Source organism: Crocodylus siamensis, chromosome 4 (genome assembly GCF_052110815.1).
Source record: "Crocodylus siamensis isolate JL-2025a chromosome 4, ASM5211081v1, whole genome shotgun sequence".
Taxonomy (NCBI): Eukaryota; Metazoa; Chordata; order Crocodylia; family Crocodylidae; genus Crocodylus; species Crocodylus siamensis.
In genome coordinates this window covers 101,800,433-101,944,611 of record NC_143398.1, presented here as the reverse complement: position 1 = coordinate 101,944,611, position 144,179 = coordinate 101,800,433, and the positions used below count along the sequence as shown (strand labels likewise).

General features: G+C 43.1%; 3 protein-coding genes across 9 annotated transcripts in view; 2 read left to right on the top strand and 1 right to left on the bottom strand.

The window, feature by feature from the left end:
• The window catches only part of WASHC4 (WASH complex subunit 4), a 64,316-nt gene extending 49,562 nt beyond the window's left edge, over window positions 1–14,754 (top strand). For 2 of the 5 annotated variants that reach the window (XM_090043168.1, XM_090043173.1), the window contains 3 exons: window positions 2,001–2,197; window positions 3,038–3,137; window positions 6,142–9,524. In XM_090043168.1, the coding sequence (XP_089899294.1) occupies window positions 2,001–2,197; window positions 3,038–3,137; window positions 6,142–6,209 (365 nt within the window). In that variant the 3' untranslated portion in view covers window positions 6,210–9,524. Of the gene's footprint in view, window positions 1–2,000; window positions 2,198–3,037; window positions 3,138–6,141; window positions 9,525–14,735 lie in introns of those variants that run through there. The other 3 variants (XM_090043172.1, XM_090043170.1, XM_090043169.1) reach the window with 3 other exon arrangements.
• On the bottom strand, window positions 10,650–61,809 carry APPL2 (adaptor protein, phosphotyrosine interacting with PH domain and leucine zipper 2). Of its 2 annotated transcripts, none has more exons than XM_090043177.1 (21): window positions 61,627–61,809; window positions 56,671–56,769; window positions 46,312–46,371; window positions 45,653–45,724; window positions 41,589–41,676; window positions 37,992–38,030; window positions 37,827–37,885; window positions 36,626–36,772; window positions 34,028–34,110; window positions 24,825–24,983; window positions 22,355–22,543; window positions 21,967–22,009; window positions 21,828–21,884; window positions 21,634–21,722; window positions 18,912–19,064; window positions 18,681–18,733; window positions 15,967–16,141; window positions 14,808–14,844; window positions 14,524–14,664; window positions 13,224–13,271; window positions 10,650–11,522 (listed from the first exon to the last, which is right to left on the bottom strand). In XM_090043177.1, exons 1-21 carry the CDS (start codon window positions 61,678–61,680, stop codon window positions 11,391–11,393), a joined length of 1,977 nt encoding a protein of 658 aa, XP_089899303.1. In that variant the 5' UTR covers window positions 61,681–61,809; the 3' UTR covers window positions 10,650–11,390. The 2 variants fall into 2 exon arrangements, with proteins under 2 accessions (XP_089899303.1, XP_089899302.1); XM_090043176.1 differs by having other exon boundaries at window positions 37,992–38,033; window positions 61,627–61,808.
• A 26,945-nt stretch (window positions 61,810–88,754) lies between these two features.
• Window positions 88,755–139,236, top strand: C4H12orf75 (chromosome 4 C12orf75 homolog). Of its 2 annotated transcripts, XR_016441843.1 has the most exons (8): window positions 88,755–88,844; window positions 96,900–96,924; window positions 106,970–107,005; window positions 109,521–109,600; window positions 111,686–111,726; window positions 113,860–113,984; window positions 117,867–118,089; window positions 139,044–139,236. XR_016441843.1 is itself a non-coding variant. In XM_090043167.1 (6 exons), exons 1-5 carry the CDS (start codon window positions 88,802–88,804, stop codon window positions 111,688–111,690), a joined length of 189 nt encoding a protein of 62 aa, XP_089899293.1. In that variant the 5' UTR covers window positions 88,755–88,801; the 3' UTR covers window positions 111,691–111,726; window positions 113,860–114,076. The 2 variants fall into 2 exon arrangements, 1 of the variants encoding a protein (XP_089899293.1); XM_090043167.1 differs by lacking the exons at window positions 117,867–118,089; window positions 139,044–139,236 and having other exon boundaries at window positions 113,860–114,076.
• The last annotated feature ends 4,943 nt before the right edge of the window (window positions 139,237–144,179 follow it).

Sequence of the window (144,179 nt, the reverse complement as noted above, 5' to 3'; positions counted from 1 at the left end):
TTGTGTGCTCTCCTGCTCCCTTTGATCCTTGTTGGGATTATCTTCCTTTGGGCTTGGAGGATCGCCTCCTTAAGGAGCGACCACTGTTCTTGGACATCTGGCTCCCCACCCCTCTGGGACCTCAGCGCGTCCCCAACTATCCTCCTTAGCTTGTTTAAGTTTGTCCTCCTGAAGGTCTAGGGCTGCTGCCTTACTGCATGCCTTTGCCACCTTGCGCTGGATGGTAAATTCCAGCAGGCGATGATCGCTGTCACCCAGGTGGTCGAGCACCCGCAGCCCCCTCACCAGGTCATCACCCATGGCCAGCACTAGGTCCAACAAGGCGTCTCCCCTGGTGGGGCTGTGCACCTCCTGGGTTAGATGGAGGTCCTGCACTCTGTCTAAGAATTTACGTGAGCGGTCAGACCTGGCTGACTGCTCCTCCCAGCAGATGTCCGGGAAGTTCAGGTCCCCCATGACTACCACATCTTTAGCCTTCACTACCTCTGTGAGCTGACCTAAGAATTCCTGGTCAAGCTCTTCTCCCTGGTTGGGAGGTCTGTAGTAGACCCCCACCGTTAAGTCTCTCTCCCCTCGACTGCCTTGTACTCTAACCCAAAGCACCTCAGAGTGCCCCTCCTCTGACTCCTTGCTAATTAATGAGGATGTGTATTCCTCCTTGATATAGAGTGCCATGCCCCCACCTCTCCTTCCTATCCTGTCCCTCCTGTACAACCTATAGCCCTTGACATTCACCGCCCAGTCATGCGTAGAGTCCCACCACATTTCCGTGATCCCCACTATGTCTGGGCTGGTGTCAGCCATCAGGAGGGTGAGTTCCTCCTGCTTGTTTCCCATGCTATGAGCATTTGTGTAGAGGCATTTGAGGCCTCCTGTGGATGTGTGTACTGTCCCCCTAGTCCCAGCGTTGCCCTGGCCCCCATTGCTTACCTGTTCGCTAGTTTTGCTCGTTCTCCCCTGCCTCCCTTCTCCCCACCTTCCTTATCTGCATCTCCCTCGGCATGGGGAGGCAGGAACAGCTCCAAGTCAGAAGCCTTCAGAAGCCCGTGTTAGGCAGAGGCTTCCTGGGTGGGGCTCAAGGTGAGAGGGACGGGGTGGGGCAGGGCTGGATTTACTGCTCTGGCTGCTTAATCCTGCTGATGGCTCTCCCTGGGTCCTACTGCCACTGCCTCCTGTGATCCTTGACAGGCAGCCAGAGGCAGATAAATACTACTTTTCTAATAGAATAGATAGAATGGCCTGGTGGGCTGGATCTGGCCCACGAGCTGTATTTTGCCCACCCCAGGGCTGAGACCACAAATCAACTGATCGGCAGTCCCAGCCTTGGGACCGCACTGCAGAGCGTTTGATACTGCAGTGCAGTCCTGGGGCTGGGATCAATCAGCAGATTGGCTGTGTTAGTCCTGGGACAGCATCAGAGTTGTCAACAGCTGCCTGGGAATCCAGATGGGTAACCCAGGCAGGCAGTCCCTGGGCTCCAGGGGCACGATCCTGCGTGCCACAGGAATGCCCCTGAAGCTCCTGAATGGCTGCCTGCCTGGGGAAGCTGGAGAGCATGGGCTGTGCCAGGCCTACCATTCTCTCTTGCCATAAACCTAACAGATGCTTGCCACAATAAAGTGGCACAAATACATGCCACCTAGGTCACAGCCACAAATTTGGGGCATTTGTGGTGGAACAAGGGGTATGCTTGGCCTTTGCACCACCATAAATTTTAAAGCAGCACAAAGGAGATGTCTGTTTCCACCCTTCCAGCTTTGGGATGGGGGTGGGGATTTGCGTGTCTGCACATGACCTGTGCATAATAGGGCACATGTGGTTGTGAAATTTTTATAAAGCAAAGCTTGTTCTTAATCGTAATTTGACTGTTAACCTTGTTGAAGTAGGCTATACAACCTTGAAAGTTCCAAGAATGTCTTAATGGTTATTTAAAGATTTATGTAGCATATGTACCTGTGTCTGGACTTTGACAGTGGTAAATGGCTCATTAATGATTGCAGGTGTGGCTTACATTCTAAAGCTGTTGAATCAGTACCAGGAGTTTGACTCGCTTCACTGGTTCCAGTCAGTCAGAGAGAAATATGTGAAGGAGATAAGAGCAGTAGCTAAGCAACAGAATGTCCAATCGACGAATCAAGATGAGAAGCTACTACAGACCATGAACCTTACTCACAAGCGACTAGATGTTTATTTACAGGTACAGTATACTTCTAGTTAATGTGACTACTGTTGAATTCTATTTACCTGTTTTGGTTTAGTTGGTCGTTAATTCTGTAGAAGCACCCTCAGTAGTCTGTACAGAGAATTTGTTGCTGCCTAGAGTGAAATAAAGGTTTTGGTAGGGCAGATGAGCTAGTTGGTGTGGCAGGACAGTAGGGGGCACTACAATGCTGAGCCACCTGCCTTACTGTGCCCGAACATAACCCTGCTTTGAGTGTTGCTCCTGGGGTGCCTACATCTGGTCAACCCCCTTCCTGAAGCACACCCGCAAGGCTGGGGCAATTGTCACCATCACCTGAGCCTGGGTCTTTGTTAGGACTCTGTGCCACCTGGGGTACACAGACCCTGTAGATCTTGGGGTTGTTTAACCCACTGTGGTACTTTGGGGTGTTTCTCTTAGCCTGAAGCATTCACAAATAGCCTCCCTTAGCCAGTTGAGCAAAAGGGAGCTGAAAAGGCTTGCCTCATCCCTATAGTGAATAGCTTTATTGATTCCAGAGGGAGAGCATGAGGAAGGAATACAGTACAGTGGAAGAGTGAAGGGAAACAGCTTTGAGCAATACAGTATAAGGGGCTCAGTGGCAATTTTTAGTACACATCTGGAGCACTTAAATCTAAGTTACTGGCTAAAATTCAGGTGAGGTACTCTCAGCAATGTCCAGAGGATTCTGGAGGTATATAGCTTGATTCAGTGACCTGAAGATGTCCTGCCCTTGGTGCCTCTGAAAACCTTACCCACAGATATTATAGATATTAATTTGTGAAACAATAACCCTTACCCTAACAATCTCTTTCTTGTCTAAATGTTTCTACTCAGGAGTTTGAACTGCTTCATTTCTCATTAAGCAGTGCAAGAATATTTTTCAGAGCAGACAAAACTGCAGCAGAAGAAAACCAGGAAAAGAAAGAGAAAGAAGGTTAGTGAATATTTTGAGTCTCTTAAGATTTTTGACATTTTTGTCATGCTGTGTAAGCATTGCTAAAAGCCCTTAACATGGGGAGCCATCTTTCCTCTCCTCGTTTCACTACATTTTTCCTATTGTCTGCTGATTTAGCACTCCAGATAATGTTGTCAGAACAGCAGAGCTCAGGTAAGTATTTGACTCTTCTAAAGTCCCAGAGTGCTATGTTTTCTTATGCGTACAGGTTCCTCTTCTTGTGGGCTCAAGAATGTTCCTTGCTCAGACACAGTTCCACTGGTAAGAACAGGCCCACTGCTTTCCCAGCATCCACAGAGCCATTTATGTCAGCATAGAAAATAATCAGGTTGGACAGGAGGTATGACTTGCCCCTGGTGAATCCATGGTAACTGTTCCTAATCACCTTCTCCTCCAAGGTCTCAGAAATAGATTCTTTGAGGATCTGCTCAATGATTTTTCTGAGAAGTGAACGGAGGCTGACTGGTTTATAGTTCCCTGATCTTCCTTCTTCCCTTTCTTAAAAATATGCACTGTATTTGTCCTTTTCCAGTTGTCCAGAAGCTCCCCTGATTGCCATGAGTTTTCAAAGATAATTGCCTAACAAAAAAAAATGTTGCTTCCCCTCCCCCCCCAAGGTAGAACTGCCTGTGTTTTTCACATTTAATCTGGACACCATGGTTGATGCTGGCTGGTGTAACTTGTTGTCATACTGCAACCAGCTTCCAAGAGTAGTGGTGCTGGCTCCTACCCTCGGGGTCTTTAAGAGGAGGCTAGATGTACACCTTGCTGGGGTCATTTGACCCCAGTACTCTTTCCTGCCATGGCAGGGGGTCGGACTCAGTGATCTGCTCAGGTCCCTTCCGACCCTAGAAACTACGAAACTGTAATGGTGACAGATGGAGTAGGTTAATTTCAAGACTAATTTGTTAGGCAAAAAGCCAGTGTTCCTTAATAGAATAAAGGTTGCATTATTCTTGCCATTACCACATAGAAGGCAATGGCAAATAGGTATTCAGTTTGAGTTAATGCCTGAATGCTGTTAAGTACTGTTCTCTGTCTGGTTGAAGAACTATTTTTAACTCCAAACAAATTGGTGACACGCAGGCAAAAATGCTTGAATCTGTTATACTAGTAACATTCATATGTTTGTAATGTATACTGACTCTTGGGGCCCTGGCACACATTGCATTTAGGATGCAATTAAGGTGCCACTCATGCCATAAAGAGTAACCCTGTCACATGTTAAATCCAATTTGTGGGGTTGTGATATAGCAAGCAAGCCATAAGGCTGTTCTTTCTATGATGTGTAACATCTTTGTCATTCGTTCATTTTGTCACATTTATTTGAATGTGGCTTGTCAGGGTTGACCCACGACAGATCCCAGTGCTCAGCTGAGCATAGGGATCCAACATGGGACAGCCCCTGGGTCCATGACACAGCTGTCCTCTGCCTGATCAGTGGGTTCAGGTTTTGGGCAGCACCAGGAACAGCTGGAGGCAGACAAAATTTATGACACTACAGAAAATGCACACAAGGAGGCTGAGGTAAACATATAGCTGTGTTCAAAGGATTAGGAAAATCATTATGGCTAATCTTGCATAGAGGAATACAGTGGAATTAAAATAGCTAGTAAAATCTTCTCAAAAGCATCTAAGGAAGGCTATACATTTACAGGGACACACTCAAATTGATCAATTACCATTTCTTCCAGAGGAAATGGAATAGGCTATTAAGGCACATTTTTAGTAAGAAAAGGAATTAATCTTTTCAGGTTGAACTCATGTTTGAACTTTATGGCTGCAACCAGATGAGCGCAGCTGTGCGGTATGTGGCATCACAGATGCATTTGGCTCCACATACCACATGTTCCACTGTTCTCCACACTTACCTTGCAGCTTATGGGGTTGAGGGGTGACCCTCGGAGATCCCAGGGTAAAAAAAAACCTGCACAAAAAAAAAGGTGGAGGGGTGCATGTGGGGTGCAGTGTGTGCCACCCAGAACCAGAGCCTGGCTGGCTGGAGCCACACTCTTGGCCAGCCAGGTGCCAAGTGGCAAGATTTCTGCTGCTGCAGCCCCAGGAGGCCCCCAGGATCCCAGGTAAGGCTGCTAGGGCCAGCACAGTGTTGGCCCCAACCTCCCCTCCTCTGCCAGGGTAACTTGCCATGGGACAAATAGCAGTGGCACAGGATGTGCCGCTGCTGCTTGTTCCTGGGGAAATGAACATCCATGCTCATGTGGACGTGGCCTATGATGTGGAGTTGCTCAAATCAGATTTTATCATAAATAAATAAAACAAGCCCCTGTTGAATATCATACTGGGTTATACCAGTGGTTCATTTAGCCCAATATCCTTTCAGTAGCAGGAGCGGATGCTTTAGAGGGAGAGAACTGAACCAGATATATCTAGTGATCTATTGAACCCCCTATTCATTACTTTTTGTGGTATCCACCATCACTAGTTAAGAGATGCCAAAAGATGCAACTCTTGACTGCAGAGAAAGCCCAGCAGAACTAATGAATAGAGAAAGAGCAAACAGCATGGGAACTTAAGAGTTAAACAGCTCTGTTTATGCAGAATGTTCTCTTGAAAGGCATTTCAAGGTAAATATGCATGGTCATGGTACACTTGGCAGTCACATGCCACAGGAATTCTGCAGTGATCAAGACTTGAGAGCTGATGCTAGACTGAAATGTTATAAGTCAAATGATACCACTGCTGTTTCCCTCAAATATTAGGCCCCAACTCTTTAAGATACTTGAGTACATAGTTTTGGTTGTTTGAGCAATCCCCTTAACATGAATTAATGACATGAGTGAAGCTGTCTGTGTGAGGTCAAGGTGCTTACTGCAAGCTCAGTCTGGATCTGTAACCTGAGAACATAATCTTTATACTTATACTATAGTGCAAGCTTGTTATACTATGTCTAGATAAAAATTAAGATGCATGCAGCCATTAGTTTCATTGTTTATATTGATTTTTTTTTTTTTTTTTTTTGTAGAAGAACCAAGTAAAATAAGCGATGGAGACCTGTCTAGTTCTTCACCTGCAGATCCTATTGTGAAATGAGATCTCTGGTATGGATGACTTGTCTGATGTATCAGAATTGTTATCTTGTTTTTGCCAGTAATTCTTTTTATGGGGTAAAATCTCTTGATTTGACTTGCTGTGGTAAATTCTGTAGAAAATGGAACAATGCTACAGCAGTGTGTAGGGCTGCTAGAGCTGAATTTATATTCATATTCTTTTGAAGACCCCTATTTTCAGGGGTTTATTATACATACAACATTTTGCTCTGAGCTGAAACTTGGTATATAACACCTTGACTTAGGATCAATTGTTTTCTTAAAACAGAAGTACAGAACAAACTTAGTTTACTAATTTCAGATGCCTTCTTGCATCTCTAACTTACAACATATTTTAAACAAATTGTAGGCCATTGATCCATAGCTTGCATTAAAGCATCTTCTTTTCTTTAACCAGGAAAAAAAATTTAAAGGCAGATATTATGTATAAAGAGTATCTGTTGTCTGAAAAATAATTTGGGAAGGTGTTCTGCCCAGCCATATTGTAGCCAGTACACAATTACAGACTACACTGTAATAGTGTTTAACAGTGGGCATTGTGAATGTATATTAAGGCTAATACACAATACAGAAATCCTTATTAATATTAATATGTGCCACTAAATCTTTACTCTTGAATAATATATTGTGATCAGTTGGCTAAGGGAAATTAGGTCCCTTCAGTGGCTCACTTGTCCCTCTTTTTTTTTCTTCTTTCATATCAAAGAAAGTTTAAAAAGTAAGACTATAATAATGAAACTGGTTTTAGATTTATACTGAGGGCTTGACTTATTGTCACATGAGTAAGGAAATTCAGACTAAAGAGAGAACCAGAGTCAGTGCTTCCTTTTATGACCAGGCACTGTGTGACAGGTGTCTGACTATTGAAGTGATCTTACGTTTCACAAATGCTGTAGTGCCTAAGCACAGTTTTCAGCCTCAAGCCTGTATCTTCTCGCCTGTGTGTGTATATATATGTTAAACCCTTCATGTTCAAATATAATCTTAAATGCTTTCTAATTAATGATAATTGCACTGCAGGCTTTAAAAGCTGCTGAACACTGTGAGAGCTCTGTATAACTTAAACATGTACTTACTACAAGTTTTTAGATTGTGCAAGGGTTAGTCAGCAAATATCCAGATTCCTGACTTAAGTAGATAGCTGGATTTAGCTCAAAACAAACAAAAACTGGAAAAGCATGGTTGTTTTAATCGCTTGGAACATGAGAACAATGCCTTTCTCACTAAAACAAAGTCCAGTCAGTGTAACCAATTTGCAAATTGTTTGTCTTGCACAACATTTTTGGACCATTTTTGTGAGCCCCCACATCTCTTCATTATAGAGCAAGGTACTGGTTTTTAGAAGCGATTCAAATTGCTCCAAAACCTGGTCACAAATGATATAAGGTAGTAATGTCGTGTGACAGTCCTCTGATTTGCCCTTCTCTGCCACTGTCATCACTACATACAGAAGTCTAGGACTAATGCCTTGCCGCAAGTGAAGGGACCAGACTGGCACAGAATTCTTTCATGAAATCTGAAAACCTGACCTAGAAGCATCATGAACTGTTTAATCAGCTGGACTCATTAAGCCCTTTATTTGCAATTCGGTGTAACTGCAGAGTTGGCCCTAAGGAATGCTGCATAACCTAATTTATGTTTTTGAATTTTTTTTAAATTTGTTTTTATTCTAATATGAGTATTTAGTTTGTAAATTTTAATTCTTTTGAGCTAATTAGGACAGAGGGAAACATCATTTTTAGCAGTGCTCCTATTGATGCTTTTTTCTGCTTGTATGTTTTCATATGCATACACCCCTTTTTCAAAATCCATTTTCAGTCAAATAGTTGGTATGTTCCCAACCTGGCCTACCTTCATTTCTTCCTCCTTAATATCTGGCTAGGGCATCAATCACTTTCCCCATAGATTTGACTTTACAGAAACGTACTATTAAGGCAACACCTGTTCTAAACAGCAATTGCATTCTCTCCCTTGACCTGTGATTTTTTTTTTTGTTTTTTATTTTATTTTTTTTATTTTTGGAAGAATGTTGTCCTTAATACTTTACAGCTTACCTTAGGTAATGTATCCATCTTCCTGATCTGTTCAATACTAACCAGTTAACATGGTTCTGATGACAGAAATTCTACAGAAAGAAAAGGAGGCTACTTGTAGAACCCTGTTAGATTTAGAGTACATGGATGTGTACTGTATGTGTGAATATATACATATGTATAATGATAATATAGCTCTTCTTGCTAATATATGATTGCAGTTAATCTGGAACATCTTACTATGCTATAGAAATTTACTAATGGAGGAGCCATCATACAGATTCATGAGGCTATGTCCAGTACCAGCATGGCTGGTGTCACTCCCTCATCTGCTTGTGCTATTTCAATCCTTGCACTTCCATAAGGCCTGGAACCAGATGAAGCTCCCTGCTGTCCTGCTATCACCAGCTCCCTGAAGCCCTGCTGTGAGTGTGAGAGAACAAAATCTCATCTGCTAGTCTAGAGAGGGGAGAGTTTTAGAACAGTAACAACTGCTGTTACTTGATTCAAACTCCAGGCAGTGAGGAAAGGTGAAGTTGGCTTCCATTTTCTGAGAAGCTATAGACCGGGTTGTTGGCTCCTATCTTCCTTCTAGCTGTGAACCGGAGGCCATGTCATGCAGGTAGGCCTGTCTTTGTGAGAAAGCAGCAGCTGCTGCCATCTTTCATTTGCTGCTATGGCTGTGCTGAATGTGACAGGAAGCAGAATTGGTAGCAGTAGCACTTCTGCAGCCCATGGCCCCCTTCTTATTGATTGCACTTTCAGGCCAGTAGCCATAAGAACTCAGATGTTCAGGCCCTTTTCCCCTCTCCCATAGCAACAGCACTAGGGAAGATGCCAAGCACGGTAGCTGCCTTGTCTGGTATCAAGATCTTAATGAATGCAAGGATCCTGGTTACATGGTAACTCTCCATTGGCTTGTGGTGAGAGTCCCAGCTGCAGTGGACCTGACATTAGTTGACTGGTCTATGCTTCAGTGAGAGCAAAGCCACTAATGCACTTCTTGTGTACATGTGAGCTGATGCTTTGCTGGAGTGCAGATTCCTGAGGTCGTACTGCATTCTGTAATTTAGAGGTAAATTTGACCTTTCCATCTAATATCCATCAATGACAACTGTTTTCAAATTCTCAGGTATGAAGGACCAAATGTAACATGTATGTTATCTAACTCAAAAAGGGTATTTTGTTACCTCAGTCTCTTTTTGGTTCTGTGAGTAGAGTATGCTATGTACATAAAACAATGTTAATAAATGTAATTTTGAGAATCTCATTCTTTGTTCTGTCTTTGACAGGCGTCCTTTGTCGTATCAGTTTCTTTTAATATAAATGATATCATTGTGTTTTCTTGACAAAGCAGTACTTGGTATGTCAGTAGTAAAGTGGACAAATACTTCTAATTTTCGGTGCTCACAAGTAATTCACCAAGAGATTTGAAGGGAACAGAATGCATGCAAACTGGTCACCTGCAAAAATACTACATGGGATCAGCCTTCCTCCATGTTCTAGTCCACTGTAAATGTTCTAGTAACAAAAAACTAGCTTACTAGTAAGTACTTGGGGAAAGGTCCAGACTGAATTCAGTTTGTTGGAACAGAGGACCAAGTTCTTAAAATTGCTTTTAGATCAGAACTTGTCAGCTAGGGTGCTGTGGCACCCTGCAGTGTAATGAGAGCTTCTAAGGGTGTCATGGGGTGCTAGTCAGTATTAGCACTGTTAGGTGTGCAAACACCTACATGATTCACAAACTAAACCCAGAGATTTCAAACAGAAATCTGTAAGTTCCAAAAACATTCTGGAACATTGTGTGGTCTGAGTTCTTTGCAGCAGAACATTTTCTCTATCTTTCCCATCAGTCAAAAGCATAAGTGAAAACCTAAAGCTGGCATTTTCCAAGGGGTGCCTTGAGCCTGAAAAGGCAGAGAACCACTGTCTTGGATACAGAGAACAGATGAACCAGTGAAGAATGAGTGTTTTTTGCTAGGACGGAGAGTTGTCACTAAAATATTTTCCCTATATACCATCTGCAGCAATATAACAGGTCATTTAGCTGCTTGACTGCAACACAAAATGGCCAAATGATGCCAGCAAGTTTTATGCAATAACTTTGTTTCAGTTAAAAGCGGAGAAAGATACTAGACTTAACCAAAATAAAAAGGGTCTGATTTCAAGCACTAAACAGTTTTAAAAAAAATCACTATGTCAGAAATTTGCAATCTAGCATTTTATTACTGCTGGTTTTTTTAATTAAAGACAAGTGTAATCTGTCACACTTAAAATATTGCTAATAAAGTTAAGCGTACAAACTTACATGACTCTATATGACCGTTAATCTCGGTGACTTCTTTAGAAAGACACAAAGACGCACAAAAAACCACAAACAAACAAGTAAATTCCATGACTATGTCTGGATGATGTTTTGTATATTTATGATACTTAAACTAATAAATCCACGAGTACCATTATATTCATTACTTAATTACAGTATGTATAAGATGGGTCCCCACAAAGGTGAATAGGCACTTAAATTTTTGTAAGCTTGCTCTAGGTGCAATACAAAAATAGATTATATTAATAGGAAAAATTTAGTGTTTATGAAATTTGTTTTGTAAATAGACTAGCAGAAAAGATAATTCTTGTTACACTTAAGTACACTAGAAACTAAAAATAACTTCATTTGAAAATATATAGTAATAGTGCATTTCTTTAACCTTCAGTTCAGATGCACATCATGCAAACTATGGAAATTACTGATGATCAAGACAGGACATGTCTAAGAAATGTGATGTTTTTCACCGTCCCCTGCACCAGAGGCTGTGTTCACAACTCCCACTGAAGTCTGTAAAGACAGGATTCTCAGTACCTCAAAATTTGACCAAAAATCTGAAGTAATGTGACATTAACCCTTGGCTACTGATAGTCGGGATTTCCTAGCTAATCTCCAGCATCAGGAAGCTAATACTGACACATTCTCTCTCTCTCGCCGCTGAAATAACACCACACACTCTCTTCTGGGCTGGAGAAACAGCCACACATGTACAAACATTGTAAAACGAGGTTCTTGCAAAAAAACCACACCCAACTCCTGCTGCTGCCCCCTGCGCTTTTCAGCCAGAATATGAGGAGTGAAGGGTTTATGCTTCTGACTCCTCCCCCCTCTCTTCACATACAGTTCCATCTTCTTCGGCTTGGTCATTCAATAGCATGAATTTTCCATCATTTGTTAGTGGCATGGACCTCATTAACTGAGCTAGTGCTTCTGGATCCTAAAATGAAATAATGAAGAAAGTTCACCAGGCTGCAGTATCTTTCAGTTTTGTATATCATTTTCTATGAATTTAATTCTTCCAGAATTATTTTTTTCTTGCTACTCTTTATCCAACATAGAGGAGCCTTGCCTTTGTAATAAAAAGAAAAATGTGATTTATGCCTAATGAGATTTTTCACTTCAAATTTGCAAGCAGGTCAGAAGAAGGACCCTTTAAAGTCAGGACTTAAGTAATCATGCACTAAAATGAGTTATTTTCACAAATACCTGAGAATATGTCCTTTTATTTGCTTTTCTTTCCCATAATTACTACAATAAAACTCAAAATGCAGTAAAATGTATGCAGAACTCAACTTCTGTAAAAATGTGTTAATCTCTCTCTGACAGAATGGCACTTTATCTGCTGAATCAACATTTTTCCCAGCGAAAACTCCTGAACCAGTTTTTTGTTTCAGACTTGCTTTATCATTCCAGCAATGCCAGAAATGTGCAGAAAATCCAGGCATGTTGTGAATTTTTTTTATTTTATGGTTTAAGCTTTAAAGTGTTAGCATTTTAGGCTGTGTGCAGACCAAATGAGGGGCATGTGCACACGACACTTTAAAGCAGGTTAATGCTTTTGCACCACTTTAATGGTGTTGGAGTTTGCACGCATCGGCAGCATATTGTGCAATAATTCCAGCCGCTGTAGTAAACTCGGCTGCATAATGTGTCTTTAGTGACTTGGGGCGCAGCAGACAAAAACTCTGAGGAGTTTGTTTGCTGCCCTACAGCTACAGAGCAAAGCAGTGGGCTCTGTGCAGTTCAAGGGCTGTCTGTGCAGGAAGCCTGTGCAGGCAGCCGGCAGCAGCCTGGGAAGGCAGGCTCCACCTAAAGGGGGGGGAAAAAAAAGCGGCAGGCCTGATCTTTTTTCCAATTATTTTTCCTCCCTGTGGAGCCAGCCTACCTGCCTGAGCTGTGTGAGGGCCTGGTGCTTCCCTCCGTGGCTGCGGTGCCCCCCAAGACTACCCGAGTTGCGTGCCTGCAGGTGGGTGCTGCCTGCAAGGGGTGGGGAAGGGAGGCACTGCTGCTGCAAAGGGAAGCACCATCCCCCTCTGCAGCCCAGGGACTGCTCTGCCTGCCAGCAGCTCACTCTCCCCTCCCTGCCACCAGAGAGGCAGGCAAGTTCAGGTTTATGCATGACACGGGTTTAAAGGGCCCTAAATTGAAGCGGTGTTTTTAAAAACTCACTGTTTCAACTTGGTGCTTCTAGTCTACAGTCACCGCTAGGTAATATTCTTGTTCCTGTCAGGAACTTCAAGCTTATTCCTTCACCCAGAAATGAAAGGCTGCGGATGGTTTCAGAAAAGAACAGGTCTGGAAAACTCAAGTTTTCTCATTTTTTAGGTACATCTTTGACATCAACTGAAGGGGCTTTTTAACTTTTCAAGAATTATCTTCTTATGCTGAATTAGCTGCATTTTTATATCTCTGGTGAATTATTTGTGGTTTTTCACAAATCAGGCTATTAGAATTGCATGAAAATTACTGCATTTCCAGTGACTGAGTTTAAGGGCAACAGCAATGTCTCCTCCTGTGGAAGATGCAGTGTAACCTTGTATCATGTGCCCAAACAGTGCAGCCAAAACTCTGCATGCAGTTCAAGAATGAGCATTAAAATTAAGGTTGCAATGGAAATCAAATAAAAGTATACTCCTACCTTCTGAGCCTCAATAATTTCCTTTCCCAAACTTATTGCGTAACAGATCTGTAGAAGAAATATGTGGAATTAGTTTTTTGTAAAAGCGTTTTTGTAAAATCTGTCCTACGTTGTATGAAATATCAGTACAAATTCACCATTTAAGATTGTACAGACACTTAGGGCCAGATCCCATTTTACCTGTTAAGTGCTCCAGTGAGCTCCTATTCCATCCTGCTCTGGTAAAACTGTTAGTGCAAAATGTGGATAAATTCTCTTCATTTTTGGTACCTTTGGGGGCTTAGCCATAAGGCTAAAATGAGGCTGTATTACAAAAGGTGTCTTAATGCTTTTTCAGTGTCTCAAGCAATTTTGAAAAGGATCTGGCCCATTTGTGCCTCAGGACTTTTTCCATTAGAAAGTAAAAATAGTTTTAAGTCAGCATAACTTTTACACAGGGAAGACTACACCAGGTATTTCCTTTTCATCCTTATCTTCCTCTTCTGTTTTAGTGCTTGCATACAGCACGTGGTTGCATGTGAACTCCCTCAGTAGCTAGCTACAGTAATAGTCTGCATTTATTCTGTTTCTCTGAGAAGCCTTATGGTCTGAGAGATAAGGGAATTCATCAGCTCTCCCCTTTTATTATCTGCTTTGACATATTGAAAAATTCAGCCTTCCTTTAGAAGTACTTGTTTCAACCCAGCTGACACATTTGTTTCTGTTAGGGGTGGGGTTGGGCACTGACGCTGCTTGCAGATGCTTTAAAAAAACCCAAAACAAAACAAAAAAACAAAACAAAACCCCAGCGCTTTACTTTAAACTTGCCACGTTCCCACGCCAAGCCCAGCATATGCCTAGAAGAGGCAGTGCGTTAGTTGGATCTGGCTCGCCCAACCTCTGTACAGATTGTGCACTTTAGTGGGGCTTTTTTGGCACTTTTATCTAATAGCCAGTTGACTCAGCTTTAGATAAAAGCACCAAAAAGCCCTGCTGAAGTGCCGGATCTATCCTTTGACCCAGCTCTGCAGCATCTGTAATATGCTGCTGTTTCTGGTAAAGCACATTTTTATTTTTATTTTTTTAATGTCTGCAAGCAGCCTGACCGATTTTTCCCTAAATCGCTGGATGGTAGATTCAGCAGGCTCAGATGGTCCTTCCTGCTGTACTTGCTGATATGCTGTCTATAAACTCGTTTCCTAGAGTTAGGTCAGCCTTTCTCATTCGCCAAGAAATTGAGTTACTCCTGACAGGCTTCCAGAAGATGGCTTTCTGCGAGGACTAATTATTTTTATAAAATACAATATGAAATGCTAGATACCTTTTCACCTTCTGTGTTGCTTTCAAAAATATATGCACTCATGGATTCTTCCCCTAGGGCTTCTGCAATGCGGACCACAAAACCAATAAGTCTCTTGTTCTCCTGGTGAGCAGCAAACTGTGTCACGCTGGCAAGTTCAAACTAGAAAAAAGCATATTAAAGTATTTTCAGAACTAAAAAAATGCTCAACTAATACATGTTTAATGTTACAGAGGGAAGCGAAAATCAAAGAGAAACATAGATGACTGCAATTTCTCTATCAAAACAAAGGAAGAATAACTTACACTGGTTCGTGTCACCTGGGTTTGAGGATCTATTAACCTGCAATGATAAGAAAATGTAGATAAGAAATGTGAAATGCTTCTCCAGTATCTTCTAGCAGTAGGCCCCATGGTGCTGTACACCTTACTGATGGGGATGTACAGAGCTGAGGTGCCCTGCTTTACCACTCACAGTGGATGAGTGGTAAAGCCAGGAATGGAGTTCTGTTCCACCAGTCCTGGTTCAGTGCCTTGTCCTTGTGCCTGGGCTGCTTGTATAATGGTAGGTGTAACATGGAAGCAGCCCAAGTGTATATTATACAAGCTTGTTCGTGAAAATACTCAGTATCAAATTGGTAAGGGGCACCCAAAATAAAGACTTTCTCCATGTGGGGGACCTGACATGCATATTGTCTTCCCTGACTAAAAGCTTTAACGGAGTGACTCATTTGACCATTTTACTTTAACACAGTAGAGTCAAGATAGCATTTTAAGAACAGGACAGGTGCTGTCTCTTAGCATATGTCCTGTGTGAGTGTGTGTCAAAATGAGGTAAGAGGATTTATGTGGAAACCATTCTTTCTAGATTGCTTTGCTACCACGTTTAGAAAAATGTACAGCATTGTTGTGTCCTCAAAGCCTGGGTAGGACATGTGTCAACCTGGAATGTAGTTTCTGACTATGGTGTGGCAAGAAATGAACCACTTGAATATGAGCTGGGGCTCTCTAGAAGAGTGAGCTCCAGGAGATGGGACCTGCTTCTGAGGAGAAATCATTTATCTCAAACTTCTGTGGAGCCATTTTCATAGATTTCATAGACATTAGGGCTGGAAGGGACCTCGGGAGATCATCGAGTCCTCTATTACAAAACCTTCTGTAATCACTGAAGAGGAGCAAAGTGCTCAGGTCCCCACTGCTCTGTCTTAAAAGGGAATATTCAACTGTGCACTCGCCATAAACTCTTGTGTTGTTATGGTACAACTAGTTTTTAATTAAAACCTGGAATGATGTTTGCCTATAACAGTGGGACTTTCAGCTACTGAATTCTGCTGTTACAAATGCCCTCTTCTGTTGGGAAATGGAGGCTGTTTTCTAAAAACACCCTATCTGACACCAGCAGATAGGCACTTTCCTTCCCATTTTAGCCCTAGAGATTCAAAATGTGGTAAGAATTTTACTTTACCTTAGATTCTTGCTTGTGACCATGAGGTGGGATTCAGTCGTACGGAAGATGTTATGAATGGCACGAGCAGCCAACACTTGTCTCATAGCTTCATAAATCACCTCATTTGTGCTGTCTGATTTAACAGCCATAGATCCTAAAAACCGGACTACAAACATCTGTTTCAACAGTGAATCTGCAAGACAAGGAATGGTTGTTTTAACTACATGGCTTTATGCATAATGTTCATCATTACTGGATGCCTGATTGTTGATTTTTTTTTTTTTTTTTTTTCCCCTTTCTAACCATAAATTGTTGGGGGGGGGGTCAAAAAACTACAATAAACATTTCATTCATAACTTGGGGGATGTGTGCCTTACACATCACTTTCTCTTCAAACGCACTCCCCGATTCCCAGATTTTAGGGTGACCTCATTTGTCAAGAATGCTCAGATTGCGTGCAAGGCCAACAATAATTAGAGCTGTTCGAAATCCTTAGAAATTTTTGTCTAACTTAGTGTCCAGTTGTGACCTTCTGTAATAATACACTCCTCTGTTCCACCTTGCCCCAACTCTGCTGTGTTTGGTCATTAATTGGACTAATCTTGAAAAGAAAAAATGTGATAAAAGAACAGCATTTCAGAAACTGAATCAAGCTAGTTCTTGATTCTAAATCTTGATGTGAAATCCATTTTCCACTTTTCAAGACTCTTTTCTTTGCTGTCTCGCTCTCTCTCCTCTCAGCATCTTAGAAAAAAGAAAGACATGGGTTGTCAACCAGGGGTATGTGTACCCCCAGAGCTACTTGAGAAAGTCCTAGGGGGTACACGCAGGCAGGGACTGAGCACCACCCTGCACCATCCTGCACAAGCGCTGCCTGCCCAGTTGGATGCAGAGAGTAGAAGGTCGCATGCGTTCAGAGTTACACGGACCCAAAAAGGTTAAAAACCCCAGCTTTATCACATATTCCACTTATATGGAAGCATTTAGAAGTACCCATCTCCATCTGTTCTTTCTGACATATTATACAGTAGCCCCTGTAAGCCTTAATTGGTTTAGGGTCCATTCTACAAACTGGTGTACAAGCAAATACAGCAGGGACAGTCCCTGTCGTACACAGCTGACAAACTAAGGTCCCCACAACTCACCTGGAAAGTCTCCAGCTCTTGGTAGGATTCCAGGGAGGCACGTATAAAGGAAGTATTTTTGGGTGGGTGCAGTCAAGGGGCCTAATACAGGATGCAGTTGCTAATGCCAGTAGCAGCTTCTGGTGTCCTCCCTATTTTTAACATGTTACTGTCTCACTTCTCTTGCCTACTACTGTTCAATGCAAACCTTCTGAAGCCAAAAGGCTGCTATTGCAAAGTTATCTCACAGCCTACAAAATAGTTTTGCTAGTATTTTCTGTCCCAAAATTTTGATGTAAAATTGAGCTTGGCTAACAATGCCTCACAATTTGACAGACTGCAAAGCATGCTACTACTCAAACCTTTGAAAGCCAGGAGGCAGAGTGAAGGCAACCTTAGCTCTGCCTTTCAGTGGTGACCTGCCCCATCTCTGGCAGACGTTACCAGACTCAACCTTCTGAACGATGTGGAGCACTCCAGGCACACAACACAGGGCTACAGTAGGAGAAGCTGTCAGTCTATATCTTTGGTAAGTGCATGCAGCATGATTATGTTCCCTTAGTGCTGCCAATGTCTTTCATCTTCCATGTATTTATTTAATGCTGTTTTCTTTGACGATGCTTCTAAAGATTTGTCGGTCTGTGGTTTTAAGAGCACTTTGAAATATTAGCTCCTAAACCAGCAGTTGGTCCCAGAGCAAAATTTTTAGGAGCCCCTGCTGAGTGTGAGAAGCTAGCATGCACAACGCAGACTTGTAGAAAGCTGCTAAAGGCAGTCCACAGCTGCTGTTCTGGTTCCAGGGGCCATGACATGCCTCATCAAGCTATTCAGTCTTTTGGATGATAGATTTTCTGCAAGTATTCTGCCTTACAACAAAATGGTACATGCACCGCTGACTTCCCCTTAGGAAATATATGGCTGGAGCCATGTATTGTATCTGATTTTTACTTTCCATTTTGGTGTGTAGCACTTCCCCAAAGCGGCAGTGTACCTGTAGTTAGCCTTCAGTGGCCAATACCAATCTGAGAAGCAAGAACATAGTTTGAATCCAGGTTTGTTCAAAACAACTCCAGAACTGTAAAGCTGTTTATGTCATATCACCGTTTTGGGAAGGAGCCATCTGTATTGCTTGAACAACCTCTGTTTTGCACCATTAATCCTATCTTAGATCCCCCCCTGCAGGAGGCACAGCACTTCAAAACGCATGGGTTAGCTTGTGGGTGCTGAAGTGCTTGGTGAAAAAGGGCTGTTCTACTGCACTTACGATGGAGTTTCTGTCTCCCATCCCATTCAGATGCACCAAAACAATTATTTTAGAAGTCAACAGGAATTATTTTAATAGTCTTTGCTCACCTGTATCCCCTCCTCCCCCAAAAACCTCCAAGGAAATAAAATTACTCTTGGATGAGAGGCAACATTGTCAAGGAGCAACATATATGGGGTGAGGATGTTGAGAGGACAGGCTTGCTAGAGGAAGCTAGTTTTAGCTTTAATTATAGGGCTGTTGCTACTACTCCAGAATGCATGGGGCTTTTACTGAGGAGTGAAAAGAAGGCTGTCTTAAACCTATGGCAGTGATAAAAACTAAAGCTCCAATGAAGTACTTGCCTTCCTCCTCATCTTTCTTGCCATCTTCAGATTCTCCAAAGGGGTTTGTGCGCCTGTAATGGATTTAAAAAAATTAAAATTAGCCAATTAAATAAGTGCTTAGAGCATCAGCACGTGATTATACGACAGTTCTAATGACTGGTTTGATGACTGAACATTAATGCTTGTAAAGGGAGGAGCTATTTCTTCTCCAGTCATTTTATCAAAGTGGTGAAAGTTCTCTGAGCTTACTTGCCACCTCTGTTTTGGTCCAGGAATTCGGTTGCAGGAAGGACGATGTCAAACTGGATTGGTGTTCCAGGAGCAATTAACTGTGTGCAATCTTGCATGTTACTTGGTTCATTGGAAATGATCTTGTCATTTTCAATATTCTTCACATTCTGTCTAAAATTGAAATGGACCAAAATTTCAAATGAAAATGTGAGCTGACTTCGAAAGGGAGCCAGGATAACGCCAAATCTGACATGGTAATTTAATCTATATTCAGAATCCCTAGTAAGTGTGCTGTAATACTAACATGTTCTTGAAGCTTTAACTGAATCTCTCTCATTCCTCATAACCAATATCCCTGAGAGAAAAAAGTAAATGTTGCTATGTTATGAGTAAAAACTCTACATGAGCTGTCATGTTTGCTTTTGCTGAAGTTATTGCAATTAATTGGGTGCTGTGTGCATGCACTACTACCCTCTACTGGCTACTGTCAGAACCATGCCTGCTCAAATAAGAGACCCAGAAGAAGTGGAGCTGCCTGTCTGAAGTTCCAGACAGTAAGGAACCATAAGTGTATGTGTGTGTGAGTTATAGGCCAGTCTCCCCAGAAAAAGCTCAAAGTGGTTTACAATAAAAAACAGGATAAAAACCCTAAAATATTAAAACATAATGGTATGTAATAATGAAAACCACTACGTTCTTAGCTGCTGGCTTGTTACAGTACGCTATCCAGGAACAAACGATGTGCATTATGCAACTGTTCTTCTTTGATTCAAAGAATTCGTAAGAGACTGGAATCTGCAATTGTAGGAAATCTAAAAGCAGAAACCAACTACCACTTTCGTGTCTGATGCTTTTACTGTTCATTTCGGTGGCAGACTGCTTGATAACTTTCATTCCTATAATGCCTCTTTGTAGACTATGTAGTAACTTATGCAGAGTTGACTAATGCAATGTAACAAAACTCACTTTTCCCACTATAACTAGATTAGATGCAGAGATTTTCCTTCAGATAAATCAACCTTTGTAGTGGAAAACCATGGTCAAAGTAAAATTCCCATATTCGGAACAAAATGGGAAGGGAATTGTATTTAATAGACATTCCCAGTGCCTTGCAGGAATGATAGAAAACTGGAAGGAACTGGTGTTTAATGGGAGGGCGATATTAAGTAAGAAAAAAATGAAAGATTTAAAGGTTTAGGTAGGAACAACCCAGGCTTTCAAATGTCCTAATGAAAGTTTACACAGAGTTCATAGAGCATTTTTCCATGCATTTTAGAAACTGCCAGTGACTTGATTTTTTCCTTGTTTTATTTTGTGCACTGCCTTTTAGGGACAGAGCATAAACTCAGAGTCTCTAGTTCCCAGTCGTAGAGACTGAAGAATTGGTGGTGAGGAAGCTGGCAGCAAGAAAAGAAAGGGAAAATAGGGTTTTGTAAAAAAAAGTTTTGTTTTAGTTTGAGCATTATATTACTCAGTGCTTTACAGCCTCTATTTAAGGAGTGATGGTTTAACAACCAAGACAGTCTTACCAAATAATTATCTGGCAAGAGAACTTCTGCTTGTTTCAGACTATATGGACTAGCATTGATTTCAGATACTGTATAGAAACTAAAAATGTTTTTAAGAGTGTTGGGTAGCACCAAAGAACCCTCAACCGGATACCAGAATCCTACTGCGCTAGACATAAATGCATAAACAAAGCAGTCTGTGACCCAGAGACCTGGCAGACCAGGGACTGCATCTGTTTCATAAACAAGGTTATGATTTTGCATGGAGATTTTTGCATAGTGATTTTCATGGCAGAGGAATGTGTGGTGTGTAAACAATACACACACAGAGATGATGAAGCATGGCTGCTGCATACTTACACTGACTTAAGGAATAACCTTACCAATGGCACTGCCCTCCTGTGGTGCAGTGCCTCATGAAAATTGTAGTTTGGTGTAAGAATGCTCCCTATTTTTTCCAACAGGCTAATACCCCTGGTTGAGCTACATTTCCCATAATTGGTGCATTTGCCCCTGTCTGAGTGAGTGGCAGGGAACCTCATGGGTAGGGTCTTATCAAATTCACAGCAGAAGTGGGCTGCACTGTGGCTCCTTTAATCTTGCAAGTTCCCCCATGTGCCCCACCACTGCCAGCTGGTGGAGGGGCCCCACTTGCAGCTCACCCGATTGGCAGGGAAGCAAAAAATGCCATTTTAAACATAGCACTGTTTTTGCCTCCCTGCCAGTCAACAGCAAGCAGAAGGGCTCCTGGGCCCTTTGACCAATTGGCAGTGGGGAGGCAAAAATGGTGCAATGTTTAAAACCATGGTTTTCACTTCCCTGCCTACTGGGAGTGAGCTGCAAAAGAGGCCCCTCCACCAATCAGTGGTGGTGGAGGTGTGCAGGGGCATCTGCAAGATTAAAGGAGCTGCAGCGCAGCCCTCTTCCACTGTGAATTTGGTAGGGCCTTATTCATGAGTGTCATGGAGTTCCTTCAATTTTACTTTACTTTCCTCTTTACGAAACTGTAACTTTGAGAACAAATTAACCAGGGAAAGACCTCCCCGCAGGAATTGAGCAGAGCCTTGACCTCACAAGCTGCATAGACAAAAAGATTACTGAGTCCCATTAACTATGCTGGGACTCTCATGGACTACCTTACAGCACCTGGGGTAATAGTTGCTCCCCGATATGTCTATTGGCCTCTAAGTGAAGTCTGACTGAGTGTGCAACACTGAAAGCAAAAATGTTACCTGGAACACCGCATTTCCTGTTTTTTCCCAAAGCTGGTGATGGGGGTCACTGCCTGCAGGGCTGTCTGATTTAACTTGATTGCAACAGCCTAAGAAAATAAAATACAATTTCCCCCTTACAGAAATGCTATGGGTTCTGTGCTCCACCAGAACAGCAAATTTGAAAGAGCAGTTTAAAACAAGCAAGTGCCCACCTCTGGATTATCCGAGAGATAGATCTGCCTGGAGATGTTGTTGATTGCAGAGATCCACTGTAAGGGAGAAAAAAGAAACTGAGCTCTCCAAACTGCCTGATGTAGAAGAGGAAAAAGGTGAAGCAGGGGAATATTTTACCTCCTCATATTCTTTCTTGCTTTCTGCTTGAAGAGTGATGCCCCTAAAATACAAATGTTTTGTGTTCAAGCTTGCATTAGCACTCAGGCCCATTAACTCTAAACCCAAGGTACAGACCACCAAATGGTGCCTTTTTATCTGCTAGTTGAGAGAAACCGCATGAATAAACTGCACCTAAATGACAGCATTTATCATGTATGCAGCACGGGCACCAGTTTTAAATGTAAAAGTAAAAGCCTTTTCTTAAAATTATGATGGGAGCTGGCAACCCAGCTCAGTTAGCATGGCTCCCCCTACCAAACTGTTAGCATATCAGTCATGCATTCTGGAACCCTATCTGATTGAGTTGCTATGGCTTATTCTCTAGTGGAAAACCTGTGACACATACGATTTTCCTGTAGGAGTAGTGATTTGAAAGCAATATCGTCTGTCCTCACAGTCTACTGCCATTACGGAGCAGTTATCCAAGTCCTGAATCAGTCCTCCAGCTACTGCCCCCCTGGGCTGGCACATCAGGTTACCACCTTGGGTGAAGAAATACAGTCTGTCCCAGGTTGTAGTCACCAGGCCTGTTTTACTACAGAGAACACACGGTAGTAAGACTCGTTAGCATGGAGTGAATACAATGTACTCTCCACTCATATGCCCATAGGATTAGTGTGGAATTTGCTTAACTGTATAACACAATGCCTGTCCCAGTTGGCTGCCTGCTGTGTACAGTGCAACAAGTGCATCAACTCCTTAAATAAAAGCATAGAATCTTTAATCTCTGCTTTATGCTATTTAACAGTGTAAAATTAACTTCCCACTAACTGTAACTCGCCTTTTAACTAATTTTACTTTGTTTAACTATACCAGAAACAGGAAAGGGAAGCAGCTGTTGAAGGGCTGCTATTAGCCTTCAAGTCTGGAGCTATTTAGTTTCACAGCTGTTCTCTCCCCTCCTTGTCAAGTCTTCTACTAGCTACCTAGAACCTATGGGAAGTCCTGAAAATGGCACAAGCTTGTTGGTTTTGAAACTAGCAGTGACCCTGCTGTAAGCAATGCTCCTTAGGGACACAGCACTATTAATGCTATGCTAGCAGAGGTCCTAAAACTGACTAGCTCCCCTCACTTTCAAGGCTTCTAACAGTCATTTCAAAACTATTAGAAACTTTGAAAATGGCAGGGGTGAGTCAGTCTGGGAATCCACAGCACTGTGTAACATTGTGTGTTAAAAGAGCACTGTTCCCACTGATCTGGGGTAAATGCATGGCCTTTTTTCAGTCCTGAGGCTGTGCACTTTGAATGTACTCTGTCTGAATACAAGCCCTGATTTTAAATGCATGGATTTGACCCCCATTTCCCTCCTGACATTTTGAGTATGTTCTGCTGAGCAATGCTACTTTAAGCAAAGGATTCTGTAACTTCTAATCCAAATTTCAACAGCTGTCAAAGGCACTACTCTCAGAAGACTACTCCCTGACTCAACCTGGAGGTTTAAACAGAAGCAAGGGATGAGTGTCCCAAGTCTCTAAATGGTATCATCATCCGCAGTATTCCCTAAGTGAATATGTTAATGCCCAAATAACACAGATGGGCACCACAAGATTTTATAGTACTTTATTATGAAGTAATTCAGGGATGGGCTGCAGCAGCAGAACTTTCAGCATAAATGGGACATATGTTCTTATAAAAATAGTTCTACAAGCAGAGCCATTCATTGAAGATATCTTCTACATGGCTATGGAGTCATTTTTGTGACACTGTAACCCACCCTTTACATTGCTGTTATACCTCAACAGAAGTCCATAATACACCTTTAAAACTAGATAAAATATCAGTGACTGTTTGAATTAAATAGAAATGAATTGCCAGTTAAGTAGGGTGAAACAAAACATAGTTGGATCACAAGCAACTTTCCTTCTGTTCTGTATGCTGAAGTCAATGAGAGGTCTGTGAAGTAAGTTTTCATATTATATATATATATTCAATGTTATGTACTTACATTGTCCATAAAACTGTCAGTGTAATAGGGAAGCTTACTGGCAAAGCCCTAAAATTCATATCAAATACAAAAAACCCAGTTCCTCTTTGTAAGGAGATGTCTTGTCCCTGAAAATAGGGAACACCCTGACCCCAGCCTATGAAACTTGAATGAACTAAAAAGCTTAAACATTACATTTTATTTTTATCCCCATCACATGCATGAATTACACCTATTAGGGAAATCCAGGGAAAGGAAAACTCACTTAGGGACACCAGGCAACATTTTTAAAAAAAAGCCTAAATCAGTGGTTAACCTTTTTTGTAGCAGAACCCATTTGTAAACATTAATGGCCAGTCCTGACCCAGCGCACTCCCAACCTGCTGCCCTCAGGCCTCAGCCCCTGTGTGTGTGGGGCAAGGGGTGAGTGTATGGGGCAGGTGCAGGGGGGAGGTTGGGGTTGGGGGGGCTCCAAGCAGCTCCTTGCAGGCTGGAACTCTGACAGCCAGCAAGACAAAAGCCACTGTTTCCCATGTTTTTCTCCTTCTAAAGTTTGTGGATTTATTTTTAAAGTTTGTTCACAGCCCTTTCATATATTCTCACAACCCAATTTTGAATGCAACCCACAGTTGAGAAATGCTGGCCTAAGTGGCTTAGACTCCTAAATCCCATTTTCAAACATGACTTGGGCATTTAAGAGCCTAAATATAGAATTGCCCAAGTGATACAGAAGCCTCAAACCTTTTGATTTTTAGTGAGAATTAGGCTCCTAAATCACTTGAGTGCTTTTTGAAAATGTTCCCAACGAGTTGGTAAGGTAAAAGCAATGTGGAAATTAGCCAGCAGTCAAACAAGAAAAAAAAAAAAAAGCACTGTTCTCATTCCTCCTTACTTTCTAAGATTAAGGTAGCCAGCTTTCTGGATGAGGTTTCTGTTGATAGCTGGTGAAGTTACATCAGAATCCGGAGTATAAACAGACTCACTAACAGAAAGCAAGTCCTGCTGGGACACCCTCATGGCTTCAGCTTCAGCATCCAAGTCTCTCTGTATGCTGAAAAAAAATCAAAGCCGCCTTGATGTCAGTAAATATACATACAGACGTACCTAACAATGCTGCAAGAATGAAAAATGTGTGTGTTAAATATGCTATAACACAGATGGCTTAAACATATGCAAGGTGTTTGCTTATGGTTCCCTGCTTGTTTGGAGTAATGTGAAGACAGGTGTTCGTAAATCTGTTTTAAAAGGAAAAAAAAGTTAACAAGACTACATGCCAAAGGATTTCTCTGAGCACATGATAAATTAGTACAGGCAAGAATGAATGGAAGAAAGAGGGAGAAATTAAGCAAGCGCTCCGTGTAGATTTAAGTTAGGGTCAAAGAAACAAGAGACAGCTGCCATGGAGACATTCAAAACTTGTATAACTTGAGTCTGACTGTTTGCAGTTTGGATGAGAAAGGACTGCAAAATTCTGAGTGTGCTGGCAGTTCTGAAATGGTAACATTTAAGAGCATTACTATAAATGTGCCGGACTGGAGGAAGGGTGCTTTGGGCTACAGAGCTCTCTTCCAGCTATAGAATTGGTTCAGTAGAAGATACCACAGAAAACAAACGAAAAACCGCACACTTGCAACAATAGAAAATATATTTATTTTTAAAACCCATACTGCTTATATCAAGGATGGTTATTTTCTTTTGCAAAACATTAAAAAAAAAGAGCTATGAAGATGACCAAGAAGCATGGAATGACTGCAGATAAGAAATGTTAAGCATTAACAGCCAAGTTTGAGCTGTATTTTTTTGAGAGACAAACAAAGCTTCAGCTGGACAAGCAAATGGCAATGCATGCAGGAATTCAGACTGAAGCAGAACAAGCAGACGCAGGTGTACATTGGGTTAGTATCTTTCTGCTAATGATCCTCCTGGGCTTTCCAGAAATGCTGCTAGAATTGTTTTGTTCTTTCTTGCAGACCACATGATAAACTGGAGTTTCTATCCTCAGACTACTGATGAGCTGAGTACAGCTTTTCAGAAACGTGCTTCCCATCTCCAAAAAGGGCTGGTGGTACTGAAGTGTTTCAAAGAGCAGCAAAATCCTTAGTCATTTATACCGGCCTGGACTATATGGCTGCATCCACACAAGCATGGACGTTTGGTTCCCCGGGGACAACTAGCACCAGGACACCTTATGCTGCCATTAGTTGTCCCTGGGGAACATCTATGCCACAGTCTCTGGCTTGCAGCTGGTTATCCTGGGTGGGATAGGAGCCGGCACTAGGTTGGCCCCAGCAGCCTTACCTGGGGTCCTGGGGGCCTCCTCGAGCTGCAGCAGTGGCGATTCAGCTGCCCAGAGCCTGGCCAGCAGCCAAAGCATGGCTCTGGCTAGCCAGGTTCTGGTTTTGGGCAACACATGCTGCTCTTGAGTGCACAGCACCACTTTTTTTGCGTGGGTTTTTTGACCCCTTGATATCCAATGCCCCCCTCCCCCAATGCTACTCTGTTCTTGCAGTGAAGAGATCAGCTGAAAGAACTCCTATGTAAAAAAAGGCACACAGTGCTTGTATTCTAAAATTTATGGTGCCTCTTAGTAGGAGCTCACAATACTTATGAACAGTTTTGTGAAGTTTTTTATATCACTATAAACAGACAAAAGACTGCATTCAAACTTTCGCTTGTGTTACTGACCCAAGCCCAGCAATGTTGACAAGTGAATAAGAACCAGAAAAAGATAACAGACTGTGAAAAAGCAATGAACATGACCATTTTAGTTTAATTGTCTAAAATTATAGAATTGCAAAAAGCATTAGCAGCACCAATCTTGAAAAGTATATTAGAGTGTAACGATTATTTCCATTTTAATATTCTGGGTGTGGGGGTTTATTTCAGTGTTCATCCTGAGAATGTTCCTCTATGGAGAATGTACTCAGTGAACCAACGCAATAGGGTGTTTCACCAGAACAAAGTAGTCAAGGTCAAGTCTTTGCAGGTTTACTTCCCTAACGAGCATCAGATAACAAAAGTTAGGACAAATTTAGGAAAGCAAGCATAGTTAGGATTAGAGAGACAGAACCCAAATCTGGTGTTCGCTCCTGTTTGTCTAGAACAGGGATGCTCAATCTCCAGCCCATGGGCCAAATGTGGCGTATGGAGCCATTGCATCTGGCCAGTGGGGTTTCCCTTAATATGGCCACCCTCCCCCTGTCAAATTCCTAAACCCCAAGTCCCACATGCTCAGGTGGGACCAGGCTGCACCCCCTTCCCCTGCTGGGCTGGGCTGGGCTGGGCCAGGCCAGGCCAAGAATTAATTGGACTGCCATTAATTAATGTAGGCAGTCCAAATAAGAAAGTCCTCATAAAAACAGCTATAATGTCACTGTGACTATATAGCAGTAGAATACTCCTGTAGCTTCTTTTCATTTCTAACTCTTAAACCCAATCAGAAGACAATGGTTCATTTGGACAGATTTCCACAACTTCCTATCAGAAGTTTCATTAAAACAAAGGTCCTGCCTTAGCAATACCTCTCTGCCCCCAATAAGTTCCTATTTGGCTGTTCCCAAGACACATTCTGGGCTCTATCAAGAAGTGATTGTTGATTTGAAAGCTTCCTTATGTGAGGCTTGAAACCACTTTTAAAAGTAACTGGATGAGTTCAATGGTTTTCTTCCCCATTTGAAAAGTGGTTATTGGGTACAATTCAAACACAAAGAGACTAATTTTGATTGTGCCACAGAACTAACTATACAGCCCACCTGGGTGGAAGGAAGTTATTCTTTATACTTGCTTTGTCTCCCTCCCACTTATGGTGTAGGCGTACGCCAGACCTGGGCCTGCTGAGGAGTACCCTTCAGCCAGGGCTGAGGATCTGGTTCATTCAGGTGTTCTGATGTAATCAGCAAGAGGGTCAGAGTTTTCAGAATGTGAAAGGGGAAAACAGTTGGTATTAAGGTAAAGGTATAATTATGAAATTCTGTTTAAAGCACTGATTCTCATCCAGGGTGCCTTGAGATCCTTTCTAGGATGCCGTGGGGTCACACAACGGGGCCACACAATGTTAGCACTGCACTGTTAGGTGTGCAAACGTGATCCACAAAATAAACTTGGAGATTTCAAATAGGAATTCATAATGTTCAAACCATTCTGCCCTGTTTCGGTCTTCCCAAGTTGTCTGCAACAGAAGAACTGCTCTATTATTTCTCTGTTGTCAAAAAAAAAAAATGGTCTAAACTAAGAGCTGGAATTTTCCCAAGGTGTGCCTTGAGTCCAGAAAGATTGAGAACCACAGGTCTAAAGCAATCAGATTTAGAACTGTCCTGGAAGAAAAATAAATGAATTGTGCTGCTTTTTATAACTCAATTGGTTGCAATAACTGGACTTTTATCCCCTGGGGATTTCTGATTTTTCATTTGTAGAAATCAGATGCGGCCTGGAAGAGGTACAGATTTGCCTTGCTTATTCTTGCGCACTAACGAGCTCCAGGGTCAGAAGTACAAAACGACGCAGTACTTGTGTCTCTTTCACACCCCTTGGAGCTAGACTGTGGTTAGCTGGAACGAAGGCAAAGTCCTTCCTTTAGTCCATAGGAAACTGTTTCCACAACCTATGCTGAAGGTGTTATACTCAGCCTTGAAGCATAGGTAGATGCTTAGGTTGCTCCTTGGATCATATGCTAGAAGTGTTCACCTAACTTTCAGAAACACTGTAACTCTGCTCCTTTTGTCTAAATTTTTGGAGTTCCTGCCTGTATCCAGTAGCTAGTGTGGAAATGCATGGGGGAGCACTAACACTCAGCCCTGCGTGGCTCAGAAGTCACATGAGCAGTCAGTGGGTGCATCTACACGTGTCCCTACAGTCCCATTGTTACTGCGCCGTCATTTAGTACTTCCTTTTGAAAAGAAGTACTAAATGACGATGCAGTAACAGCCTATATATACTACACCGTGCTGATGGCACATGGTAATTTTTTAGCTGCTACGTCACCATAGCAATGCACTGTAGCGAGGGAATGCATTGCTATAGTGATGGTGTTGTGTTGTCATGGTTTGTGCACACTGATGCTACATCGCCATAGCGCGTTGCTACAGCAACATAACATCTCATGTAGACACACCCAGTGTTAATGAAACAGCCAAAGCCCCTTGGGAATTGTCGCAAATACCCTCCAGTTCAGAAACGAACGCTACAGTCCATTAGTTAACCTGGACACAGTCCAACACAAAAAGTACTGTAAGAAAAGTGGCAAGCCTCTTTAGTGTTTTCTAACCGGTGGTCGCCTACTTGGTTGAATACCGGACGGATGCGGCGGGGGGAATTTCCAGCCAGTGGTCAGTATCAAACTGGTGAGGGAGCACTTGAGCTGCTGAATGTCTTCAAGTCGGCAAGAATAGATAGACTATACCCGAGAGTGCTGAGGGAATTGGCTGGAGTCATTGTGGGACCATTGACAAAGGTATTTGAAGAATCGTGTTGCTTAGGAGAGGTCCTGGATTATTGGAAAAGGGCCAGTGTGGTACCAGTCTTTAAGAAAGGGAGGAGGGAGGATCTGAGAAACTATAGGCTGGTTAGTTGACCTCGATACTGGGTAAAATTTTGGAAAAAAATATTAAGAAGTCCATTTGTGAGAGACTGGCAAAAGGCATGATGCTGAAGGATAGCCAACATGGTTTTGTTGCAGGCAGGTCATATCTGACCAACATAGTCTCCTTCTGTGATCAAGTAATGAACCGCTTAAATGTGGGAGATGTCGCTGATGTCATATACTTGGATTTTAAAAAGGCCTTCAATATGGTCTCTCATGATGCTCTTACAAAAAAAAAAACTTGGGGATTGTGGGCTGGCAGAGTCCACGGTCAGGTGGGTTGCAAACTGGCTGAGGGGGTCGAATGCAGAGAGCGTTAGCGAACGTGTCTGTATCATCTTGGAGGAAGGTGGTCAGTGGCATCCCACACGGTTCAATTCTTGTCCCTCTGCTGTTCAACATCTTTATCAACAATTTAGATGAGAATGTGGAAAGCATGCTGGCTAAGTCTGTGGAGGATAGTAAGTAATGGGGAAAAGTGGTCATGCTAGGGGATAGGATGCAGATCTAAGTGGAACTGGAGAAGCTGGAACTGTGGGCAGAATGGAACCAGATGCAGTTCAATAAGGATAAATGCAGAGTGCTTCATTTGGGGAGAAGTAACCAGCAACATGAATATAGGTTAGGAGGAGATGTCCTGGCCAGCCCAATGGCTGAAAAGGACCTCGGCATTATGGTTGATTATAGGATGAACGCAAGCTGCAAGTGTGATGCTATTCTCAACAGAGCTAACGGCATATGGGGTTGTATTAGCTGATGCATCGCAAGCAGTGCTAAGGAAGTGATACTTTCTCTCTACTTAGTGTTGGTAAGACTCCAGCTGGAGTACTGTGTCCAGTTCTGGGCACTGCACTTCACAAAAGATGTGGAGAATCTTGAAAGGGCCCTGAGGAGAACCACAAGAATGATTAAGGGCCTGGAGGACAAACTGTATGAGAAAAGACTAAAGGATCTGGGACTGTTCAGCCTGGGAAGAGAAGACTTGGTGGCAATCTATAAGTATGTAAGGGGGACTATCAAGACCTGGGAGAAAAACTGTTCACAAGGGTGCCGAAGAAGCAATGGCCATAAACTGTTAGAGGATGGTCTCAGGCTGGATGTAAGGAAAAACTTCTTTATGGAAAGGGTGACCAGAATCTGGAATAGACTTCCCAAGAAGGTGGTGCAGTCCCCAACCTTGGAAGTCTTCAAGAGGAGCCTGGACAGACACCTTTCTGGGATCATTTGATTTCAGCAGTATTCCTGCCCAGAGCAGGGGGAATTGGCAGAGACAATCTAGCAGGGTCCAGGGCCTTTAAATGCTCAAAGCAAATGCACAGACCAGTGATTCTGAAACCTTGGGTTGCGTATTTCTTTTTAAGTTTGTTATGCTGCTGTTGCTCTATATTAAAACAGTAATCCTGTCATTGCCATCATGCCTTAAGCCCTCTGACCAGTTAAGGAAGACTGCAGGTTGTTTTAGAGAGAGAGCGAGCAAGGAAGAGATCTCTCTCTCCCCCATCCCTCTCAAAAGCGACCTGCAATCTTCCTGAAGTGGGCTATGTGACAAACTACTAGAGGGTCCCCTTTCTTCCTAGACCCTCTAGTAGTTTGTCACATTGCCCATGTACCCCAGTTTGAGAAACAGTGATATAAACTGTAGCTAGCTACCACAGAGGTGACAACTGCCTACCTGATCCACAGGGCAAACAGTTTTAACTACATTTGGGGCCATTTCCATAACTGCTGCTGATCTTTTAAAGGTCATTACTGTGGTGGTAAGTAACCTGAATGGAGAATGTTGCATTTTATGCTAGTGCTAAACAGCATCTAACTGACCAGATGGACTTTCTGGTTCTGAGGCCTCGCTTCTTATTTGTAGGGTGGGAAAAATGGAAATATTGGCATTTCCCAAGCCTGCGCAATTAGAGCATGAAAAGTATAAGTTACTCAGAGTAATATACCATTTCCTGGTGTTCTCTGAGCACTGAAATGGTTGACCACATTGATATTTAAGCTATCTTCGTACACATTTGAGATGATAACCCCTGAGATGAAAGGTGCAGTTCAGACTTCTCCAACCTCTTTTTTTCAGGATCAGGCACACACTGCTACACTGGTTACAGCAGGGTTGTGTTTTCAAAGGTTCTTTCAAAATCAGAACAGCTAGAGATTTTTATAGGAAAGCTGCAACTCTGGAGAACAACTGAAAGACCTACCTGCTTGTCTCAGAACCCAAACCCCTAACTCAGAGAAGCACAAATTATACTTTGGAAAAAATGGGCTTATTCTAGAATGTGATTTCACCGTCCTAATAAGCAGTGTCTGAAAAGTGCTTTGTGCAAACAAGTCTGCAGTCCATTGGCAAAATATTTCCGATGTTAAAAATAGAGGGCACTCTGCCTGGCGAGTTTAAAAGCTGTCCTACAGCCAAAACAAATTATATGAAGATTAGAGAGGGATTGTTCGAGATACAGTGCAGAAAGGGGAAAAGTAAGCAGAAATTTGATAAAGATATGTAAAATAAGCACTGGTTTAGTGAAAGCTATTCAAGTACTCTTACATGCTCTTTCCATTAGGCCAAGAACAAGAAGGACACTTGTTGGAAATTACAAGGCAGACAATTTAAAACTGAGACAAGAAATTACTTTGTGTGCAAAATACAAAGAGCACTCCCTGTTGCAGAATGTTGTTAAAAAGAATGGCTTAGTAAAACTGCAAAATAATTAGACGCTTCATAAAGAAGAGTGGCAGGTGAAATTAGACTACTGAGAAAACAATTATAATGACTATCATCTTGTACCCTGAAGCATGAGACTTGATTGCCAGTTGTGGCAAGAAAGAAAATTTCCATTCAAGATAGTATATAGAGCAATTGTGCAACTGCAGCACAGTTCAGGGTTATTCCTTCCTCCAAATCAGTTGGCTTTAGTCAGTGTCATTGTCACGACACCAGAATATGTAAATCATTTAGTCAGTCCTTGTCTGGCACCTTTTTTCTAGTTCCTGCTATACAGTCTAGTCATTTGAAACTAACTGTTCTAAAATAATAGGTATTTGGTACTCAGAGTGCCACCATGCCCAGAAAAGGGAGTGATCTCTGGACATGTTTAAATTAGAAAGGGTTCCTGTTTCCTTTGCTTTGTGCAATCTAGTGTCCCACATGGCTTAAATAAAAATTTAGTCAGTTCTGTAATCTATTACAATTATAAGATAAGGCTTAGAGAATTGTGGGTAAGTTTGGATTTATTTATTAGACTAGAATTTGGCAATGAACATTAACTGTAAAGAAAACAATTTCAATCTCCAGTAGAAATGCAGGGACTAAAAAGATTACCAGATGATTAAGGCCAACATTGGGGAAATTATTCAATAAGGCCCTTACCAAAACACACTGCACTCAGTGGAAAGACATCCATTTGGTTCCAATGGAGATGGTGAATTCTCCAAGGAAAGGATTCTCTCTCTCCCATGTTTGTATAGCCCCAGCACAATGAGGCCCCAGTCCTACTACAATATTAATATTTAGCAACACTAAATAGTTTATAGTGGCTCCTGAACTCACAGCAAAACTGAACGATAATGATTTAAAAAAATAATACTGCTAAAAGAGTTTTTTTGAAGACTGAAATATATTTTTCTGTAAATAAGGAAACATTGTTCAAGGGGTCCATGATCCTTCTTTGTATGCTCATGAAGATGTTTAAAACATCTCCTTTATGCTCCTAAATGCTGAACTGCTTGCCTAAAGCATATCCATACAGGTATGCAGGACTGAAATTGGGCTTGTATTCTTAGTTAGGGTATGTTATTTGGGCATTAGTCCAGCAGTGCTCAACTTTCTAGACCAGAGGGCTGGATGAGTGGCAAGGGTCTGGTCTATAGGCTGGATCCAGGGTGGGGTTGACACATGAGGTTGGTCCACGGCTGCAACCTGTTGACCCTGTACACTGGATCTGGCAATGAAGCGATCTCTTACACTGGCACAACCTGCCGTGCAAGGCCATGGTCTGCAGGGCTCCCCACGGGTCCAGAAATTTGGCAGGAGGGGAGTGGCCGCAGCATTAATTTCTGTGGCTTCCAAGGTAGCAATCTGGATGCCACAGCTTCAAATTTCCAGAGCCATGGGGAGCCCCACAGGAAGATGACATGGTCCTATGGGCCACGTTCTACCCACAGGCTGGAGGTCAAATACCACTGTATTAGCTTGAGGAACCCCAACTGCCATTTTTCTGCTGTATGCATGTTTGCTGTAGTGCACAAGATAATATTTTCCCCCTTTATACATACACAAATGCTCCTCCCTTCCCACTGACTCTTTCCACAGTGAAGTGCAAGTGAAATCCACAATTCCACCCATTTCAGCAATGCAAGCCCAGCTCTACAGCCCTTTTATGGAACTACTTTCATGGTTAAAGACATCAGGATGAGACAAGCCCTCAGCCAGGCACAGAAGGACATTAGTAGTCCTGCTTGACATTTTTAAAACAGAAGTATAAATAGATAAAAACCAAACTGAAACCTAGGTGTTGTGTTACCTTTGAACCATGTTTGAAACTGATGATAAAAAGCTGTCCATTCTTTTGGAAAACATCTCTGCTCCCTTCTTAAAAAAGTTAATCTGAAAAATATAATAAGGGCATTCTGAAAATTATCTAAGAAAGCTTTGACAATTATATAATGGATGGCAGGGCATGTGCTGAGGGTGATTCTGTGATGTAACATGTCTCAGGCTGATACTCACTACTAAGTTTTGAATCCAATGTCTATTTGCTTTTCCCACCTCCTTTTACCAATCACCCCATATGCTCTCTCATGCATACAGATGCTTATCTGTATCTGCAGTAGTTGTTAACTGTCAAATTTCCAAAAAGCCTTCTGTTTTCTGGGGAGGAAGAACCATGTCAGCCCTCTTCCCTCTGCTACATTTGTCAGTGCTGACCAGAACTGGTTTCTCCAGCAGTACCAACTACTGTGCCTTATTCTGTTGCAGTCTCAAGGACTGAGATCTGAGCCTCCACTACATATATTAGGCCTGGTCTGCACTATGAATTTTCACCAGAGTAGTTATGTCCATCAGATGTGACAAGGTATAGTCTGTCTAACAAAGATGAGCTGGACAAAGTTCCTAGTGCAGACACTGTTTTGCTCAAGAAGCCAGAATAAGGTACACTGGGAAAAGAATGACTTTGCTGATAGAAGGTGTGTCCAGACTTAGGAGTACTTTTCTGGTATGACTCTGCTTGTGTCCAGTACTAGCAAAGTAACTTGCACAGACCTGACCTGACCTGACCTGACACAACCCTACACAGGACATGCATTATTAATCAGTTTAATCAGATGGCTATTCTGAAGGACATGGTTATGGGACAGGTTGGTGTGGGGAGGAGGATGGAAAGTGGAGGTGGGGAAGGGGTGAAATCCAGTGCAGTCTGATTAATTAGCTTTTCCAAGAAGCTATTCTAGTTAAGCAGTCTTGAATTAAATGAAAAGCTACAGAAATCAATTCTTAATACACTACTGAACAATCAAACATTTAATCATTGATTCACATTAGATACCATGTTTCCTCTTCCTTGTACTGCTTAATTGTAAAGGAGCAGATGTAATGGTAGTTTCTCCTATGAAGTAACCCCCAATATGCTGAGTCCTTTCTATGGGAACATGAGACATAAAGCGCACACTGTTTAACTAAATGATTAATATTGAAAACCTATAGTACTAAAGCTAAAAGATTTGCTAGAGTCTTGAAGCACTGTATGTTTTAATCTTTAAAAAAATGTAGTTTGGGGCTGGTCTAGCATTTGGTATTCCCTGGGTAACCCAGGGCATTAGCACATGGAGCATCCAAAATCATGATTCTAGCTTGGCCTTTTCTGCATGCCAGCAACTGGAAATGCCCTGGGGTTGTCACTCTGCAGTGATTATCCTGGTGGTTGAAGTGGACTATGGTGAGACAAAAGTTCTTACTGCAACAGCAGAGGAAGGGGAAGTGAAAGAGTTCAGAGGTCACTAGGACAGGGAGGAGTTCCTCTTGGCTTTAAGCTGTGGTTCTTCTTGATGTAATTTCTATCTGTGCATAGAGGGTGTGACCTCCCATCACTAGTGTGAATGAGTGGAGAGTTCTTATCTGAAAGCATTGTAAAGCCACATTACACTGGGGCAAATGATTACACAGTAGAGCATGAGACCCACTCTAGTATAATCACAAGTCAATAAGCATCAGACACCTTGTACAAAGTCTTGCCCTCCTAAGGTTCCCAGGGTAGATTTGCTTATCAAAACAATTTGAACAATTTTCAGAGAATCGCTTAACTTACGTCTTCTTGCAAGGTGAATTTTAGAAAGCCGAATGTTTTTGTTTTCTCTCCACACACAAGATAATGGTGCTCAGGCTTGCAGAATACATTTATTTTATAGCCTGATACCTGTTTATATTACAGCCCATTTACATCAGTCTGTAAATTGTTATGGAAACTTTAATCAAACTTTCCTCTCAACACAAGTGGGAGGCAAGTTGCTTGTAGTTCTGTCGTATTTTATGGCCTGGGACACTAAGAGAGATGTCAAGTCACTTGGCCAAAGTCTTCTCAAAGGGCTGGATCAGAACATGGGACTTCCTATCCTTATACTCAATCCACTATACTACATACTCTAATTCTCAGACATAATTTCAGTTCTCATTCCCAACAGATTTCTCAGCAGCCTGTTGGATAAAATATACCAGAACTGTCACATAGCAGAGCTTGTGCAAGTAATTTTTGTTATACTGATTGTTTAGTGTGGTTAGAATTCATCCTATGCTGCACTGATTTTGAATTTAAGTGGGTTGTGTGATGTTTTTTGGTTTTTTTAAATAGTGTATTTATGAATAGCTAAGTAGCCAACTATCTGACCATAAATCAAGTAAGCCATAAGTAATGGCTGCAAAATTTAGCTCAATATGCAGGTCATCTCAATGTAGATGTATGCAGCCATGCAACAAAAATGAAATGTTTTAACACAAGACATTTTGAGTAAATGCTTTTCCTATTTTCACGAGATTTGATTTAAAAAAATAAGGCAAAATGTTCTGAATATCTTAAATACATGTCTCTTCAAATGACAGTTCCAGTATCCTTTGTTTCTGTACATACCTGTCCTTGTGTGTATCCTAACATAGGTTCTACCATTGCAATTCTCTTCCTGTACTGAAGAGCATTCAGAGCACAGTAATATTGTAATGATGATAGATGCTGCTTCCTCCTTGCATTTGCCACCTCTTTTGCTACTTCTGCCTTAATCTGAAAAAGATTGAATTCAAAAGATAAAAAGCCAACTGATTCAATATAGAATCCTACATGTATGCCATTTATTGACTGTTCTAAGGCCAAACTTAAATACTTTTTCATTTAAGAGAACTATCTTCATATTAAAAGGAACCATTAGAAGGGAAATAAACTATTACATCAATTATTGTCCCTGCTTCAGTAATAATTCAGATACTTCAGCATCTGAATCTGTTCTTGTGGCATAAAAGCAATATAATTATTGTACTGTTAAAATTATTCAATTAAAAGTTTAAATTATGCAATTGTTACAACATGCAATTAAAATTTCATGGATTAACTATACAGTCTGGATTCTCATCTCCGTTATATCAGTATAAGTCTAAAGTAAGTCCACTACAGCTGAGATCAAACCAAATCTTCTATGAGCAAAATTCACAGAACTAACAGTTCACAACACTGAATCTCCAAAAGCATATATCCAATGCAAAGACTAAATATTGCTTTGTGATCTGCAATGCAAATCACTTAAAGGGGCTTTTTGGTTTCTCTCAAAGTGCAAAACCCCTTACTAGGTCCACCCCTATATTCTTGGCACAACTGAGCCTCCCACAAAATGGAAATATCTAAAAGTAGAAATAAGTATCCAGATACCCATCAGAAGAGAACTTAGTCCTTTAAGAACAGCACATAACACCTCATTGTATTGCTTCAAATACAATCCTCTAGTGTAGCATCCTCACGTAACAAAAGTGGTGACTAGAAGAGCTGAATAGCAGGAGGCTTATACATTCTGTTTATGGCATTTTAGGATCTACTTCTTACCTCAATGCTGCATGGATTTGTTTCAGCAAGGTATTTAACATTTGGGTCTAACCTGAAGCACACAGTGCCTACTGAAGTGAGGTCTAAAAGCTGACTAGAAATTTAATCACTTGTAGTTGTGAGCTAGTGTGGTATGGTCCAATAAACCCAGATTTTTGTAAATTTGCCTGTGTTTTAGTTATACAGAGGTGCTGATTTAAATATTCCTAACATTAAGAACAGAAATATAGGATTGTTTTTTTACCTTTTCATTTTCTTTTCTTTTTGGTAACCTGCTATACTTTGCCATTGAGACATCATGTTCTGCAGAGAAAACATGTTTAGCATTATGACATATGTATACACCCAAAGATTTCTGTGACATTTTTTAGAACAAGCCAGTAGAAACAAACAAAAATATTAAACGTACCATTGCTAGCAAGGCCAAAAAGATCCTTCAGTGTGCTTACTTCTGGAAAAAAGCAAACATTTCAAAGTGAGACCTATAAATATGGCTTATCAAGTAGAACCCCAACAAAACGAATATGTAATCGAAGGACATTTGCTTTAATCATTTCAGTTCTGTTAGTGAAGATGTACAGCTTGTGCACACCTCAAAAATAATAAACAAAGTGTAAGGTATTGTAAAGAATGGCATTTCACAAGTGATCTACCAAGGCTATAAAGATATGTTTTTCTACAGTGTCTGGCCAGCCTTTAATTGTCAACAAGTGGGGCTGGACTAGATGACTTCTGGAGGTCCCTTCTGCCCCTACTTCTCTGACAGTTAATACAGAAAGCACATGAACTACAGCTCATGGTGAATTCTGGAGTGGCTGCAGCCTCCCCATGTAGCCCCACTCCTGTAGGACCCTGTGGTGAGGGAGACAGTGGGGGTAGGGCTGGAGCAAGGGCAGGCACTGCCATGAGCACCTCATGTGGAGGGCATGGGGGGTTGGCACAGCCCTGGCCCCAATCCACCCCACCCCCATGCTCTGCCCCTGCTCTAGCCCCAGCCCCAACCCCACACCCCCCTCACTGAGGGGGCTGCAGCCACTTCAGAATTCACCATAGCCCCCTGTAACAGGGAACCCTAGCCCTGTCACCAGAAGGCAGGTCCGCCCCTTTAAGGCCAGAACTTTCTGGGCACAGAGTGCTGGTAAGGAAGGGGTTAAATGCTGAGCCTGGCCAGCCGGTCAGCTGACTGGAAGGGGCAGGTCAGGACTATAAAAACCCTGGACAGTGGGGGAGTGGCAGCTGAAGGGGAAGGACTGCCTCCCCCAGCATCCTGGAGGGGCTTGGTGAGCGGTCCAAAGGCGGGAAGAGGGGAACTATGGAAGCCCCGGAGAGCCGGCAGCCGCACCACAGCAAAGACTGTAGCCGACGGGGGGAGCTGAAGCATGAACCCTGCGAATGTAAGCTGACACGCTGCTTTTCTTGATCACATTTGCTGGTGGTAGTTATTACCCATGGATGGGACTGTTTTTTTTTTTCTTTTCTTTTTTGATTATTGAATAACAACTGGTGGTTTGGATGAGGCTATTAGGGGAAGGAGGAGGCCTCATTTTTGGGGCCCACTTCAGTGGCAAGGGTGCAGCTTTTGGGGGGCATGGACCCTGGTGCCAGCAAGGGCATGATCTTAAAAGGCCAGGGAGGCCTGGTGCACCTGAAGTGCATCTTTGCACTTAGGAGAATGCCTTGAACTTGTGATCCCCCCCTGCCCCCCAGCTGTGGGGCCAGTGGCCATGACTCTGGGCCAGGCTTCAGACTGGAGTACAAAAGGGGGCCATGAGCATCAAGACACTGGAAAAGGCTAGAGCCTCAGAGTCAAACCCTATAGTTTCATAGTTGGTAGGGTCGGAAGGAGCCTGAGCAGATCATCAAGTCTGACCCCTGCCATGGCAGGAAAGAATGCTGGGGTCAAATGATCCCGGCTAGGTGGCTGTCTAGCCTCCTCTTAAAGATCCCCAGGGTAGGAGCCAGCACCACTTTGCTTGGAAGTTGGTTCCAGATCCTATCTGCCCTGACAGTGAAGTAGCGCCTCCTGACGTCTAGCCTGAATCTACCCTCTGCCAGCTTGTGACCATTATTCCTAGTCACTCCTGGTAGCGCTCGGGGGAACAGGGACTCCCCCAGTGTCTGCTGGTCCCCCCTGACTAGTTTGTAAATGGCCACTAGATTTCCCCCTTCAGCCTTCTCTTGTGGAGGCTGAACAGGTTCAGGTCCCGTAGCCTCTCCTCATAGGGCCTGCCGTCCTGACCCTAATCATGTGGGTGGCCCTCCTCTGGACCCTCTCCATGTTGTCCACATCCCTCCTGAAGTGCGGCGCCCAGAACTGGACACAATACTCCAGCTGCGGCCTGACCAATGTCGCATAGATGGGAGTATCACTTCCTTGGACCTGCTCGAGATGCATCTGTGGATGCATGACAAGATATGGCTGGCCTTCCTGACTGTGTCCCCACGCTGTTGGCCCATGTTCATTTTGGCATCAATGATGACTCCAAGATCCTTTTCTGCCTCTGCACTGACGAGAAAGGAGTTCCCCAGCTTGTAGGTATGCTGCTGGTTCTTCCTCCCCAGGTGCAGCACCTTGCACTTGTCAGTGTTGAAACCCATCCTGTTCTCATCCGCCCACCCCTGTAACCTCTCTAGGTCTGATTGCAGCCTATTCCTCCCTTCTAGCATGCCCACATCTTAATGTTGTCTGTGCATTTGAACAGGGTGCTTTTTACCCCCTCGTCCAAGTTGCTGATGAAGATGTTGAACCAGTGCAGGCCCAAGGACTGAGCTCTATGGACCCCACTGCCCACCTCCCTCCAGGTCGAAAGAGACCCGTCCACCACCACTCTCTGGGTGCAGCCCTCTAGCCAGTTAGCGACCCATTTGACTGTGTAGGTGTCCTAGTTTTTTAATTGGAATGGGGTGAGAGATGGTGTCGAAAGCCTTCCGAAAGTCCAGAAAGACTATGTCCCACTGCTACCCTTGCATCTAAGGATTTTGTGACCTGATCATAGAAGGCCTCCAGGTTGGTCTGACAGGACCTGCCTCTGATGAACCCATGTTGGTTGCTCCTAAACATAACTTCCCCTGCTGGCCTCTTGTGGACATATGCCAGGATAATTCTCTCAAAAAGCTTACCCAGGATTGAGGTAAGACTAACGGGCCTATAGTTTCCTGCATCCTCCTTCCTCCCTCTTTTGAAAATGGAAACCACACTGGCTCTTTTCCAGTCCTCTGGCACCATGCCAGAGTACCATGATTGGTGGGTTTAGATGGGGAGGCCTAGCTAGAGAAAGATGGGGGCCCGTGTAGGCAAAAGGCCCCAACATACAAAATACAGTAGGCAGTCTCCCGCTTGTAAGAACATCAACATAATTTCCATCAAGATGTGGCAGGCAAGTAGAGGGCAGGGCATCAAAACTTCAAAGAAGACTCCAAGGGTGCCACATGTAAGGCACGGATTACTAGGGAAGATGGTGCTGTGGAGGGCGACCTGTTACACCCCCGAACTCCCCCTCTCAGTGCCACCACTGCTTGCCCTGAGAGCAGCCTGGCCCAGCCCCCTGCCAGGAAGATCCCAGCGCTGGGCACACCCCGCCTGCACCCTGTGCACAGATTCAGGGACACCCCTCCCACCATGCCCTCCTGGGGTGTGCGCAGGGACAGGAGCCACCCCCTGACCCTGCATCCTCTGGATGAGCCTCTCGTGGCTCTGCCGTGCCTGCCCTGGCTGTGCAATGCCTACACCAGCCCCACTCCCTGCCCCAGAAATATAAATAATGTAGCATTTGGAATAGGCCCACTGCTGCCATAATAATCTTAACTGCCAAACTGCAATGTATGGGATATAACCATCAGCACATATCCACAGTTTTCTTCTACTGTTGTACTACAGCTGTTCTTAATTCCAGCAAAACCTGTCATTTTTAAAAGAATGCTCCAGCACAAAGGGTGGTGTTAGCCTGGGTAATACTCATGTAGTGGTTAAGAATGGAAGGCAATTTGAAGCCTCAGTCAAACTTACCTGTAAGATCTTTTTCTCGAAACTGTATTATTGGGAGAACCATTGTGTCTGCAAGCTGTTTTGCCAGCTCAGTATGAAGAATGTTAAGCTGGAAAAGAGAAAGAGGTGACTTAAATTACAGTGCAAGTTCAAGGAGCCCTAAGGACTTGCTGTTGTAAGTTAGGAGCTATACATGTCTGTATACAGCAGTGCTTGTTTTGAGTACTATGAACTAATGTGGCAGCCAGTATTCAGATGTAACATAAAATAGAAATGCTTTAAACTTATCTTGAGATGTAAACCTTTTTCAACCAACCATTTTATTGGGCCAAATAATGCCAGTATTTCTGATACCAAACAGTGGAAATACCTCAAAGAGATCCAATGTCATTATCAATTAGCATTTTAAACATGTTTCCCTGATGTTCAATGAAAAGCAAACAATGAAGTATTTGGGTTTATTCAGATGCAGCTATTTCTGACTTCATGCAGCTTCCCTCCAGAAGATGAATATACCACTCTCCTGAGTATAATTCACAATGGCATGTCTACATGAGTTACTAACTATACAGTAGCCTAATAACACTGTGCACTTGTGTGCCGGGCTATGCTCATAAGCTACTGCACAATAGTATTAGGCTACTGCGCCATAAGCATCACTAAAAACCCATGCACTGGTGCTACTGAGCAGTAGTGTGAGTTGCTGTGCACTGATTTAGTACTTGGAGTATTAATGAGTGTGTAGACATGCCCAATCAGTCACTGATATCCATGAGAAGCCTGCTACTGACTTGAATAGAAACTGAACCAGACCAGTAGTCCTAAACAGCTTGAAAAGTTTCACTAACAAATATATATTGCAGGGATAAATACCCAGTACTTTCCCTGGACTGTGCTGTTTAAGTTTGCTAAAGGAGAGACTCTGTACCAAACCATTTACCTCCTCACTATTGCTATGCAAACAGTTCAGCTGCCTTGGTGAACTACACCCACCTTTTCCAAATAAAACACTTTCTTGAACACCAGATCAATTTAATTGTTCACATTTTAGTTTGATGCCTATGAACAAGAGCTGTTTTTCAAATAGGTAGTGGTTTAATTCAATTTTTTTTAAATGTCATATTTCACTACTTGCTTTTGGGTAAGGAAGGGAAAAGAAGAGTTTAGATAAGGCTTGGACTTAAAAACAAAAAACAAAAAAAAAAAAAACCAAAAAACACACAGTTTGGTTTTTCAGTCATATTTCAAATCTTGCCTGATTTTATATTTTTTTTTTCCCCATAAGTGCTGAATATCCAGAATCTCTCACTGAATTGAATGGGTCCTATACTCTTCATTCATACAACACTGTCTATTTAATGACTGGGAATTGTGCTTGAGATGTGAGGACAGCTGGTATTCTCTGATCACTGCTAATCATGTGGTTCATAATCATTTCACTGTTACCCTTATCTCCCCATCTATCTGCCATACCTGTCTGTCATCTCTCTTCTCATGCTTACATGCTTTTCTATATTGGACATTGAGGGGGAGGAAGGAGTGTCTCCAGTATAACTTTGGTTTTCTCAGGAGAAACGGCCTTTCATCCATGCACAATAAGGCATTTGTGTTTATATTTTTTTTCTAGCAGACTTATGTGCTTACCCTATACTGGAAAAAAAAAACTTTCTGGCCTTTTACAAGTCAAGCAGAGAGCTTGTGACACAATGATAAAGTTGGAAGGGACCTGGAAAACCATCTAGTCCAAACCTGGCATAGATCAAGGTTCACTGTTCCTAAACCATCCCAGACAGATAAACACCCAGTCTCTTTCTGAAAGCTGCCAGTTTGAACGAGATCCCACAGCTAAGCATCTATCTTATAGAACGTGATCTGCAGCTGAAGCCCCAGTCTTACCACAAAACAGGTAGGTTATGATCATTTTTAATACACTGATGAAGATGTAGAGATGGATTATGGAGGAGTGTTCCACATTACTGCAAGTCGCAGAGCTGTAGGCCATGGGACAGCCACATGATACAGGGTACCCAGCAGCAAAGTCCTCGTAGTTGGCTTACTCAACATGATGGTGGTTGATGAGGATTTTGCCCTAATGCTTGCATGGTCTTTTTAAATGATTCAAAAGAGCATTTTAGTTCCTGTGGACTGTATTAAGACAGTTGACCATTAATTCTAAGGCTTATTCTGAAGGGATTTTTTTTTAATAACTAAGCTTTATGAACCAAAGCTCTTTGTCAGTACTGTACACCAGGGGTCGGCTACCTTGTAGAGCAGCAGGCTGGGTGCTTGCAACCTGATTAAACTGTTTAGAACGTCCTTAAATATCTATCTCGGTTCCAGCAAAAAGAGCAGATCAACCTGTGCTCACCAGGGTACATTTCAGAGTGCTGAAGCCTGGCAAAAAAACTTCCAGGCTTAAGAACAAAAGTTCGACACTCTGTGCTCCCACAGTACTGCTCCTGGGTCAAAACATGCTCCTGCGAGGTTCCCATGCAGGACGGCCCAGATACCCCTGTTCTTCCCATCAGGTCTGCAGAAGTATGGAAGCAGACCGGAGGATTTAAAAGTGGGTATAGAGTAGACATATTAGGATTCAATAAACATGGGGTCTAGTTAACATGCATGAAACAAGGTTTTGGAAGGCAGTAGCACTTGTGAGGGAAAAGCCATAGGCCTCACAAGGGGTGAAGTGAGTTCACTGTTCAGCCCACAAAAAGTAGGGGTTTTATTTACACACTGCACTCCAGAGAGAGAAGCAGTACTTTGTATTTTATTCTGGGAGGGCTAGTCTTGTGACAATAACCACTGGTCCTTTCAATTACCATCAGAGGAAATAGCTGAGTAGGAGCAAATCCCCCTTTTTAGGCTAATACCAACTAAATCAAGGGAGTTAATCCAAATATGAGTTTGGCCTTAATATTTTAGCTTTTACATCCAACTTTACTGTTCTGTCATGAGCAGACCCCAATATAACCTTTTGCCTCTTTCTTTTAATTGCAAAAGTGTAAAGTAAATTAGACAGGAATGTGGCATATTTATCCCAGCAGAAGCTGGAAGGACTGAGTGAGGTGGGAAGGAAGAAAGGTACAGATCCCCTTGGAAACATTAATATTTCATTGCTACTAGGGCCACAGGTAGAAAAACTCCCATTCCTTAGCAGCGACCTGTCCTGCCTGAAAAAGAAACACTAGACTTCGAACACAACACCCTATGCATGTAGCCTGATTTAAACTGATTCTTCTGCTGACACTCCACTGAGTTCTGTGCTATTTCAAGGCAATGACTATTTGAAACATCAATAACAGTTGCTTCTCCCTGGGAATTCTGGACATGAGCTGTGGAATATTAAAATGTAGTAACTCCTATGCCTTTTTATTAGAAAAGTGAGTTTATAAACTATCACAGTCTGCAGATAAAGGCCCTGTTCTTTGTAGGTCTCTCCTGCATGATCAGCTCAGCCTTGCACTGAGGATGGTACATAGAAGGACCTCAAAGGAGCACAGTACTCCTGGCCCTCTGGTAGTAACACAGACTGATATATTTGTTTACCTGCACTCAACATGCTGTATAGAAAAGCAGAGCTCTGCCTACTACTCCACACTTTCTTTGGGGACACCATGCCTCTGGATGGCAACAGGTTGGGAGCAGTGCTACAGTCACCCGAATACAGGGGCTGCAACTCTCTCCCCAACTCATATATACAGGCCACAAAAATGCTGTGGTGTTAGTCACCCCCCACTCTCACACTGTGTGGTGTTAGAGTCCTGGTCCCCCTCTTAGATATATTTTTTTTTTTTTTTTTTTTTTTTAGTGCATCAATATCATCTGATTAAAGTCTTAGATACATGGTTAGCCTGTAAGTCACACTCCTGTCCCTTTTTATTATCTTATGTATCTTAATCAGCCTTTATTGGTATCCCCCTAGTACAACCCTCTAGTCTTCTTTAGTGGGTGTAGAGAACCAGGACTCTATGATCACTTTACAGATGGTTACACAAAGGGCCCTTAGTAAGTAATGGTCAAAGGCAAAAAAGATAAAAGGACAGACGGAGCATGGACTGTTTTACAGACTATATTTGGATTACCTCATCCACTACTTTTGAGAAATAATGAAGGCTGGATATCACTTCTTCATCTCCTTTACCCAGAGCAAAATTCTGAAAGTAAAAATGTAAATCACGGTCATACAGACTATGTGCAAGTTACTGGATATGTAAAAATAATCTAATACTTCAGTATATGTTCTTTTTTTTTTTAATATATATATATATATAATTTTTTTTTTTTGTCTAAATGAACAAATGTTGGGCATATTTAAAAAGAATGCAGAACAAAACAGGCTGTGCTGTATCAGGCATTCCATTTTAGATGGGATTTTCAACAATCCCTAGCATGGACCTAACCATGCACCAGTTAATACTACTACAACTACCTATAGATATCAACTAGGGCGGTGCGACCGGGATAACCACCTTGGTCATCGACTTGCAGGAGGCAGGGTGAAAAATAACAGCTGCTGCCAGCAGTATAATAGCAACCAGAAGTCACCACTACCTTTGTGCCCAGCCGCATCACTATGCTGCTGGGTAGTTGCGCAGTCGGCTCCAATGGGAGCTAAGTTAGGCTAATGCTCTGCACTTTTGAAATCCCACTCTTTAAACAAGTCCATGCCTGTTTCTCAGGTGCAATCTAATCAGCAGAACACAGAGATTCCTTACCCTTGCAGACATATTATTTAACATACCTGCTTTTCGTATGCAAGAAGCTGCTTGGAAAGCTGTTGCGTGGCAAGACGCATCTCATTCTACAAACAGGAAACAAGACAGTTTAGTAGAGGTGACTAGAAAACAAAGGATCCAGGGCTGCTGATACAGCTACTTCACTATTTGCATTATGGTTCATAGATTTCATAGACATTAGGGCTGGAAGGGACCTCGGGAGATCATCGAGTCCAGCCCCCTGCCCAAAGGGCAGGAAGTCAGCTGGGGTCATAGGATCCCAGCAAGATAAGCATCCAATTTACTCTTGAAGGTGTTCAATGTAGGTGCTTGAACCACCTCCGCTGGCAGACTGTTCCAGACCTTGGGGGCTCGGACAGTAAAGAAATTCTTCCTTATGTCCAGCCTGAAACGGTCTTGCAGGAGTTTGTGACCGTTCGACCTCGTCATCCCTTGGGGCGCTCTGGTGAACAGACGTTCCCCCAGATCCTTGTGTTCACCCCTGATGAACTTGTAGGTGGCCATCAGATCACCCGAGCCTGCGCTTTTCCAGGCTAAAGAGTCCCGTGGCTCTCAGCCTGTCATCGTAAGATCTGTTTTCCTGACCTCTGATCATGTGCGTGGCTCTCCTCTGGACTCTCTCAAGCTTCTCCACATCCTTTTTGAATTGTGGAGCCCAAAACTAGACGCAGTACTCCAGCTGCGGCCTCACCAAGGCCGAGTACAAGGGGAGAATGACGTCCCGGGATTTGCTCGAGAAGCATCTATGGATGCACGCCAGCATTTTGGTCGCTTAACTAGCCGCAGCATCGCATTGCAGGCTCATGTTCATCTTGTGGTCAATGATGACCCCCAAGTCTCTTTCTTCTGTAGTGCTAACCAACGTAGCACTGCCAAGCCTATAAGGGTGCTGCAGGTTTTTCCTCCCAAGGTGGAGAACCTTGCATTTATGGTAGTAGTGAGAGGCCAAAGGCAGAACTAGGACTGTCCTGTGTTAGGGCCTGAACATAGCCTAAAGACAGTCTCTGGCCTCAATTCTGCTATACATCAAGCATGTGCCCAATCTGTGTATGCAAGTAGTCCCAAAGCATTGCATCAGAACAATAATCAGCTGGTATGAATTAGGCCTTTTCTAGGCACACATTTTGTAGGGATTTAATTTTTTTGCTTTAATTTATAAAGGTTTGCTTTAATTTATATAGGTAAACTAGTACAACCTTAAGCAAGGAGACAGTTGTACCAATATAACTATAGTGTTTTCAGACTGATAGAGCTGAATACAACTGTGTATAAACCAGGTCTCAAAGTAGCCCCACAGTGGCCAGTAGAACTATTACATTCATGAAATTAAGTCCCAATCTGGCAACCTGTTATGTATGAACTTGACTTTTACATGAATTTTAAGAATATAGAAGAATAGCTGTGTTGCTGGTACATGAAGTACCTAGGAGGAAAGTATTTGTTAGATTTTTATTCTTCCCCTCCTCTCCCCACCCTGTTGAAAGAAGATTGAGTGGCCAACAATAAAACACACAAAGTATGAAACAAAATCAAACATGTGGAAATAGCCACAACTTACTCTCAATGAGCCCCTTCCCATGTACAGAATTCAGTTGCTTCTAAACATGTCACAATATATCACTGGGGAAGGTTTGCAACTAGTAGGAAAGAAAGGAGGAACCAACTAACAGAATATATAGGTAAAGCTGTGAGGAGGACTGGGAAAAAAGGCCTGAATCAGGTGAATCCATCAATATAAGCTAAACAACTGGTGAAGTCATTGAATCACCAGTTTTATATACACTAGACTAAGGCAAATATGAAGCAGCAACTGTGTTTATTGGTATTGGCTGAGATTACCAGTAGACGACAATAATCAACATTGTAAAAACACCATTAGTTTGGCACCATGACCAGTTTCTGGACTGGCTCATGTTGCAGACACTTCCAGACATGGCACTTAAAATTGGACCATTCTCCAGGACTTCTCTAAGTTACTGCTCTTTAGGCATAGGGATTTAGCCTAAAAACCTACAGGGAATTAATTTTTGTCTCTTCTGCCTATGCACAGCACCCAGCACAGTTAGAATCCAAATATTTACAGGCTAACAACAATAAAAATAGAAATATTTTGGCTGAAAGATGCTCTGACCTCATACTGTGGCTATGTAAGCTGTCCATAAATAGATGTCAATACGAAATGGTACCGTGAATACTGTTTAAAGTTCTCTTCAATCCCGTGTTTCTATCCGTATGGTGATGGCGCCAATAGGTAAGTCTGAGAGATCCGCCTGAAACAACTTCCAACCTTTCCCACTGCCCTGTGTTTTCCTTTACATGTTGTATACCTATATGGGAGTGGCTAAGACAGGAGTAGGAGAGGCAGCAACTTCTGTTCTCTGTTAAAGAAGCAGATTAAATCTAGGGTTGGGGATTTGAGCAGTCAAACATTGTCAAATAATGGTCACAGGTTTTCAGCATTACTTTATTAGAATAGTGAAAAGAGGGAGGCTTTAATCTTCTGCACTGGCTACAATAGCATCAGATTGGAGTTGCACTGAAAAACCGTGCCCAAGACATTCACCCTGGCTGTATCCCTTTTCTTCCTGTATAAGGGAGTAATAGTCCTCAGCTATTTAATTTGATTCTGAAGTCCATAGCTTTGTGTGGTGTGTGTGCGCGCACACACAATACGTGCACACACAGACTACAGTTTTCCTTTTGAAAAAAAACACAAAACCATAGGTAGTCTGCATAAGCCAAGAGGAACCTCTCCATTGTCCTAATTCATGTCAATGGACCAGGCAGAAGCAAATGCACCCTTAGAACAGGGGAGCCAAGACTAGCTTGCCAGAGGCATTCCCTGCTTATATAAGCAGATTTTTAGCATGAGAGAGAACCTAAGCCAGAGATTTTAAGAGTCATAGTCTTCACAGGGGCCTCCATACCAGTCTCATATGCTGCAATTAACCGTACCTCTTCTGCAGTCTCTTGTCAAATCTGTGGTTGGGCCAAAAGTGCTCAGCCATAAAAAGATGAAGAGCCAAATTTTGGCCAGCAGTACAACTATGAATTGCTGCAATGCAGGGATAAGGTAGAAGCTGACTAATTCTGTCCTAATTCTGGCCCTCTTCAAGCATCCTGGAATTGTCTTTCCTAGGCCACAAGTATCAAAAATACAGCCCATGGAGCCATTTGATCTGGCCCACAGGTCACCGGGCCAACCCCATATGTCAGCCCCAGCAGGCAGCACAGTGAGTTCACTGGGGCACCACATGCAGCTTGCATGTTGAAAATCCCATCCCAAACTCCCTGTACAATGTGCAATGACAAATTGCTGTGGGCAGCACATACCCCCTGCCAGCCTCGTGGGCTGTGTGCACAGCAAGCCCCAGGACATGTGTGAGCTACATGCAGACAGCATGATTAGACCAGCTGCACATGCACCACAAAAGGCCAGCACAGAGTGCACAGGCGTTGGCACATGCTGCATGCAGTACAGGACTGGATCCAGTGCCACTGATGCTCCACAGGAGGTTGGTCCCAGTCTGGCCTGCAGACTGGCTTTGGGACACTTATCCGGCTCATGGGGTGAGATGAGTTTGACACCCCTGCCCTAGGCTGTGAGTGCAAAGGGGTGTTACAAAGTATAACCAAATGTTCAATGCTATTGTTAATCTGCATCAAATTTCTGACCAGGTAGTAGCAGCCATATATTGACTCTAAGCAGATTTTTGGGTGCTAAGTAGGAATAGAAAGAACAAGTACAGAGAGAACTGGGCATGAAATTTACCTCTGGGCTCCAGGCCAAAAAATGTCCTACACACCACTAAAATCCCACATAAGCCAATAGGTGATATGTTTAATAGTGCATTGGCCAGGGGCTGGCTCTCTGTTCTAGGGTCATTGTCACCCTGTCAAGATATGACGTACATTATTTTTGCAGCATGTATGTAAAGTCCCTGTGGGATTGCTAATGGTACATTCTTCCTCAACACCTGCCAGACTGTAGCCCTATTACTGGAATGAAGTTTTCATTATGTCATTTCCAGAAAAGAAAATGGAAAACACTAGCAATCAATTCAAATTAAGCCGACAAATTTAAATACAACCATATTACATAAGGAACACAAAGTAGGCTAAGTGTTTTGCTTATGTGGTGGCAACAGGGCTTACTTAAGGAAACTTTATTTGAGAAATTTTGGCTTAATCCTCCTCTAATTTGTTCTCTATCAGCTTTCCTTCTTGATTCTAGTTTGCTCCCTCTGTTGCCACCACCATTAATCAGCTGGAGGGTTTAAAAGCTAGTATTTGTGTTACCCAAAGTTCCAAATCTGTTAAACCCTGGGAATCCATTCTAGCAGTTATTAATGTAATTCCACACACTATTCCACGGAATAGGGCAACACACATTTCTATTACTCTTGAATAGGCTGAAAATAATGTTCCAATTAACCTGAAGAACAATGTTATGTGTATATATTTATAAACATCTGTACATAAATGTGTTTTTAATATAAAATAATAAAACAACACAAGAAAAATCAAATAGAAAATAGTGGAGCAAAGCAAAATGAAAGCTATTAAAAATGTATCCAGCTGTTCAAATTAATCTCATACAGTATCCCACAGCTCCTTCTGAAATTTCAGAGTTAATCAAGCTCTTCTGTAGTGGGAGAGCTAGTAATGAAAGACTCTTAACTAAAACCTACCCAAAATGTGACAAGTTGGTAAATTTAAGTGATGAAAAAAATTAATCAGTGTGGCAGTAAAACTACCACCATGAAAAATGCAGTTTCATTAGCATATTTTAAAGGGGGGGGAGGGGGAAGAAATCACCAACAAAACCCAAAAAAACTTTATTAGCAAAAAGAAAGACTTGGTAAGAAGTACTAATTAACCAATGATGAGCAAGGATGACTTGTTGCAATTATTTTTTTTAAACTTATCTGACAAGTGCTCAGAGTAGTAACAAAAAATTTGGCAGAGATCTACCAGCATCAGGTTACATGGATGTACCAAAGGAGATAATAACTTGCCTCTAATACCTATGTCTATCAAACACATATGTCAAGAGTTATACAAGGAATTATCTGTTTCAACATTTTGGTCAACTCCGGCCCAGATCCTGCTTCTGTTTAGATCAGTAGCAAAATTCCCATTCTCAAATCTTTGGATCTAGTGTCAAACTATCAATATCATATACTTTGGCTTGGGCTTGCTCTTTATCATTATCTTTTATGCATGTGGCTATTAATCTGATCATGCAAGAGTAGGATTTTGCTGTCTTCAGTTCATAATGAAAATCCAACAATGCTGACTATTTTTGAAGTAGTCCATCACTGAACCTGCCTTGAGCAATGAGTGTAATGAATGACCTTTTGGCTAGGGACAGAAATTGCACACAAACCAGTGTAAGGGATCAAACATTGGTTCAAATCTGTAACAAAACAGAAGTTCACTACATAGAAACCACTTTCAAAATGGCTGAAACCAGTTTAAAATAAACCAGTAGAATGAGACTTGACTGATTTACGTTAAATCGGCTTACTGAACTTCTGTCTCAGATCCCCTCCAGATTCAAGTTAAGTGCCAATCCCCAAGCATCCCAGGATGCTTTTCACCTTCCCTGCAAACCGCACCTCACAGGATGGGTGGGCTAGGTTTGGCCTAAACTGTCTGCTCCAGCTGATCAGGGAGATGTGCTCTAGCACCCCCCACCCCACTGGCCCGGGCCACTGCAGGCATATATGGCTGCATTTCTAAAATCAAAAGAGAATGTCTGTTCACTTGCTTACTGGTTCAACCTACACAGCTTAGACTCACCTGTGAAGATTTAAATGATTCAGCCCCTGGCTTTTTGACTGACTGTACTTAGCCTTTGAGACCTCTTCTAGCCATTTTTTCTATTATTTTATCAAAGCCTATTCTTTCTAAATAAATCCTGGTGTCAAAACATCCATGTCAGATATAGTTTAAATGAGTGTGGTACCCCTAATTATTCAGTAGTGGATATTTATTATTGTCTGCCAGGTTCCAGGTACGAGGTCATATTAAGGATGAAACTGAGCTATACAATTATTGTGAATGGCAAAGATACATCTTCTCTTTGCATCCAAGCCACATGATAAATTTCTCAGCTACTTTTCTGTGCTGGCTAAAGCCAATGTTTTTAACACTGTACATGAGCAAGCATGAAAAGATGCACCATGGCTTCACCTGTCAGTGTGGAGACAAAGGTTGCTGTGTATGCAATGGTGTGGAATAAGGTTTTAATTGGTACATGTTTTGGATAGCTAACCTGCTCACAAATGAAGAGAGGAAAGATAAGTCACTGGGGGAAGTTGTCCACAAGAGATTTATGGACTGTCCTCCCTCTGGGAACATGAAGGTATCCAATCTCATTACCATGCTCAGTTAACATGCATGTCTTTCACAGCTTGGTTAATAAGTAATCAGCAATCTGGAAAATACGACAAGTCTGAGGGTTTAAGCTCACAGCCAGAATGCTGTAGAAATTTTAAAAAATAGTGCAGGGAGGTGCTGAGACACTTCAGATCCCAGTAGATTGGGACTGCTCAGCATCTTGGAGGATCAAGCTATTCGCTAACTTTCCCTGTGTAGCTGATGCAGAATGATGTATTCAGTTCCTCACAAATGATAAACGGCTCAGCGAAGAATCATCTAATAGGTCGAGAAAGGGCAACAGTTGAGGTTTTGCTGTAAGACAGTGGCAGAAGCTACAGCAAGATTCTTGTTTAGCAGGGAATCAAGCTTTACAATTTCCTGTAAACCTCTCTGCAAGATGGTTAGTACACTTACTGTTCTATGCAGTTAGCAGAATCTGGAAATCTGAGTACTTGGACTATAAGCTTAAAGAGTGACAATTTCTAAAGCTCCCTAGCTGCATTTAAATGGAGTCCCATGTCTTAGGCAATATGCTATTCATCATCCACTGTTTACTCATGTTAATAACAGGTGGAGAATGTCAGGCAGAGCACCTCTCCTGTAAGTGATGCAAACTTGCAATTAACATGGTAATATAAATGTAGGTGCTGCTTCATAAAATCAGCTATGCCAGTTCTAGTTTACAGAAAGTCTCCTCTGTAGCCAACTGGTTCTATGAGAAAAGCAACTTAAAAAGCAAATCTTTGCCCTTATGGTTGCAGATGAAAGCTTGAAAATGTGATCCATGTGATGAGGATGTGTGGAGAAAAGCAAATAAAGACAACACTGTTGTTGATATACACTGTGGTATATCAATCTATTTGATACTGAGTGGCCAAATGTATGATTTCTGGACTTGTGGTTGACGTAACAGGCATTTCTGGTGCCTTATACAGTTCTGATAATCAGGGGCCCTGCCACAGTATACAGTTATAATTCTGTAGTTAAAATAACTGAAGACAAACACTGTTCCACTTTTTACAAAGCTGCTACCTAAATTAAAAATATTTGCATCATGGAAATACTTCTCCTTGCATGCCATTCAGACAATCTCTGGTAACTCTATGGATACACCGTGACTGGCAGCTGCCACTTAAATGAGTGTTTTGTGCACTAATGTGACTACAGAACTATCTTTATGTGGAGCTCTACATGAGTCTTAGCATTGCGCCCATTCAGCATGGCCAATGCTTGTGACTGAACCACGAGTCTTCTACGATTTCACGCTTTATTAAAGCTCTAACTCCTACAAATAAGTCAACACATGAAAATCTCAGCTTTCCTTTTCTTTTTTTTTTTTAAATGTACTTTAATGGAATTTCCCCATAAAATTCTGGAGCATATCTTATGCCTCAGGTGCACCCAGAAGACTCAAATTTCAGAATTCTGGTAAAAAGAAACTTAGATGTCTTATTTTAAATAGCTCTCGGGATTGCTAGAGCAGTCTCACGATTTTGAAGAACCTACTCCCTAGGGTTGGAGACACCCAGGATAGGTTAATCTTTTGATTTCCAAGTTCGAGAGCTCAATCCTTATTTATAGCTGTGCAAACATTACTGGAAAGTAGATAAGGAGATTCAGCCCAGAAAACTAAAACAGAGAGTGGAAGTGACTTGCCTAAGATAACTGAGTGGAAAAAGCAGGATCAGACCTTAGGACCATAAGCCTCCCTACTTTTCTGCTCATTCTACTAGATCACATTCCTTTTTCAAATGTAACAGGACTGCTAGCATTTCCTGGTAGGCCACTGGTGTGGCACATCCTAATGAAACAGCAGAAAGACATGTGGTTTTAACATGTGAATGTGAAAAACAGTTTGCAATAAAGATTATGCATTTTATTATTTGGACTATTTATAATTATACATTCATCTTTTATTATGAATTCTTCCAGAGTTATTACTGATAGAAGCTACTACATGCTAGCAGTTCATGACCTGCTCTTTTAACATCATGTTCTTTGTAATTAAAATACATTTTCTTGCAACTTAGCATTTCCCTTCCACATCTAGGGAAATGACCAGTACTAATTTTTGCAACATGAGGTCTGTAGCTTAAGAGGAAAAGGTCAAGTTGGACAGAAAGGGCACTATATTGTGAGGTTTTTTTAAGAGTGTCTCTTTAAAAGCCTAGGCTGACATTTTCAAAGCCTGATTCCCATTACTTTCAACAATGTCAGTTGCTCTATGCAGCTTTCCAATTATCAGCTACAATATATTATTTTTCCATATAGATTTTCTCCCCAGCCAAGTCTCTCTTTATAAATCTTGTATCTATAAATTTAGTTATTTCTTTACCACACCTCCACCTGTAAAATAATATACCAACCTTTTGTAAACAGAAAATCGTCTTTGATTTGTTTCAGGTCAGGTGCCCAAGTACCAACAGTGAGCACTTAAGCCCAGAACAATAAATGCAATAAACAGCAAATCCAAGAAGTGTTTGAGGAGGAAGTAGCTCAGAAAAAAAAAGGGAAATAGAGCTGGAGATTCAGGAGCATGGCAAACCATAAAAAGGAGAATGAAGAGTGCAGGAAGAAGAAAGGGGAAATATCAAAGGCTATGGGGAGAAGTGGAAAAGACAGGAAATAGGGAAGGAAGAGAAAAGCCAAGCAAAGAAAAGCATCTCGCCAGTGACAGCAATTCTTACAAGTTGCAGGCCAGAACTACTGCTTCCTAAAAAACCAATTTGGGCATCAGGAAATGGGAGGAACACCCAGTGTGTGTTTGGCATCTTCTTAGCATTTGTTCAATTCAAATAACCGAAAGACATTTACGCACTTGTCTTCCCTTCCTGTCCTGCCCCTAACAGCTCTTCCCTTTGTACAATCAGACTCACACTATACAAGCATTCCCCTCTGTTTGGCGCTAACTCTCTCTTCTCGTCTGTCTATCCTCGTCTTTCTTAAAACCCAGTTCTTTTGCAAAGGCTCCTGAGCCTGTTTTGTTTAATTGTTGATGTTGCTTCAGCTGCCCACTAAGCTGGCTATCGTATTACTTCTTAAATATCTGAGTTGCCCTGCAAGCTCCTATTTTGTACAGGACCACACACAGTCTACAGCATTAACACTGGTCTTCCCAGTTGTAGGCAACTAGACCCTAAAAGGGCAGCTTCTACATTCAAGCTGTGATAATCAGCCTCCTTAAAGACCAGTCCTTTCAAATGGACACACTAAGGGCTTGATTCTCCATTTCCCCAAACTGGGCTTTACAGCTGTGTAAATCCACTGCCTACAATGATTTGCATTGACAGGAATCAATCATTCTATTTTCCAGCAAAAGGCCACCCAATCTGAGGGCCTCTGTGTGCTCTATGATCTGCCTCACCAGATTATAAGAATTAAAGGAGCTTTCTTATTTTATAGCATTGGGAATTGGGTGCCTATCCTACCTAGGTGCTTTTGACTATATCACTAGGCACCTATCTACTTTTTTAGGTCTCCACATATTTTGGAAAGTCTGACTCATAGGCACTAAGTCTTAAGTCCATGGGACTTAGCCTAGTATTTTCAAAAGCACTGAACTGACTTACCTGTCCAAGGCCCATTTTCACAAGGATGTAGGTATTAATTAACCATTTTACTATATGTATGTACATATAAGCTACCAAGAGTGAAAATGTTGGTATCGCCCTATATATAAGGGTAAGAAGATACCATGGCTCTTATTTTTGAAAGCTTATTTTTAAAGACTCTTTTTCTGAAGAGGTAGCAAAACAGCAAATTAAGAAAGAGTGCTCAACATTAAAAAGTCTGATTCCCATTCTCCATCCCCACCGGCCATTCCCACCTCGCCAAAGTGAACTAACTCCCACACAAGTCAAAGTGAAGTGCAGGTAGTCAGCACCCTTAGAAATAAAACTATCTATCAGAAGTGTGATAAGAGCTTACCTTCTACCCCCTCCCCCCATCAAACAAAATCAACACAAATGAAAGATTACCTGGGCCCCATAGACCCGCTGCATTGCTTGAAGCAACTGGTTTGTATATTCTGTAAGGGTTCCTGCATCTTCTTCAAACACGCTAAGCAAGGAGCGAGTCTTTAATAAAAGAACAAAAAGCAAAAGTATTATTCCCAAATGGAAATACAGTACCAAACCCCCTCCCCCCACAAAAAATCAAACGTTTTATTAAAGAAACTGCAGAAAAACAAACCAAACAGTAACATTTTTTAAATATATATAAGGCTCTTTCTGTCCAATGATCTAAAAAAAAAATCTCACTTGAACATGCTAATGTGATGAGTAAACTAGGGCACAAAAGTGAAGTGACAAGTACTTAATAGAGTGACTACCAAGTTCTTGCTCTAACTAGCATATCCTTCTTCCAATACAGTCAGACATTTAAAAAATCCTGAAAATCTACTTGGTGATTACAGTAATCAAACTCAAGCCAAGGACTCCTGATCAAACATTATCACTAGCTCTACCATCATAAGCAATCTTATTAAAAGAGGTGTTTTTCATTCATTATCTTCCATTATTCTATTTCAGGAGGCTTGGGCTAAGCCAGGGCCTCACAGATAGTGCACTTTCTTCACTCTGCTCTACTATTTCATTCTTGTGAGCAAATGAGCAGAGAGGGAAAGAATAATTTGTATTATTTTGGACAAATACAGCCACTTGGCAATTTCACTGAAACAGGCCAGGGACAATAGAAATGCTGCTGCCTTGTTTTGTGGGTTGGGGAAAAACAAGTCCCCAGACTGGGTCAGACAACTAAATTTCCTGGACCAGGACAGGATAAGAAAAAGGAAATGAAGTGTGAGGCTGTCACTAAAATAGTGTCCCTTGAACAAAGTCACCATGTATGCTGGTATTCTCAACAGTCTTAAGTCTGGGAAATCCAATCTGGGTGCATCTACACAAGATGCTTAATGCACAATAGCCTAATAACACTGCACAGTAACATGCCAGGCAAAAACCATGCTCATACGCTAGTGCGCAGTAAGCGTCACCAAAAAAATGTTTGCCGGTGCTACTGTGCAGTAAATGTAGTTACTGTGCATTTAGTTTGCACTTCATTAAGCAAGTACTAAACTAAATGTGCAGTAACTCCTGTGCATAAATGAATGTGTAGACGTGCCTTCTGGGTGCTAATCAGAGTAGTTTATCTTAGAGTCTCAAGGAAATAGTCAGAAGTGTCACTTTTGGGAAGATGTGCCTTTGTTCTGGCCTTTTTTGCAGATTTCCCAGCAAAGAGTTTATATTCATTCTAAGAGCTTTAAACCACTCACCTAAGAGCCTTCAGGGTAAGACAAAGAGTTCCTTTCATCTGTGCTGAGAAGTTTATATCTAAGGTGCAAAGGAATGCTGTGTAGTGGTTAAAGCAGATGAGTGGGAATCTGGACTTGAGTTCTGCTCTAGATTTTGCATTGCTGCTCTGGCTCCCTTCTAAGTAAATCAGCCTCTAAACACTTCAGTTTCCTGATGTACTAAAAGGGCATAATATCCTAGACACAGTGTGGGGGATGCTTCATTTTTGGAAAGGACTCAGAACATCCTAGGACAAAAGGAGCTTTACTACTACAGAGCTCCTTTTCTTAAAATACCACCTACAAATCAAAAAGGGAGAGAAGGGTGAGTCTACTGAGAAAGCCATGCTAATGTGCAGTAGAATTAGTCTACTGTGCTTTAGCGCCTCATAAAAGATGTGTGTAGTAGCACCTGTTATTACAGGTACTAAACATAGCCTGATCCTGCCCAGAACTCCCAGTCAATGGGAATGCCACGTTCTGAGTGACTAGAGTTCGGCCCCTATTCTGAATTTTAATTATTTAAAAACTTGTTAGTTTGCAAAAAGTCTGGATTTTAGCAGTCACAATCAGTAGCAATAGTTTGATCATTTTAACACTTCCATTACCAAAAATCCATCCTTCCCTCATCTAACTTTTTAATAACCTTACACTATACCATGACAAAAGACTGGTTCTGAGGGACGGGATAAATAACGGAGGATTACAGAATGAAGCAAGGGAATCATGTGAAAGAAACAAGCAAGAAAATTCACAGACCAAGATTTTAAATGATGGGTGCTTTAAGGTAGGTTCCTGAGTGTATATTTGTGCACATAAAGATTTTTTTTTCAGAGGAACAAATTAGTTTGATGCCTAAACCCTACTGGATTTCCCATAAGCTCTATGGAAAATACTAGTTTTCCTTAGCAAGATACCAAAATATGGATTTTGATACTTATCTTTGTGCAGCCATTTTAAAAAAGTCTTGTTTTTGGTATTACCACTTTATTAACAAATAATAAAGCCTATAAATGGTTCCAGTAGTATGAGATGTTATTGTTGAAAACTCGTATTATATGTTTCTTTTTAAAACACTGTTTGAAACCAATATTGCTAAATATGTATGTATGTTTATATTTTTAGTTATTGCTGTTATGATAATTTCTTCAAGAGCAGATTATGCTGCAGAAATGAACCAGTAATCCAAACATAAGTGTTTAACATTTTTTCAGGCATCATCAATCATACTACTACCACTCTTGCTGTTGGAAATGTCAAGCTAAATCCTGCCTTCATGTAAGGAATTCCATTGCTTTTCAGCATGGCTATCTATTTGAATTTACCTCCTTATTTGCCATTAACAACTTTAAACAGAACACATTCATTCTGGACTCTTTTTATACTGTGCTGGACAACAAATCAAGATCTAATATTGTATTTCTATTAAACATGAGAAAGAGAAAGAGAGAGAGCTTTTTTGAAGCTGATAAATAATTTAGGCCTAATTCTCCGCTGTCTTTTATGCTATCCAAAAGAAAGTGCTTTCATATTCATTTTATTCTCCTTTTGGACTGGTGATAGTGACTAACACAGTACAGTGCGACAGAGAATGGGGCCCACTTTGCACTAGGCTAAATGATAACATAGGCTCTTCCAGACAGGAGCTGTCTTTTTGTTTTAAGGCTGTACAGAACCTAGTATAATGAAATACTGATACATCACAGTGCCTCCTAGTACACCACATTATTATTATTTACAACAGTAATAATGATAATGATGATGATAATTACTGCCAGTGGAGAATCAAGCCCTCAAGAGTTACTACATGAAAACTATATTTAATGTATGAATTAAACATCTCTGGAACACAGAAATGTGTGTTCCAAAAACCTACAGAATTAGAACAATAAATGATTTCAAAAATCTGGTCATGCGTAGGTATGTATACAACTTTTTTACTTTTCCAGTATTTCCAACCATTGCCGTAAGATGCTGATTGAGCAGGCAAAATAGCTTGTTTGTTTATTATGAGTATACAGTTTTTCAAAAGGAATGTTTGCACTGAGTTCTGGAGATGTTAACCCCATAAATGCTAAGTACTATCAATAATAATGCTGAACTAGTTCAGTAAAGGGCGTGATGCTCCCCATAGGAAGAAGGCAGGCCAATTTCACTCCTCCTCCCAGGATGATAATTCAGGTGTAACCTCATTCCAAGACAAGATGATTTGGAGGGTTGCTGGGTGGGGTGAAGGTAAATGCAGCTTAGCAGGTACATCCTAGTAAAGCTTCTCCTTACCACATATTTGGACCTTGGCTCCACTCCTAATTCCCACTCACCCCTGTGCTCCCTTCTTTCTGCCCCACAATGCCACTTTCCCTTCTCTTCCCCTCCACCCCTCGATGGAGTTCCTGTTCTCTCATCTCCAGCTGCATGCTCCTCTGCTCTCTCAAAAGCCTTCCCCATTTCTCCCTTCCCACCAACCGACCATTCCCCTTTCTCACCCAGCTCTCCCTGCCCTGCCCTCTGGCTTTGTCCCTTTTTTCTTCCAGCTCTTGGATCTCCCCCTCTCCACTTTCCTCTCCCCTCCATTAAGGAGCCTTCCTAGGGCCCATGGTTCACTTTTCCTAGTAGGCATGCAGTGCCAATTGCAGGTGTCCTAGATGGGAGATCATTGTCAAGGGCTGTTTGGCAACCTTATTTTTATCAGATCAACTCTACCACTGAAAGAGTCAATACAGGCCATGCAGCACAACATGCCCTACCTTGGATATGGGAAAGAAGCATAAGCCAGCACCGCCCCCCACCTTCCCCCACCCCAGTGTCAGTTTTACAACATGCTGTATTCTGCCTCAGATTTGCAAACCCCGCTGCGGTCTCTGACCATACCGGTCAGATGAGTTTGAGATATCAATAGCAGGCTGGCAGTGTGCCCCTGCAGCTCGAGCACCATCCAGCTCTGCACACAACAGCACCTGGCAGGTCTCATAAGCCCTTCCTCCTGTGGCAGCCAGCACGCTCACAAGCCCAGACACAACAGGAAGGTTGTTTGACAGCGAAGGAGAGAGGGCACCTTGCTCCCAGTGCCCAGCAGTCACCACCCCGCCCCCTGGGTCCACCTGCCCTGCATCCTCCCATCAGGCTTTTGAGGGGGGGCTACACCCTCCTCACCCCGCCAATGCCCATGAGCATTTCCTAGTACACCCCCTGCCTTTGGTTTTCAGGTATAGGTTCAAAGACAGCATTCCTATGCAAAAAAACCGTATGGGGTGTATTACATAAAAATTAACCCAGAAGAACCTGGACACCTGAGCCTGGACTGGTCAGAAACCTGGGGGCAGCTGCAGCAGCCTACTTCTAAGACACCTCCCATGGGAGCAAAGCACCCCCATCACGCCCGCAGCTGCGGGGGGGGGGGGGGGGGCGCTGCAGGCCCCCAGCCCTAACCCCTGCTTGGTGCCAATCACTCTGCGGGCACTACGGACCAAGCCCCAGGTTCCCCCCCCTCGCGCAGGCCTGCCAAGCGAAGGGGCTCCTCTGTGCGTCACTGGTACGTCACAGTAGGTAGCAGAGGGCTGCCAGGTACGTCACAATGGAGAGCGGAGCCGAACGTTCGCTGCACGGGGACGGGGACGGGGACGGGCCCGGGGGCGGCCGGTACCTGCGGGCTGTCTTGCAAAGCCTCTTCCAGCAGGAGCTTGTCGACGGCGGGCATGTCGGCTGGGCGAGATGCGCTCGGCTGCCGCGGCTTCCCCCACCCCGTACCCAAGGAACTAGAGAGGGAGCAGGGGCGGGCGGCTGCTGCCCCGGCCCCACTCCTCCCAGTTCCTGTCTCCAGAAGGAAGCGAGTCACCGGGCAGGCTGACAGCGGGACGGGGCAGGGCGCAGGAAACGCGGCCGCGGAGGACTTCCTGCCCGTCCGGCCGCCTTCCCTCCTGCCAGGCGGCCCCCGGCTGTGGCACAAGGAGGGGACGAGAGACACCCCCAAATCGGAAGATAGTCCTGCAGGGCCTCTGGGATGCCAGGGAAGCCCGTGACAGGGACCTCAAATGAAAACCCTGGCAAAAGAAGCCAGGTTGTGGTATTTTGTGAAGTACTAGCTGACCATCTTTATTAAGGCAGAGGCTTTCTATGCAGACAAAAGAAATGCAGAACCCGGTGCTGAATTAAGGGACTGGAACAGAGCGTTCAGCTCCTCTCCCTGCGCCTCTGAATAGGCTCAGTAGGGCCTTGGCACCTGCAGAAGGCAGATGGTGTGGGAATGGGGAATATCCGCCACTGCCTTGAGGGGAAGAAGTGCTCCAGAAAGAAGCCGTCCCCCAGATTTCACCAGCCCCAGAAAGGCAGAAGTCTGGTCAGGGTGGCATCAGCGTGCCCCTCTGCTTTTGCAAGCAGAGTGACTTGGTCAGACACTGTGACAGGCCTCACAGAAAGAGGGTTTTCTGTAGTCAGGGAAGTGACAAAGAGTGGGTTTCCTGTAACAGGGGAAGGGGCAAAGAGAGTGTTTTCTGTATCTGGGAAGAGGCAGGAGGAGGAGACACAAAGAGAAAAAGGGGTGCCAAATTTATGGGGAATGCAGATAACTTTGGGACAGGCCTGAGTGACCTCCCTCAAAAGTGGGCATGTGCTGGGCATGTGCTGTTGCTCCTGCATTTTCAAACACATTAAAAGCACCGTGAACGTTAAGCTAACACGTTTTAGCTCATCCAGCATTCGTTGTTTTTAGAGACTTGTTAGAATGTTAATATCTCTGTCCTTTTCTTTGTGTACATCAGCAGTCTTTCCCTCCAGGTAGGTATAAATTTGGCAACCCTCTTTTCTCTTTACCTCTCTTTAGAGCCTCCTCCCCCTGCCCCTTCCCTGATATAGAAAACGCTCTCCTTGCCCCTTCCCCCTAGCCTCACTCCTGCATCCCTGTCGATAAGCAAAACGCACAAATGGAAATGAGAGGGACATGGTTCCCTAATTTTTTATTGTTCAAGATATGTCCTCTTGTTGGTGTCCTGGACCCACATGATTTTTTTTTTTTTTTTTGCTTGATAGATCTCTTTATAGGCAGACTATCATCCTTCTCAAGATGTGCAGCAAGGGGAGGTGTAAACTGTAGGCACAGAATTGACTGCAGCAAAGTGTAAGGACATCTGAGTTAACCTGGAATTACCTAGTTCAGGTACTGGTAGCAAGCTAACTCTAGTAACACAGATCTAAGCATAAGCTATTTTATCTATATGAGAAATCACAGCCCAGGAGTGGAGACGGAGCTCTCTCCTAGATTGGGGTGGCCAACCTGCGGCATGTGCCACAAGTGATACAGGCAGCTGCTGTGTGTGGCATACAGCAGATTGGGGAGAGAATTGGGGTCCAGAGCAGCAGATAAGGTAAGGAAGCAGAAAGAAGAGCAGCAGATTGGGCAAGGAAAAGAAAAAGAAGCAGATTGGACAGGGGAAGGGGATTAGAGTGGCACTCTGAGTAAATACCTTTTAATCAAACAAAGCATATTAAGGAATGTAACATGTTGGGTCTAAAAGGAGATGGCACTGCCCCCATATAAAGGAGTGCACATTTTTGAGATAGCTCATGTTGTCTTTCTCTTTTTGGGCTTGATCTGAATATTCTTTGATGATGAGCAATTCCCATCCCTTCCATCTAAATCTCCACTTTTTTTTCTGCTCTCTCATTTCTGTTCATCATGGTTACTGCTAAAATAGAAAACCTTCCTGATTAAAAGAACATATGTAAGACGTTGGCATTGAGGAAGGTTTCTCAAATGAACTGGGAGACTGTTTGCTTTAATTAAGCCAGAGAAAGGCGTCAGGCATCGTGCTCTGACTAACATACCCCAAACTTCGTGCTGGTCTAATGTTGATTGGTATTGCTTCTGAAGCTTGTGATACAACCTTTGACCCAATGTGCCAAGTCTGCCTTGGCATGGCTCTGCTCAACCAGTATTAAAATTGAACTCCCTGTCCCAGTCCCTCAGTTAAGAACAGGGTTCTCATGTTTGTTTCTGTTTGCCTTTCTGCATAAAGAGACTATGCAATAATAAAGATGGTCAGCTAGTACATCACAAAATACTGCCCAGATTCAATACAGTCATGTGATGAAAAAACAGAAATAAAATGGAATTAAAATATGAATGATGGTATAGAGGATTCTAGATGTGATAAGCTGGATATTTCCCTTAGGGATCCACGATTACCCTTGAACCTGTTCTGTCAGCAGATGACTGTCTGTCTGTCTTCATTTATTGTGGAATCCTGACTTTTTTTTTAAAAGCATCTGAAGTTCACTGTTCAATGGAAGTCCATGCTGTAGCCAAAGCTTCCATATATCTTAAATTAACTTCAGGGTCTTTATGGATGATTGCCAAGCTTTTTTTCTATCTCCTTTCTCCTGTAGCTCTTCCCACTTTCCTCCTTTCTCCTGTAGCTCTTCCCACTTTCCTCCTTTCTCCTGTAGCTCTAGTCTTGTTGTACTGGGGAACAGTCCAAGGAAAAAGTACTTTGAAGCACTTCCCAAATTAGGTTTTCACTTGTGTCTTTGTTTCTTGTCTAATGCATTCCTGGGTATCTTTAAGGAGTTGCCTGTTTTTATTAGTGGCTTTCTTTATGATTCAAGCCTGGAAGCCTATAAACATCTTTGCAGCACTGTCATAACTATTTGGTACGACTGGTTCTGCTAGTTCTGTGTAAACAGGACTCCAAGTTATTTAGCATTTGGATAATTTTAGGAGGAGTAATTATTTTTCTATACATGTGCCATGATTTTCTCCAATTCCACCAAGTGGTTTCTCTTCAGCACTAGTGGAAGGCAGATTAACTATTTTAATGTAAAAATAGAAACTAAAAACATCTTGAGGGAATCAACTGAAAGAGCTCTTTAGCTCAAGAAACAATCCATAGCACAGCCCCGTGCATGGACACAGCCACAGTGCAGCACACAGGCAGCCAGGAGTGCAGCCCAACAGTGTAGAGAGCAGCTGGGTCTGGCTGGTAAGTCTGGTGGGGGGGAACGACAGATCAAGGCCCCAGCAGTGAGGAAGGGAGTGGGGATGGGGCAGGGGCAGGTGCTACACAGCCTGGGCAGGGCGCACAATGGAATCACAAGTGGCTTATCTGGGGGGCACAGGGAGGGGCTGGCAGCTCCCACCGCTGCATTCACCCTGGATGGGCATGGGGGGCATGTACCCCTGGATCTGCACAGGGGGCGAGGGTGGGCTGCCGCTGTGGGCTGGGGCTGGCGTGGCTCTGGGGTCTTCCTAGCAGGGGGTTGGGCTGGGCTGCACTTGGGGCGGGCAGCAGCAGTGCTGGGAGGAGGGCTATGGTGAATTTTGGGGTGGCTGCAGCCCTTCCCTGTAGTCCCCCTCCCAACACCACCACCACCAGCCCCGAGCACAGCCTGGCCCAGCTCCCTGCCAGGAAGAGCCTGGTGCTACCCCAGTCTGCATTGGCAGCCTGCCCTCGCCCCGCACACAGATCCAGGGGCACATGACTCTCATGCCCTCCTGGGGTGTGTGTAGTGGCGGGAACCACCCCCCTCCCAGATAAGCCACTCACAGCTCTGCCCTAGCTGTGTAGCCCCTACCCCTCCCCCAGCCCTGCTCCCTCCCTCACCACAGAGGCCTCAATCTGCCCCGCCATGACCTTCTCTTCCCCCTTGTCCTTTCCCTCACAACAGACTTACCAGCCGGATGCTGCTCTCCAAGCTGCCCAGCTGCATATCTGCAATCGAATTGGTATAAGCCGATATGGCTGATTAAAAATCAGCCATTGGTATCAGCCCAAAAAATCTCTATCAGTGCCCCCCCACAGTATATATATACACACACACACGCTGTAGGGGTACACCACTAGAGATTTTTTGGTGTTATATACATATTAGAGAGAGAGTCAGGTGATGACTTTATGTTAAGCTAAGGTGCTTCTCACAAAAAGACATGCCTGAATTAAAACCCTTTAAGTGACTGAAATGTATAATTTGTATTTGAAGTACAAGTTTAGCTTTCTAGAAATTATATTAAATCATCAGTAACTAATTCATAGTGTTACGGCTGGAGAAACCCATTATCCTGCACTAAACTTAATATTAATTAAGAAGAAAATGTTTTCCCCTGGAGAAAGAAGTTACAGCAGCAAACCCTGTATGTTTCAAAGAAGTGGGACCAAAAATGGCACAGGTTTTTTGGGTGGTCAGGCATGGGTCAAGAGAATTAATGACTTTTTAATAGTCTTATAAACTAAAAATAATATCTTTTTAACATTTGAGTACAGATTACATAAAACTTCAATTTTAATGCAGTTCCAAAGCAATTATGATATCTTAAAAATTATAACGGTGTAATATGTTTTAGGACTTGTATAAGCTGTAAATGCTGGCTATGCCTAAGTCAGAATAATTTTGAGGTGAATTGCTATTCTTTGAAGATTAAATAACTTTTCAAAATATCTAATTTCTGTTTTTAAATTGGTTCTGGTCTGGTTAAACCAGTGATTGTCAAAGAGGGTGCCATGGCATCCTGGAATGCTGTCAGATCCTTTTAAGGGTTCCCTGGAGTGCACACCTACACATGATTTACAAAATAAACCTAGAGATTTAAAAAAAGGAAAGAATCTGTAGTGTCCAAAATGTTTTGGCCTGTTATGGTTTTTCTGAGTCCTTTGCAACAGAGGAATTTTCCCTATTTCATAGTTTCATAGTTGGTAGGGTCGGAAGGGACTTGAGTAGATCATCAAGCCCGACCCCCTGCCATGGCAGGAAAGAGTATTAGGGTCAAACGACCCCAGTAAGGTGATTATCTAGCCTCCTTTTGAAGACCCCCGGGGTAGGAGCCAGTACCACTTCGCTTGGAAGTTGGTTCCAGATCCTAGCCACCATGACTGTGAAGTAGCACCTCCTTATGTCTAGTCTGAACCTACTCTCAGTCAACTTGTGGCCGTTATTCCTTGTTACTCCCACTAGTGCTTGGTGGAACAGGGACTCTCCCATTGCCTGCTGGTCCCCATTGGCAAGTTTATAGATGGCCAACAAATCCCCTTTCAACCTTCTCTTGTGGAGGCTAAACAGGTTCAGGTCCCATAGCCTCTTCTTGTAGGGCCTGTCCTGTTGCCCCTGATCATGCAAGTGGCCCTCCTCTGGACCCTTTCTAAGCTGCCCACATCCCTCCTGAAGTACGGCACTCAGAACTGGACGCAGTACTCCAACTGTGGCCTGACCAGTGTTGCATAGAGGGGGAGGATCACCTCCTTGGACCTGCTTATGATGTATCTGTGGATGGATGACAAGATGTGGTTAGCCTTCCTGACTGTGTTCTCACATTGGTGGCCCATGTTCATTTTGGCATCAATAATGACTCCAAGATCCTTTTCTGCCCCTATGCTGACAAGAAGGGAGTTCCCCAGGCTGTAGGTATGGTGCTGGTTCTTCCTCCCCAGGTGCATCACCTTGCACCTGTCCGTACTGAAACCCATCCTGTTCTCATCTGCCCACCCCTGTAACCTGTCCAGATCTAGTTGTACCCTGTTCCTCCGTTCTAGTGTGCCCACGTCTCCCCACATCTTCGTGTCATCCGTGAATTTGAACAGGGTGCTTTTCACCCCCTCATCCAAGTCACTGATGAAAATGTTGAGCAGTGCAGGGCCCGATGACCGAGCTCTGGGAAACCTCACTGCCCACATCCCTCCAGGTCAAAAATGACTCATCCGCCACCACTCTCTGGGTGTGGCCCTCCAGCCAATTTGCGACCCATCTGACTATAGTCATCGACACCATAGTCGCCTAAGTTTTTAATGAGAATGGGGTGAGAGACAGTGTTGAAGGCCTTCCTAAAGTCCAGAAAGATTATGTCCACCACAACACCTGCATCCAAGGATTTTGTGACCTGGTTGTAGAAGGCAAACTGGTTGGTTTGACAGGACCAGCCTCTAATGAACCCATGTTGATTGCCCCTAAGTGTGATCCCCCTGCTGGTCCCTCGCAGATGTGCTTCTGGATAATTTTCTCAAAGAGCTTTCTCAGGACTGAGGTAAGACTAATGGGCCTATAGTTTTCTGGGTCCTCCTTCCTCCCTTTTTTGAAAATGGAGACCACATTGGCTCTTTTCCAGTCCTCTGGCACCTCACCAGAGCACCATGAGTGCTCGTAAAGCCATGCCAGGGGTCCCACAGTGACCTCTGCCAATTCCCTCAGCACTCTGGGGTGGAGATCATCAGCACCTGCTGATTTGAACACATCTAGACCCACCAGAAGTTCCGCAACTAGGTCCTCACTGACCCTGGGCCTGGCTGTGCCTCCCCTGGGTCCATCCTGGATCCCGGTAGGGGGGATGTCCTGGTCCCTGCTCAGAAAAATGGAGGCAAAGAATTTGTTAAAGAGGTTAGCTTTGTCATCTGGTGCAATCACCAGATTTCCAGGTGTTTCCTGCGGAGGCCCCATGTTACCTGGTACCTTCTTTTTACCCGCTATGTATTTTAAAAAGGACTTCTTGTTATCTTTGATCCGGGTCACTAGTCCCAGTTCCGTCTCTGCCTTAGCCTTCCTAACAGCCCTCCTACAATCTGGAGTAATAAAGTTATAATCTTCCTTGGTGAATGGCCCCTCCCTTCCATTGGCTGTACACCTCCTTTTTAGCTTTGAGACATTCCTGGATGCTTTTGGTGAGCTATGGGGGCTTTTGAGCACTCTTGCCCACTTTGATCCGTGTTGGGACTGTCACCCTTTGGGCTTGGAGGATAGTCTTCTTAAGAAACGACCATTCTTCTTGGACTCCCAACTCCCCTCCCCTCCCCTCCCCTCCGGGACCTCAGTGCCTCCCTGACTAGTCTCCTTACTTCATTGAAATCTGCCCTTCCGCCCTCCTGAAGTCCAGGGCTACTGCCTTGCTGCAGGCCTTTGGCACCCAACACTGGATGGTGAATTCCAGCAGGTGATGATCACTATTGCCCAGGTGGTCAAGAACCCACAGTCCCCTTACCAGGTCATCTCCCATGGCCAGGACCAGGTCCAGCAAGGCATTTCCCTTGGTGGGACTGTGCACCTCCTGGGTTAGGTGGAGGTCCTGTAACTCGGCTAGGAACCTATGTGAGCAGTCAGACCTGGATAGTTTAGGTCCCCCATGATGACCACGCCCCTTCACTTAACTGCCTCTGCGAACTGACCTGAGAATTCCCAGTCCAGCTCTTCCCCCTGGTTGGGTGGCCTGTAGTAAACCTCCACTGTTAAGTCCCTTTCCCCTCAGCCCTCTTGTATTCTGACCCAGAGCACTTCAGCCTGCCCCTCCTCTGACCCCGTGCTGTTTGTTGAGGATGTGTATTGCTCTTGGACGTAGAGCGCCACACCCCCAGCTTTCCTTCCCTTTCTATCCCACCTCTACAGCCTATACCCCTTGATGTTTACTGCCAAGTTGTGCATTACATCCCACCAAGTTTCAGTGAGCCCCACTATGTCTGGGTTTGTGTTAACTACAGGAGGGCAAATTCCTCCTGCTTGTTCCCCATACTATGAACATTAGTGTAGAGGCATTTAAGGCCTCCTGAGGGTGTGTGCACCACCTGCCTCCCCTTCCCCCCCACTAAATCTCAGGCCGATCTGGGCCCCTGTCTCTTACTTGGGTACTTCTTTTGCTTGTCACCTGTCTTGGCTGGGCTATTTACTTTTCTGTAGTAAAAAAAATGAGGGAAATCTAAGAACTGGTATTTTCCAAGGGGTGCCTTTAGTAGTATAACTGAGGGGGAGTAACCTGGGGCAATAGTCCCTGGTGCCATGTTTAGTGGGGAGAGGGGGACACAAAAATAGCCACTGTTGTGGTTGTTCTTGGCTGCATTGCTGCCTTCAGCAGTGAGGCAGGCAACACTGTTTTTCTCCTAAACACCTCTGGGTACCTTGAGTCTAATGGGAGGGTTCCATGAGTCTAATAAGGTGAGAACATCTGGGTTAAACTAATATGAATAGTCCCATAATTCCATTGGTATAAAAACTGGATATGAAGTAAATGTGAATCTAAGAATTCATAGTTCCATGTTGATACTAACATGACCTACCCAGATTAGTAGTTTCATAGTAGCTAGGGTCAGGAGGGACCTGAACAGATCATCTAGCCTGACCCCCTGCCACAGGCAGGAATGAATGCTGGGATCACAAGACCCCAGACAGGTGATCATCCAACCTCCTCTTGAATTTGCCCAAGGTAGGGGCGAGAGCCACTTCCCTGGGGAGCTGGTTCCAGTTTTTGGCCACCCTAACTGTAAGGTTGAGTCCAGAGAGCCAGACGGTGATCAGGCTACTAAGCCAGCCGACAGGGCCGACTGTACTGATTTTTTCATATGTAGCAGGCTTGCCTTTTGGAGCTTGGGGTGAGTCCCAGGCTTGAAATCTTGCTGTTTTGATTGGTGGAGCTCATCCCCAAATCAGGAGGCAGCAAGAGGAGTTCAGTCATGCCCCTTTCCTGAGGAGAGGGGGAGAGGAGTCTCCCCCCACACCCTCCACCCTAGACCTGATTGAAGACTGCAACACTCAGGTCCAGAAGACTTCAGGGGCGGAGCCCTGGAGAGTATAAAAGGAGCTGCGTGCCCAGCACAAGGGGAGCACATCCAGGAGAGAAAAGAGCGAGGCTTAGAAGAGCTGAGGAAAGCTGCTCAGCAGGGCAAAACAATAGCTCAGAAGTGCCCCTGAAGACTTCCATCAGTGGGGAATGGCAGATGGCTCCAGCAGCTAGGCTCTTAGTGTGCGGCATGGCACACGGTGTCCAGACCCTGGGAGCTGCGTGAGGCAGCTCAGGTCTGCAACCTCTGGCGTGTGGCCAGAGACACGGTGCACAGGCTGGTGCATGAGTAGGACCTTTGGAGTGCTTGGGCAGCTCAGGTCCTCAACCCCCAGAACGAAGCTGGGAGCTCGGTGCAGGAGGTGCTGCACGGAGGGTCCGGGAGCGGACCAAGCCTGGTGCTGCATGAGGCAGCCCAGGCCTCCGACCCATAGCAAAAGGTTGAGTCCAGAGAGACAGATGGTGATCAGGCTACTGAGCCAGCCGACAGGGCTGAACCAGAGGCCCCAGAAGCCCTGCAAAGCAGAGCTCTGTTCCAGGGGACAGCGACGCCCCCCCTGAAGCCTGCTGCAGGCAAGAGAGCAGCCTGGCACAGAGGACAAGGACCACCCTCCAGGCCTGGGAGCCCTGAGTTGCAGGGAAAAGAGGATTCCCACAGGGGAGGGCAGTCCCCCTGGTTAGTTAAGGTCTCCTAAAAGGGGAGGTCCCACTGAGAGGGCCCTCCTAAAGTTACCAGCTTCTTTGTAGGGCTTGGGAAAAGCCCAAGGGCACTGGGGTTTCCCTTTGGGATTGAGTTTATCTTTGGGGTTTATCTGTTTCAGATCAGATACTTACCTGTGACTTACCTGTATCTGGAGCACTGGTATAAGGTTTTATGTCATTTACCCAGTGGGTATTGTTTATGTTACTGGTTTAGATATCTTATAAATATATATATATATATATATATATACACACACACATTGTACATATGTTTATATCCACGTTCCTTTCCCTTGTGATAAGTTAATGTAAATAAATGTGTATATAGTTAAGTCCCCTGACTGTCCTGGCCTGGATCTGTAGGGACAGAGGGAAACTGAGCTGCATGCAATTCCCACCCCACAGCACACCTGCCAGCTAACAATCCCCTTCAGTTGGAGAAGGGGAGTATATACCCAAGTTACCTGGGCTACACACAAATTGTACTATCCCATGTTACATTCAACTTGTGACATGGTGGACACCATCAGCTAACACTATTTCTTTCACTTTCAGTACTGTTTTGATTGCTTTCAAAATTACTTGGGCTAATAAACTCATACTTTTATAATAATTCTTCAGTTTGTACCTTAGCTAAGGAAGATAGATCCAGAAAGCTTACAGAAGTAACTGGTTAATTAAATTAACAAATGTTTGTTTGATGACATCTCTGTCAAGGTCCAAAGAGTCATTTATTACATTTTTAAAAATCTGAACATGTTCTTAAGTAAATTATGATTTTTACTGAATGTGCACAGTAATGTTTGTATAAAACAGGATTTTCAATAATTTTAGCAATCCAGTTGTCATTTTGCCTCCTATACAACTTACAGAGGAAATAGTACTACTACTTGTATTGCATTGTTTTCTCCTCAGTGTATTCCATTATAACTTTAAAGAGCATATGACATTGTACTTCCTTTTTGGCTGCGTACTTTATACTTAGCGTCATGAAAAATTGCTGAGTAGTAATATATTAGTCATATGTATGCTAGGTCAGCTGAGTCTATTTATGAATCTAAACACAGAGTGCCTCATATTCTTAGTATTGTGCTTAAGAAGGAAGAAATCTTTGGACTTGCAATGGTCTACTTTAGAGTAAAAATCTCTCCTAAATACTGCAACTATCTTGTTTTTAAATAAACTGAAATTAGTGACACATTATTTTAGCTTTGATATTTTGGTTGCCAGGTTTACTTTAAAATGTAGAATTTGAAAAATGTCTCTCCCTAATGAAAAATAAAAATCTATTTTTTTCAAATTAGGGCAAGCTCAAAATCATAATCAGTGGCACATATTATTATTAAATAGCTTATTAATAATGCATGTATTTTAGAAGGAATTTTAGGTATATAGAGAGAAAGGGATTATAAATTTTGGCTTTATGAACAACAACATAACACCAAGTCAAAGGAAAATATAGTGAGATTACTGATTTTCATGTCTTCATTTTATTGTAAGACATATGGCTTTGTTTATTTTCATTAAATTTGCTAGCAATATCCAAGTGCTCATAGCTGTGATTGATATTGTTATGGGTGGAGTTAAACCTCTTGAAACTGCAGGGTGTAACTTCCACCTTTCATTTCAGACAGAGGAAAGATACTGTTAGCTAATTTATGTATCCAAGTAGCTAAAATAATAGTAAGCCTCCACCACAAACAAAGGTAGATGTTGGTGCCCCTAAGAAAAGTACAGGCAAGCTATGTATGGGTGGAGGTTTGTTTCGCTATAATTTTGGGCCTCTGAAAAAAAAGCAGAAAAAGATAAGAAACTAAGAGAAAAGTCAGCAACCTAGTTTGAAGAATCACTGAGATCACTTTTTGTGCTGAGTGCTGCCTGAAAAAATCCTGGAAGTAAGAACAAAGAAACTCTTCCTGTCTTGTTGAGTCTGAGCAGTGTTCAGTGAATTAAGATTTTGTACATTATTTGTAAATATGGTAAATAGGACTACATCAAAGACACTGTAATCCATCTTCAGTTTCTCCTCTTAAAGGAAATAATTCACAGGGCTCCAAACTAACTGCTCATGTCAAAAATGAGATAGCAATAATGTATATAATTTTTGTTGATTATCAGATAATGTACACATTGCAAACTATATGTCTACAACAGTCAACTAATTCTACCCATTCCCCTTCACCCACCAATGAATACTTCTCTCAAAAGAGGGCAGATTTTCCTATACAGGGCCCTAGGAGGATCCATTTTATATGACTTTTTTTTTTTTTAAACCTCAGAATATTTTTTTAATTAATTGGTTTGTCACCTAGCCCTAGGGCACATGCCTTTTGTAGTCAGGCTAGAGGGGCAATGCTATCAATATGCATATGCAAGCATGCTAATAGTACAGCATCACTATCTAGCTGTGTTTGAGCTGTACCAATAAAGAACGCAGAGCACAGCTGGATGGCCGCTATTAAACTAAATTCCAAGCACCACACAGAGGGTGCGTCTACATGCGCATTACTGTGCTTTAGTTAATGCACATTAACTCTAGTACCTCTATTGTGCAGTACTAGGAAAATGTGCATTAGCCTGTCTTAATGCACATTAACTAAAGAGCACAGGGCGGCTATACACAAGCAGTTGGAGAAGACTTGATTAAGCAAGTCTGCTGGAGTGTGATTATTACTGTGCTCCAGCAGATTCCAGCATCATGTGTATCAACAGCCCTGTGCTTAAAAAATGGTGGTGGGGTACTTTAACTCAAGCTTGTTAAACGAGCTTTGGTTAAAGGGACCCTGCCACCATTTTTAAGCATGGGGACACTGATACATGAGATGCTTCAGGTGCTTTAGTAAGAGTGGCTCTCAGAGCCTCTCTAATTAAAGCACTGCCCCTGCCCCCACTCCAAGAGCATGTATATAAATGCCCATGGTTTTTAAGTGATGCTTAATGTGCATTAGCTTATTTTAATGTGCATTAACTAAATAGTACATTTTAGCGATGCTTTAATGTGCATTAAAATAGGCTAATGCACATTAAAGTCCACATGTACATTAAAATCCACATGTAGACATGTTTTCCCAGAAAACCCTCTCCTGTCTCAGGAGTTGCTTGATTCTGTGGCTCCCTACCATGTAAGTAATGATGTGATTGAGTGTTTTCTTCCTTGCAAGATCTTGGAATTATACTGGGATAATGCTTTAAACTGAATGCATGTTTAGAAACTGAAGACTTGACCCTGCAAACATCTATAAGTGTGCTTAACCCATTCAACTGAAAGTGATCATGTGTGAAAGTATCTGCAGGATCAGTAAGATTTAAAAAAAACACAAGTCTTATTTTTAAGAAGTGGAAGAAAAGCAAAGACAAGCAGTATTTGTCATTAATATTGAATAAGATCTGGAACATTTGAAAAAACAAAGTATTCGAGGAAAAGCCTGCAAAGAGTCATTTTCAAGTACTCCACAAACAGAGACATAGGGTAGAGACCCCAATTCAGAAAGCATCTCTACTCAAAAAAGCCCTTAAACACATGCTTAATCCAAATTGAAGTTCATGAGTTTTGAAGGCATCCTTAGATCAAGCAAGTGCTTTAGTGTGTTTCTGGATTGGGGCCATGGGCTCTAACTAGCTCCTAAGATCACCCAAATCAAAACTATACAAACTCCAAGCATCAAGCAAAATGATACGGCAAAACAAAAATACAGGACTTGAAGACTGAATGAGAAACAAATAATGCAAGAGGCATGAATTTTTATGGGTGATATCTTTTATTGTACCAACTCTATTGCTTGGAGGGATCACAGCATGGAAATTAATGTAAACTATTCTTTTCAGTATTTAAATAACTTTCTTTTAAATAAAACCAGGACTAACATATTTTTTATTTACAACAACTACACCAAAGGAGCTGCGAATGCATCCACTATTTCAGGAAAGATCATGCTATGTTTGATTTACAACGCAGCATAACATTGCCAAGGTCAGTAATTTTCAGTACTTAGAAAAATAAATCAAGAAACATTGGCTTAGCTTTCAAAAAATGTTACCTTTTACTGCAAGACATAGAGCCAGATTCTTCTCTCAGATACACCACTGTAAATCACGAGTGCCAAATCATTGCCAAAACTTGCAGTTTTATTGTAAGCCTCACAGTATTTGTGTTTTTATAAAGCCCCGGAGTCATCAAAACTTGGCTTTCATTATTTTTGTAAAAAATTAATTTCTAGCTCTTCTAGCTTTTCTCCATAACCAGAAAATGCAACACTAGTATAAACTAAAAATTCAGAAACTAACAGAAACATACACATCCCACTTCAAATGCAATTTAATATTTAAAGCCAAATTCAGGATATTTTGGATTCCAAGTCTGATTCATGAATGCTTGCGGTTGCCATTACTGGGTAACTCCATTTATGTCTTGAGGACACAGATGGGTCTCAGTTTTCAATGCATTATTTCTCTTCTAGAATTGAATGGATGAAATTGGAGTTCGTTTTTTATGCAACGACTGCACCTTTAATCTTTTTCCACGTCTGTCTCTGATGTACTTACACTTGTCTTTATGCTTCCTAAGAGATACATATAGGGTACAAGATGACACTATGCTGTTGATGAATGCTTCACATTTACATGGATGTAAATAAGAGGAGAATCTCTGCCTACATGGAGGAATGAAGATGATGACATAGAAAACAACACACATCTATATAGTGTAGTTGCTTTACTGTTTGCTTCATTTTGGTGCATACCAGCATACAAACACAAATATTAAAGACTCTTTAAGTGGCTTCCCTCAAAATCTACTTGTAGATGATGACCAAAGTCTGCATTCTGCTTTAAATATGATATTAAGAATGTGCTTTTGTTGTTTATCAGTCAGTAGAAAACAGTAATATTTTGAAAGGAATTTGGCATGCACAGGTGTCTTTTTTGAATGGATGTTTAGGAAATTATTCTAAGTCAATAGTCATTTGAAAGAAACTTCTGTTTATCCTGCCTTATGTGACAACAGCTTCAATGAATCAAACTGATTAGCATCTCCCAGTACTGAAACATGTATTTTGATAGAGAAGAGCCATTTAGACAAACATACAGTTCTTGACTTTTAAACATGACTAGTGGTAACTAAAGCAGAGTTGCTTTTTATTCAGTAAAATAACATGATGTCTGTCTGGACCAGTCAGAATTATTGCTGCTGTACAAATATTGGCAAATATATAATTGTAGCTCTCTGGGAGGTTTTCCCCAAAAGGATAGACAGTTATGGTGAAACTATGAAGCCCCACATTGGTGGTTGGCAAGGTTTTCTGGTGCTGGGCTGGAATGGCACAGGTCAGGTTCAAGGCAAGGCAGGTCAGTGCTAGGACCTGGCCACTGCCTCCACTTCTCCCCACTACCCAGCTGCAACACAGACAAAAGCTGTCTGCTGCCAAAGCTCCTCAGCTTCATGGCCCAGATCCAATGGCTCAGTGAGCTGGATCCAGCTTGTGGGCCATAGGTTGCCAACCGCTGCTCTACATTAGTGGTGCTCAGGCCCCACAGGCCAGATGAGTGACGAGGGGCCAGGCAATGTTATGCTGCACTGTAAATAAAACATAGCATGATCCTTTCATAGCATATGTTTGATGCTTTCCATAGCATGAAATAGTGGATCCTGTGGACTTATCACCTGGACAAGGGGGGAAGAGATCAACGTTGTATATCTTGACTTTAAAAAAGCCTTCGATCTGGTATCCCATGATCACCTCTTGTCAAGGCTGCAGTTAGCCATTTTAGCTGTCACCACGATCCGCTGGCTGGGGAACTGGCTCCACAGTAGGACCCAGAGGGTGGTGGTTGATGGGAGTCAATCGTCTTGGTGCGCTGTGTGACCAGTGGGGTCCCTCAAGGCTCTGTCCTAGGGCCTAACATCTTCATCAGTGATGTAGACATTGGTGTCAGAAGCGGACTGACCAAGTATGCTGACAACACCAAATTCTGGGGTAAAGCATCCACACCTGAGGACAGGAGGGTGATCCAGGCAGATCTGGACAGGCTCAGGAAATGGGCAGATGAGAACCTGATGGTGTTCAACACCGAAAAATGCAAGGTTCTCCATCTTGGGAGGAAAAACCTGCAGCATGCTTATAGGCTTGGCAGTGCTACACTGGTTAGCACTACAGATGAAAGGGACTTGGGGGTCAGGATTGACCACAAAAGGAACACAAGCCTTCAGTGTGATGCTGCAGCTAGTAAGGCAAGCAAAACGCTGGCTTGCATCCGTAGATGCTTCTCAAGTAAATCCCAGGACGTCATTCTCCCCTTGTACATGACCTTGGTGAGGCCGCAGCTGGAGTACTGTGTCCAGTTTTGGGCTCCGCAATTCAAAAGGGATGTGGAGAAGCTTGAGAGGGTGCAGAGGAGAGCCATGCGCATGATCACAGGTCAGGAAAACAGAACTTATGATGAGAGGCTGAGAGCCATGGGGCTCTTCAGCCTGGAAAAGTGTAGGCTCAGGGGTGATCTGGTGGCCACCTATAAATTTATCAGGGTTGCTCATCAGGATCTGGGGGAACATCTGTTCATCAGAGCACCCCAAGAGATGACAAGATTGAATGGTCACAAACTCCGCTGCGACCGATTCAGGCTGGACATAAGAAAGAACTTCTTCACTGTCCGAGCCCCCAAAGTTTGGAATAGATTGCCACTGGAGGCAGTTCAAGCACCCACTTTGAATGCCTTCAAGACATATTTGGATGCTTATCTTGCTGGGATCCTATGTTCCCTGCTGACTTCCCGACCCTGGGGCAGGGGGCTGGACTCGATGATCCTCCGGGGTCCCTTCCAGCCCAAATGTCTATGAAATCTATGAAATGTGCAGGGTCAAGCTATGGATCTGATCCAGTGCAGGGTTGGCATGCAGCATGCAGTTGTCCATGGCACAATCTGGAACACGAGCCTAGCCCCATGTCTAGCTGCAGGCATCAGCCCAACATTATGTGCGTCCTGACACCACTCAACAGATCCAATGGTGGAGCAACCCCACATACTGGCCCCACCATTGGCATCACAATCTAACATGTAGGTCTGCCCATGTGAATACCCCGTGGATCCATAAATTTGTCAGCAAGGGAGTAACAATTAACATAACCACTGCTCCCCTGCTGCCAAATTTTTGGACCTGTAGGGAGACCCTCAGGCAGGCTGGCATGGCCTTCCAGTCTGGATCTGGCCTGTGGGCCAGAGGTTGAGTGCCACTGCTCTACGTCATTGACAATGAGGACAATGTAGCTATGTTGACTTGTATTGTGTGAGGACCTAGCTCACATGTCTGTGTTTAGAGCTAGCCTTCATGTTAAAGGAGAACTGCTATATAATTTGGATTCTTTCACAGTAAGGGGTAAAAGCTAATGAATGTGAATGGAAGGCTTTGAAAGAAGTGTAAATCAACAACACTTCTATGAGGAAAATTAATTATTGGGAAGAGTCTACTGGAGAGGAAAAGTGTGATAGTAGGTGTCAGATACCAGAAGGAAGAAAATGGAGAGTTGGCATAGATTGGAGTGCAGGAAATAGCTGATATTTGAAACTGAATGTCTTTCTCATTGTTAACAGATGGCCCTCGCATTCAGGAAACAAGTGTCTTGTGTAGGGCTGGGGCAATGAAGTAATGAAGCAATGAAGGCTATTAGCTGAATGAAGGAGGCAGAGGCAGACTTAGCTGTACCCTGTCCAAAGGATCTTTATCTGAGCAGTGCTCCATTTCAGATTTACTTCCCTCCGGCAAGGAGATGTGTGTTCCTGCAGTGCTGTAGTCTAGATAATAGCATGCTGTACAGTTACTTTACCACTTTAGGCCTCAATCCATCAAAAAGATTTTAGCACATACTGGAGTCTGAGTTAATGGTACTAAATCATGTGCCTAAAGTTAAATGCATGCTTGTCTTCATTTCTTAAGAGGAGTAGGCTTCCGAGTTGGGACCTCAGTATGGTGCCTGCCTAGTGATTCTTTCTATACTGACTGTCTACAGGTACACATGGTTTTCTTTTTATTTTATCATTTGCTTCTTGTCAGTAAGAACTGATTTTGTTATAACTTATGGCTAACTCTTATTTGCGGTGGCTCCTGAAGGGGTCTAAAAGTACAGGGGAATTTAAAGGTTCCTCAAATAGCTTTTAGCTTCGTTCATTCCTTGGGTCTCAGAACAGCAGAGGCTTCCTATGCCTGAAGAAGCCCGAAAGCTTGCCAAGAACTTTTTTCCAACTACTCAGTTGGTCTAATAAAAGATATCACATCTACTCAAAGAACCTTGCCTGCCTCACAAACCAAGCTTTTGGAAGAATTTAGGTATCTTCCATACGCAATCTAAGAATCTCTTTACCTTTCGGTGGGTGGAACATGGCAGCCATAACTATTGACACTACCTAAATTGTTTGGATGGGGAATCAAGTAAATTGTACCCAGTTAAATTTAAATTCCTCTTACAAATTTTTGATACTCATATTGGAGGTTGGTTGAGATATTCAAGTCCCATACTCTTCCCTAAAGTACTATGGGATGCACCCATATGTAGTGGAACAATCTATGCAGGCCAGGGACTCTGCTAAAGATGTTCAGAGAGGTTTTCCTCTTCTCTTGAGTCTTCCTGTGCCACTTCAAATGTAACCGAATTTGAGAGGGGATAAATTGGAGCTCCCAGGCCTGAATGCTTAGTAAATATTGGAAGCAAATGTTGCTATCATCAGTATTTATTGGATGGTTCAAGCATAGATTGCTTGTAAGCATCTACCTCTGACGTCAACTTTGCTCCTGATATTACTGCCCTATTCAGATAAAACTCTCAATAACTCAATGAGAGCATGAGGACCACGGCTCACACTGAATCATCTTTCTGGCTTTAGCATAAGAATCTTTCTGTGAGTGGGTAGTTCCCAAGATCTCCAGGCAAATTCTTACTTCTTTGCCAGCTTGTCTGCCAGCTTACACACTAAATCTTAGAAATGTCAATGTATGTTTGGTCAGTCAGTCACAGCAAAAACACTGATCTGTGAACATCAGGGTTGGAGAAAGATTTGCTTTCTTGCACCTACCAATATCATAATACTAGGAGTTGGTGAATGGGGCACAAGCCCTGGGTGCCACCTTAGAGGGGACTTCAGAATGGAGTCCACCTTGGGAGTCTTGCCTTTCTCACCAAAGAATCCAGTATTGCCCAGAAGCTGGCAAGTCTGCCTTGTCCCCATACTTCTTCCTCAGCCTCTTTTATTTCTGCTGAATTTACTGTTGCCACTTGCTGCAGGTGATGACAATAGATAGCATTCAGAGCAGGGGGGAGTAGCAGTAGGGAGATAGGAGAAGGTAAGCTTCCCTGCAGGAGCAGCAGCATCTCCCTTCTCCACCCCTGCCACACACTACCCCCCTCCCGATGGTAGCAGCTATTTCTGATAATGGGGAATAGCTATTGGCAAATACTAACCCAGGGCACAAACCTTACCAGTTACCCATCTGGTATCTGCTTTGTACTTTTGCTGATCTAAGCTCTGGAAAGTTTATTCCTGACCTTGCTTGTTAGCTTGCAAAACAGCTAACAATTAGAGCCCGAGAAGTTTGGCCTTTAAAATGCAAGATTTTTGGATATTAAACACAGTGATCAAGTTTTGTCAAAACTCTTGCCAAATTTATTACTGTTCATTTTGAAGCCTTTTCAAATGTTAAAAAAAGGCAAGTACTTTAGCTGACAGGAACTTCAAATTGCTAGTTTCTTCAAAACTACAAAAATCATGCAAGCGCTACAGAAATGTTCCTGCTTGAAACAGGAACTTCTCTGTAGCACTACAGAGGGTAACATGTCTAATTCCATGTAGTGCTACAGGAGATCTCTTGGTCCCCCAGCATGCCACAGTGCATTGCTCTTTCCCCACTCCCACTGTCCAAGTGGGGGAAGGAGAGGGGCAGCGGTCGGTTGCTCACTGCAGCAAGCTGTCAGAGGGCCCATTGCTGGCCTGGAACACAGCAAATTTACTTGGGATCCCTGCTGCCGCCACCACGGTAGCAGAAACTGGTGCTGTTGTCACAGTGGTGGCAGAGGCAAAGATGGCTGCTGGTGCCATGGGGACAGCAGGGACAGTGACAAGCACCAGTGCCCATTGATGGGCTCATTGACAGCCAAGTGATCCCCCACTCTCCAGCTGGGAAAGGCAGGCTGTTAGTGTTTGGGTTCACTGGCAGACACCTCTGGAGGCTGGCAGAATACAGAAGCACTCTTTACCAAATCCTGGCTCAACAGCATGCCTTTACAGTGATTTTTGTAGTGCTCCATCCAAGGGGCTGTGAAAGTATATACACCTCTGATAAGGCTATGTTTTTGATGCTCTGTAAAATGCTGAGGCTTTTGTAACATTATACTTGAACATCTGTCCATGGCTCTTTGGGGCTAGTAATGTACATGCTGCCTTATCTGTTCAATGCAGGATGGCTTCTTAGTTTCTGCAAGGCATTTTAGGGACTGGTACTGTTCCATTGAATTCAATGACCAGATCCTCAGCTAGTGTAAACCCATTTCTGCTTCACACCAGGTTAAAGTTTGGCTCAACAATGGGAATTTTATCTCTAATTCAGTGGGAGCAGTAACAGGCTGCTCAGGTTAAAGATTTCCTACCTTTAAAAAAGGAAAATCCTATTGGCTTCCTGGCTTTCTCTTTCAAAAGAGAACAAGTCTTGCCTTTTTCAAAAGAGAGCAATTAAAAAGAAAAAAAGAAGAGTGTTTTAATTTGACTTTAATGGACCATTTTTAGAGCAAGCAAGGGAATGATGTTAATGTTGGGTTTTTTTCTATAAAAGATCTGGCATAACCTTTCTATTTATTAATCTATTTTGTTAAAACAATATTCAAATGCAGTCTGCTTTCTTATTGTAGAGAAGAGAACAGGTAGATTTTTCTGTTGGGTTCTTTCTATTTTTGCAGTTTGGTGCTATCTTATGTTACAATTTTAAAGAAGGGAGAATAAATCATTTAAAGCTAAATTGCAGCTAGATTTTGTATGGCTGCTCAGTGGAAGATTGTCCAGAATTGCAGCCCTGCAATTCAATGGAACACTGAAGGGCTACTGCTGAGATGCTTCAGACTAGAAGCACTGCATCCCACAAGGACAAGAAAGTGGGTGAGGGGAGGACATGCATTCAGAGGCCTATGGATCCTCTCTCCCTTGTTGCCAGCAAGCAGGGCAAACTGGACATACAAAGAAGAGCTTATGAAACACCCTGATTAATGATACAGCGATTTTCATGCTCCCCAGGGGCATGGTGGCTTTGCATGGCCTCCTAGAGTTAAGGGCTGTTAACACAATTTAGCTCCTAAAGTGCAGTTTAAAATCTTTTTCTAGTTGACGTATTTTGGAGGGGGTTAGCTACATCTAATCACCCCTGGGCAGTGACAAATTATGATAATTTATACTGACTGACTGAAAATTAAGCATGACCTTTGAATTTGTTACTTTTGTCTCACTGCTTCCAAACCCATGTGGCTGGTTTGCCTTGGCCATCAGTTCTGTCTTGTCTTTTTTGATTATAAGCTGTTTGGAGCAAGGTTTGTCATTTATTATATGTTTGTACAGTCCCCAGCACAAGGTTGCTCCCAATTGGTATGCTGCAATATAAATGGTTATCATCATCATTATAAAAACTTGGGGCTATTTTTCAAACTCATTTTTGTTACTGATTTGTTTTTGCTATGACCATTCTTTGGATTCTGCTTGTGCAATCTCTTTCCAATTTTTGAAAGACTTTTTTGTTTTTATTAAAAATGGAAGGTGGCCTTAAGAATGACAGTGGGGTTTCTGAAAATTGTCCAGGACATTGTTTATGTGCAAAACTTGGTATCAATTCCTGTCACTAAATGACTGATACAGCTACTGTCATCACAACAGCATTTCCTAAGTTAAAGACTAAGGATCCGGTCACACAGCTCTTATTTAGGTGAGAATTCATTACTTGTCTGGGAAACTCCATTGACTTCAGTAGAACTATTTGGCAGTGGCAACTTTTCACATGAGTAAGGATTATGTAATAATCAGGTCTTGATAACCCTAGCCACTAATATTGTGATATAGAGCTTTTATAAAAAAGATAAAACCTTGTACTTCTAATTACACAGGATTTTATTTCCCTAAAGAAAAAAGCACTTCAAGTTGGCTCTACTGTGACTTTCTCTACCTGCACTAAGGGGGTAGACTGAAGCCTCTTCCCTAACAAAACTATTCCCTTCACACTTATATGGAAGTTAATGGCTGAATAGTCACAACATAAAAATAACAATTTAAAATATAAATGTTAATGTTAAGTGGCTGACTGACTCAGCATTAGTAATTTGGGCTTGCTGGGCATACCATCAGAATGCCACTGAAGAAATTTAAAACCATCCCAGGTTTAAGTTTGGATGCTCAGTTAGCTAGTAGTCGAACCCTGAAATACTAGAATTGAGAACCCAACATGAATTACACATTTACAATAGTTACATTTTGCACCAAATATATTTATAGAGCAATCAAGGCAGGGAAGTTTTGCTTGAATTTAACTACACTTGTAAGCTTCCTTTAGGGAAGATTAATCCCTGAATATTAACTGCTGGTGAAGGAGTAAGATTGTTCAGGGACGCTATGTATTTGAGAACATCTGTTTCTGTATCTGCAAACATCCTTTAAGGGAAGAAAAAGAGTCTAATGCATATTTGCATATATTTTTTATACTTGCATAAACTGAGGCACAAACCATTAGAATCATGTTTTGGCATAATGTCAAGGAAGAATGCATAGGGTTCTCTATGTGGATAGTTTAGATTAAGAGAGAAGCAAGATAAGTAATAGGCTTTTAAACATGCTTATGCTACGAGGGACTATTTCTTAAACATACACATATCTCTCTAGGGTCATTTAAAATCCTTGTTACTAAGCCTACAGCCCACACAGGCACCAGCTGAAGACTGGCTAGGTTTTCTGAGCCAGTAGAAAAAAGGAAAGCGGTAGACTTTACAAGTGTGCTTATCTTGGTAACTTTTTTTGATGTCCTGTACTGAGGCTCTATCACCTGACTGTTAGTCTAGCTCAGTCAATTTCAGTTTCAATTAAGGGAAAGAAAAACTAAGTAATTTCCTCTGTAATCTGGGACTGCACCGATAGAGATTTTGGGGGTCAATACTGATGGCTGATTTTTAAGGAGAAATATCGGCTGATACCAATCTGATTTCCTTGGGGGTCAATACTGATGGCTGATTTTTAAGGAGGTATATTGGCCGATGCTGATCTGATTTCCAATGTGCAGCCTGGCACCTTGAAAAGCTGCATCTAGTCTGTGGTGGAAGGGGAGGGAAGGGTGTGAGGGTGGCTGATTGAGGCCCCTGTGGTGAGGGAAGGAGTGGGGCTGGGGCAGAGGCTGGAACAGGCACTGCCCAGAAAGGGTGGGGAGGGATGCAGGATGGAGCCACAGCTTGTGTAAGGGGCACAGAGGACGGGTGGCTTTCACTGCTGCGTGCACCTCAGGAGGGCATGGGGGGCAGGGCGTGTGCCCCCGGATCTGTGTGTGGGGCGGGCTGCAGCTGTAGGCTGGGGCCAAGGCTGCACTGGGCTCTTCCTGATGGGGGCTGGGCCAGGCTGTGCTTTGAGTGGGCGATGGCAGCACTGGGAGGGGAGTTATGGGGGAAGCTGCAGCCATCCCAAAATTTGCCATAGCACCCCCTCCCAGCATCTCTGCTGCCCGCCTCAAGTGCAACCCTGGCCCCAGCCTGCAGTGGCAGCCCACCCTGCCCACGCTTTGTGCAGATCTGGGGGCACCCCCCCTAACCCTCCATGCCTTCCCAGGATGCACACAGTGGCGGGAGCCACACCCCCCACATCCTCCAAACGAGCCGTGGCTCTGTCCCACACCCACCCTGCCCCGTCCCAGCTGGGCAGTGCCTGCCCCAGCCCCATCTCCACTCCCGCCCCATGGGGGCCTTGATCTGCCCCTCCCCACACCTCTTCCTTCCCCCATCCCATTTTGCCACAACAGACTTACCAGCTGGATACAGCTCTCCAAGCTGCTGAGCTGTGCTCCTCGCTGCCTATGTGCTGCACTGCGGCTGTACATGCACGGGCATTTATGGGTCAAATTATTGGCCACATCAGGCCAATTTCCAATACAGTTAATTTTCTTGATATCAGTGCTGATCCAATATTGGACCGATGTATCAGTGCCCCTTTACTGTAATCCTTTTGAAATTCTCAGTGAAGTCACTGGAAGCTTTGCAGTTATATCTGTGGACCAGCTCTATGTCTTCTGAAAACAAATGTGGGACATGAGGTGTGTGAAGGCAGACACAAAAGAAAGTTCACAAAGTATCATTCCGTTAGTTACCCTGAAACAGATTTTTTTTTTAAAAAGAGTATTTGATTTTGCTATAAATCACTTTCAACAATAAAATAGAGGGGAACACCAAATTTGTGTGGAACAGAGATAACATTGGGATAAAATTGTCTTTTGAAGTGTGAGATTTTTGAGAGGTGTACACACACATGTATTTCCTTTTTAAATTCTTCCCTGTCTCTCTCACAGGCCTTGGGGGCCTATACCACTGTAACTACAGCCTTCCATTTCCTTTTATCTTGTGCAGTCTCCTTTCACCTTGTCACACCTTTGCCTATTTCTCCTGCTTGAATTAAAAATAGAATAATTTAATTTTAATGTTATTTGATCTTTGGGATCCTATTTGTGTGTGGCTATGAATCCATGGAGTTTGGGGAAACAGTGGGAGACCAGAACTAGGATGGAGACACCCAGTCTTCCTAGAGACTGAACTACTGTTCCCAAGAGCGTCCCAGTAGGTTGTAGGTTGGCACAGTACTGTTTCTCATGCGGGCAGGAGAACAACATAACGCAAGGAAGTCTGATCAGATTTCTCCCCAAAAGCCGCCTCTCATCATTTTTGATGTGTGAAGAAATGCCTTGTCCTTCTGTATTCAGCAGTTATGCTTTATGCCATATTCAGCAGATTATTAAAAAAAATGTTGACTACTCCATTGGGTGTCTTTTTTGCATCCCCTGATGCAAAACTGCCCCTATATATTATTTACTTATTCATTAACCCTGTGACTATTTAAGTAACCTATTGTTCAGACTTTCCTTTCAGTGTTTTCCCCCCGAGGACTTATTATTCTGTCATAAAAAAAAAATCACTTTGGGCTAAGACTTGGCATACAGAATATCAGACTGGGCATTTATTTAACAACATATTACTGGGTCTCAGAAAATCTCTGTATTGGAGATATAAGGATGAAATATTTTATTGTTGTATGTTTTCCACTGTGCTTCTATGAAGATCTTTTCTGTTAGTGATGTCTTACTCTGCAATTCTGACTGGTAGCTAAAGACCTAGAAACAGGTTTTTGATTCTTGTCATTATATAGAAAGCACTGATGGCAAAGCTACCCATGTCTGATATTCAGATAACAGTTCCTAGCTGTTTTTTTGGATGATGACTCTGAAGCCTGCTTCTAAGCCCTGAAAAGGAAGCATTGCACTCCGCATCTATACTGATATGTTATAATATACAAGCTAGTGTGTTTGCTCAGTGCAAATGGCTGTAGCTATTATATTCTGACTTTAAATTAATTCAAAGGATTATGTAACAATAAGGCTACAGTACTTATTTTGAAAATATTCACCTGCCCTGTACAGAAGAAAAGCCAAGTAGCTGAAAAAACAGAACTCCAGTGGGACCAGTATAGATTTTGGGAATAAAGAAGTCACTTGCAAATGGTACAAATGCACTTTGTAGGTTTCTGGTATTGTCTGATATTGGTAGGAAGTAAATACCTACTTTTAATCAGCCTAAGAGGATTTCAGGTATGTGTGAAACAGAACTACTGAAGGAAACAAAACTTATAATGTTAAGTTGGATTTTGTATTCTTCATGACACTAGTCATTATTTTGACTTGACTTGAAGTTATACGTGCCCAGTCTGCACTGAAGGAAAGATGGACTGGGGCATACTATGGAACGAGTTGAGTCACAGTTCATATTGGTAGCATGTAGGAAGTTACTTTGTGTTCTGCAAACTCAAATGTAAATGTATCTGTATATTTTAATTTACCTCAAAATGTATCCATGAGTGCATGAAAGAAATGGGAAAAGTTTTCAGAGAAAGGATACCGGTTCTCTGAAGGTCTCTCTCAGGTAAGGACAAAGGCTCAACGTAGTACCTGGAAGCTGCACTGAGGGATATGGACTGGAAGTCTAGATACCTAGAACATTGCACATACACATTGATAACTTAATGTGATCTGAGGGCAGTTGCCTGAAAGCTGTGTGTATCATGTACTCCAGTGTACAGATTTAGTTGAGAGGGCCTGAACCTTACTGGTGACAGCTAAGCAAGCTGTGGGGTGTGTTTATTCATTTATTCTGTTTTCCCCTTAGGCTTTTCTTAGCAGATAGAAGGATCTCCAGGCATCTCATCTCTCCTGTGCCTTGTCTATTAAGGCTGCCGCTTTGTCCCATGTCAGGTTGTGGGCTGCATGTGTTGGGAAGGGGGGTGGCAGGGATAACGGGGGTGGGGTGGGTTACAAGCAACCCATCTGCCTAGATGGAGGGAAACTTTGAACCACAGGGTGCCATCCTTTTCTCCCCTTGAGTGGGGTGGGAGAGGGAGGGCTGGTGCCCTCCAGCATCTCCCTTGCCTGCCACATTTGCATTCCCACACAGCTGGGCACCAGAAGGGACACCAGGTACAAAGGTCTACAAGTGGCCTATGAGTGTGAAGAGAATGCATACTGGGGGTATAAAACCCCTAGTACTGAAGCTGATGCCATTGAAAACTCCTTTCCAGACATATCCCAAAGAAAGGCCATAAGGCAAAGGTATAAAACCTCTAGTATTGAAGCTGATGTCACTGGATATGTTTGGAAAGCAGTTTTCAAAGGAACGGCCAAAAGGCAAAGGTGCTTTTTAAAGTAGAGCTCATGGAACTGAAATGAAGTTGCATTCAAAGAAAGGAAAGAATTGCAACTTTCTTTTATAACTTTTTTAACGTGACAGCTGGTGACCTTCCTAGGCTGCAGGCTGGAGTGACTCAAATAACCTGGGGGGACGCAGGTGGAAGGGCAGGCGCCCCCAGCCAAGGGGGGAACAAACACCTGCCCCTTATATCTGACCCCCTTGGCCCAGCTCGCCTTCCTGCAGCTGTGGAGGGGCCACAAAGCTCAGCCACGCTCCCGTTGTAAGCCTGTGGGCAGAAAGCGCGGGAGGACGTCGGCAGGCAGGGTTCTTCGGTGAGGTCTTTTCTTAGACCCAGTCAAGAGTTGGGGGAAAGTACTTTGTATAGAGAAGGGGTGTAGGGGAACCTCCATGGCCCCCGCACCTCGTGAAGCCAGAGGCCTGCAGGGTCGGAGGTCTGCAAAGGGTCTCTTCAAAGCAGCCGGAGGGCGCGGGCGCTCCCGCACTTGAAATCCGGCTCGCGCCGCGGCGACCAGTGGAAAGGGCGGCCCCAGGTGCCGGCCTCGCTGATTGGGCCTCGGCTGTTTCCTAGGCGATGGGCGGGGAGAGCTGGGAGAGGAGCGCGGTGCCGTAGCCCCCCCCCCCCCCGCCTCCTCGTGCCCGCCATGGGCTGCGGGAACTCCACGGCCACCAGCGCGGGCGGCAGAGGTAGGGGGAGAGGGAGGTGCTGCTGGGGCTGGGGAGGGGGCAGCATCAGTGCAGGGAGGGGGGAGATGGGGGCTTGAGAAAGGGTAGGGGGCTTTGCAGAGTCAAGGCGAAGCAGCTTTCCTTTCCGGGAGCTTTCCTCTACAACTACATGGACACTCTTTGTCTTGGCCAGGGCTGCTCTGGGGCAGAAGGGAGAATCGGGCTGGGCGGCTGTGGGGGGGATGCCCCCTGCCGCTTTTATCCTGCCAGGAAGGGGGATTGCGGTCTGCCTCGCTTGCTTTCTGGTTCGTTTAAGCTAGTGCTTGTCCCTGGGCTTCCAAAATCCCTTCCCAACAGCGGGGCAGAGGCAGGAGCTATCCAAGATGCGTTTTGCAGAGTCTGCTGTGTAAAGGTCCTCAGGTGAGGCAGGGCACTGGGAAGATGATGCCTCCTCATGACCGAAGCCCGCACCTGTACAAGGCTCAGTTCTGAAGACCTAAAGAAAAAAAAGAAGATATATGTATATCTGTTGGCTGCATGAGCAGTGTTGGGTGTGGCGGCATCTGTAGCTGGCTTGTAGATATGTTCCGGGTTTCCCTGCTGTCAAGTCTTTCTGTGTTTGGTGGCTGCAGCCCCAAGAGGTTTTTTTTTGCCTGGTCCATGGGACAATTGCCCTTTTGTTTTTAGAGTCTTGGACGTGGCCTGGGGATGACCAAGATATTTGTTTTTACATTCTTCTCAGTCTGAACAGCATCTTTATGCCCAGCAGTATTCTGGCTTTCCTGCATAAAAAACCTGATCCGTAGCCCTTGGAGGTGAATGCAAGTCACTCTGCTGACTGCATTGGCCTTCAGATCACCTGCAGAAAGCATCTGCCTTTCTAGACATGCGGACAGTGACAGTTCAGTGCTTCAGGTAGCCTTCAAGTCCGGGGTGTAATCTCCACACTCTTCACTTCCTTCAGAGGCTAGGAATGCCACTTTTGTTATAACTTCTTGAACCCTCCTCTACTTCCTGCTTGTCTAAGAAGCTGGCTCTTGTGCCTACATTGAGGTTTCCTTTGTGCATTCTGCATTACTAATGCATCCATCTAACTGTATCTCAGTGGATTGATGGTTGTTATTCTGAGACTAGATTTGCTGTTTGTGGTTGTTTCTGCTGTCTTAGCCCTTCCTCCCCTTCACCTTTAAAACATTTTGGAAACATTGAGCTACCTATTTAAGCTCTCTAATTCCCACCCCCCCTAATTCACTTATTTGTTGTTAGGACATCTGTAATCTCTTGAAACCATTTACCAAAGTGGAGATAGATTCAATTAGAAAAATATTGCAGCTAGTTCTGCTCTCAGTTTCACTAGATTTACATTGAGTCATCTATATTGACTTCAATGGATATACAGAAGTGTGAGTGTGTAATTCTGAGCATGAATTATATTGACCCTTCATTCTCTGATCTGATTGTAGTTAAGTTTGTGTGAAGTAGTTGTGTGTAGTAGTCTTCTCATTGAATCTTCAGACTATATGTTCATTGTTTTAGGGGTCTGTTCTCCCATTAAAGCTTGTGTGAGTCCTGCTTACATCAGTGAGTGAAATGAATGTGAATACATTCAGGTCTTATCATTACTTAAATTCTAACGGTGTAATTTCACTTGTATCACTGAGACCTGCTGTAAGTGATTCTGTGAACTGCAGTCACTGGAAGTCCCTCTAATTTACAACTGCTACAACCACCTACAGATGGGAATTGCATCAAGCTAGTGACTGGTAAACACATTTTACATCCATCATATGCTGGATCCAGTTTCTTTGTGAGCTGCATATAGCTTGCAGGCAGTAGGCTGCCAAGCCCTGGTCTAGGCTGTGTTCATTTATGTCAGCTATTTGCCAGTTAACTTGAATTAGCAATTTTTTTTTTGTCAGTGTCCAGATGTGTCACAAACATTTGTTCCAGGACAGAAACGGGAAAACCCAAACAGGCTGTCATTTGAAAAAGTGTTAGCTAACTCACAATACGTAACAGATAACACCAGCAGAGTCTCGCTATGCCTGAGGAAGGGTGTTTGTGCCTGAAAGCTTGCAAAGAACTTTTCCATCTGTTTAGTTGGTCTAATAAAAGATAGCACATCTACCCAAAGAACCTTGCTGGCTAACTCACAAAGCATTTACAAATGTGGTAGCTGAACAGTTAAACTGGGTTAAAAGCTCAAGATTAGATCCACTCAGTGTGTGAATAAAAAGGTATTTTAGGACATTTTTAGATGTGTGAGAGATGCCGTGCCAGGCACTTTTGAAAGTGCCCAGCACTGCATTGTGTGCATTTGTATAAACAGCAAAATGCACATCAGCACTGGGAGAATGGTGGCAGTGCGCTTTTGAACTAAAACACATTGATTAATCCAGTCTGCTCCAACGTGCTGATCTCTGGCATGTCGTAGCACAAAAAGGTACGTGTATCAATGCCCTTAGGTTCCATTAATGCTGGTAAGCTAATACCTATAGTGATGGATTTTCTATTTACATAAACGTTTTAACTGGAAAGACAGATTTTCAGAGCTGGATTCTTGTCCTAATTGCACTAGTGTAAGTTGGGTCTAACTGCTGAAATCAGTGAAGTTACAAAGGTATATGTAAGTGGTGGTATGAATATGGAGAGAATAAATACTGGTGGTATAAAACCCAAATACTGAATTTTATGTCATTTAAAACTCCTTTCAAAACATCCAAAAAACAGCCAAAAGGCAAACATACTTTTTAAAGTACATCTAATAAAAATGAAATGAAGTTTAATTCAAAGAAAGGAAATAATTGCAACTTTTTATTATCACTTTTTGGTGTTTTAAAGCAGTAGTTGGCAACCTTTTTAGGTTGCAGGCTGGAGTGACTCAGTTCTGTCCGAGGCAGGTGGACTGGCAGGTGCTAGTACCCTGTTGCTGTTGCTTTTCTCTGCAGTGGCACAGGAAACCCACAGCTAGGGCTTTTGCCCACAGCAGTAGGGAAAAGTGACTGCTGCTGAAACCCTAAACCACTGAAAGCCACCAAAGTCTCACATCTTCAGGCTGTTTTAAAGAAAAAGGGCATTTCTATTACATTATAGAAAAGTGCTGTTTATATACACATTAATGTTATGGTTGTAAAGTACCACTGACTGTATCTTGAAGAGTAACATTATGACTGTATTACAGTCAGGAACGTCAAAGCCAGCCTTGTATAACATGTAATTAACCTGGACCACTCTTTGTTATATTATGTTACTAAGTCTAATACTTTAGTCAATTGTACATTGTGGATTAGCTGTGTAGGCATGGTGCTCCACTCCTTCCTCTGGTAAATTCCCATTGAAATGAAGTATGTTTTACTTGAGTTGGAACTATGTATAATTGCATAATCTTCCCAATGTATGCAATATGCCACCTTCAGTTTTGCTTGGTGGAATAACGTGGCATGGGTATCAAACCTGGGGGGCAGGATGATCTACACTAAGAGATAGGTAGTAACAGAAACAAAATGCTTTCCTATGATACTTGTCCAGTATGCTACTGCTCAGTATTAAGAAGTTAGCATCTTGTGTAAATGCACGGGTTGTGTCATTCCACCCGACTGTGGGATAAAAACAGTGTTCTTTTTCTTTAGCCCTAAAAGACTGAGGTTGGTTCCTGTTTTTTTTTTTTTTCCTGATAGTGAAGGTCACCATAAATTTAGGCCTCCAACAGTTGGTTTGAATCCAAATTTGAAATCCAGTCGTTATAATGACATATACTGCTCCAGACCAAGAAGAATAATATATATATATATATATATATATATTTTTTTTTTTTTTTTGCTGCCTTCAAACTGCTATATTAAGTGATTTTAAGTCTTCTCTAGAGGTCTTCAAGAGAAGACTGGACAGTCACCTGGCTGGAGTCGTGTGACCCCAGATGTCTTTCCTGCTTATGCAGGGGGATGGACCTGATCCTCTGGGGTCTCTTCCAGCCCTATGATTCTATGAATGTAGAGGGATTAAATCTTCCAAAGCATTGGCAAGTACTGAGAAGGATCTGAGATTTAATGGATCCTCAGTCTGCTGAGCCATGGCCATTTCTGTGATCCAATAAACTGAAGTATGCATTTCTTTTCAAAACTTAATTGACTCCCTGAGCATCCCGGTATGCTCTCTGGGCTGGGTGGGGCTCTGCTCCACAGCAGGGCTGGACTCTCCCCTCTGCTCCCTGGCTGCAGCTCTGTCAGAGACTGCAGGCATCTGCCTGCTTTCTCCCTGCTAAACAGGGATTATTTCCCCCACCCCTCTGCCTTATGCAGACACCTCAGCATTAGCTAGCAGACCACATATTGGCTGTGGGAGACAACAAAGGCAGACAGGCCTTTTGGAACTATCAACAGGTAGCTTAACGTCCTTCCTTTGAAAAGCTGTTTAAGAAAAGCTTGAACTAATTGATAGAGGCTTTGCTTTCTTAATGGGTTAATAAACACTGTGTTAGGGGTGATAAACATTCCTGATGGGCTGCTCAGGAGAGGAGAGTGGGTGGGTGGGGGGGGAGGGACACCCTCCCTAATAAGAGTGTCTTGTTGGGGTCTGGCCATTCCCCCCCTCAGCTCAGCACTGAAAACAGAGGGAAGGCTTCTCTAGCACCCCCTGGCTTCTAGCCTGAGCCCCTGCAGGCATATGCCTACATTTTTTCAGTCCAGAGGGGATGTCTGTATGGTTACAAACCAGTTTTTCCTAGTCAGGTTCAGGCTTTTTGAATGTCTGTCCCTAGCTCATGTGTTTGGGTGCTTTCCCCCCACCCTGCTTCACTGCATCTAGGTGCCCACTCTTGCCCTAAGCTTCCTGGCCGTGAGCTCCCCTGCTGTATCCTGCCTCTCGGGCACTATGGAATCCTGGGTCTTCCAACTCCAGCTCTGCACTGTACCACCTCGCTCCCTGTGGTAGGGAAAGGAGCTGGAGGGAGAGGGAGCCTAGAGATCCTGGTTACTCCTGCAGGTGGAGCAATGGGGGATTGGGAGCCAGGTAGGGGCCATAATGTAACCCCTGGAGGGCTGCATGTGCACCATAGGTTGCTAGTTCGACAGCCCTGTAGTAAATTACTACTTATTTTTCTCCACCTCTGTAGTAAATCACTTTTTGTTTTTCTCCACCTTTCTTTGGCTCAGACCTAATCTATTAGTTTGTGGCTAATTAGGCTATTTATGTTCCCAGTTATCCTAATGTAAATTTGGGTTAAACCAATTATAATCCATTGCACTTGCTCCATTTTACCATGAGATAACTGAAGATGGAGTTTGGCCCAGATTTCCTGTATCTGTGCATTGTAGTGGGAGCCAGAAAACAAGCATGTGACAAAAATCTCAGTTGGAACAATATCCATATAGTTAGTGGTTGCATGTGTTTGTGTGTAGGCATTTGTGCATTTGTGTGTGTGAAATGTTTAGTTCTTGTGTTTTTATTTTTTCATAATATCAAAATAATTTGGAAGAAAAATTCAGGGAAAATATTTGAAAAATTATTTCCTAGCCAGGTCTCATAATGAGATATCTATAACAATAGGTATTTATAACGGACATCTATAACAATACTAGGGTTTTATTTATCACAGAAGAATATAAACTGTCATTCTTTCAACAGCTTTCTGCATCCAGAATACTTCTACTATAATTCTGCAGGGATGTTCAGTACCAAGCTTCTGTTGTTTTAAAACCTATACTAACCATCCTGATGAATGAAAGTGGTTTCAAGATATGTTTCTGTCCTCTTTAATTTGCAACTGTTTTAAATGACACATACTGGTTGTGTTTACAGTGATGCTTTTCTCAACAGAGAATGTTTTCCTTTTATAATCACTTGGGTTCAATGCTGCAAATGTCTGAATGTACTTCATTTATTCCTGAGGGTGGAATCTGAACCCCACTCCTCTTCCTGCAGCTGTGGAAAGGCCAAAAAATACAGCCAGGGTCCTATTGTAAGTGTGTAGGAAGAAAACACAGAAGGTATGTAGGGGAACTTTATGCGCCGTGCACTTCGCAAAGCCAAAATCTTAGTTGTTTGCTGGGTATAGGCGTATCTGTAGAGTTTTTGCCAAGTGGTTGGAGCAGTGAGATTAACATAGCTAGTGGGTCTAAATTGTATGACACCACTTGTTACAGACTTGTCAAGCTTGGAAACATAGTGGCTGTAATACTAGCACCAGAAAGATGCCTTGGGTCTTCTGTGTGTGCATACCTTCAAGAGTGTTATGTATAAGTTGTCGTATTTGCCCAGTGATGGCAGGAAAGAACAGAACTGGAGGCAGTTATGAATAAACAAGCTTTATCATTCTATAAGCTTAACTCCTTTAATCTTTTGAGAACTACGCATGGTACCAGTGGGGTATGAAACAAAAAAAAAGGAGTGGGGTGCAAAGAAAATTCCAGAGGAGTTAAAACTGTCCAGCAATGCAGCAGAAAACTGGAAGAAATTTAAGTGGCGCTTCACCATATATATGATTGCCAGTGGAGCTACAGAGAAGGAAGATTCATTGTAGGTAGCTATTTTTTTTTTAATATAGCAGGCCCAGAAGCTCTGTCTCTTTATAATAGCCTATAACTGTCAGAAGCAGAGCAGAAAAGCTATGGCACAGTAATAAAAAAGTTTGAGGAATATTGTATAGTCAAACAAAATGAAGCGTTTGAATAGTATAATTTCCACACAAAACAACAGAAAGAATATGAGACAATAGACGAATTTGTCAAAGACCTCAGACTGCTGAGCCAGATATGCAACTTTGGAGACATAAAAAAGTCTATGATCAGAGACCAAATAGTATTGGGTATAAGGGATACAAGTCTCAGGAAAAGACTGCAAGAGGATCCCAAGCTTAATTTGGAGAAGGCGGTTAGAATGTGCTAAGTAGCTGAGATAACAAATGCCAGGCTGCAGAAGCTGGAGGGAAAAACAGAACAAGCTGAACTGGACAGGATTACAAGACTGCAGAAACCAAAGGCAACACACAAACAATACAGAAAGGAGGACCTCACTGTGAAGCTGGCAAGTGGAGGCCAAAGAGAATTGCTTGGAGAAACAATGGTCAGCTGGAGATGCTATAGGTGTTACCACAAACTCATACAATGCCCTGCATTTGGTAAGCACTGCAACAAATGCAAAAGCTTCAATCACTTTGCAAGAGTTTGCAGAAAGGAGCAGAATACACCACACAAGAAACAGCAGATGCATGCTGTATGCAGAGGAAGAATTCTTCATTGGCATATTGCAAGAAGTTAATTTTTCTGAGGATTGGACAATCGCCCTGAACACCAGCGAACTAATGGTAACTTTTAAAGTAGATACAGGGGCACAGGTCAATGTAATACCAGAATACATTTAAAAAAAATGAAAACTAAACCTGTGTACTATGAGACTTAAAAAATTAGGATAAATTAGAGCTTGTTTTATTTAGATGTCTGGGGGTTTTGATGGATTATGTCCTAATGGTTATGTTATTTCAGTCTAGTTATTTCTTAAAGCTTTGTTTATCTGGCAGTGAGAGAGGGACAGCATTTCAAATGCATGTAGTGCCAAGCCTATAACCAATTCCAATGGCATGTTCACAAAAAAAGTAAATAGACATTTCAGAATACTTGCTGGGTTAGCTGAGGCAACTTTACAACAGATCAAAGTCAGAAGACTGAGTAAGGTAATGGATGAAAAATCAGACCGCTGAAATTTAGCTTATGCAAGAAATGAGAAATACAAATTTGTCCTCAGCTGGTATAAATAGATAAAGTTTCTTTAGAAGCTTTACATGTAGTTTACCATCAGTGCCCACTGATAATCTGACGCAGAGGCCTAAGTGGGACAGACTTCAAGGGTAAAAAGGACAATCATGAAATTAAGAATAATCTGTTTACTTGGTAATAAATAAATAAATATAGCCTTTCCATACACCTTCACTGTGTATTGTGTGTATGTGCGTGTGTGTGTGTATATATGTGCATGTGTAGAAGGGGAGGAGGTGGGAAGATGAATAGATGGCTTTTTGTGTAATATTAGCTTAAAGGTGATCATGCTGTCACAATGTAAACGCATGCTTTTTCTTTACTTTAGGTACCGCAGGGACAGCAAAAGATGTGTAAGTACTTCTAATAGTTTATACAGCTTCAAAACTAATTTGGAATGACTTATAGTCTCATTAGAATGACAGTTCATTTTGTTAGACTCAGCACTTTGGCTAATACCAAGCGTGGAATCAGAGCCACTGGACACTGGTTTACATGTCATCTACTGATAATTTCCACTACCCTAATAGAGACAGCAGGTTTCTAGTTTGTCTCCCTCTTAAAGGCTTCCCCTTTGTACTTCTGACAACAGAGAGTGGTCTTTCATTTCCATCTTGCAAGACACCTGTCTCCTGTGTCCTGTATCCCTTGTATTTTGTCCCCCTCTCACCCCCGTCCCTCTCCTCCTATAGGTACCAGTACATCTCTCCTCAAACTATATGTCTTTGGGGAGTAAAACACTCATATAGATCTCCTCCACTCCTTATAAGGTATATAGGAAACAACCTGTGTACTTTTCTCTGTTTGAGGGATGCTTGGTACCCCAAGCAATCTTCCTCTGGAAAATAGACCTCAGCCACATTCTTAGACCCTGATGTGTTCTTTGCCACTGAAGGAACACAGTGTGATGGCTTTTCATGGTTTGATTCTTCCCCACCTATTGGCAGTATTCTTCTTTCTTCCACATATTCCTGGAGACAACACCCCCACCCCGCTGAAAAGAAGACCCCAACCTTTTTTGCTCTCACTTCTGTCTTAGTGAAGAAGAGAAGCAGGAGGTTATTTGTTCAGAGCTTGATTTTTCACCCTTGGGGCAGAAATTTATAGGAGCCACTTCACTCAACTTATTCTTCTGCCACTGAAGGAAGCCTTTCCTTCTGCCAGTGAAGGAAGTCTTTCAGGATAAAGACTTTTTATTGCGAGAGTTTGTAGCCAAGTAATCTGAAAAAATGCTTGACATTGTCAGAAGAGCTGAAAAAATGTTTGACGTTGTCAGAAAAGCTTATGTCATAGCTAATCCTGAATCTACTTGAACAGCGTCATGCATCTTGTAGGTTTTCAGTGTCAGTAATTAGAAAATGAAAGGTCTGCTTAAGGCAAGTTTATGAGGTACCAGTACATCTCTCCTCAAAGTATATGTCCTCTTGACATAGCATTCTGGACTCATGCCTTAATTATTGTATATATGAAGGAACTGATCTTCATTTGTACTAAGGTCCCTTTTACATTGTTCTGTCAGCATAAAACAATCTTAGTGTCGGTGTCAGTCAGGCCCCAAATCCATAAAAGGCAAATAGATTTTTGTTCATTATCTTTACAAATCAGGACTGTTGTACTGTATGACACTTACTACTAACTGGCCACTTCTACAGAGCAACTCTGACAGATTGTGCACCACCAATTTAAAATGATACAACCTTAAGTACCACCAGGAAATTTTTCATACACGTATGTAACAGACTAGGTATTAAAATAACATCAAAACCTTTCATAATCGTAAAACATTGTTTTATCAGTTACTGTAGCCATATAAAACAATTGTAAATTGGAAAAAAGAGTTTGTATGGGGGGTTGGGGGGTATATGTATGGTAGGTTGCATGGGGAGTTTGTGAGGGGGTGTGGCTGTATGTGTGGAAGCATAGGTAATGTTGGGGGATTGTGTATATGTGGGGGTTATGGGGGCAGGGTGTGGGTTTGCGGGGTGTGAGGGAGGATGGTGGGGTGTGGGGACCCCCACACTCTCACCCTGGCACAGCAACAGGTGGGGGTGTTCTGGAGACAAGCAGTGGGCCAAAGGCTGGAGGGAACTGAGCTGAGGGGGGCAGGGTGTGGCTGGGCCCTGCAGGCCACTGAGTATGATTGGGGAGGGGTTTAATCCTCTCCCTCCCCTTTGCCTGAGCCTGCTGTTCTGCACCCCTGCCCCCTCCACTCCAGTGGGGAAAAGTCTGGCAGGGGTTGCTCCCCCCCTGCCGGGTACATACACAAGTTTCCCACCCATACTTCTTTGTTAGCCAGCCAGAGTGGAAGGGCCAACCCTGCTTTGCTGGAGCAGACAGCACAGCCCAGCCCAGTGGAAAGCATGCTGGGGAACTGTGATTTAACTTGAATTAGGAAGGGGTCTGGGACAGAAGTTCCATAAACCGGTTTGACCTAAATCAGTAGAGTCTGATACTGCATTCAACCAGGTTTATCTTAAATCAGTTTTGGCCACTTTGAAACTGGTTTATGCACACTGAGTTTCTGTTGTGTTACAGGTTTAAGCAAGTTTCTGATCACTTAATCCAGTTTGTGTAATTTCTGTCCCTAGCCAAAAAGGATAGTAATTTCTCTGTGGATGCAGGATACAGTAAAGACATAATGGCCTTAAATTGCAACACAGGGAACTTAGGTTGTCTATTAGGAATGAGTCTGAGTGTGAGTGTGGTTAAGCAGTGAAATAGATTTATCTAGAAAGGTTGTGGAATCTTTATCCCATGAAGGTTTAAGAGCAGATCAGATGAACATTTGAGCAGGCGGGGCTGGACTAGATGACCTCATGAGGTCCCTTCCACCTCAGTTTTTATTTGATTGCATCCATAGATGCTTCTCGAGCAAATCCCGGGACGTCATTCTCCCTTTGTACTCGGCCTTGGTGAGGCCACAGCTGGAGTACTGCGTCCAGTTTTGGGCTCCACAATTCAAAAAGGATGTGGAGAAGCTTGAGAGAGTCCAGAGGAGAGCCACACGCATGATCAGAGGTCAGGAAAACAGATCTTACAATGACAGGCTGAGAGCCACGGGACTCTTTAGCCTGGAAAAGCGTAGGCTCAGGGGTGATCTGATGGCCACCTATAAGTTCATCAGGGGTGACCACCAGGATCTGGGGGAACGTTTGTTCACCAGAGTGCCCCAAGGGATGACGAGGTCGAATGGTCACAAACTGCTGCAGGACCGTTTCAGGCTGGACATAAGGAAGAATTTCTTTACTGTCTGAGCCCCCAAGATCTGGAACAGTCTGCCAGCAGAGGTGGTTCAAGCACCTACATTGAACACCTTCAAGAGTAAATTGGATGCTTATCTTGCTGGGATCCTATGACCCCAGCTGACTTCCTGCCCTTTGGGCAGGGGGCTGGACTCAATGATCTCCCGAGGTCCCTTCCAGCCCTAATGTCTATGAAATCTATGATTCTATGAACTTACTGGCTTAGAACATAGAAGCAAAAGTAGTCTTCTGATTGGGGGTGGGGGGTGGGAAAGCCCTGAGACTTTTTTTTTGTCCATAGGAGAACTTGGTTATAATGAGACAAATTATGGCTAGAAGCTTGAAAGATCTGATGGAAACAAACAGGAAGATTTGGTATTGAAAAACATGAGCTCACTCTGCTCAGCTTTCCCCCTGTAAAATATGGAGAGTTCATAACTACTAAAAGGAAACACTTCATAGAAATGAAGTGGTGAAGGAAAAGTATGTGTTGGAAAACAAATTAATGATAATTCTGTACAGAAATGTAGTTTAATTCAAATAAGCAGTGACAGAGGGACTAAAGGCTACTTGCAAATGTCCAGAGAAATGCACAAGATTGAAAACAGTAGCTTCATCTTTCCAAGAACCATCTTGAAATTAAGAATCTGACATTGTCAGGTTCGATGAAGTGCAGTGAATTAATTTAAGGTGGGTGTGGAAGCTGCGTGAGAGGAATGTTACAGAATCTGTGGATTAGATATAAATTACTACTACAACTCTAAATATGGGGATAAGGAAAACATGGACAGATCGCCATATTTTAAACATTTCACTGTTTAAATAGGAAATAGTTGACTTCAGAATCACTATCACAGGTTTTAACCATAGTTTTAAATGTACCAGTGGGACAAGAGACCTCTTGGGGAAGGAGGAACTTCATTGGAAGTGAATTTTTTTTTCTAGCTAAAAATAGGACGTGGCCTTTCTGTTGCATCTATCTAAAAGCAATGGGACATTTCTCTATCTGAGCTATCCATTTAAAAATAAGATGTTTTTCTTTCAGTTGATGCCAAGGTCTGAGGGATGATGGAATGACACAGATGCAGACCCCAATCGCACAGTATTTGTTGGATTCTCTGGTCAGCTATGTTCTCTTTGAGCTATGCAGATAGGACAAAACAAATTAAGTATCCTGGCAATTCTCCTTGAGAATTCGCCTTAATGTGGGGAGAATTCCCACTGGTAAAATAGGTCCGTAGAGGAGAATGCCATGAAGAATGGCTGCTTGCCCCTGAATTGTAGCCAGAACTCTCCCTTCTTCATTCCCTTTTGAATTTCAACATCTCTATTTTCCTGCCTCTTCTCTTTTTTAATAGATTACAGTGATGATAGGTGATCTCTCACACCCTGAGCTAGTCAGTCCTAGTCCTGGACTATTTTTGTCCTAGCAGACTGAGTAGAGGAGCAGCTGCAAAAAAAACAGAATTTGGCTTGTACCCATTAAGTATTACTAATTAATATTACAGTTATTTAAAGGAGTAATCAAAACATGCACTCTGTGGATTGTAGATTGAGATTTTTCTACCCAGTCAGAAGATGTTTAGGTCCCTCCTGGTCCCAAGTACTGTGATACTACGATGTCAATAATAGTCCACATTAGGGCTCTCCAACTGTTTGACTCATCAGAGGCTGCAGGTCCCTTAGCCATACAGCATGTGGCCCTCATATGAGCTACCCACCACCTCTTGCACCACACAGCATGGTGTTACATGTAGTCTTGTGTGCACTTGGAAGTGCCACGCAGCCTGCACACTACACTGTGGGAAACTCTTGCAGAATTGCACTGGTGTGGATGCCATACGGGATCCCCAGGTCCTCCTGTGAACCATCCAACCATAAGCTCTGTCAGCCCCATGGCATGCATAGCGCTGCTCCAACCTGCCCCAGAGGCAAGTAGTGGAAGATGGAAGAAGGAGGAGTAGGGCAGGCACTTGAGTGGCAGCAGCAAGAAACTAAAGGGTGAACTTGTGCCTGGACAAGAAGCCATGAACTGCAGCTTAGGCCATTGGAGGCTGTATGTGGCCTGCAGGCTACCGCTTGAACAGGCCTGGTCCAGATGATGCTCAATTATGAAGCATTTCCAGGACTGCAGAAAATTACCTTAATAGATTAACAACCTTTTTTCTAACCTTTGGACCTGTATTTCCTTTAGGACCAATTCTGCTGTTCTTTTGGGTAAATTTTTACAAAGATCCTCTGGCAGACACAATTGACATTGCCATGAGTGGGTGTTTTGTTTTGGATTAAGGGCAATCTAGAATATGGGGGTTGTTTACAGCCATCGGAGGGGGTGAAAACTAATGATTCTTTAATCGAACTGATCACTTGAAAGCTTTTGGGCTTTTCAGGTGTTTCTATCTTGCACTAAAAATATGTGCCCCAATAATACCCTTTGCTTTGTGCACACAGCTACTACTGACCTGAGTGGGAGTTGTATTGGAATAAATAAATACAGGGCCAAAAATTTAATGGAATGGACTGTAATGACCTGATCACTGTGACTTCCACTGCTGAGTAAATTATGGTTGCATAATGGCCTATACCAGTGGTTTTCAACCTTTTTTCATTTGTGGACCCCTAAAAACTTTCGAGTGGAGGTGTTGGACCTCTTTGGAAATTTTGAGTGGAGGTGCCGATCCCTTTGAATTGTAAGTGTGGGTATTCACATACTTTTGTTTGATCATAGTAATCTTTTGCGGACCCCATAGACATAGTCTGTGGACCCCCAGGGGCCCATGGGCCACAGGTTCAAAACCACTGGCCTAGACTACCCAGTGATAGGTGAGAAATCAAACATATCTTTGAGCCCCATAGCAGAAAGCAGGAAGGTTTTTATTACTGTTAGTTGGCAGGACAGTATAGAGGTAAAGCGTAAAGACTAGCTCAATCAAGATAATGCTAAGCATTGCAAAGAACATTAAATAACAAGATGGCACTGATAAAAATATGGCTGGCTCAAATTATTCTCAAGTCTAAAAAGATTCATATATTCCTATTAGCTATCACAACATGGGTAGGCAAACTGTTAAAGCCCTTCTGAGGGAAGAAAAACTGTCAGACATGAAATAGTTCACAACATCTTCAGTGTTCCTTTAGTAGGTCTCTTTTGCTTTTGTCAGCTTACTCCCAAAGAGCCAAATGGAGGTCTAGCAGACAGATGAGTTTTATTTTTACAGTTATTATTTTCAGCCACATGGCTGCAAATCCAGAGACGCAGCTCAGAGCCATATGTGCAATCAACCTTCTGTGCAAGTGGGGTGGGATAGATTTAGTCATCTCCTTGGCACTGCCCTCCCCAGTTTTCCAAGCTTTGCAGAGTTCTCTCTGAGCAGTTAAGGGTTTGTCTGAAGAAGTGAAGAGGGACTTACAGCCCAGTCCCGTTACCCATTTACACACCCAAGTGACACTTGCATAGCTACAAATGTGAAGTATAATTTTTCAGGACTCATGGTAGAGGTGATATTTTTTTATTAGATCAGCTAGATTTTTGCAAAAAACATTTCTTTAATTGCAAGGTAGTCTTTTCTCCTATGCCTGAAGAAGGGCGTTTGTGTCCAAAAGCTTGCAATTAAAGAAAATTACTTTGCAAAATCTAGTTGGTCTAATAAAAGATATCACCTCTACCATGAGTCCTGATGCCTTTTGCCTCTAGACCAATATGGCTACACCCTGGATACCTGACACATGAAAGTATAGTTTTTGGCAGTTATGTGGCTTTTAGATTCTATTCCCATCTAGGTGCATGCTCTGAGGGGCTTCTCTGCATTTTGCATTTAATATGTGTTGGATAAACAGCAGTAAGATAATTTCTGTTCCACTAAGACCCAGGCTGGGGCCAAAAAGCATGGCCCTCTCCTTTCTAGTGCAGTGTCAGTCTCCCCAGGTGCATTTACATGTGAAATTAAGGTGAATCAATAAACTCCGGGGCAGTTTCAGCTGGAGTCAACTGTTCCTGGGTGCATGGACCCAGGACAGCAGCACTTTGAGCCAGGGTAGAGCACACCTTGGCTGGCAGTGGGCAAATGGGAGTCAGCCCCAGGCTCTGGATGGTGGTGTTGGGCAGTGTAGGGGCTGTCTGGGACATGAGGGTCAGGCAGGAATCTGGCCTCTGGCTGGCTAGGGTGACTAGGCACAATTAATGCCTGCGGTTCCCATCCACATATGCATTGGATTGCATATAGTGAGTCCACCATAAGATAGTACTGTCCCCAGTAGTACTATTTTACGGCAGAGTTGATTAGTTTACTGTGCCCTAATACCAGCACATGTGTAGACTGATGCTTCAGTGCAGAGCTAATTAGTCTACACCACAGGGAGGCACGTGTAGATACATCCCCTGAGTCACAAAGCCAGGCTCCCTCCAGCTTGCGTTCCTTTTGTCCCTGCATACTTTCCACTCCTGGTTGCTAAGTGGCCTAGCTTCACCAGGGGTGGTGGAGGGTGCTTTGCCAAGTCCTGGCCTTGTGGTTGGGGCCTTTACTGCCAAGGGGTAATATTCTTGGATAGTGAGGCTTCACTAGATTGCCATTGTTGTCTGTCAAGATACTGGGGGCATATATGGGGCATTTTGTAGGGCAGGCCAGTCCACCTGGTGGCCCTTGGTTCACATGTGGCTCAAGAGGTTAATGCTTGGCCCCCCTGATTCCCACCTAGTTTCTACTTTCTCCATTGTGCCAGCTGCTCCAACCTGGAGCTGGGCTCTTCCAGCTTCTGCTTCCTGCCCTGTAGCGCCAGGGGACCCTGCAGCTGGAGAGCTGCGGGAGGGGGCCAGTGTGCATGGTAGCAGGGGGACGCCCATTCAGTGCACGGCTCAGGGGCCTGTGGCTTGCACTGGTGTGGCTCATGTGGTATGTGGCCTCTCCAGTTGTGCGGCCCACAGGGCATGCAGCCTGCAGCTGTTTAGATGATGGACATCCTTGCTATAGGATATTCCATGCGAGAGTAAACTGGACCAGAGTAACAGCAGAGGTTCCATAAAGCTGTGCACCCTAGCTCATTGAGCGTTAAATTGACTGAAGTGGTGAATTCTTTGCACTTTGCTAGTGTTCCATCACTAAGGAGTAAGAGAGCTACTTCTCTCTTTGTACATTTACGTGACTACCACTTGGAAATAAGTTCAATGTATTAGGTAAATATTTCTGTTTTGCAATATTTTTGCTGCACTTATTGTTCCTTCTCAGGAGGATGTTGCTCTGTTTTGTCTCTGTATTGAAGGCCACGTTTTGCATGTTGTTATATATTTTTTGTGCCAGCATCTCATTGACTTCATTCAGTCAATAATAGGATACTGGAAAGAGAGTGTATTTACATTTTAAAATAAGTTATTAGTGATGGAAACATTATAAGCCACTGTTTGATTCTGTAGTCCTCAGCGGGCAATTCTGAACTAAAGTGTGGATTAATCACTGCTTCTGAGTAAGGAACCACCTACAATTTTACAGGCCCATGGAGAGGCCAGAGACCAAATGATAATGAAGCCTATGTCTACTCTGTACAGATAGACTGTGTGTGTTAGTAACTAGGTGCGAGTACTTGGCCAAATGTAGCCTGAGTAAGTGCATTCCAACAACAAAACCTTACCTGAGTGACTGTGTTCTCCCTACTATTTTTGCATGTCCCTGTGTATGTCTGTGTCTGAGTGTACAGCATCATAGCACAAAGAGCCATGAGATGTAGGATTCTTTCCCAAATAGATAGGTCAATTAGCTTTCCATTTGGGGGGATTATGGGAAGAGCATTGGAGAACTATCAGTATGCAGGTAAGCTTGCCTGCAACCTTACTGCAAAGTGGGTGAATTCCAGCCCAAGCTAAAGCATGGCTTGGATATCAGTGTGTATCCTAGCTGCGCAAAACAGCACAGATCCTAAGTGCAAGTAAGCAATTGCTTTAAGATCTCCCAAGTGAATGCTATTGGGATGAGGGGGTGGGGGTAGGAATTGGGCAAAAACCCATTGAGGAACATAGGCTGAGTTTACAGTGTGGACATACTTTCAGGGAGTAACACTTCAGTTATTGATTTTCCTCCATTCCTGGTCCCAGTTACATTTTCCTGTGCACCCCCCTGCTTTACTTGTGTCTTGTGGTTGTGTCAGAGTTGGCACTTTTACTAATAGGTTATATAGTGGATTTTTACAGGATGGGCCGGATAACGATGACCCTTCCCCTGGTGCAGAGTTGGATTTGATGATCTCTGGTGATCCCTTTCAACTCTCCTTTTCTATGTTTCTATGAGCTGAGCTCTGCTAGTCAATACATTGATGGTAGAGTCAGTCCATGTAGAAGCATATGGCAAGATGTAAGATTAGCCTAAGTGAATAATAAAATATATAGTTCATTTATAAAGGACTATGTAACTGAGTTCAAATAAGATTATACCATTTTTTTAAGAACCTTGCTTTAAGGAGGGGGTTAGCATTTTGTTTTGCAGAAAGGCTCTAGAAGACCTTTTGACAGGACAGTTATCAAAATCAGTCTCTCATTTGTCCTCCTTTACATGGCAGAAACTCCTTTCTTTACTAGAGTGGTAGCTTAGTTCTATTCTTCTAACCCAGTTATTTTTCAATCTTTTTAGGCTCCTGATGCCTCTCTGTAACTCCTGTGAATTGAGCAGCACCCCAATTTAATAACTAACTCATTGGAGTATTAATTCCTGCCAGGGCTGAAAAATGAGCTCTTGGATCCCTGCTGAAGAACAGGGCAGGGACAATCCTATGTGTACCTTCTTGCACAAGAGCTGGCCATGGACAAATCTGTGCTTCACTCCTCACACAGGGGAAGTGGGGATGAGTGAGCACTAAGGTCTTCACCCACAGGCTGGCTGGGGCAAATGTGAGCTGTGTGCTCATTCAGATGCATTTTACCTGGGCTCGGGACTGGCGTCTCCAGTAAGGTGCAGTGGTTAAGGCTTATGAAAGTCTAGTTCACATTACAGTCAATCCCTATTCTTACACACATTATTGGTGAGCACTCAGTGCCCCCCCCCCACTATGGCTTAGTTGGATTAATCTATGAGTGAACATCTCTCTTTGTCTCCTGCTTCAACTAAACAGAAGGCAAATGCAATATTTTTAATAAACCACCTGCTAATGAGTCTTGTATTTTTTGGCATTACAGAACAGAAGAATCGGTATCAGATGATGACAAAAGGAGGTAGGTTTTCTATTTAGATAGGCTTTAATTTGAGTGTCTAGGACTGAATTTTGCCATCAAAAATGGCCCCTTGGCCTGTCTCAGCAAAAAAGACAAAGAGAGAGGAAGATGCTGAAGGCAATGGCATGAAGACCTCTTTGTGGATTTCCTCCCCTTTCATTCAGTTTTGGGGAGAGGGGTTCGTCTGCCCACAAAACAGCCCACATCCAGATTTCATGGAATCTGCTGGCAGACCAGCACCATTGGTGCAGGAGACCTTTGCCTTCAGGCTTACTGTGGCTCCTGACTCTTTTATAGTCAGGCCACAAGCAGCTGTCTTAGGCTGGGACTAGCCTGAAGACATTTGTACATATTGGAGGATATTTTGTAGGAAGACAGTATGTAACACTGTTGTTATAGACTGTATTGTAGTATCTGAGGAATCACTGCTGGGCTGGTAAGGAGAAGAAAGATGTATATCCTATCCCAGCTGTGCTGTTCAGACTTCCCTCTGAGCTGTGGGGTCTGCCAGCAGTCTGCTTTTCATAGTTGTTAGGGACTGGAAGGGACCTACAGATAATTGCGTTGAGCCCCCCTGCATTTGAGCAGGAAAGACTGCTGGGATCAGATGACTCCAGCAAGATGGACATCAAAACGGTTTTTGAAGATCACCAGGGTGGATGACTGTACTGTACCACCTCTGGGGCGGAGCCTGTTTCAAACCCTTGACCGACTTGTAAAGAAGTTTTTCCTTATTTGTCAGTGTCTGTGTTCTAAATGATCAGCATAGCCTATGTATGCTATAACAAGTGGATCTGACCATGCCAGACCCTCTTAAAAGTAGTGTCCCAATACCACTGATACCTTCCTTTTGTCCATCCACTGGTTGCACTTTTCTCCCCCATGGATCCTAGACCCATGGGACATTCCCACCCCATCCTCACTAAAAAACTAGGTGACTGTGGCATTGATGCCTACACAGTCAGATGGATTGCAGACTGGCTCAAGGCTCGTACTCAGAGGGTGGTGGTGGACGGGTCATATTTGACCTGGGGGGAAGTGGGCAGCAGAGTCCCCCAGGGCTCGGTCCTGGGGCCTGCGCTGTGCAATTTCTTCATCAGCGATTTGGACGACGGGGTGAATTGCAACCTGTTTAAATTCACTGATGATACCAAAATTTGGGGTGAGGTGAGCACGCTAGCAGGGAGAGAGAGACTGCAACAAGACCTGGATAGGTTACAGGAGTGGGCTAACATAAACAGGATGGGTTTCAATACTGACAAGTGCAGGGTGCTGCACTTAGGCAGTAGAAACGAGCAGCACGCTTATAGAATGGGAAACTCCCTTCTTGAGAGCATGGAGGCGGAAAGGAATCTTGAAGTCATTATTGACTCCAAGATGAACATGGGCCAACAATGCGAGGTCACAATTGGCAGGGCTAACCGGACCTTGTCGTGCATCCACAGGTGCATCTGAAGTAGAGCCAGGGCGGTGATCCTCCCCCTCTATGTGACGCTGGTCAGGCCACAGCTGGAGTACTGCATCCAGTTCTATGCGCCCCATTTCAGGAGGGATGTCGACAGCATGGAGAGGGACCAGAGGAGGGCCACCCGCATGATCCGGGGACTACAGGGCAGACCCTACAATGAAAGACTGCGGGACCTAAACCTGTTCAGCCTTCACAAGAGAGGGCTGAGGGGGGACCTGGTGACTGTCTATAAACTCACTAGGGGGGACCAGAAGGGTTTAGGGGAGACACTGTTTCCCCTAGCACCCCCTGGCATGACAAGGAACAATGGACACAAGTTATTAGAGAGTAGATTTAGATTAGACATCCGCAAGAACTACTTCACAGTTAGGGCGGCTTGGAGCTGGAACCAACTTCCAAGGGAAGTGGTGCTGGCTCCTACCCTGGGGATCTATAAGAAGAAGCTTGATGACTACCTGGCTGAACTCATTTGAGTCCAGTCTTTTCTCCCGCCCAGGCAGGGGGTCGGACTTGAAGATCTACAAGGTCCCTTCCCACCCTACTTCTATGATTCTGTGATATGATTCTATGATTTTCTTTGGGGCTCTGAGGAAGGTAGATGTGGACCCTGCTCATCTTTCCATTTGCAGATAGTCCCCTTATTGCATGGCTTTGTGGAGGCAGGTGCAGACTCATTTTACAAAAAACAGTGGGTGCAGTGGTGTGCATTGTGTAAAGGACTAGGTTAAATTGTTTCAGTAGTATGAATTGCTATTAGGTTGTCCTGTATCTATCCTGATGAGAGATTCAATCTGTGCTAGTAGGAAGCAAGAGCTCTGGCATTTGCTTGCATGTAAAGGTTGGAATTTGATGGAAAACGTGCTCATTCCATAGCATGAATCCTTCCTTGGATTCAGTGGAAATAAGAGATTTAATCCTAAAACTAGTTATGAAGTACCCTCAGTTTGTCTGTCTATGGCCTTAGTAATGCTGCTGTTAAATGTAGACATAACACATGAAAGCATTTTACCTCTGTGGCATGACTTCTTCAATTGTTTCTTCATTAAGGAATTATGGGGGTGTCTATGTTGGTCTGCCATCAGATGCTCCTGCCATGATTTCCAGTCAGACAAAGACTGCACCTAAAGGTACTTGTGTAGCATAGATTGCATTTTCTTTGTACATTCATTTCTGTCTTTTGTTTTGGAAAGACTCGTTCTTATTTGTTTAAAATGCCATCCACCTACTGTAGCCGAGTAATCATAAAGCAGTAAGTTGCATCTTGCCGTGCTATTTATACAGTGTGTTCTCTCTTGTAGACAGCTTTAGCATAATTTCTTAGTGTTTTTAGTGGTTTTTGATTTAAAAACCCCTCCACTCCAAACTGTCAGGGTTAAGAGATGGTAATATATGTTTATGGAGCTTCTGCACCATTTATTGCTTTGAAGGTATTTATTGAAATTGTGCTGAATTTCAATAATAGCAAGGTAGCAAAGATTCAATTTCAGCTTGATTTCTGCTCTGTCTTATGCTGAACTCACAGCAAATTGTTTTATTCATTTTGTAGTTTTGAGGCAAAGGAAGCAAGCACTGGCTACACAGATACTGTACTTGCTTGACAAGATAGGATTTAATTAGTATGTTGTCATCTGTAGGGGTGAGGGAATATGAGGAAGAAGGGGCAGAGAAGAATACATTTTTGGTTGCTTTCCTTTATGGAGTAAATAAATGTGGGTTAGAATGAGGTTGGGTTGGTCAGGAGTGGAGAGGAAGATGCCCTCCTTGGTCAAAAGCAGGAGAGTGGGAGAGACTACGGAGTGGATTGCTTTAAATTTTTTTTGAGGGGAGGTGGTAGAATTTGTTTTGCTCTGTCTTGCTATTTTAATATTTTATTCTGTTTCTGTAATTTTTTATCTTGTATTGTAACCTGCCTTGAGCCTTTTTAAGGAAGGGTGGCATATATATCTAATAAATAAATACAGTAATAAGTAAACACTGAAGTGTCTAATATTTTTTTATATTTAATAAAACCCCGTTAGTACATACATGCTTGGCACTGAGCACAACAGGGTCTTAACTCCTGACTGAGCCTCTTAGTGCTGGTGCTGTATAGGTGGTTGTTGCTGTTGATTAATGTAAAGCTATATAAGCTGCATTGTTATTATTTTGGGCATTTTTACATGTGCCCCGATGTGGCACCGGGCACTTCTAATTAGCAAGCCGCACTAACTAAAAGTGTCTGCATGTCGCGTGTGTTAGTGGTGCAGCACATCCCCATGCTGAGAAAATAGTGGTGAGGTGCTTTGAGCTAAAGCACATTTGAATGTATTTTATTTCAAAGTGCACTGCTGCCATTTTCTCAGTACAGGTTCCCCACATATGTGTAAGTTAGGGCTGTGCGAAGCTTCTGTCGCTGATTTGATTCAGCGTAGATTCGGCCTGATTTCAGCGGCCAAATCTCTGAATCCAAATTGAATCGGGAGACCCATTAATCTTTCTGAATCAAATTGGAAGCCTCCGATTTAGATTCAGAGAGATTCGATGATTTGGACATAGACACAGCTTTGTGGGTTTGTTTGTTTGTTTGTTTTTCTACATACCTTGGTACCAGGTGGCTCGTGAATGCTGAGATGGTGGGGCAGATGGAACATCCCATGGGAGCATGGGGGGATCGCCAGCACACTCGGCAGTGGAATCAGAAGCACTTCCAGTCCACACTGGCCACAGAGCATGCAGGGATCCTCTCCCCCTGGCTTGGTGACTAGTGCTTCCTGGGTCTGGGGGGGGCACCTGGGGAGGGGGCTGGAAGTACCCCAAGCTGGGAGTGGACCCATAAGTGGACTGGAAGTACTTTCCCACCATCTCGGCGTTCCCCACCATTTCAGTGTTCATGAGCTATGCCTGGTACCTTGAGGTATGCTGAAAAAGCATATAAAACTGTGTCTATGGCTGAATTGCTGATTCTCCAAATTGGAATTGAATCTTTGGATTTGGATATGACCGAATCAAATCGGGACAGTGATCCAAATCAACTAATTGAATCGCTTTCCCCTGAATCAGGCTGAATCTGAATTGAATATGGACCGCTTAGGACGCTTACAGTGGGGGTGTGCAAAGTGTCTTGCCTTGAATACTATTATATGATGTTTTAGCTATAACAATGTTATATTGTGTTTTAGATATAACAGTGTTACATTTTCTAATTGTATTTGCCTTTCATTTTCCTTTTTAAGATTAGAAGAAAATAAATTCATCAAGATTCAATGAGCTGGAGGTACAGTATGATTAAATGAATGCTATATACCTGGAATAACCAAGTCTAGGGCTGTCCAACTTCTGGGCAGCCAAAGGACATGTGGAGCTTGGGCCTCAGACCTGGAAGCTGTGCACAGTAGGCACCACCCCTTCCCCTCACCATGTATACAGCCCAGCTTCCACCCTGCTGCTTGCACAGTTCCACCCTGCTGGCCACACGTGCCATGTGGGCAGCTGGTCCTGCAAAAGGACAGCCCAGCTCATCCTTGTTGCGTGGGCAGCACCCCCACCCTCTCCCAGCTTCATTCATGTACAAGCAGCCCACCTGCTGCACACAGACAACACACGGACAACCTGGCTCCCTTCTTTGTTTAGTGTACAACTTGCAGAGCCTGGCTGCTTTCCCTAGGAGTGGGGGGGCAGGATCCAGAAACCAGAAGAGCAGGGAGAGGGCTTCTGGAGACCCCTGCCACTACTTCTAGAGCAGTGGGTGGATTGGTGGCTGGGCAGGAGTCCCTGGGCCACATGTTAAACCCTCACAGGCTGTATGTATCTTCTGGGCTGCCGTTAGACTGCTGTGCTTTAGTTAACAAGAACATAAGTGACTGTACTTCTTCTGTTGCTGTCTGGTGTTTCAGGGTAGTATCAGGTGAGACTTATTTTATAGTACTGATAAACCCAGTATAAATCACCTAGAACAGGGTAGGCAACTTTTTTTTTGGCCAGAGTGCTGAAAAAACCACAATATCTACCTTGGAAGGTGCTGGAGTGCCAGCATGCCGGAGCAGCTGTTTGCAGCCTCACAGCTGCAGATGGCCCAAAGAACCTGGTCTACTTGCAGCCTCCCAGCTGCCTGCTGGGAGCAGCTTGGACTCCGTGGCTGGCAGCAGCTGCTTAGAGCCCAGGCTGATGGTGGCCCGCCAAACAAAATGGCCTTGTGTGCCATGCTCAGCACGCATGCCGGGGGATGCTGACCCCTGATCTAGAGGCTGAAATAAGGTCTGAAAGCCTGTGAGAGGTTGTGTGTCCTCCACTCCCATCTCTTTCACCGGGAGTCAGGGGTGCTCAACACTTCACAAAATGAGGTCAGTAGACTTGAAGAAACTTGACATGGAAGCGTGTAGCTTGTGACTACTTTGGGTGCACAATGTCAAAGGGCTAGGACGAGATTTGGCACCAAATATATATTTAGAAAGTGAAGTGTGTATATGTATATATGAGCCCTTCTACATGTTCAGATTAAAGCTGGGTAGAAACCAGCTATAGATTTGTTACACATTTTCAAGCACAAAGTTTATATCTTGCTGGCTCTCTTTATAGCTGGGTAGTTATTTTTATCCTGTGTTAATTACTTTTCATGTGTGGCTGGTCTAAATTCATTGTGCGAGTAACCCATTAATTGTATAATGTATGTAACATGTAGCAAGGGCCTATAAAAGTGAAATATTAGACTACTTCCATGGACTTGTCTTACCGGTATGAATGGTATCTTTGACATGATCCTCCAAGGTACAAACTAGGGGTGGGGTATGTTTTTCTTTTTCTTTTGACATTTTCAGCTAAACTGAATTTTTTATTACTTTTTTAATTTACATTTTTCCATGGATAATTTGGATTTTTTTTTTTTTTTTTTTAGGAGGAATTCAGAAAAGTTTTACTTTCTGGGTGGTGGACTTTCAACAAAACCCTCAAAATGTAGTATAGGAGGCAGGCCCTTTGCACAAGAAAGTTAGATGAAAACTCATTTTTTCATTAAAAGTCAGTTTTGGCAAAGTATTTAACTGGTCTTAGTGCTGAGCACACTGTTTTCAATCCAGATCTAACTGTGTGAATGGTTCCCATTGACTCCACTGGAACTACTTATTTCAAGTTATGCACTTGAAATAGGGTCCTTCTTCTACTTCCACTGATTTATTGAGGTAAAGCATCAAGGCCTTGCTTATTGAATCAGGATCTGATCTTGCAAAGACTTACACATGTGAGCATCTTTATACGTGTATAAGGTCCTGCTGAGCTCTATGGGGATACTTTTATCCATGTGTGTTTGCAAGATCTGGCAAAAATACACTTAATGGGTTGTGTTTAATGGCTTTACAGCATTGTTCTTTCTCACCATCTAAAGCTGTTTAATTTCTTCCCTTCTTTTCATCAGTCCTCTGCCTAGATTACTCATCAAAGTCTGAGAGAGCTGCCTTTCAGCAGAAGATGTTTATATAGCCTTCCAGACAGCAACTTCAGAGCACCAAAAATCTTAACAGTTTCAAGTTACAACTACGGGTAAAGTTTAAGGTTACAAAATGGAATAAATTTTACTCTGCTGGTTGCATTATGGGACCTCCTGCTCATCCAGTGAAAAGGGAGTCAATGAACTCATGCTGGATATTTCTGCACAAGAGCCAACTTTGATCTGCAGCATATTTCCCTTTGGCCATATTGCAGATTTAATCTGTTACACTACATATTTTTTCTCCAACAATTTTTGATAGTTTTTTATATAGAAAATCATGATTACTATTTACTTAATAGTTCTTATAGTATGCTATTGTATATTATTAATTTACTTCAGAGTAATATATTTGACATGTTTGCAGCTTTTTAGTAATAATGCCATTTTTAATACTTTTGCTGTGAAACTTAAAGCATAGAAGCAGACAGGCATAAGGTCATTACGTTTTTATGGTTACTACTGTCACTTTTGTACAATGAACCAAGTGATGAAATTCTGTTTTTACCTTTGAAAATATATTATTGCTCAAGGGGAATTTTATTTGAATAGGTATATTGTAATTATTTGACTATTTAAAAAAAAATGCCTGTCACTGTTTCTTTCAGCTTTATCCCTTCACAAAGCGGTACAAACCTAAACAAACATTTATTTTGTGTCTTCCATTCTATGTAATATCATATTGACATTTTCTAACACAAAGGTGGTAGCAATGATGTTGCCAGAAATATCTACATTAACAACCACATCAGCATACTCCCCTGAGGAATTTTTATCAGTTTCCTATGTACTTCTAGTTCATCTCTAAGCTTTTCCTTATGTATGGTAAATTGTGACAGGGTAAATGTTTTGTCACTTCAATGTATTGTAGTGTTAAATGATTGATGGGAATCTTTAAAATTCATTAACTTCATAACAACTGTAAGTTTCCCATAAAACACCAAACTAACTGTACATTTCCATATTTCCACATGAACATGTATTTACATAATTAAAGCATTTTGCATAATTCTTTAGTCAAATTCCTTTTCTAACAGGACATTATTATTGGGATATGACCAAAACAAAAGAAAAACTAGGAACATGAAAACAGCAAAAAGGGAAGCATTTAAAGTTATACTTTGCCCTCCATGTTATGTGCATTTCTCTTTGATTTCATCAAAAACCTACCAAGACTGGTAAAGAACCATTAATTATGAATTCAAAAGACTTAAAACACTGGTAGATTGGTAGGAGAGAGTCCCTTAAATCCTTTTAAGTTAATGTTGTTATTTATTAAAATAACTACCGCTCTCATGTGACTGCCAGCATTTTTTAATGCTTCCCTTTTCTCAAAGGCAAGCATACCTGACAGCTAAGCTGTACACCTTCTAATAAGCAGTCTCTGACTTGGAACATTAGAATAAATGGATGTCTGTACAAGTAAAGTAAATATTAGACATCTCGTTCTTATAAGCTGAGGAAAATTTCTTGATAAGAAAGAGTTGGGGCTCTTCATTAGTGTTTTAATGTAAAGTAGGGACATAACTGTTACATCACCTTGTTCCATAAGGATTGCTGATCTTTAAGCAGCTCGGGCAAAATCAAGTTTATTCATATAGTTCAGAGCCCACTTCTGAGCCATGACACAAATGTTTTTTGGAACTCTGTCAGTCATCCTGATACCACATTAGTTTAGCTACAGTTCAAGAAAGCAGCAAGGGATTAACTAGTATCCTGTCTGCATACTCCTGTGTTTGGGAAGAATCATGACAAAGGTGGAGATGACTAAAGTCTATCCATACTTGTCCTGTACCAGCATCCTAGGCCACACACAGAGCTAAGAAATCAAGAATCGGATGTGAACTACTCTTGGGAGAGTAATATGTACAAAGAATCCATGATTTATTGGTGTTACTGTTGCTGTATGTTGCCATTTCCTGTTTTATGATGTTTAATATATTTCTCAGAAGCTAACAGGAGGTGTTCAGCCCCTTGCAGGATCAGCTTGTTAGTAGTTTGGCCTCTGACTATATGGTTTTCTGGCTTTCTTAGCATTTTTGTTCCTCTTCATCTTTTCCCCTTCACAGCTTCTTGTCCAATTGCCAGATGCTTAGGTACTGTGGAGCGGATTCACAAATGGTATAGAACAACATAGCTCCCTTGACTACAAAGGAGCTGCCCCATTTTGGCCAGCTAAGATCTATACCAGTGTAGATGCCCTTTCATTGAATTGCAGCTTTCCAAAGGCCCGTAGATTTAGAAACAACACTATTATAGGGCCTCTGTTTAGGACTGACAAAAAACTGAAATTCTGACTGTAACACTGGTTCTTCTTGATTCAATGGTGCTTTTTGTGAGGGTAGGTATATTAACCTTACCATCATAGGGTGAGGGTAGTACACCTACCATCATGGCCAAATTCTCATTCAGAGGACTGCGTTCTAACTATCAACATGCTCAGCCTGGTATTTCATAAATTAAAAAAATTTAGAGGAAGAATTTTTCGCTTGAATAGGGAAATGGATAAGAATCAATGTGTCCTAGATGCCAGTCATGACCCTGGATGCATCAAATAAAATACGAAGAATAGTGAAAGGTATCATTTGTATTAAAAGGCATACTACTTTTGTAACTGGTGTTTGTTTAAAAAAAACTGAATCAGAATTTGTTAAGAAAAAGGAGTTGAATGTTATGGTCGGTGATAATTTTGTGATGCTTCCATTGAGAAATGGTGCTACAGCATTCAGTTTTTGTTCAGCTAGTGGTAGGAACATCTTGGAACTATAGCAATTTAACTAAGGCAGCCATGGCTCCAGAGTGAGGTCAGTCTCCAAAATCTTGTTATTTGACTTTGCCATTTTGAGACAGCCCCAAAACACTTTACCTGAGCTGACTTATAACAACTTTTTCACTAGAAAATCTCCTGAAATGAAAAAGAAAACATTGGTGCATGAAACCATTTAGACAATATCAGCACAGCTGGGATATTTAATTTTCAGTTAACTCTCATGTATTTCAATTAAAACAAATCAAGCAGATTTCTAGCTTCTAAAAGCACTTGGCACTAGATGGAAAATATAGGTCCAGCTTTACACGAAGTTTTATCATGGGGAGTGGCCACAGGAAGCCCTGTGCCTCAGAAACAGACTTTTGAATCATATTTACTATTCTGTTTCTAGACTGGAGGGGTAGTCATTTACAGCTGGTCTATAACATCAAGAAAAAATTAGGCTACTGTGCAGTTACTACTACACCCAGAACCAGCGTCTGCATAGTCAGTGTAAGGGTGTACTTCCCCTCTCTCCCCCTTACATAGGTGTGTCACATTCTAGTTCATCATGTCTTTTCCTTAAACGCTACAGCAGGATTCTAAATATACTACATTGTACAGCTGCGCATATTCAGTTGAATCTATACTTTGCAAGGATACTGGAGTTCAGATTTCTTTGCTTAGATGTGAAGTCATGTAGATGAATGCTTCCTCCTTGGTTTTCTCATTTTGAGCTCAGAAAAAACAGATTGCTTTAGTAGAAAATCGTACGTGAATTAAAAAAAAAAAACATTGCCTATTACTGCTGTTCTTATTGAAGCAAGCTTGGCTGTATTTTAATTGGGCATGGTTTTTCATTATTATCCTTCCTGTTGGTGCTGAGCTAATGATTGGAAAGGAACAGTAGAAAGCTGGTTCCCAAAAGAAAGGAAACAAAAGAGGGATCTTGATTCTGCAGCATGGAGTGGAGGGCACTCCAATGGCAGGAAGGGAGTTTGGGGTTCTGCTCTCAACTACCAATAGTGTATATGCCTTCTTTTTTTAATCTAATGGCACTTTAGTGAAAAATACATAAAGAACATTGGGAACTGGACCAAGGGCTCCATTCTTCTCCATTCTTCTCAGGGTAGCACCTACCTCAGTGGGTTACAAGGTCTGTTCCCTCTTGCTTACTCTCTTCTAGGTCCCATGATTCTGACATTCCCCTGCACCCAGTGACCCAGGTTCAACACAAAGGAGGAAACATGCCTTCAAAAACCTGCCTAGCCAGTACGCTGGTGATTAACAGCACTTTTCTGCAATGTGGGAAGTGTTGACTTTCAACCTCTTCAGACTGAGTGGAGCCTAGAATCCAGGCCTCCAAATTTCTGGCTCAGTGTTCTATCCATTCAGACTTTGAACAAAAGGTAGGTGGATCCCCCCTCACCTTTTTGATGACTCAAGTGTATTAAGGCTAAAATGAAGGCATCTTACAAGGGGAGATGGATTTATGGTGTTCCAGGAGCTTGAACAGGGAAGATGGTCTACATCATGGAGGTGGTCTGTTGAAGATGGGCCCTTGTTAAGCACATATCACTACCCTGCTCCTGCCTGTCCCCTCCAAAGTTGGAAGTGTACCTGTTAAGCTGTTCTGGGGTCACCCCAAGTCAGTGTTTTCAATTGTGCTGGAAACTGAGGCCTTGAGAGTAGCTGCATAAAGATTCCCCAGAGTGACTTCAAGGTCACATTTCTGGACTTGGAGTGTACATGCAGGAGTGGGTAGGTGGGAATGTGTGGGAACAGCCCAGCCTGTGACATGCTGCCACAGCCATGTAAACTTATCTTTGAAGGGCTAAAAGCTGCTTAGGCACCACATAGATATTTTGGAGGCAGTATAGGATCAGAGGCTGTATGTACAATTTAACTTTTATTAACATCTTATTTGTGGAGATGCAGAAGTGGTACCTCTAATATGAATTTGTGTAAAATGTTATGATAGTAGTAGCTCTTCAAAATCTCATATATTTTTGAAACTTTGCATTGAATTTTTCAAAGTGTAGCTTTAATTATCTGGGTCACATGAAAAATTTCACTCAGAGGTACCATTAGGGAGAAAGAAAGCTCACATTGTACTTAAAGCCTCAGAGCAGGGACCAAGTGGGACTTTCTTCATTGGGGTAAAATTCATCTCTATTCAGAAATCCCAAGCAAAGGTCTTTGTCCCAGTAAAATGCTGGCTTTATTGAAATTGATGATAGATTTCATAGACATTAGGGCTGGAAGGGACCTCAGGAGATCATCGAGTCCAGCCCCCTGCCCAAAGGGCAGGAAGTCAGCTGGGGTCATAGGATCCCAGCAAGATAAGCATCCAATTTACTCTGGAAGGTGTTCAATGTAGGTGCTTGAACCACCTCCGCTGGCAGACTGTTCCAGACCTTGGGGGCTCGGACAGTAAAGAAATTCTTCCTTATGTCCAGCCTGAAACGGTCTTGCAGGAGTTTGTGACCGTTCGACCTCGTCATCCCTTGGGGCGCTCTGGTGAACAAACATTCCCCCAGATCCTGGTGGTCACCCCTGATAAACTTATAGGTGGCCAACAGATCACCCCTGAGCCTGCACTTTTCCAGGCTAAAGAGTCCCATGTCTCTCAGCCTATCATCGTAAGATCTGTTTTCCTGACCTCTGATCATGCGCGTGGCTCTCCTCTGGACTCTCTCAAGCTTCTCCACATCCTTTTTGAATTGTGGAGCCCAAAACTGGACACAGTACTCCAGCTGCGGCCTCACCAAGGCCGAGTACAAGGGGAGAATGACGTCCCAGGATTTGCTCGAGAAGCATCTATGGATGCAAGCCAGTGCTTTGGTCGCTTTACTAGCCACAGCATTGCATTGCAGGCTTATGTTCATCTTGTGGTCAATGATGACCCCCAAGTCTCTTTCTTCTGTAGTGCTATCCAACGTAGCACTGCCGAGCCTATAAGGATGCTGCAGGTTTTTCCTCCCAAGGTGGAGAACCTTGCATTTTTCGGTGTTAAACACCATCAGGTTCTCATTTGCCCATTTGCTGAGCTTGTCCAGGTCAGCCTGGATCACCCGCCTATCTTCTGGCGTGGATGCTTTGCCCCAAAGTTTGGTGTCATCGGCGAACTTGGCCAGTCCACTCCTGACTCCAATGTCCACATCATTAATGAAGGTGTTGAACAGGATAGGTCCCAGGACAGAGCCTTGAGGGACCCCACTGGTCACAGGGCACCACGATGAGTGACTGCCATCAATTACAACCCTCTGGGTCCGACCATGGAGCCAGTTTCCCAGCCAGCGGATTGTGGTGGAGCCAAGGCCACAACTGGCCAGTTTGGCCAAGAGGTGATCATGGGATACCAGATCAAAAGCTTTTTTGAAGTCAAGATATATGACATCAATCTCTTCTCCCTTGTCCAGGTGATAGGTCACCTGGTCATAGAAGGAAATGAGATTGGTCAAACAAGACCTACCCGCAACAAACCCGTGCTGGCTGTCCCTTAGAATGTTAGCCTGGGCCAGTCCCTCAAGGATGGCCTCCTTAATAAACTTTTCTAAGATCTTCCCCAGGATACAAGTCAGGCTAATGGGCCTGTAGTTAGCCGGATCCACTCTCCTCCCTTTCTTGAAGATCGGCACCACATTGGTCTTCTTCCAGTCTTCCGGCACTACACCAGAGCGCCAGGAGTTTTCAAAGATCTGTGCCAGGGCCTGGGCTATGACGCTCGCCAGCTCCTTGAGTACCCTGGGGTGCAGATTGTCAGGGCCGGCTGACTTGAAGGTATCCAGCTTCTCAAGATGTTCCTTCATGAGGTCAGCATTTATGGAGGGTAGGGGATCCACAACACCCGGATCTCCCTGTCCCATAGCAGGCATGGGCGTCCCATGGGACTGATGAAAGACTGACGCAAAGTACCTATTTAATAGGTTGGCTTTTTCCTGGGCATCAGTTGTCAGTTGCCCCATTTGGGTTAGCAGGGGTCCAACGTTTCCCTTGCTTTTCCTCCGGCTCCCCACATATCTGAAAAAGGACTTTTTGTTGTCCTTGATGCCTGAAGCTAGTTGGAGTTCAGTTGCAGCCTTGGCTTTCCTGGTTTGGTCCCTGCAGGACCGGACCAGCGCGGAGTAATCCTCCTTGGAGGTGAATCCCGTCCTCCATCCTTTGTAGGCTTTCCTTTTTAGCCGCAGGAGGTTCGCTAGGTCCCTGGAGAGCCAGGAGGGCCGCTGTGGCTTCTTGTCGCCTTTCCTCCGTGTTGGAATAGATTTGGCTTGTGCATTGAGGATCGCTTCCTTGAGAAGCAACCACTCTTCTTGAACTCCCATCTCCCTGGGGTCACGGTCCCTGAGGGCCTGACCGACAAGCCTCTTGAGCTTGTCAAAGTCGGCTTTTCTGAAGTCAAGGACTTCTGTGTTGCTGACTGACTTGCCAGCTTTACGGCGGATGGTGAAGGTGATCAGCTCGTGGTCGCTGTCACCCAACTTCCCATCAATCACTAGGTCGCCGATTAGGTCGTCCCCTGTAGCCAGTACCAGGTCGAGCAGCGCTTTGCCTCTCGTTGGCCCACAGACTTCTTGAGTCAGGTAGAGGTCATCCACGCACGAGAGAAAGCTTTGTGACTGCTTGGATTTTGCTGAGTGATCTTCCCACGAGATGTCCGGGTAATTGAAGTCACCCATGACAACCAAGGTCCTGGAGCAAGCGGCCTCAGTCAGTTCCCGGACGAAGTCCTGGTCAAGCTCAGGACTTTGAGTGGGAGGTCTGTAGTAGACTCCCACCATTGTGTCCCCTGTGCCGTTTTTCCCACGAATTTTTACCCAGAGGGTCTCTAGCTGTCCATGCCGGTCACCAACATCAGCTTGCAGGGACATGTAGCTTTCCTTCACATAGAGAGCTACACCCCCGCCCCTTTTGTCAACACGATCCCTCCTGTACAGGGTATAGCCCTCTATACCCGTGGTCCAGTCATGGGTGGAGTCCCACCAGGTCTCCGTTATCCCAATGACGTCATAAGTCTTTGCACTGAGCAGGAGGATGAGCTCCTCCTGCTTGTTGCCCAGGCTCCTGGCATTTGTGTACAGGCAGGCAAGTGTCCCCTTGGGGGCTCTTGCCTTGCCCACAGATTGTGCCAGGGCTGGGGTAGGGGTGGGCTCTCTTAAGTGCCTTGGTCTGCTGGCTTTGCAAGGGTTGCTCAGCAGGCCAGCAGTGGCAGTAGTCCCCCCATCCCCCAGCGGGCTTAGTTTAAAGTCCGGTGGAGCAGGTCAGCCAGCCTGGCTGAGAAGAGCCTCCTCCCCAGGGGGGAGAGGTGGAGGCCATCTCTTCCCAGCATCTCGCTGCCTCTCTCGCCAAAGAGCAGGATGTGGTCATGGAAGCCGAAGCCAGCTCCACAGTCTTTGGTTCACTGCGTGGATCCTCCTCTTCCTCCTCAGCCCATAGCCCGAGACTGGGAGGATCGACGAAAACACCACCTGAGCTCTCAGACCCCTAAGCCCCACTCCCAATTCCCTGTAGCGCCTCATGACCTGGCTGGGGGTGCTCCGAGCCGTGTCATTGGTGCCCACATGAATAAGGAGCATGGGGTAGTGGTCTGTGGGCCGAAGGAGCTGTGGGATCCTCTCCGCAATGTCTCGGATGCGGGCCCCCGGGAAGCAGCAGACTTCCCGGGCTAAGCGGTCGGGGCAGCAGATTGCCCCCTCAGTGCCCTACAGGATGGAGTCTCCCACAGCAAACACCTTTCGCTTTGTCTTGGGGAGAGCAGGGGCAGTAGCTGCGGTTGAGCCTGGGTTGCCTGCGGGAGCCGGCAACTGAGGAGGCTCTGCTGGGGCTGCAAGAGGTGCGAACCTGTTGCTAAGCTCCGGCGAGGGAGGGGCCTTGGTGCGGCCAGCCTTCGGGCCCTTGACCACCTTGGTCCATGCCCCTGACTGGGCAGAGCGGGAGGTCCCAGAGTCCTCCTTAGTCGTGGAGGGAGATGGTGCTCTACCCTGCAGCTCCCGGGGGAGAAGGGCCTGGCAGTAGGAGTCTATCTCCTGCTCGCAGTCCCTGATGGCACGCAGTCTCTGGACTGTGGCCTGGAGCTCCTCCAGCTGGCGCACCAGAGACCCCAGTAGGGAGCAGACCCTGCAAGGGGAGGTGGCCATGCTTCCCGGCCCCAGAGCCTGAAAAAGGGACAGGCAGCCCCCACAGCCAAGAGCCAGGGGCTCTGTCTGCATGGAGCCTGGGACCATGGGCTCCATCTGGGCGGCCGTCTCTGAGGTGCCTGATGTGGGGGGCCGCAGAGCCCGAGGGGACCCTCGGGGTGCAGCGTGTGCCCATCCGTGTCATGCCTCTGGTAGGCTGGCTACGGCTGGGGCTGACTACTCTGGGGGGGTCGCAGGCAGGGTCTTGTGCCCTCCCACGCCCTCTCCTGCGCGAACTCCGCGCTAACTCGAGTGCCTGTTTACGCAGCCTGTTCGTGTGGCTCCGGTCACGTGGCTCCCTGGGGGGCTGGGCCAAGTAGGGTCCTGGGCAGGGGCTTGGCAGCCGGCCTTCTCCCAGGGAGCGAGGAGTTAACCCCTTCCCACCACGAGCCCACTTACCTCCGGCTGTGCTGGGGGTCGGCAGGGGGCTCTGCGGCTGCTGAGGGGGTGTCTGGGGGGCTCGGGGGAGTGGGGGTGCAGCAGGCTTCACCCGCGCATCTCTCACCACTCCGGAGCCTAACTGAGCGTTTTTCCCCTGTTTGGCAGGCCCTTTTAAACTGCATGCATGTGCAGTGGGCCTGCCGTCGGGGAAAGCTGGTTTCACAGGTTTGGGGGGGCCCTGCTCGGGATTTGGGGGCCCTGCCCTACAGGAGGGGGACTGGTGAGTACCCCACTCCTCTTCTCTCTCCCTGGGGGGCTGGGCCAAGTAGGGACCTGGGCAGGGGCTTGACCAGGCCCAGCTCCATGCAGCCGGTCTCCTCCCAGGGAGCGAGGAGTTAACCCCTTCCCACCACGAGCCCACTTACCTCCGGCTGTGCTGGGGGTCGGCAGGGGGCTCTGCGGCTGCTGAGGGGGTGTCTGGGGGGCTTTGGGGGAGCGGGGGCGCAGCGGGCTTTACCCGCGCGTCTCTCACCACTCCGGAGCCTAACTGATAGAATGCCTTTTGACTTGATTTCACCCTGTGTCCATGGTGAACAAGACTTCAAAATATCAGGTCATAATTGAAATGACATAAATTGTTTTACTAAAGGCACATTTGCATAAGATGTTAACTGTACAGTCAGCTAATTAGCTGTGTAGTAAATGTCTCAGCATCTATATATGCACCCCTATTAAGCTGGAGTGAACTAATTTACTCTGCAGCAAGATAGTACTTCTAAATACGAGTACTATCCTGCTGTGGAGTTTTTTCCTCTGCAGCAGTGATTGTGCAGACTATGCCTTGGCAGGCTGGTACCCAAGCGTGCCAGTCAGCCCCTCTGCAGCACACTGAGCTGGGAGGAACAGCCCTAGTCTGGCAGATTGACGCCCATAGCCCCTGCCAGTCAGAGCTGCTCCAACCTGGCTCAACATGCTATGGTCCCAGGTGCATGTGAAGATGTGGTGCCTGGGAGCAGTGAACTCCAGAGTTTATTCATGTGCATTAATTACACTTGTAGACACACCCTAAATCACCACAATATCACCCTCTACCCACAAGAGCCTAGTGATTCTGAATAATCAAACTTCCCAAGCAGTAGGTGAGTCGCAACCAGCCTGTTTTTTGAAAAATAGACTTCCATCTAGTTCCCATAGCAATCAGACACGACAGTTATTTCAGATTGCTACTCCAGTTCCTCCAAAGTATGTGCCTGCTAAAACAGCCCTTATATGGCTATAGTTCAAGAGAAGTTTATAGTGCTTCATCACTTCCTATTGATACAAATTTGAGCACTTTAAATGAATCGGTCCTGACAGAGGAGCGTCTGTAGGGCACATTTTTATTTGGCAATGCAGTTAAATAAAAGTATTGAGTGACGATGTATTTTCATCTCTATATAGCTGTTCTATATCAGTATGGCAGAGAATCTTTAAAATATGGAATAAATTGCTCAATTTTTTTCTAGAAGACAGCTCTGCATGTGATATGTAACGAAGCACAATTTCACCCTTTGTGTTCAACTTCCTTTCACTTATTTTACATTTGCCAAACATAGGAGTTCTTAAAGGACAGCTAAATCTTGCTTTTGGATTGGATCTTAGTCACGTTAAGTGGAAATCTGTGTGCCTATTTGAATATTCCTTGAAAACTGGGTCCTGATTGTTGATAGGGGTCAAATGATGCATGGTGGCAAAATTTATTGTATAAAATTAAATCTTGGTAGACTGTGACTATTGAAAATATAAATTAGAAATGTTTAATGAGGCAGATAGCTTCTGTAGGATGGGGATAAACAATATTACAATAGAAATGGAGTGACTAGATAGAAAAAAAGGTGGTAGATTATGCAGCACAAATGGGGATGTGAGAGAGCTGGAAAACTTGAATGAGGTAAAAAGGGGCTTGAAAAGGATGGCCCACCTCCTTCAATCACCTTTTGAAATTAGCTCAAGAAGCAAGTTAGCCTTAAGGTGTTGTGGCAGGAGAAAAAGGGCTTGGTTCATTGATTCGGTCTGACTGAAATCATCTGGGTTGTATATCTCCCCTGGAACAGGAATTGTCTCTTTTGTTTTTGTCTACCTTGTGTTTCTATGATGTAAATATACACTACTGTTACTACTTTAGTTTATCCTGCTTGCAGCATTCTGCCCATATTTAATTGTTGTAAATATTTAGGAAGATTACCTTACTTTTGAAAACCAATTTGATAGCTGGACATGTGACAGCACCCATCCCTGAGGGTGGCGATAGTGCCTCTTGGAGGCTCCACTTATTCTGCTCTACTTGCAGAAGTATCAGCAGCCGCCTCAGCTCTACTGAAGCTGCTGTTTAACCTACTGCCTTGAGCCAAGCCCTTGTAGTCTCTCTCTCTTACCAGCTTGCATCTGGTAAGTGGCCTGCAGCTTTTTTCCCCTTTTGGCTGCCTGTTTCTCACTGCTGACCTGCATGCAGCTGTATCTTTCATTTCACCAGGGATTCTGGACCTCTGTTGCAGAAGACAATAGCAGGCAAGGTAGACTGCAACACAGGCAAAAGAGAAGGGGGTGTTGAATCTTAACAAGGATGGCAGCAAATATTAGTTATGCAAATAGAATAAAAATTTGAATACAAGTTAGGGAAATGTTAAAAAGTGTCGGAATAGCTGTAGAATAGTAGGAGAACTCAAAAGATGTTTAGTTAAGTTAAGTGGCAAGTAATACATCTGTAAGCTATGTAGTCTTTATTACAATTCCTTTAGTTTATAGTTATGCCATCCATGTCAACATTTTTCATATAGATAATGAATTGCTGTCTAAGGATTTGGTTTTTATGAAAGACAAAGGCTTCTCTGTGAATTAGTGGTCTAGTTCTTATTTTTGGCATTTGATTCCTATGTTAAAGAAGGCAGCAGTGAGGCTAAAAACTCTGAATTTGCTGCATACTCTGATGTCTGGATTTCATGATAGCCAGAGCCTTAGCTAACATCTTGGTGTCTTAAGTGATGGCTCCAATAATACAAGTTCAGAGTTCATGGGAGTCCTGAAAAAAGGCTCCATTTGAGAGAGAGAGAGAGAGAGAGAGATGGATTCAAAGAGCTTACATTCAATAACTGTCTTGCAAACCAGGAGTAGTAGACAGTAAACCAATTTTGGTAGGGAATTAATTTTAATGAGAGTGCTAGTCAGGGGGAATGGAGCAACTGTAACTTTCAAAACTTTCCTGCTTAATAGATTCATAATATTTGGAGAATTTAGCCTGAACTCGTATAAGAACTTTTGTTTATGATGTTATTGTGTGTATGATATTTAATTCTTGAGAGACCCAAGAATTCTAATGAAAAGAACTTTGAAATCTCAAATGCGGAAAGAGTCTCTGATTTGTCATAATAGGGCATGTCTATATGTGTATTTAAGCGCAACTAAATTTTAACGTGCATTAAGCTAGTGCACATTAAGCAGCTTTTGGCATGTGTCCATATGTGCAGGGACTTGGCACTGAAGTTAGTGTCAAGTCCCTGCACCCTTGCCATGTGCTCCAAGTGGCTGGGCAGATCCAGTACTAAAGTTAGTGCCAGGTTGCGTTTACACATACCTTTTGTAGGTATCAAATTTAGGCATGATAATAGCCTAATTTAGCCATTTTTAATGCACGTTAAGGGTGTGCACATGTAGCTGTGCACCTGTAATGCACGTTAAATTGGGCTAATGCACATTTAACATGTCTTGTGTAGATGTGCCCATAGTGTACCAAGAACAGTACCGTATCTTGAGTTGTATCCTTCACATTTCAACAAGGGAAACCGATTTCTCAGGTCAACGGGAAAAATCAATCAGCCTGCAGTCCTTCGTACATGTGCGTATTCCCAATCATGATGCCAGGGAGACTGGTGTAAAGCTGAATCCTAGTTGCTAGTTCTATAATAAAGACTTTCAAAATATGTACTCTTACACTTGAAAAGCTCTTATTCTTTAATATACCATAATAAGTTATAGTAATGCATAGCAACAGCCCTTTGTTTTCAGCAAAACTTCAATTTTGTAGTAAGTCCTTATGGTTCCTCTCTCAGCTGTTTTCTCCAGTTAGTTCAAGGGTAATGAAAGTAACAGTTATACATGATTTTTGAGTGTTACTTCCCAAAGCTGCTCGTACTTTTTTTTTTTTTTTTTTTGGCTTTAATAAGCCTCATACTACTTCCTCAAATTCATCTTTGGACCTCCGTTGTTTGTTTGTTTGTTTGTTTTTTGTCAAAGCTGTAAGGTACAAAATCACGGCCTGTTTCCATACTGTGTTTTGCTTTTTGTTATGTCCTGCACAAAGAGAATAAAACACTGCCGTTGGCCTAGGAGTGTAGGGAAGATTCTGTAACTTCATTCATTTACTTTGTATGAGTATAAATGATAACAAAACGTACGAGGCAGTGCGGCATCAAATTTGTGGTTTAGTATTGGGCAATTCACATATTAGACATTACACACAGCTGAGACTTTTGTTCTGTCATTGCACTTTACAAAGGAAGCAGCTGTAACCTTCTGGAAATTTCACTGAAGCAGCTCCTTATCTTGACTACATTTCTTTCAATAAAGTTGTGCCAATTTATACCATTTGAACATTTTTCCCATTGAGCAGTGGTTCACAACCATTTTAGACTCAAGGTACCCCTTGGTAGCTCAGTGCAACCCTCAGAAAATTTCAGCTCTTACTTTCCACTTGTCTTTTGACTACGGAAATATAATAGAGCAGTTTCTGTTGCAAAGAATTCAGAAAGACTACAACAGGTCAGAATGTTTTTAACACTATAGATTTGTATTTGAAATCTCTGGGTTTATCTTGTGAGTCACATTTGCAACACTAACAATGAATCATGATTGTCATGATTGTCTGGCACCCTGGAGCTCCCTTGAAAAGCTCTCAAGGTGCTCCAGAGCACTGGGGCACCCCAGTTGACAATCACTGTCATAGATCTTCTACTGGGCTGTGGCTGATCTGCATGGATCACAGGTTAAGGTAAAGTAAAAAGATGACTGAAAGGTCCTATCTATATTTCTCTGTTATTGTAGTGTTGTTGCCACCAAAAGTCTGCTCTTATATAAATAGGTATATTGCCTAAGAGTGTTGAAAAAGCAGCTGTGGACTGGTATGGCAAAAGAGCGTCTCAGTCGCCTTCTTTTTGGTGGACATACTCTACTGCCATGAAAAACAGGAAGCAGGGCGGGGTAGTAGTATACTAGTCTTTGTATTGGCTTTATATGAACCCCATATTAGGTGATCCTTGCTGGGCTGTTTCAGTAATTTTACAGTCAAATTATGGTAGCGATGAGATGCCAGGACAGCCAGGAACATTAGAGCAACTAGCACTGTATCTTGTTTTTGCTGAAGTTTGGAACAATATTGAGATTTTGGGGGCTGTCCCTATGGCTTTCATAGCAACAGAATCCAAGTGCAAAGATAGAATTTGCTTAGCAATTTACTGAACCGGTTCGTAGCAGAGCTGGTGACAGTCTCTGTCTTTTGTCAAGGCTTCAGTGGGAATTCTGGCAACATAAAGTAGATTCCCCTGTAGGGGAGGCAGTCTGTAACAGCACTTGCAAATAAATCCCTGGCCAAAGTAGGAAATAAAACTACTTTAAATATGCATGCAGGTTAGGAAATTCCTTGCCTTTGTATTAACAGGGACTAGAGGAGTAATGTGATTGCTTGGGACTATTTTCATTACAGAAATCACATTTCCTTTATGGAAATAATCCTACAAATTTGAACAGAAAACTTGAACTGTCCTAGAGGAAATTTTAAACCAACCTGAAGAATTTGATAAAGTTTGATTTAAAGAAAAAAAAAGGAAAAAGAAACCCTATAAAAGGATATCCCTCTTCATTAAAATCAGTAAGTTTTTATGAACAATTTCTAAAGAAAACTTACATTTCTATATTCATCACAGTTAGATTCTATAGGCTGTTTCCTTAAGTTTATAAAAATAAGTTAAATAAAGACATTTCTAACACTAAAATTGAGCCTAAGAAATGGTTTCCCAAATTCTCTGTCTTCCATGTAATTGAAATGTTATGCATTTTATTCCCCACTCTTACACACACGTCATCAGAAAAAGGTAGTGATTAAAAGTCTACCTTGTTTTAGAAGGGTGGTGTTTTACCCCTGCCCTGCATGTCATCCAGCCCGGGGCTTCTCACGGGTCTGGAAATTTAGCAGTGGGGAAGCAGTGGCTGCATTAGTTGCAGGGGAGCTCTATAGGACAGATGACATAGCCATTGGTAATCACTAGGCCACAGCGGAGCTGGCATGTGAGACCACTGTGGCTACATCCGATGCATGGAGTCACACTTGTGCAGGATCCAGCCCATGGGCTGCACCCATGCCACTCATCCTGCCCAGAAGGTTGAACACCACTGGTTTAGAATATTAGCTTCAAATGTTAGCACAAGGATCATTCTGATTTAAGTCATTCAGTTCTAGGGCATGCAGTTATTTATATTCAGCTTCAGAATTATTTAGAGGGTTTATTTTAATGAGTGTGCTTGAATACTGTTATTCAATAAGTCGACTGGCAATACTCAAGTGAACAATTTCATTTTAGAAAATAGTTTAACAGTGCAAACAGTATCACTTAGTTGTGACAATATTGTATTTTTGGACTGTAGTTAAAAGTAGTTAAATTGTTTTCTACAACTTTGCTCCTTAAAGAGCTCTTTTAAAAGATGTTTGAGAACTGCAGTGTAAGCTTTATACGTATGTCATAGTTGGATTACATTTATATACTTGTATTGTTGTTTAAGCAATGAAAATAAGTCTTTTCAAGATTGGCTTCTTTTTAAAACTCATTCTTCTGTGAGCACAAAGGTGATCCCTTGTAACTATAGTCAAGGCTGTCTCTCCTACTGATGCAGCTATTCTTCTGTAGATAATGGCATCCTCTCCTCTGTGATGCTTTGAGGAGCTTGGTAAAAGCAAAATGGTTTTTCAGGTAAACAGATACCACCTGTTGTGTGTTTACACAGCATCTGGCTCAGTTTGGCTATTATTACACTATAAATAGCATTAAAAAAGGCTTTCAATGTTGAATCCTCAAGCAACCAGATAGTCAAATCAGGCCCTCAAAAGCTAGAAAGCACCAGAATTAAGATTGATTTTACAACTTTCTTTTTAGTCTCTAGTCCCCATATGCATTCTGATACAGTCCTTAATAACATGATAACATATTCTGGTTTCCCACTGTGTCCTTAGTGATTAAGTAGTTGAAAGCATTTTAAAACAAGCTGCAATATGAATTCAAGTATGAAAATGACTGTTTTTTTCCTTGGCAGATGAGGTTCTCTAGGTATATCCAATATCTTTTATTAGACCAACTAAAACAGTTGGCATAATAAACAATATCGGATTTACCCAAAGAACCTTGTCTGCCTATGTCTTTAGAACAACATGGCTACGACCTACACCCCTGAAACATTTTTTTTTTCCTTGGAATTTTGTGTAGATATTTATTTCACAGTTTTCTTTGAGCCACTTCAAAGGCTGAAAACTTGTTTGTGAGACATTTTCACAAATTGGCAAAAATACTAGCTTTTACTTATTTTGGTGCAAATGTTCCAGTTCTGAACATTCAGAAAGTTCAAGTTCTTCCTCACTCATAAAATGTTCTTTTCTATCTAGTAGGGTGCAAAATTGAAAAGGCCCAATTGGACTGTTCTTTTCAATTTCCCATGAAAATACAAAAACATGATGAATGTCCTTAGATTATTCTGTTTGGCCCTAGTTTTAATGTATTAGCAATTCAAAGCTCTTCATGTTGTTAAAATGGATTAAAATAGCCTTAAAAATAGTAGGCAGGCTAGCGCTTGCATTGCTTCTCAGAAATTAGGCCAAGGTACAGGCAAGATTTGCAGAAAGGTAGCTATTGCCTTCTATTACACAGTAGTTAACCTGTTGCAGGAGTGGCATTAGAAAGGTGTCCCATATGTTAGAAGACCCAAGGCAACCCTTTTGCAGAAAATGTTACTTTCTGGAATTTGTGCTTTTAAAACTTTGTATTGGTTAAAGTTATTTACACATGAGAAAAAAAAGCCCAAAATAAAAATACTCACAATTTTTTTAATGTGATTTGTTGTATATATAGTTCCAATGCTAAAAATAGGCATATGGGACTGACAGTTAATAGCTCCAGTATTAATTATGCCACATATTTGTTAGTCTTGACTAAATTAGGCCCAATGTTCAAAAATAGCCTCTAATTTTGAACGTCCAATTTAAATAACAGTTGGGCTTGATTTTAAGAATGGAGCTTTCATTTTTCAACACATCTGAAAAATCCAAACCAACATCTAAAATCGACTGGAGAGAAGGGGCTTAGGATATTTTACCATACAACTCAGAGCATTTGACAATAAGCAAGAAAACAAGTTACTTCAAGATTAGACAGCCATCGTGACCTTTAATTTCTGCTTTAGGTTGAGGCCCTCCTCTGTTTTTTTAAGTACTTCTTTTTCTTGGTGGGAGAAACAGACATCTTAGTATTAGAAGTTATTAAAGAGCCTTTTTGTTCTGGTGTTTTCCTTTTTAAAAGTCTTGGAACCTGTCACAAGGTTACTAGAAATAGCTTGGAAATTAGGTTTTTTTGAAGGAACCAACTAAGCACTGATTATGTCCCCATTCAAAACCAACTGTATTTATTCTTTTGTAATTCTGGCAGAACAGACACAGCCCAGCCCCTAGTTTAAGCAGTGCCCTTTAAACAGACATGGTGCAAACTTGCACACAGCTCTGCATCAGTGCTCAGTTATACACTGCTCTTGTGGGAGCTTTCCTTTTATTTAGAAGAACGATTCCATCTGAGCCTCGCTTTTTGGACTGAAGAGCTGTTTGCCTGTGAGTGCACCTGTGCAGAAAATCACTGTAGCAATTAACCTATGCTTTTTTGACGTTCTGTACAAGTCAAATCATTTCAAGGACCAAAATGAAACTGAGCTTCCAATTCTGCTTCCACTGAGATTTGGCTGGTTAGGAAGCTAGATTTATAGATGCATCTAAGCATGTAGCTTTAAGCCATAATAAGTAGGACTCCTTGCACATGTGACTGCCTTGCTTTGATTTTAAGGACATAAGCTCAGCTTGAAACTTTTCTGCCTGGATGCTGCCAAATGGTCGAGGTAAAAACCCCTGAGCCCCTGTCTGAAGAACGCAGAGTACAAAAAACCTAAAACTTGATTTGGTTAAACAAAACGGGTTTAATTTTGTGGCCAGGTTTTGCCTATTGTAAAAAATTATGATTTAAAGGCTCATGTATTCTCCTTCATGACCTGGAAAAGGATTTAACTGACAAAGGCAAGAAAAATAATTTTCAGTGCCTACTTTGCGCTCAACCTTGGGTCTGGTTGGTGTTGGTAGATATTAAAAAATGTTTCTTTCACAGTTCCTCAACCAAGGAAGGACCTTTGCACTCAGATCCTCAAATTGATGCACTCACATAGATTACTATTGCAGCAAGCTTGTTCCAGTCTGAGACTCAACCACTCCAGATATGGAGCTAGTTGGCCAGGTTCCTCTGGAGAGGTGCCTGAATTTGTACCTGCTCCATCATCTGTGGGGATTGTCACTTTTGGGGAGCAAACTTTGACAACTCCACAAAAATAGGAGGAGCAGGAAAATCACAAAGGCCCCTCTCAGAAGAGTCTTAAGAAACGGGGAGAGGGTTGGGGGGATGAGGGGTCAGTGGTCCATGAAGGGATACAAATCTCATGGGAAAGGAGGGGCCACAGAAGTACATGAGGCCTCAGGGATGTGACATATATGTACGGGTGGCAGTAAGTGGCAGAAGCACATCAGGGTATGGTAGGGACATAGAGGAGCACAAGATTTTAGAGGTACACAAGGGGAAATCAGGAAGTTAGATGTATTTGGTGGTGTTGGATGTAGGCTAAAGATGTCCAGAGGCCCATGATAGGATTTTGGGGACAGAAGAATATAGAGGCAATGGGAGCCCGAAGAGGATGCTAAAGATTGAAGGATTTTCACTGACACTTCCCTTTGTGGGGTAGGGTTGAGTCTCTGGGGTTCCTAGGATGGATCTTTGGCAAAACCCAGGGCCCTAAAAAGGTTTGAAGTTAGATAGTCACTCTCTGAGGGAGCTAGGGGTTTGGATGGAGGGGCAGTGACTGAGATGAACCCTTCTTGGTGGGTATCATGGAGATGTTAGGGCTTTGGGAATAGTGACTTTCTGGTCAGGGAAAAAGGAGACAGATGTTTGCAATGGGAGACCAGATGCTGGAGGACAACTGGTTGCATGGGGTATGGGACTGGGGTAGTTTTTTGCTCAGTGAAAGCAAAGAGGGGCGGAGGAGGCAGCATGTACACTGGGTGTTTACTGGGAAAGCTAGAACTTTTTCGAACACATGGAAATTCCACCTTTCTTTTGGCTTTTGTGGTATGCAACACTTTGAGTCTTGTTGAGTTCATATATCTTTTAACTTCAAGAGGAACTCACAAACATATCAGCCTGAGCCCCACCATGAAACCTGGAAAAGACTGAGGAAAAAACCAACATTTTTCAGGTGGTGTTGACCCTCAGAGAAAATTTAAGGGTTTGAATTTAACAGTCTTTGACAGTCTCGGTTCCCAGCAAAATGAGCTCTCTACATTAAATTGGAATACTGCTAGTAAATAAAGAATAACACCACATTCTTTTTTGACCCCACTCCCCCATCAGACTGAGGTTTACAACACCACTTGATCAAACTAAGACGTTCCTAGTCAGCAAGGCTATGTTCTTGTGCTATGTCACTGTCAGGCTGGAACTTGCTAATAAATATTTAACGGCGTTATCCTTTCCTAGACTGCTTTGTCACCCGTTACTCAGTTCCTATTAGACTACTTCCCTTAGCCTTGCTTACGTGTACGTGGCGTAACTTAGACCACTGCAGTAGACGCACTTCTGGGGCCCTTCTGTTCTGTGACTCCCAGAGCGGGTGGCTGATGCCACCAAAGCTGTCTCGAGACAAGGTGGGGCCAGGTGTTGGGACAAAGACAGGCCTTTAGACTGTGTTAAGTTTACTGAAACTATAGCTTAAGCTATGAGAATTCAAACTTAACTTAAAGGTCTACACAGCTGTAGTGTAACTAGTGATGTGCTACCAGGGCATCAGCCCTGATGCTGATATAAAGGGGGTGCCGGAGTAGACTGAAACGGGGTGCCACTTTATTGTGCTGCTCAATCTAGGGATGTCCCTTGCTGCTGGTGATAGGAATCAGTGATATCTGGGGGTCAGGCCAGTAGCAGTGGGTTCATTTTTTCTGTTCCCCTTGGTAGTCTCATGCTGTTCACAGAGGCCACAGGGGAGGGGAGGGGTGAGGGAAGGAATCTATGCAGCCAGCCAGCCAGAGGGTTCATGCGGCCTCTCTATTGCAGCTGCTGCCTTGCTTGTCAGGGCAGTGGGGGTATGCTGCTATGCTGCTGCACCAGGTTATGCACCCAGGTGTTGCTTTTGTTACCCCTTAGCTGTTACTCCTTGTATCTGTCTAGGGCACAAACGTGACTATTTATGACTCTGCTACATGGGTCTCAATGATATGCCAGGAATTGCAGGAGCCCTGAAGTCCTTGAAAGAGATCCAGGGACTATTCCAGCTGCAACTGTGTAGTGGCACATGAATTTCTGAACCCCCTCCTCAGCTATCCTGTATTCAACACTTACCGTTTCAGGCAGCAAAGTATGCTGGGGAGGATGAGCGAGGTATATAGGGCAGTTCCTTACCTCAGGAAACAGAGGGTAAGGATTGGGCATCCTGGCAGAAGTCAGGGTAGCAGGATCCGGATAGCGACCTGGATGACTGGAGCACAGAACCACAGGAAAAGTAGTTGCGTGTTGAGGGCTAATTCGGAGAAGACCCAGGAGAGAGCAAGGAAAACCAGGTACTTTGGGTGAGGAGGAAGGGAGGCTTTGGGAACAGGACTGGGCATTTATTTCCCTTCTTTTAGAGCCCCAAAGATATTGTAGGGAATGGATGGAGCTCTATAAGGAAATGAACGTGTACCGTTGGTGGAGGATTATCTTTATTGACCCTTTCTACTGAGAAGTGGTGGTTTTGGAAGGGGATTATGTCTGTGCAATGTCTGAGCAACTATAAGTTGCTATAGGAATGTGTGTCGCCTGTAAGTCACAAGACTCCTTTCACAGTCCAAGGTGGAAAGGAAGAATTTCCTGAGTTTAGGAAGACTCTTCTTAGTCACAGCAGGAAAAACTCCCAAAGGAGAATGATGCTTTGGAGGCTTTTGACTGCCATTGTTTTGAATGCTCCGCCAGAGGGCAGCATCGCTTCAGCAGCTATTGGGTTGCTTTGCACTTTTAACTAGGCTACTGGCACGTATTATTGATGCAGTTCTGAATTCCAACCCCCAGGATGATGATTTTTGATGTGAATAAAAATGAGGGTAAATAGTATAGACGATTTAGATCTTGGGCTTTATATTTAGAAAAAAAATAATGTTATATCTAACTGTAAAGGAAAATGAGATATAGCTAAAATTCAAAAACTTTTAGTCTTTTATAGAGGTAAAAGAGAAAGCAAAATACTTGAATATAACGAGTGCTGCATGTATCTTACTTAAATGTTACATAATTTTGATTTTTAAAGACTTGACCGTGGGAAGAAAGTCTGGAATATGCTTGTCACTTAATAGTGAACTTGATTTGTTTAAATGCACTTTAGATATGCGCCGAATAGAATAAAATACGTAATAAACAGCACAGAGTGAGTAGGTTTTAACTACAGTGGCCATCAGTGAAAAGGCAATATTTATCAACAACCAGCACTCTCTGGATTCTCAGGTCAGAGGCATTACCAGGGCAGCTCTTTACCCTGGCCAGGGGCTCTGCATAGGGCGGCGCTGGCTGGTGAGCTGTTAACAGTGATAGGGGCATGGCCAGCTGTGGTAGCAGCTATTTTTGTGTTGTCCCCTTCCCCCTTTGCCTCCTTCCTCCCACCCCAGCTGCCACTGCGGTCACCTCCCCTTCATTATACTGTGTTTTATGTCTCAGATACTGTGTTTGTACCAGTTCTAAGCATGGGGAGCTTGTAATGTTTCAGATACCTCTATAAGGTCACAGTTGGCAAATGTTGGCAGTCAGCTGCGATCAGTACAGCGCATGTAGTACATTTTCATTCTGGGACATGTAGTAGATATAGTGTCAATATTTTGTTGTTGTGGTCTCTCTTAGTGACTTGTCTGCTTGCTAAGTCTCTTGCTTTTAATAATGCCCAAGTCATTTGTATCTGCTGAAATGTGATAAGAGGACATGCTTGAATGCCTTACAGTTCTTTCTTTGTACATGGGTCATACTTTGAGATGTGCCTAAGAAATGTTCAGTGTTCCCAACCCTGAGTTCAGCTCAGGACTGTCTTAGCTAATGCTAAGTGATGCCTTAACTTGTCCTGGCAATAATGATCCCTGACAGGCTATTCTACTAGCTCAAAACCACCAGATTAGTATACTGTAGTCCATAGCTGGGTGGGAGACTGACAAAGAAAACTGAGCGTGCTATAGGAAATGTTGACTCCATTTTGAAAGTAGTCCCATTTTCCACTGATGAAGAGATACAGGGTCACAAACTGAGCCCCATTATGATGACTTTTTGTGATACAGACACCTGTCTATTAGTAAATGGAGTGAGACCATCAATTCTATTTCACATAGGCCAATCCTTGAGCCATGGTTCCCACTTGAGCTGGATCTGAAATGGTATTCTAGAAATGAATAATTCCCGCATCCCATTGCCAGTTCTCTGAGCATCCCAATCTGCCTCTGGCAATATTGGGCATGTTTTTCTTTCCGACGTTTCCCATCATGTCTGTGGTTTAATCTAGCAAACCCAGTACTGGATGAGCTAGGCTGTTTCAGTCATCATCCAGCCTATTAATAAAACTTGTTTGTGAAATTTTTTACTGTGACATATAATGATATTAGAAGAAATAAATACAACAGTAGGAGGATTCTACTCAGTTAAGTGGGAAAAGGATTAACATAAATATTTGGGGGTACTCATTTCATGGTAATAAAACAGATTTCCATAGACAATTCTTTGAATATCTTGACACAGACTAAATATTCTGTATATCAGTTGCCTTCCAATTTTTAAAGCTGTTGAGGAGAACTGGTGACCAAACATAAAAAACTAGTAAGTGTGTTTTGGTGCATGGAGAGAAATGTTTTCAGAAGTCTGTGGAAAGTCTTCCCATGTACTCTAGGTAAATTGCAGAATCTTACACTATCATTTACAAAATTGTTTGCTTGTTCACTTTCTGAACCAGTTGTTCCTTGAGTCACTTATGTATATATAGTGCCTTTTACCTCTAAACACTTTGCAGAATTGTAGTTTATACATTTGGGGAATTGCTTCATTTCACCAATTATCAAAATGGGCCATGACTCGGGCAACAGTAATCATCATAAAGGCATCGTAATGTATACATAAAAAAAAAAACCAACCCAGCTTAACATAACATAATTCTCCTCCTGATGGGGCAAAAGGTGACAGAGGTTAGTCATGTTTCTTGGTGTAGTACTGGAAGATGCACAGATATGGTGGGGATAAGAGTGGCATAGAAACCTAGATAGGATTGAGATTATCAGGCATCATTACCCAACAGGTTAGGGATTGAGGTGAATCCAGGAAGAATAGACCAAATGTAGTAACCATATTAATGTACTTATGATTGTACAATTGCCAGATATTGGGGAGTATTTAGTTAAAAATGAAAGCATTCTGATTCTTGTGCCACACTATTCATACAGATACCTCACCTCTGTTACCTCACTGGGATTACAGCAGAAGTATACATGCAATTTAATGCAAAGCAATAAACTCCGGACCAATTTGAGTCAAAGAAAATTACTTCCGGGTGCAGTGCCTACATGTGCACCTTGAACAGCAGCAATTTGAGCCAGGGCGGAGCAGGCTGGGGCTGGCAGAGGCACCGGGAGTCAGGCCGGGGCTCCAGGTGGTGATGTTGGGTGGTAAAGGGACTGGCTGGGGTACAAGGGTGCTGAAAGCCCAGAGCTGTGTGGCTAGGTAGCAGGCAGGAATCTGGCCCCCAGCTGCTTGGGTTGACCAGGGTGCAATTTATGCCTGCAGTTAGTGTTTACATGTGCATTTAATGATAGGAAATTACCCTCTCATAAGACAGTACTGTCCCTGATGTTAATTAGCTTCATGGGGTCTAATACCTTTGCATATGTGGACCGTGACACTTTATTCCGCAGTTAATTAGCCTACCCTGCAGTTAAATGCATGTGTAGATATAGCCAGGGAGAGCAGAATTAAGATCAGATTCTTAATGACTGCAAGCGGTCACGATTCTACAGAGAAGTAACAACATCAAAAGGGTTCCTTTTGACAGGCAGGACTAGATATAAAAATGCATGTACCCTGTATACAGTTAAAGAATCTCTACCCACTGCCAATACCCATGTGACATTTACGTTTACATCTTATCTTAAAGATACTACCTCTGGTGCTATCATCTTGCATTGGCAGTTAAGCTGCTGTGATGGCTTAGTTTAACTACAAATTATTAATACTACTGCCTACCTCATCCTGGAGAGGTCCACTTATCACATAACTAGGCTTGGCCCAGATGAGTTTCTGAGAAATGACCGAAATCACAGTCTGCAGTCCTGTTTTGGCCCTCCCAATGTTCAGATTATCAGGTGTCATTTTAATTGATCAAATATTTGGGGACAATTACAAAACCAACTGAAATTAATGCATTTTTTCTATTACCTTTAGTACCCATTGGGCAAGGCCCTGGACACCACTGCTTCTTTCTATGAAACTTGAAAGCAATGTTGTGTAAGTAACCTTGTAAGTGTTGTACCAACTAATTCTAATACCAGCTCTAAGGTGAGACCAAAGGTGGAAAAAAAAAGAATAGTCCGAAGTTTCCAGAATTTGCTTGAGCCAGCTAAAGTTCAAACTGCCTTTTATGAAAAGGACCTGCTAGCATCTATTTCTGTTCCAATTCAGAGGCACATGCCACGTTTCAGCTCAAAAAGGAGAAGAACTTGAAAGTCATTTGTATCATTTAGGTGCAGGTCCTTGAAAATATTTGTTTTGAGTAGAAACACTATCTCAAGCTTAATTTGAGATTCCAGGATACGTTGCTCTGGTGTGTTCTAATTTAAACTTTTGGAAGATATTTATAAATGTACTAGTTAATTATTTTGAAACTTGATAGTGATCCCTAAAATAAAGTATGAGCAGGCAAAAGAGAAGCCATTAAGTCATATATACTGTTCTTCTAAAGTATCTGGTACTGGCCAATGTCAGAGAGAGCTTCCTGGACTAGCAGACCACAAACATGATCCAGTATAGCAATTCTGATGTTCCTATATTTTCTGTTGATCATCAAAATACCTTGAGTGAAAGAGAGTCTGGAGCTAAAATGTCAGAAATGTGAAGAGAAGGGAGACCACCCTGAATTTCAATAACAACTCATAATAAAATCTTGGCTTTTAAAAGTTCCTTGGCTGCTTTCTAAGCTTGTGCTATTCTTTCAGTAGAGAAAGCACTTCCACTGTCTTTAAATCATAAAGTGTGCATTGTATTTTTATTAAGCGGTCTTTAAAACTCTGCAGTGTGCTGAACAGGAGAGACTGAGGATCACAAAAGAGCACTGAGAATAAAACTTGGGAAATGAATTCATTAGTGTGCCAATGAGTGATGTAAGGTTTGTGATATTAAATTATGGTTGGATTAGCATTCTCATTTTTTTTTTCTGTCGCAATATGCTCCTAAGTGCTATTTTTTTGGAACAATTATCCTGTCTTTGCAAATGCACAATCACTTTTATAGCACTCATGGCATATTTTCCCAGTTGGATTGAACTTCACAGCCACTTTTGTAAATTAAACTATTGCAGTGTTTTGCGACTAGTGGGCCAGGTTCAGCTGTACTAGAACTTGAAGCCACTTCACAGCAGGCCAGGCTAAGTTTGACTTTGGTTCTGTATCTTCAGGGTCAAATTGTAACCTGCCTTTGTGCTACTGTGCAGGAGAGAAATGGAAGAAGTCTTCCCTCTCTCTTCTGTGCAAGATCACCAAGGTAAGAGAAAGGTCTGATCCTTTCAGGGGTAAATGACATAGAGGACACAGGACCTCATTTCTACACCAGCCTGCATAGTGGGAATAGCACATCAGGGCAACAGACTGCACCCTCTGGGTCAGCAATAGCCACAGTATAGATTGTATCTGGACAAACAGTACAACCTATCCCTTAGCTGCTAAACCACTGGAAGGGGAGATGTATAATGCTGTTTGGTGGGAAAATACAAAATGATTAAGTTGTAAAGATAACCAGAAGAGAGCACCATCTTGTGGCTAGATCACAGGACTAGGGTCTGAGAATTTTGTTGCAAGAGGGATGGGATGGGAATGAGCTCAGTGAAAGAAGAGCATGTGGATAAGCAGCGTAAAAGGAGCTGGAAAGGACTCGGAGTTAGGTGGGCCAGACGTCCCACTGGAACTTAGTGAGAGCAGAAGTTGGGCTTTAAGCTTTCCACAAAGCCTTTTTATTTCTATTAAGGCCAGGGAGAAAGTAAAAGTGCCCATAAACTGTTGGCTAGATACTGTGAGTCTTTCTTACTTGGAAGAACGCTTGCTCATGAAAACCGTTCCATTAGCTTTCATGAGACAACTCAATATGAGTAAGGGCTGCAAAATCTCTTCAGAGGAGTGTTAGTTAGAGGGAACATGGGGTAGTTTAATGAACCCAATATTTTTTTTTGACAATCAGTTTTCTGAGGGCCTGATCCCAAGCCCATTGAAGTCAATGGGAGTCGTTCCTTTGGATCAGAAAACAAGATTTGTGCTAATGGGTGTATTTTTGTTGTTTGTTTTTTCGGGAGGGCTTTTCTGCATTTTCATTTCCACATAACAGCAAATGTTGTCTATTTTAAAAGAAGGCACAAGCAATTGGAACTAGTGAAACTTCTCTGTGAATAAATTGCAAACAGAAATATGCTAGTGGCACGAAGAGATTGTGTATTAATAGGGACTAATTAATGGACCTAATGTGGTGCCACAGTGGAAACAGCACAGCTATTTGTTAAATGTGAATTAGTCCCCAAAGGTGTTTGAAAGTTAGTGCCAATTAACTTAACTACTTGAATGCCTTAGACATATGCAAATAGCAAAGGAACATTTCAGTTGGTGTGCACTATGAATCCTGCTGTTTTTGCCATTATGTATGCTGAAAATAATAGCCTGATGTAACCTCTCCCCACTCTACTACAAAGCCACAATGGATTGGTTCTTCAGAATGTGGCCATCTGGTATTTCCCTCAGTTGATCTCCACTGGTCTATATTTTGAACAGGATAACGAATTAGGAGAAATTTCCAGAATATTTTTTAAAATGGTAAGAGTCTTTATTATTATTAATGACTAGTATTGCATCTCTACTTGAGAGCTTCAGTTATGAGCCCACAGCTGACAGACGTAGAATAAAAAGGGGATCCCTGCCACAAGGGACTTGCACAAGCTCTTGCTGCCACTGCCTTCAGGGTAAAAGAACATGACCATCTGAAGACTGCTCAATGATTTATTGCCCTAATCTAGCACCATCACCCAGTATAGAATAGAAGCATTTTCCAATTTCAGCTCAGCTTATGTTGAGAGCTTTGCTGGAAACAAACTATTTGTTGCTGTTAACTGTGTCCGCCAAACTGGCTTGCAGCATATAAGCTGCAGTCTCCTAGCTGCGGGGGTTTGTGATACACCCGCAGGACTGGGAGCCCTGTCAGCTGAGGGGACTCCCAGTCACAGGATCTTGCTTCTTGGCAGTGCAGGGAGAGTCCCTTGCACCAGCAATAAGGTGTGATGGGATTTGGTTTGTAATTCTGCAATCCTGCCTCCTGCCATGCACACGTGGAATGGCAGGACAAACATAATCATGTGGACATTGCACGTTAGATCCCATCATGCCCATTATACCTGTACGTGTAGAGGAGTTACCTAAAATGCTGCTGCTCTTTCGCCTTTCTCAATACTGATACAATGTCAATAGGTCTTCTCTGAAAGCTATATATGGTTCTTTGGGGAAATAGTCTTCCCTAGTTCTATGCTGACCGAATTAGCCTGGGGAATACTGCCCCTTGCAGTGCAAAGAAACTCTCAGGTTACTTGCATATTTTCATGATGTCTGACTATGAATTTTATTGGTTGGACCTTTTTGTTTCATAGGTCTCTGCACGCTGGACGCTTTCAGTCCCACTGGATATGTTTGGAATGATGATTGCTGGAAAGGATAAAAAGGCAGACAATGATATAGCTTCCAGGATTTAAGACCATTCATTCTTTCAGGGTCTGTTTTAGGACTGTAATTCTGCATAGTATTTAAGTAATCCCTCTTCAGCCAAGCTGTTAAATAGATGCCTAATTTTAAGCATATGCCTTTGTCAAAGGGCTGACTGGCACAACAATGTAACAAGACAGCCTTTTTGTTCAGGCCCTTTGACACATGATGCTAGTAGTGGGATCAATATGGGTCTATTTCTAACTGGCTGAAGGACAACTGGGTGACCGCCTGGACAGAAATCATGTCACCTGTCTGCTTCTATGGAAGTGAGGAGGAGCAGCCTCTGGCAGCTGACACAGAACCAGTGCAGATCAGGAGAATCCCCTCCGTGATAGCATTGGTGTTCTATTCGTTTAAGTTCAAACTATAGCTTTAATTTTTTTATTCAGTTTCCCATTTGGGAAAAACAGATCCCAAACAACAATAAACCAAAACATATATTTGGAATATTCAGTGTCAAACATTTGCTTCACTAAGAAAGTACTAGCTAACCCTCTTTTCCTTGTTGACTCCCTCCTCTTGTTACCCTTCTAAGCAAGAGACTAACATGCCACAGGTGTTGCAGTTGCAGTTGTTAATGGCTCTTGCTAACAGTGCATGGTCTTCTGGTGCGTGTAGCTGGGCTATAATCACCCAAAGCTATCAGCTAAGCTCTGAAGGACATTTTGCCTTTTCTCATGGTTCTTGGTCATCCTGTCATCAGCTTTGTTGAATTGGGATAGACTGCTGGATTTGGGTCCAAAGGAGGTAGTTTATATTTTCATTTTTGTCCTTAAAATGTAGCTCATCTTATGTTGATGATGTATGTTCTGATTGCCCAGAACCAAGAGCTTAGATGCATGAGTTTTCTTTTAATGTTACTACAATAGCAGTATCCTTGCTTCTAGTTTGATTTGTAATTTTTTAAAGCAAAAAAGCAAGATTTCTCCTCCTTTCTCTACCTCTACCTTTTCAACCACACAAAGAATCTAAATCTGGGAGTTTTTAACTAAAATGATGCTTGGGTGAATTATATTTTCCCTGTAGCTGTTGCATTTTTTTTTCATTTAAAAGATGGTCACTAACTTTTCATACATGAATTATCTTTATTGCATAAATAGAAGTTTCACTCTTTTTGAAGCCTGGCCAGATGGACAAAATGGTTTGCAAACCCTGCAGCTCATGGTTTGTAAGGGTGTTCTTTCTTTCCATATCTTCAGCTCACTCACCTGTCTTTACTTTTATGTGCTTTGGAGTAGATCCCTTTGCATTCTCAGACTGGAAGTATGCCCAACCTGCTGTGAGAGTAATGTAATTGATCTTTTAACTTCTGGTCCACATAGATGTGATGATGTGGACGTGACATGACTTTAGTTTTCTTGGAGTTGTGTGTTGGGTGAGCAGGTGTGGGGTCTAGCATGTATGATTTGTTCAGCTTTACCCGCTTGCCTCTTTTGAAGAGACATTTCAATAGGCATAGTTGTGATATTGGTCATCTGAAGCCAGGAATTTAATGAAAACCAGGCAGACAAACTGGGAGAGAACTCAGAGAAGAACAGCAAAAATAACAAAAATTGAGACCTCTGAGTTA

Coding starts and splice junctions, on each gene's coding strand:
- APPL2 (XM_090043176.1), bottom strand. CDS start 61,680: ATGCCCGCCGTCGACAAGCTCCTGCTGGAAGAGGCTTTGCAAGACAGC. Junction 38,034..41,588: donor TCGAGAAAAAGATCTTACAG/GTAAGTTTGACT, acceptor GCTTTTTTCCAG/AAGTAAGCACACTGAAGGAT. Junction 14,845..15,966: donor GTCACAAGCAAGAATCTAAG/GTAAAGTAAAAT, acceptor TTATCATTGCAG/GTTAATAGATCCTCAAACCC.
- C4H12orf75 (XM_090043167.1), top strand. CDS start 88,802: ATGGGCTGCGGGAACTCCACGGCCACCAGCGCGGGCGGCAGAG. Junction 88,845..96,899: donor CACCAGCGCGGGCGGCAGAG/GTAGGGGGAGAG, acceptor TCTTTACTTTAG/GTACCGCAGGGACAGCAAAA. Junction 96,925..106,969: donor GCAGGGACAGCAAAAGATGT/GTAAGTACTTCT, acceptor TTGGCATTACAG/AACAGAAGAATCGGTATCAG.